This window comes from Miscanthus floridulus, chromosome 5, assembly GCF_019320115.1.
Source record: "Miscanthus floridulus cultivar M001 chromosome 5, ASM1932011v1, whole genome shotgun sequence".
NCBI classification, from domain to species: domain Eukaryota; kingdom Viridiplantae; phylum Streptophyta; class Magnoliopsida; order Poales; family Poaceae; genus Miscanthus; species Miscanthus floridulus.
The window spans coordinates 116,978,652-117,114,070 of NC_089584.1; the positions used below are offsets into that span (position 1 = coordinate 116,978,652).

Genomic DNA, 135,419 nt, shown 5'->3' on the forward strand with positions numbered 1-135,419 from the left:
GACCGGACGCTGGACCGAAGGCTCGGCAGACAGGCGTCATCAGCAGCGACCGGACGCTGGCGACAACCGACTGAACATAGGGCAGCAGCGTCCGATCGAGTATAGAGAGGTTCTAGAACGGCGAAACTACGACCGAGCACGTCCGCTGGCAGGTGACCGGATGCTGGCAGCGTCCGATCAAGTGTTCGTGGCTCCAATAGTCGGGACGACAGGACACGTCCGGTCAGGACGAGTTCAGCGTCCGGTCAGTAGCAGAAAAGCAGGATTTCGTCCCCAATGGCTACTTTCTCAGTGGGGCTTATAAATACAACCCCCAATCGGCCATTTGAGAAGAGTGGAGCTGAGGAAACATACCAAGGGTGTGGATACATCATTTTAGTGATCTCCACTTGCATAGAGCTTAGTGATTCATTAGGTGATTAGCGTAGGTGCTTTGCGAAATGCTTAGGTTGATTAGACCACCGCTCATGCGCTTGCTCTAGGTTTAGGCCTAGTGTTTAGTGAGGTTTGCATACCTCTTACCACTCGGTGCTTGCGCGCACCATTGTTGTACATCAAAGGGGCTTGTAGTCTTGCGAGATCACACCAACCGCGTTTGTGGTGTGGCCGCCACCGTGTACCGGAGGGAACAAGGTTCGCGGCGGTTTGGTCGGAAGCTTGATAGTGAAGACGGCGGAGAGCATCCGGGAGAGGCTTGCCGGAAGGCACGTCGGAGACCCACTTGCATGTGGAGAAGGCCCAAGGCTATCCACGGAGTTAACCGACCAGGAGCTTGGCCCTTGTGAGGGATTCCTTGCGAGGGGCTCCAACGAGGACTAGGGGGAAGCTTGCGCGCTTCTCGATACCTCGATAAAAATACCGGAGTCATCGACGGGAGTTTGCATATCTCTACCTTGCTCCTTAGCTTTCGTATTTACATTGATTGTATTACTCCTTTTGTGGTAGAGATAGCAACACACTAGCAAAACCGTAGTTGCACATTTAGATAGTTTATCTTTTGCATAGGTTTTGCTAGGTTTAGTAAAAGAGGCCATAGTTTAGAGTTAGAATTTTAAGTTGCCTAATTCACCCCCCTCTTAGGCGTCACGGTACCCCTTCACCGGGCTAGCTAGAGCTCACCTAATCAATTCTAGAGCAAGGTCACACAAACCAATGCACTAGTACTTCACACAACCAAGGGAGCTCCTATACAGCTAGTGAAGCAAAAGCACAAATCCCCTAAGCTCACTAGCAATGCTCAATAATAAGGCTACACAAGTCAAATTAGAGAGCGCAAATTACTTAGCTGCATAAACTAAGCAATATGACTAACAAGTTACGTCCTCGTTATGTCGACCGCTCACTTGGTGGTTCGGTGACTAATTGGCATCACCCGCCAAGCCCGCATGTCGGGCACCACAAGAACCTACCCCAAAAGTGAGAGTGGCTCAATGACTTCTCAACTAGAGTAGCTCTTCGCGATCCCTGCGGGGTAAGCACAATCCCCCTCATAAATCCTCCTCAGAGCACCACACAATCTTCTCACATGCTTCAACGGAGTCACAAGTCACTAAGCCATCCAGGAGGTGGCAACCTCCAAGAGTAACAAGCACCACCTGCTTGTAACACGATCACCTAGTGCCACTCGATGTAACCTCACAATGCAATCGCACTAGAATCACTCACTCACTCAATCGGATGAACACTATCAAGCAAGAGTGAGTTAGAGGGCTCTCGAGCACATCTACACAAGCCACCAAGGCTCAAGGGTGCTCAGCTCCTGGCCCAAGGTCGGTCAAGGCTCCTATTTATAACCCCACAAACAAATATAGCCGTTACCCCTTCACTAGGCAAAAAATGTAGCTACCGGACGCACCAGTCATGATGACCTAACACACCAGGCCCTACGTCCGGTCATTCCTGGCCGTCCTTGTGTCCCTACCATTCAACATCGCGCGTTCGATCCCAATGGTCGGCAGCCACGCCAACGATCACAAGACGATCGGACACACCGCTGGCATGACCTGATGCTCCCACGTCGCATCAGGTCAACGCATTCCCGCGCACTGCCAATAGGCGACCGGACGCATCGATCAACCCCAGCACCTATGCGTCAGGCACTTCCAGAGAGTTCCCCGAGCGACAAAAACCTGATCTGACGCGTTAGGTCTACCCTAACCGAACGCAGCTGAGCATCAGGTCCTCAGTGCCTCAGTCGCCCGCGCTATGTCACCATACGTCATACGTGACCGAACGCACCCTCGGCGAGTCAGATCACCACTTTGCGCCAGCGTCAGGTCACACGACCGAGACTGCGCCTTCACTGTTGAGCATGACCGGACGCGTAGTTCCCGCATCAGGTCCTACATCCGGACACTCACAGTGACCTGTTTGTCTCTATTTCTTCGTCGAGTTGATCCGTTTCAACTCCAACTCTCCTCCTTTGCAAATGTGCCAACACCACCAATTGTACACCACCATGTGTATGTGTGTTAGCTTTTCACAAACATTTTAAGGAGTTAACCACTCATCTTGCCATGTCACTCGATTCTAGTAATGATGCAAAGTCAGGTCACTCGAGTGCCACTAGATGACCGATATGCAAACAAGTTTACCCCTCTTGATAGTATGGTCATCTATCCTAAATCCGGTCATCAACTTCTCTATACACCTACGATCGGTAAAATGAAATACTCTAGGTTATACCTTTGCCTTGCGCATTCCATTCAACTCCACCGATGTTGATGCAACACATGCACCAACATGATCAACAATGATATGATCCACTCCATATCATCACGTGATCATATTGGTTCTTTGATCTTGACTTCACTTGCTCTTCATCGTTGCTTCGGTCCATCGGCACAAAGTCATCACTCAACTTGCCCTTCACACTTGCAACCGGTCCATCAAGTCATGTCTCGATCTTCTCCACCTTGATCACATGACTCAATGTCATGTCTTATGTGTAATGAGCTCCTTCATCATCACATGTGTGAGCTTTGCAACATCTTCGAGCCATCTTCACCGTCATGATATATGTTGCTCACACACATGTACTTGTGGACTAATCACCTGTGTATCTCACTCAAACATATATTAGTCCACCTAAGGTTATCACTCAATTACCAAAACCAAATAAGGACCTTTCAGTGTCCCCACAGCCTATAAGTATAGATAGCCATATAAAGGCCGTTGTGGTAGAATCGCCCAAAATAGCACGCTTCTGAAGCCGCTCGTCTTCCACCAAACACTAAGTACCCCAAAAGTAAGCTACATCGGACGGTTCCGTCGAGCACACGCCAAGGGAGAACTCGAACACTCCACATTTTTCATCTAGGACCCAATAATGAGAACGAGCTTACAATACTTAGTCTATTTCATACAACAAGAGTTCTCAGAAATACATTATTACAATACCAAGTTCAGAGTGTGGAATTTAAACAACAGAATTGAAATAAACATCTAATGATAAGATACAAGGATTTGTTTGTGCCCATCAGAAGAATCCTCCACACAACAATCATTCCTCAAACTGCACTTGCAACAGGGGTAAATAAACCCTGAGTATATAATGTACTCACAAGACTTACCTGCCTATTGGGAATAATTTCCCAACTCCAAATGATATGATAAGCTTTATAGTTTGTTGGGTTTCCTTTTTGCTAAAAGCATTACTAGAAGTGAATCCTTATGTATGTTTCTTATTAGCAGTCATAATTAGTTCATTAGCTAACCATTCTATGTAAGCACATGTTCTACTTTCAAGCAAGAGTTGAGCAAACAGATCCATTTCACCATCTTTCATCTTCCAGTTCTTACTACGGTGCTAGATCGTAGACAAGTCGTACTGTATCACACGGTGATTCATGAACCAATGTATCCCAGCTGGGTACCCTAAAACACACGTCCCGCTTGTACCCTAGACACAAGCAAGACCAACCCACCACTCGCTTGTACCCTAGACACAAGCAAGACCAACCCACCACTCTCCTGTCAAGGGGTCTAGGTCCTCGTCCAAACTTGGACTCCAAGCCCCCACTCCTGAGTCCTAGACTCAATGTGGTGCTTAGACCTCTAGCATCCCCGCCTCCAATCAGTCGGTCCGGAAAAGAGCAGGAACCCACGACAAGAGAGCAACGAGCCTTCCTGCTTCCATAAGCAAGTATGTGCTCAAGATAATAAGTCTGTGACCTGACTAGAATTTACAGCAACGAACGGTCCTTAATCAACACGGACAGGGACAACAATGTAACCAAGCTATGCCCCGTTGGCCACGGGACACAACCTATTACACCCACCAATACCCGTACATATCCCTGTCCGGTCTCTATTTCCTTTCACTATTTTATCATGAGAGTAATAATAATCACCTATTGTGAGTAACAGTAGGTAACTCACGCTACCGATAGCCTAAGCATAGCAGCTACTCGACCTATGCTAGTAGGACTCATAGGCAGGTTTATCTATGCATGTAGTTTCAATATAAATCCTCTAACGTAAATGCACATCACACACACACACACACACACACACACACACACACACACACATATATATATATATATATATATATATATATATATATATATATATATATATATATATATCCAGTGATCATTTAAAATAAGGGTTATGCACCGGGGCTTGCCTTGGGTAGGCGGATTGTCAGCTAAGTCAGTTAGTGACGGCTCTAGGACCTCCTCCTCGTACTCTTCAATCACCTCTTCGTACTCCTGCTCTCCGGCGGGCATGAACTCCACCAATTGGTTCTCTACATGCATGTAACGGTGATGCAACACTTAGTATTTTGGCAATAGCAACTCTTAAAATAAGAATACACCTACTAAGCTACTAAGCTAACTCTAATGACTAAGATACTAAGCTAATCATTATCTCTACCAAATAGATTCTAAGCTCACCCTACAAGTGCTTAATTTTTATAAACCAATATCATGCCATTATTCATTTAGCCTTAATGGGTATTTAGCTACCATATTAAATAGTCTATTTTAGGGCTACAAAAATTACAGTGAGCACATAATAATACAATGAAGCTACTACAAAAATTTCAGGGTTTTTGCTATCACCAATCTACCACAAAAATTAATACAATAATTAACTTAATAATATTGAGCACTCTCAAATGATTTAATAGCTCCTGGTATCAATAAGCACATATATGAACTAAATACACTAACAGATAGAGCACGATTTTAGGAACCTAACAAAATTTGTTTCACAATTTTTGGATACCTGCACGATTTTATATGATTTACCAAAGATTAGTTCAAAATTAAATTAGAAAACTATTTCTAATTCCTTATGAAAAGGAAAAACGTATTCTCCCGCGTAGCCCATACGCGCGGCCCACGCGACGCAGCGCGCGTGCGAGCGCATGGCAACCCACAAGCGTGGCCCACGCGACGCCGGCCCACGGCGGGGAAATCCCCTGCGCGCAGACATATTAACGAAAACACCCCTCAACTATGAACAAAACAACCCGCAGTCTATGTTACTATTCCTAGAGACAACACCTATACAAAAAGACCCTTGTACTCTCTCCTCTTTACAACGGCATGGTCCCTGGCCTTCCCCACACACTCCAGGCACTGGCGACAACGCCGGCCACTCGGGACCCATGCTAACCTAGCTAAGAGGCCGAATCTCAATAAGGGGTCGACGTGAGATGATGGGCGGCGGTTGTACGAGCTGAGACGTTGTAGAAGGACCTCTCCGCCACGGCGGGCACCCTACGGCAATGGCGACGCCGTTCAGGTGAGCCGTAGCAACAACAAGGCAGTAGGGGTAGCGGGTGAGCAACGATGACTGACCAGTGACCTTACCATGATGTTGGCTCAGTCGGAGATGACCCGAGCGAGGCTGACCACATGCGCGCTACGAGGTGAACAGTGGACCATAAAGGCACGGCCACGTCAGCGGCGAGGATGCGGCACTAGAGCTGCGACTAACATGCACACGACGAAGAGGGGTTCTAGGCGGGGCTAGTGGTGCGGTCAATTCGACGCGAGATGGCGAGGTTGGAGCTAGCCACGATGAGGTGGGCTAGGCCTTATTGGCGCGGCGGTGGGAGCAAGGCTCCAAAAATTAGAGCTCGACTGCGCCGCAATCAAAGCGGTGTGGGGACAGTCGGCAAGAGGACATAAAGGCAGAGACGCGGGCACGAGGAATTAATGAGAGGTGCTCGCTCTCTGACGCACCGTGACCGTGACTCGACGGCAGCGAAAAGTAGAGGGAGAAAGAGAGGAACGGGCACGACAGGTGGGCTCAGTCCGTCCTGGCTTTGGCGGGATGCGGTCCGTGATATCGTGGAGGCCCACGCACATGCGCGCGTGCCCGACCAGCGTGGCCCATGCGGTCGCATGTCATAATTGACAAAGCGACGATGGCGTGCATGGCCATGTGCGGACGACACCCAGCCGGGCCAGGGAGGGGATAGCGCGATGCAGCAAGCAGGCTCGAGTACGGGAGCGACACGACGGCAGCGGCAGCGGCGCTACATGAGGCAGCAGTGGGCGAACGCGACGGTAGCGCAGCGCGGCCGTGGCGGCACCCATGGCGGCAACGCGAGGATGGGCAGCAGGGCGCGAGGCCAATGGCTCGTTGCGGTCGGCCTCGGCCAAGCCCATGCGGCTTGACTGACCTAGCGTGGCGGCGTAGGGTGACCACGCCAGACGCGACCACGTGCGCGGCGTGGGGAGGCCACGCGGTGACCGCACACCTAGCGCCAACCAACCCGAGACAGTGACGCACACGAATTTTAAAGCGCTCAGCACGACCAAACGGTTGCTCCAAGAGCCAAACCAGCTTCACCATGCTCAAGATGGCATATGAGATTACTAAATCAAGCTATAACACTACACCACTTCTTAACCCAATCTTACCAAATAAATTACTAAATATAGCAGCGTCTAGCTGTTGACAGACTTGGAAATTTTCTAAGTTTTGAGCTGGATTTATTTTCATGTTCCGTTTCTAGACTATTAGAAATACGAGCTAGTAACATTATTTTTCTACAGCAAGTATTTCATTGTCATCTGCAAAGTTTACACTTCAAACTTTATTTAAGTATCATGTACATGTTCTATAACATTTTTGCTTAATAAAAATTGTTTTAAACCCTACTTGATATACATGAACTATCGAATCAACTTTCGTTTTGTATTTTTGTTGATCGTTTCGAGTTACAGAAATTGATCTACACATTTTACCACATGCATTAACACATAGACATGATGCTCATAACATGTTTTAGCAAGTTGTTTAAGCGGTAACACCGAGGGTGTTACAGCCGTGGCCCATCAGCATGGCCCATGGCCCGGTGTTTTGGCCCATGCCAACCTGGCCCTACTAAGGAGCTATTTGGATCAAAGCTTGCCAGACATGTCTCCGTCCATGCAGGGATCTTGACCTCAGGCGTTCAAAATCGAACGCCTGGAGGAGCTCCAGCAACCAAGTTTGCCTAGATTCAGTCCAAACAATCCTTTAGGTCATGCCTAGGTCATTGTCTCGACATGGCATGCTGTATGGTCCGTCTAATTAAATGGTGGCCTGAAAATAGTCAGATACCGTATATAAGTCCCGTCCAAAAACTAAACCCTAGCTATCTCCTCTTATAGAGCCTCCACTTTCTTTTCCTCGCCTCCTTAAGCTTCCTCCTGCAACGTGCTGTGCGGAGCAGCATGACCATAGCAGTGGCGGAGTAGCGCGGTTGCGACGACGAGAGCGGCTGTGGCGGCTAGCGCGCGCTGCGCCACAACAGTTCAGGCACAAGCGCGATGGGCTCGACGAGCAGATGGGACGACTCAGCACAGCCCGAGTTTTTATAGGGCCGTGCTTGAGTCGTAGCTGCAGCCTGTGGGCAGGCATGGCACTCGCTAGGGCATAACCTTGTCTAGAACATTGCAAACTCGATCCACAACCCGTGGGGTATACCTATCTAGGACATTGATATTAAGGTGGAAGATCTCAACTTTACAAACCGAGAAACTTTTCAAACTCTGATGTGCAAACCTATAGCAATGCATCGTGACTTAGCAGTGGCCACAACCGTCACATCCAACCCCTGTTTTATGGGTTGACAACAATGCCGGACCTACGTGGAGGCCAAAACGAGTCATGCCCCGGCCCCACCTTGGCATTTGAATTTTCTCAATGATGTCTATGATTAATGCTTAGAAAGTAACAAAGATTTCCTCATCAAATATAACTTGAATACTCTTGGCCCCCTCTTGAATCCCCTTCAAGCTCCATCACTAGTTGACAACAGGAAATTCTTTAACTGATCCAAATTCCCGAGGAGCCAAACTCAAGATCCTGAAAGAGTGAAGGTGCTCACATACAGCCAGCTACATGCGCCTAGCCCAACGGGCAAGGGCAACAGCCAACAGGACTAGCTACAGGCGCACGGCGCACCATAAATTCAGCACTGCCGATCGTGGCGAACAGCCGAGCGTGCCGTTCCAGACCTCCAGCGCCGTGCACTCGCTGCCATTCACCACCGTGCAGCGAGTGCAGATGCTGGTAGCCTGAAAAAGGTCACGTCGCCTGGCTACTGGCAATGCGTGCAACGTCAGACACCCAGACTTGCCCGCGCTGCACGGCACATGAAAATCAGGTCAGCTAGCGAATTGGTTGGAGCTAGCTAGCCTACCGGTACGATGTGATTGATTGGCATCTGCATCTGGCAGTTTCTTTGTTTGCCTTCCTACTCGCTCCGTTGCATTAAAAGTCTTGTTTTTTACTTTCAGGCTTCCTATTTATCTTATTTTTTTATATAAATAATAAAATAAATAAATTATTATTTAAGTATTCCAATGATAAAATAAATCATAACAAAATAAACGATATTTATAAAAAAATTTGAATAAGACAAACGAAAATCTAAAAATAAAAAACGACACTTCCAATTGAACGGAGCGAGTAGCATCCTATGGCAGCTCCAATAGACAGTACTACGTATCATTAGCAGTAACCTAGTACTACTCTCAATAGTGTTACGACCTTGACATAAGCTGCAACAGTTTAGAACTGTTTTCGCGTATACTCTACCTTACAGTGAATATTATTCACATGTATATCTTTAAATTGTTTTTTTCATAACGAATCTAATAATATTTATTTTATATTATTTTTTACAAATTTGGTTAAATTTCAAAGTACATAGTAGACACAACATAAGAAATGATTAATTACTGTGATAGCTTGCATGTAATGACGTGATATCATGTACTTGTAAAGATTATTTCTTTCCATCGATTTAATACTACTTCTGTGAAGTGGCTGCTTTAATTAGATATCGAAGTATGATACTGTAGATCGGTTTAGTGCTTCACAATGGCAATACTTTTTTTTTGCGAAAGATCACAATGGCAATACTACTGTGCTTTCTATTCTAAATTATAAGATGTTTAGCTTTTCTAGATATATATAATTTTTACTATGTATTTAGATATATATTATATTTAGATATATAATAACATAATATATTTAAAAAAACAAAATATATTATAATTTGGTACGTCCTTCATTCCAAATTATATGATGTTTTAGCATTTCTAGGTACACATAGAAAAAGCTATGTACTTAGAATACACTTAGGTATTGGTACATAGTAAAAATAATATAGAACAGAGTAGAAACATCTTATAATTTAGTACATATACTAAGCTTCGTGCGGTACGGCCCACGTACGGGTCAAGTCTGGAGCCGGACTCGCACGCTTGCCTCTTACTTCCGGTTCCTGTGTAGTCCCGGCTGACTGGCTTTCCCTCGGTGACAGGAAACTGTGCACGTACTATATCCAAAGCCCACATTGTACGTACGGTGGATGTAACGACAGGTCGGCAGCGAGTTTTCTCTGCAATTTAGGGCAGCGACAGCATGACAGCGCGCCCGTTTTCCTAGCCAGAAAAAGGAGAGAAAACGAGAGGCGACAAGAAGTCCACATGGACCATCAACCTCTGTGTATTTTGGTGGTTGCCGGACGGTAATGTCTCTCACCAGCAGCGGAGAATTCTTGCTCAAGGCCACATAAAGACGCATGCGGTTCTAGGTAGCAGCTGATGCTGATGCTGATCGAACCAGCTGTTGTCCGATCCGCGGCCCACGCACTCGGTAGCATCCACGACCTGTGTAATGACTGTGTGTGAGTATGGCGGCAGCTCGCTGTCGTTTTCAGAGGACAGGTAAAGGTACATACTACATGGCACATGGATGTTACATCTAAAGCTTTGCTAAACAGGGAAAACTGATACCAGTAGTACATCACTAAACAGGTCGTTACCTTATCTTGGAGCCCACATGGGGTGGTTATGGTGTCAAAAAACGAGCCACATTTGACGATGCACAGCGAGCGGTGCGGAGTAGGAGCAGCCGTGCAGGTCAAAGAAAGTTTCGACAGGACTGAGAACCTGGGTGGGACTGTTCATCACTCCAAAAAAGACTTTTGGGATCCTACGGTGACGCTGACAGCAACTGTAGCTTCGTCGCCTGCACGACTGAAACAGAGCAGGCGCACGAGACGAGAGGTACTACGTACAACCCATGTGTACACCGGCGCACAGTGCACGAGACGCCCGCCCATGCAGATGCAGCTCTCCCGTTGCCGTCCAAAAAGCCTCTGTCCCATCAGCACTGCTAGTACCACCTCTGGATCGTTGACCATTCAGGTACGGAGGTTAGCTAGTGCCTAGTGAGTCGGCCTGCACTAGCCCGTGAAGTGCCTCGTGGTCGTGGCGCAAGGATACGAGATTTATTGGGCCGGCCGGATCAGACGTACTGGCCGCGGCATTACCGAACCTGCAAAACTTTTTTACTAGGAGTACTCCCGCGGCGACTTTCTCGGCGCGCGATCAGAGATGGGGACACGCCGGCCGTCGAGCACGGTTTAGAAGGGGGCCCGGGCCGGCGCGGGCAGCAGAAGCCTCAAGCCAGCATCCATGACCGCGAGGTGTAGCAAGCGCGTGTAGGGACGGAGCCGCCCCCGAGAGCCCGGAACAAAGTGGGCGGCTTGCCAGCAGCCAGCCGAGCGGATCCCGCTCGCCGCCGCGTGCGTACTTCCAAGAGAAGACGCTATCCCAGTGGGCGCCCGCGAAGCCAGGACCGGCAGATCTTGGCGTCATCGAATCGCCCGGCCGATCTGATCTCCCGGTCCCCGGCCGCTCTCTCACCGCTCGCTCAGGCGCCGGCCGGCCGGCCGTTCTAGGTGTGTGACCTATCGTTTGCCGGGCGCTGCTAGTTACCGGCTCACGTCCTTGTTCCCTTGCACCGTTTTTACTCGTCGGGGTGTCCGGGTGGGCATGCATGTGTGCCTTGGCAGGGCGGGAGCCGCAACAGTGCGCGTCTGAGCTGGTCGTTTGGAAGATCCCGCCCCGCGGTTTTTCTTGGCTTGCACTCCGAGCCTTGGGCGGGGAGCGCAGAGCGGGGGGAATCTCTCGTGAGCTGGGTGTGCCCGGCCCGGGGACGCGAGTACGCGACTGACTGTGCGGTGCCGCCGAGTCGTTGAGACCCACGCGTCAGTTCCGGCGCTCTCCCCTGCCGCTGTGGGGATCGCTCCTCTCTCTCTCTCTCTCTCTCTCTTTTACGGTTCGAGAGGCTGATCCGCGCGTGGGTTTCAGCGAAACCTTAGCTTGCTTTCCTCTTCGGGGCTGCAGTGCTGCACTGCACGACGGCCGCGCGTAAACCTCGCCGGCTTCCTCTACTCTGGACGCTGCCTCTGCCTGTAATTTGCTGCCTAATTCCGAGCCGCCTCTTTTGCCGCTGCTTCCTCTGCAAAGTCTCTTGCTTTAATCTCGTGAGCTTCTTTCTGACGCTGCTGCAAGTTGAGCTTGTTTTCGTTTTGCTTCTTGAAGTCCAATCCGCTCCCAAGGATTCCTCTGTACAATTCGCTGCCTTTTGCCCTTTTGCCTGTCTGGCTTTGCCTACGTACTGAACGAAAAGGTTGTATCCGGTGTTTCTTGCTCCAGGCGCCTCCTTCGGCCGTTTTCAAACCAAACGCTCTCTTTTCCCCTCTAGTTGGAGGCACAGCTCGCCGTGTCATCATCCATCCCAAAATTCCCATCTGCAGCGCTCTGTTCTTCTTTGATTGCTCTGCTCCCCTGTTGATGAATTTCGTCTGTTGATCTTCCTTTGCTGTAACGCTTGCCCCCATTCCTTTCGTTTTTTTTATTGAAGAAAACCCCATTCCTTTCGTTGACCGATTTGCATTCTCGTGCGCAGAGAATTGCCGCAGCATGAGGCGCATCGTGAGATGGCTCAAGCAGCTACTGACGGGCAGAAAGGAAGAGCACAGGGGACTCCAGGCGAACCATGTCGGTACCGACTGGGGCGACGGGCCGGAGAAGGAGAAGAAGAGGTGGAGCTTCGCAAAGCAGAGGAAGAGCGAAGCTGACGGCGGCGCGCGGTCGTCGGGTCTGGACGCCGTCGCTCCTCCTGCCGCGGTGGAATGGTCGCAACTGGTGATGAGGCCAAGGGAGGATGCGAGAGCTCGAGAGCACCGTGCCGCGGTCGTGATCCAGAAAACATTCAGAGGCTACCTGGTATGACCGTCCCGAGCTTCCGTCTATTCTTCTCGTTCTGATCTCTTCCTAGCTTCTTATTCATTCATACGTACACGAGAAGTATTGTTTTTTTAAACTACAATTTCCCCCCTTTTTAAAAAAAAAAAGTTATGCAGTATAGAAGTTTCTTTTTGTGCAACGATGCAGATGCCTCTTTCGGTGTATTTTTGCTATATTCTTCAGCCTGTGCCTTGGCTAGGTGGACTAGGCTGTTGTTGTATGTGATGTCACTTCTGCTCCTGTTCCCTTTTCTTTTTCCATGATACACACAGTCGTTTGTTAACTCTTGAGTTGTCCGTACTATACAAAATATGCACGTTGGTCCGTCGTGCAATTGTTTACTGTCTTTTACTCTGCGTCGGCGAAGACTTCACCGTACTATCAAGTTTCTGTTTGGCGTCAGAGCAGTTGATTATCACGTAGCCTGACATAAGCCTCATTACCTAATCCGGAGTTGTTTAATACAATACGGATTAGAACAGTTTTTTTCCCCCTAGAGGAAAGTCTGACATTGGGTTGGGTTTGAATCCTTGGTGTCAGGCTAGGAGAGCGCTTCGAGCTCTCCGGTCACTCGTCAAGATCCAGGCGTTGGTACGGGGATACCTGGTGAGGAAGCAGGCAGCCATGACGCTGCACAGATTGCAGACGCTCATGCGGCTGCAAGCCGACTCCATCGCCGTCAAGAATGCTTCGTACCGGAAATCCATGGAACAAGAAGTAACCCACATGTCTTTTTTTTTAAAAAAAACTTTTTTTTTTGAAGACTTATGTGATCCTTTGTCCTGCAGGAGAGGATCTTTGCTCGGGACGTGCAGATGAAGCCGCTGGCGACGCCGGTGCATCGCCGGATGCTGTCTGACAGCACGGACTCCAACTACGAGCGCAGCCCGCGGATCGTGGAGATGGACACTTGCCACCTCCGCTCCCGGTCCTCACGGATCACCAGCAGGTATAACCCGGATCAGTTACCGGAGTATCACCGCCACGCGGCGCCGACGCCGTCGTGCTCGCCGCTTCCCGGCGGCAAGCAGCAGCAGCCCGCGCGGCTCTCGTTCCAGCGGAGTGCCCGCGATGAGCGCGACCCCCGGGGCTCCAAGACTGCACAGAGCACGCCCCGGTTCGCCTGCCACGACTCATCATCGCCCGCCAAGAGCGTCGAGCACAGCCTGGCCAGCACGCCACGGCGGCGCGCCACGCAGCGGGACCGGGACGAGCTCGTCAGCCCGCGGTACATGGCGGGAACCGCGTCCTCCGCGGCCAGGACGCGGTGCCACAGCGCGCCGAGGCAGCGGCAGACGACGGACGCCGAGCAGGCGCCGAGGACGAGCGTCGGCAGCCGAGATGGGGAGTCGAGGAGGTCGTCGTGCTCGCATGCGCACGGCGGCGGGTTCTGCTTCCAGTGCTCGGACGTGACCCGGGCGTCAGGCTTCTCCGGGATCAGCTTCGGCGACGAGGTGGCCAGAGACTACTACCTGGACAGCTTTTGGTGATCAGGCAACGTGATGCGAAACTGGTGGGTTGGTGGACTGTTTCTGTTTTAGAATGTAGTAGAAGACGAGTGCACGGAATTGTACATAATCGTAGTGACGCTAAAACATCTAGCAAGTCATGGAGTGACTGGAAGATAACACGGGACAACAGGACAGCAAGCAGTCTCACAGAAGAGTGTAGTATAGATAGTTGTACACACTTGTTGCTTGGGTGTTGAAGTGTTCCCATGTGGAGGATGAAGCTAACGGCACTGTGAGGCAGCGGTACCGACTATCTAGTTATTAGCAGGTCAGCGCGCAGCTGCGGCTGATATTAAAGTCGGCTGAAGCTATTTTATTGTGAGAGAAAAATACTGTAGATTCTAGCTGATAAGCCGGCTGATAAGTTCAAACAAACATGCCCTATTTGATACCTCTGATTATAATAATTAGATTATATGATCAAATTTTGATTGGAACGGAATTGATTATATGATGAATTATTATAATCAAAACTCTTGATAATTAGAATCCCATAATCCAGGTGAGACCAGATTATAGGGGATTATGGGCGCTGAGAGTCTAACTTGCTCTCCATTAATTATCTAACTTGCCAAATTTCTCATTTTAATCTGCAAAAAGAGGTCGTGCCCCAGCAAGGCCAAGGCCCGGATTTTGACGAATCATTGATCGACATGCAGTAATTTAGGCTAAGTAACCAAAAATAATTCTGCAAAAGAATTATAGGGGACTATGTGTCGGTGTTTTGAGTTACCACCGACGAGTAAATTTTTAGTATTACGCGTCTAGCTCGGATGGTATGCTTAGAGGACATGAGGTTTATACTGGTTCGGGGAGAAAGTCCCTACGTCCAGTTCGTCGCTGTTGCTCGTGTTACTAGCATTGAAAGTTTGTAGTATGGGTTACAAACGAGCAAGAGAGGAAAATGATCCCAAGTCTCTGGTGAAAGGAGTGAGTGGTAGGGATGAAAACGGGACGGAAAATTCCCATCCCGACCGACATCGTATACCGCATTAACCGATCGCATACCGTTTTTGCATGAAAAATAGGAAACGAGGAAAAATACGGGAATTTACGGCGGGAACAGGAACGAAATCAGGGAAGGGGTTTTCCCGACCGTATTCATGGTTCCCGTATTCGTCTGAGAATATTACCAGCGGTATTCACTTATTTTGTACACCTATACCTCATATTCAGCCCACATCAACATGTAGCCCAGGTAACTCCCGCGCGGCCACGCCACTGGCCCAGCCCAGTAGGCACTCCCCATCCGTCCTCGCGCGGTCGAACAAAACCGGCGCCATCGCGGCATCGCCAAACCCTAACTATCTGTCCCCGACTCGTTCACGCGAATCATGCCGCATCTAGGCTCCAGACGCCGGTGCGCCGCCTCCAGGGTCCGCCTCCAGGCGTAGGCGACGCCTCGGCTCGGCCTCCAGGCTCCCGCGACCACGTTCCCAGCCGGCCAGACCCTCGGTGCCCCATCTCTGCCTCGCCTCGTCGTGCGCCCTCCGGCCTCTGCCCCGCTAGTCGTCCTCCTCCGCCCCCGCCGCTGACCCCTGCGCTCGGCCTCCGGCCCCGCCGCCGGCCCCAGCCGGCCAGACCCCCTGCGGACCAATGACGCCGCCGACTGGGGGGTCCTGCCGCCTCTGCTACTGGCTCGTTAGGATCCAAGTGCCGGCTCATCCTAGAGCCGTCACTACCGGTGGTGGTGCATAGCACCACGCTTCCTACTCCAACTCCAACCCCTGGTAAACTAAATCACCCCAACACAGTTCAGGAGATCTTATGTGATTTGAGAAGATGGGTGTTTCTGCCGATGGAAGCGGAGTGGGCTGTAGTCGTTTGTTGTTTGATGCCATCTTAGATGCCCCTTCGACACAAGGTGGGAGTTATATTTTTAGGTTTCTGGCGAGACAAACATGGAGAATTTTGGTGCTCAGTTTCTTTATTGCGTTCCAGCTGTTTTAACGCACATTTGGGTAACAACGGGAGCAGAGTGCTTATTTAAAGCGTACACGGTTACAATATTCTCAAGTAGTCAAGTTTGTGCATAGGCAAGGCATCTTCCATGTTATCTGCATGTCTTCAACCACTGAACTTCTGTATTATATAGAGCTGTGTATTGCTACTGCTAGTGTGTGAACGTAGGCTAGATACAAACCAATGTATGCTAGGTTAATGAAGAAATTACAAATACTAATTGTTTGTCCGATTCAAAGTGAATGCCATTTGGGACATTGACATGGTTGATAAGGTGGATCTTTGATAATGAGCTCAATTTTATTATTCGTGAACCTGGTGCTACTTATTTGCATGTCAGAATTTTCTTTGGCTTACTGCAAATAAAAAGTTTGTCACTGAAGAAGGGGGTATGTTCAATAATAAGAGAAAATTAATGCAGTTTTTGGTTTGCCAAGATTTTTTGTTTTTGTTAAGTGTTTTAGTGCCTACTGTTTACTGTAACTGCAAATACCATTTTAAAACCTGAAACAAAACTAAGTCAGATGGTGTGATAATTTTTCATGGATAATGATTGCCACTCTATTCCAGCAGCAGCTCAAAATGGAAAATGATGGGAAGAAAGACATCACTGTTGTGGTACCATATAGGTATGATGAAGAGGCTAGCTTGAGAAAGTTTTACCTGGCAATAGTCATGCATGAGTACCCATTTAATATATCCGAGCATGAGTATTTTGTTGAGTTCATCAAATCCCTACTTCCTACCTTTCCAATCAGATCTCGGGTTACCATTAGGAAGAAAATTATGAATAGGTTCTTAGCTGAAAAGGATAGGTTGTATGACTACTTCAAATCTGTCTATTGCCGGTTTAGTGCCACCATGGACATGTGGACTTCAAATCAGAACAAGTCATACATGTGTGTCACTGTACATTGGATAGATGCCAATTGGTCTATCTAGTAAAGGATTATGAACTTTGTGCATGTAGAGGGCCGTCATACTAGTACAAAGCTGTCAGAGACATTTACTGAACTTATGGTTAAGTGGTATATTGACAAGAGAATGTTTGCTCTGACCTTATCTATGTATTGTTCATTTGTTGGAATATGGATTATGCATGGTTGCAATTGTTGCGTTGACCTAACTGTTTTAAGTGGTTACATGTATCGATGTTCCCATTTTGTGTTATCGATTCCCAAACGTAATCCACATGTTCCCGATCGAAATATTTAATTCCCGATATCCTGTAATATCAAATTTGTTTTCCTCTCCTGCTTTCCCGTTCCCGCTACCATTTCCGACCAAAAAATACAGGAGTAGGAATGGTTAAGGTGTTTTCCCGACCGTTCCCGACCGCTTTGATCCCTAGTGAGTGGGTGCTGAGAGCTCGATCGCTGCTCGGCTTTGCGTTCATGTCATGCTCTTGTGCGGATCTATATCAAATCTTGATGGGTCGATCGGTTTGGGATCCCCTTCATGGGCACCCTACTTTCCCTTTTATAGGCCAAGGGAAAGCGTGGGTTCTAGCGGCGGAAAAGGAGAAGAATGAGAGAGTAAGGCCTCTAGGATCGTTGGGTCCTTCTTCTCCTTCATATGGGTCCTACCAACCCTGTAGATGTCAACAGGGATGGCTCCACGTCGCGGTCCTGTCCGTCACTAGTACCATGTGCATGCGTCATCCACCAGTCATGGCGCTCCACTCCATCCTGGCAGACGTCGTGGTGAACTAACACACCTGTCAGTGTTTATACGAGGGTTAGGCAGAACAGCACCGGTACACCTGATGCTGTTCTTGATGTGAATCCTCAGGTATGGCCTGTCGTGGCCGCAGGTTACATCGGGGCATGCCGATCTCTTCCTTGGTGTCAGAGTTTTGACCTAGGCCTATACGCTTGGACCTAGAGTGGTTGGCGGTGGTACAGGTCTTGGTTGGGCGAGACGGAGCCCGCACCCAAGGGATCTGGTGAGGTAGAGCCCGCGGTCTTAGGGTCGGGCGAGGCAGAGAACAAACCCAAGGGTCTGGCAAGGCAGAGCCTACGGTCTTAGGGTCGGGTAAGACAGAGATCATGGCCTCGGGGTCAGGCGAGGCAGAGATCACGGCCTCGGGGTCGGGCAAGGTAGAGCCCACCCCTGAAGGTCAAGCGAGACAGATATCATGGCCTCGGGGTTGGGCTAGGCGGAGCCCGCCCCTCGGAGGTCGGGTGAGGCGAAGCCCGTGCACCTGGGGTCAGTTGGAGCTGTAGGCGCACTCCTGACTGCTCGGTTGAATTAATGTTGATGACCATTATCTCCTCCCCTTTGGGTACCCTAGTATTGGTTCCCGACAGTAGCCTCCGAGCCTATGGAGGAGAAGAATACTCATTCGGTGGCTTTTTTGAACGGGAGGACTCTGAGGGCCTTGGCCTTTTCTTGTCGCCCACGGCGTGTCCTATGGACAACGACTCCCTTTCATCGTGATCGAGCCTCTCAGGGGTATAGCCATGAGATTTGGTTGGTCAGAAAAGGTCTTTCTTGATTTCGACCACTATGGAGGTCTATCATTCTAGGACCATGCGTTCGGTCTCCTTGCGAGTACAACTTTCCTCGAGCCCCCGTACGTAGCAGGGGTCTGATTGAGGGTCAGCTCATCTTCATGATCATATTCCCACAAGCATTTTTTCTAATAAAAATGGAGGGGCTGAGCCATGCCATGATTTTCCTCTATGGACGAGCCATGGTGCTCGGTGAGTTGTTAATGGGCTACTTCAAGTGGGGCCCCGGCATCCCATTCGCGGGGTCCGGTTGGGTCAGCTAGTGACCGACTCTAGATTCTCAGTGGTCAATCCATATAGTTCTTAGGTCCATTCGATCGATCCCGAGGGCTCTGCCTGTCTTTGAGGAAAAACCATGGATCGAATCCGCCCGAGGCTCGAACGTGGGTGGCCCACGAGGCTCATACGCCTAGGTACTAGCCGCTAGCGGGCCCATCCCTTTACACCCCTCACTCTAAAAGTGCTCAGAGCAGTTGTCGAACCCGTCGGTGGGCCAACCTTTGAATTCCTGGGCTTAGATGGGCCGTAGGAGCAATTTCGGCTCCGTATTCCTCTTACATGTGATGGGTCGTGGCCCATTCTGGGAGGCAAAACGCCCGATGTGTTTTTTGAGGGGACGACCATAGGTTGCGCGTGCACACCCTGCGACGAGACATGGTGATAGGTCGTGGTAGGCGTGGAGATCTAGGTGGGTGATTGGTTTCCTTGCACCCGTCGCCCCTGTAAAACCAAAGGGTTGGCCCTCCAGGTTTCATGCACATGCCTGCACATTCTGACATCACCTTCCAGCGCATGTAGGGCCTCCTCCATCGTGGTCTTCTCTGTGCGCTAACCTCGGCCGAGGAGTGGTTGTTACCTGGCAATGAGGGTTCGTCATTGTCGCTCGACAGCTATGTGGTTTCGTTCATCCACTTCCACGAGCGTGGGCTTGCGACCCTAGCCCACAAATTCCTCTAGGCTACTGCACTTCTACAGGATTGAGCTACAGCATCTCAATCCCAATGGGATCCAACACATGGCGGCGTTCATCGCATTGTGCGAAGGATTCCTAAGGATTAGGCCCCACTTTGACTTGGGGAGGTATTTCTTCGTCGTCAGCCTCCAGAGGAAGAGAGAGAAGGGCGGTAGGCAGGAGCTGCACGTCCCGATGGGGTGCGCTGGCATCCAACTTTGGAACAATCGGGTCGGCGAGTACCCGTCCATGCGGCTCTTGACGTCCAACAAGGGGTGGCACTCGTAGTGGTTCTACCTCAAGAACGACGCCACCGTCCCTTTGCCGGAGTTCACCTAGCGCCTGATCGAAGAGGCCCCGGAGTGTGGAGGAAGTGGGGTGTGCCAGAGAAGGACAAGAAGAAGGTCTGAGACCACATTGCCGCCATCCACATCCTAAAGGAGAACGGCCTGAAAGGGTCGGGCATCATCGGGGCCTACCACATGAGGAGGGTGGCGCCGTTGATGATGCGCGTGTTCCTGCTATACGCGATGGTGCCCGATGCGTTGTTCAATGGAACGATGCTCACCGAGGGAACGCTCCCCAACTCCAAGATCACGCAACGCATCAAGGTGGCAATGGAACCTTTACGGGACGACATGGGTGCCACCCTCGACTTCATCTACCCAGTGCGGGGGCATCCCCTGATGTGGCTAGAGCCAGGCTACGTCGTCTTCGTAAGTTTCCCTTTCTCCTACCTTCTCTTCAATTGATTTCTTGACCCTGTGGGACTAACTTTGAGAGGGGTGGGACCCGTCGAGGGACCTAATCCTCATGGATCACCCGGCTTCGCTGCCGAGGGATTTGGCCATGAGGGCGGTGAATCGCGTCGAGGGTGAGCGGCTGAGGAAGGTGAAGGAGGACAAGAAGAGGAAGAAGCAATAGAAGCTACAGGCACGAGAACAAGGGGAGGACACCGACAATGATGACGACGACAATGATGGTGATGATGATAAGGTGATGGAGGAAGAAGAAACGGTAGCCGACGATATCGAGTGGGACAACCTAGAGAACAAGGATGCGCTGATAGGCATCGGTTCATCCTTACAGCTGTTGGGACCCTTCCCACCCCATGGAGAGGAGGGTACGTCTAGGGAGCCGATGGAGGTGGGATGTACCATCGACCTTCCCCCAGAGCCAACAGAGGCGGGCGGCTCTATCGTCGCGCCCGAGGTGCTAGTGGAGATGGTGGCCCCGCAGTCATGCCCCAAGAGCCAAGGGGAGCGGGACATTCCACCAACGTGCCCTAGGAGCTGCCCGGGGCAAGCCCCTTTGCCTAGTAGCAGGGGGCGTGCTCAAAGCGGCCTCATTCTAACAAGGCGGTACAAGGGTCGGGGGGGTTCATCCCCCAAACGCATCTGCCACTCGACGGCGTCGAGGTGAGTTATCGATTCCTTTGTTTTTTCCTATTTTAGTCGGATTTCATCGTGACCTGTGTTTTTCGTCCTTTGCAGCATCGGTGCTTGTTTTGGGTGGGAAGAAGAGCATGGTCCTCCAATCGCGGCGGTGGCCGTCGGCTAGTGTCGCGCTCGTTTTGGGCGAGAGCAGCGCCAGTGTGACCACATCACCGGTCGGTCGGGCACCGACCATGGTGGCGCCTGTGCCCTCGACGGGATGGGTGGACACGGGTGTTCAAGGGTCGCCTTCGGACATCGTGGAGAAGCCAGTGATGGTCGCGATACCACTGCCGATGGCGGGGCGGACGGGGCTATCGACCGTGGCCGGCACGACACAACCGATCATGACCCTGCTGATGTAGATAGAGGTGGCAGCGGCCATGATAGATGGGTCACAGCCGGGCATGACCACAGCATTGCCCAAGGCATTGGCATGACCTGTGCCATCGACGGCCCAAGTGACGATGCCTGGCACAGGCTGGACGGTGGGGGACATAGCCGAGGGGTCCCCGGGAGTCATGGTGCTAGGAGAGAGATTCGCGCCCGCACCGCTGGCCCCTTCTGTCGCCGAAGGGGGAGTCCCGGTGGGAATATCACGGCGAGAGGGGTCGGTGGTGCTTGGGGCCAGTGGGGAGTCATCCCTGACCATGATGTTGGTGGGCAGTGGCTCGCCCATGCGGGGCGAGTCCCTACTCTAGTGGACGAATCTACAGGATGCGGTGTTGATGCTTTTTACCCTTGACAATGCCATAGAGAGCATGGAGCAGGAGATCCTCGACGTAGGGATTGTGTCCATGCTTGAGGCCCTAGACCACGCCACGGGCGCATTGCATGACGTTGTTGTTCCCTTCAGCTAGGTATGGTTTGGTCCTGCTTTTTACCCTTTTCTTCATCTATATACTTTTTCTATCCTAACCATCGTCTCCTTGCAATCCCTTATAGCTCGTAGCCGGGGGAAATCTTGATTCCTTTATCAATAGAAGGAAACCTAGGACCGCCTCATCAAGGAGGCGCGGCTACGTAGGGAGGTGATAGCTCAACTCGCCACCGCCAGCAGAGGGTGGTCAAGCTGACTCCCCTTGCTGAGGAGGCAACCAATCTTCGGTCGTGGGTGGACAAGGTGATGTGGACAAGGATAACTCAACCTCAACTATGATTCAACAGTTTGTTACAGCTATACATGCAAAACTGGGCCACGTTTCTGCATCCTTATTCCATATCAACAGAAAGATATTGAAGTGTAGTTTCCAACGCAACAAACGGTGCATCTTTTGGACTTCCGAGCTAAGAGTTATGATCGTTTTAGTGGAAGGTGCACATGTAGCCCAGCACCTGCGCGAGAATTGAAGAGATTGCTTGAGTTCCCACTTCAGTTAGCCAAAAGTAAAGACGACCCTTGGAATGGTGGTTAGCACCCAGATTAAGTGTCAACTTTTCGCATACTTTTCATCATTGTATAAATACCCATGTAATCCTTCTATGTAAGAGTCTCTCTTTTGGTTAAAATACAGCCACCTTGTGTGTGTGTTCTCCTCTCATGGAGAGAATATTTGGAATCTTTGGTAAGGCATGAGTGCTTTGCAACATTCGTTCTTTCGACTCCTGAGGGGGTTGTAGAACACCGAACTTTGGTTCACCCAGTTCGTGCCTTCATGTCTATATGGCGTGATTGCGTGGACTGGTTTTGTCGGCGCATGGAAGGGTGGATGTCTCGGCAGTTCGTCGCGGGTGCAAGATCTCGTGGTGCGCTACCTCTCCATCAGGTCATGCAACGATAGTTATCAAGTTTACTTATGCTCCACCATGAAGATTGGGCCATACACGTTGCAGTCGTGTGTTCTCTACACGTACTCACATCATTTGGTATTCAGAGCCTTGGTTGTCATGGTGTGAGCTGATTATCCTTACAAGCTTCCTTCGCAGATTGGTATTCAATTCCTAGATAGTGTTGAGTCAAGTCAGAATGCTGATAGGGTGCCTTGAGAGATTTAAACATTGGTTTCCTCTCATTGTGTCGGGTCAATTCGATGGTTTGGTTCTCACTATATGGAGTTGTTCTTAGTTTGCGCTCGAGTTTGTAGTTATCTTGCGTCATCAAGTCTTGTTTTTTTTTGTTCTTTCATGAGTCAAGTTTCCAATAATGTTCATCCAATGTTGATGCTACGAGCACGAGTCAAGGACGACTCGTTTCGAAGGGAGAGAGAATGATGTGGACAAGGATAACTCAACCTCAACTATGATTCAACAGTTTGTTACAGCTATACATGCAAAACTGGGCCACGTTTCTGCATCCTTATTCCATATCAACAGAAAGATATTGAAGTGTAGTTTCCAACGCAACAAACGGTGCATCTTTTGGACTTCCGAGCATGGTGGCGCCTGTGCCCTCGGTGGGATGGGTGGACACGGGTGTTCAAGGGTCGCCTTCGGACATCGTGGAGAAGCCAGTGATGGTCGCGATACCACTGCCGATGGCGGGGCGGACGGGGCTATCGACCGTGGCCGGCACGACACAACCGATCATGACCCTGCTGATGTAGATAGAGGTGGCAGCGGCCATGATAGATGGGTCACAGCCGGGCATGACCACAGCATTGCCCAAGGCATTGGCATGACCTGTGCCATCGACGGCCCAAGTGACGATGCCTGGCACAGGCTGGACGGTGGGGGACATAGCCGAGGGGTCCCCGGGAGTCATGGTGCTAGGAGAGAGATTCGCGCCCGCACCGCTGGCCCCTTCTGTCGCCGAAGGGGGAGTCCCGGTGGGAATATCACGGCGAGAGGGGTCGGTGGTGCTTGGGGCCAGTGGGGAGTCATCCCTGACCATGATGTTGGTGGGCAGTGGCTCGCCCATGCGGGGCGAGTCCCTACTCTAGTGGACGAATCTACAGGATGCGGTGTTGATGCTTTTTACCCTTGACAATGCCATAGAGAGCATGGAGCAGGAGATCCTCGACGTAGGGATTGTGTCCATGCTTGAGGCCCTAGACCACGCCACGGGCGCATTGCGTGACGTTGTTGTTCCCTTCAGCTAGGTATGGTTTGGTCCTGCTTTTTACCCTTTTCTTCATCTATATACTTTTTCTATCCTAACCATCGTCTCCTTGCAATCCCTTATAGCTCGTAGCCGGGGGAAATCTTGATTCCTTTATCAATAGAAGGAAACCTAGGACCGCCTCATCAAGGAGGCGCGGCTACATAGGGAGGTGATAGCTCAACTCGCCACCGCCAACAGAGGGTGGTCAAGCTGACTCCCCTTGCTGAGGAGGCAACCAATCTTCGGTCGTGGGTGGACAAGGCCCATTGAGATGCTGACGAGGCCAAGAAGGCATCCAAGGCCCTATCGGCGAGGTCACAGAAGGATGAAGAAGAAGCCAGGGTCAGGAAGGAGCGGGATGAGTTGCTCTAGAAGGACGCCGAAAACCACCAGTGGATCCTTGACCTTCTGAGTGAGGTTGAGAAAGAAAGGGATCTGAGGCTGGGGGCCGAGGAGAAGCTCATGGCCCTAGAGAAAAGGGCAAGCCTAGATGTTGAGACGGTCGCTCAGCTACGCAAGGAGCGAGATGAGCTGATCCAAACCACGGAGAGGCTCCGCTCAGAATGCGGCATGGCTCACCAGGAGCGTGACCAGGCTTTTTGAAAGCTTGACCAGGCTTTTCAAGAGCGTGACTAGGCCTGCCAAGAGCGTGATGACGTGTAGCAGAAAGTTGGCTCCCTCTAGGCCGAGCTTGAAAGGGAGACAACTCAGAAGCTGGAGGCCGAGAGCGTTTCTGCCAGGCTAGCTGTGGGTCTCACTGAGGAAAGGAGAAAACTTCAGGCAAAGAGTGTCGAGCTCGGTATCCTAAGTGTGGCCCTTGGAGTGGTCTAGGATGACCTTGAGGTGGTGCGGTCAGAGGGGACCAGCTCGCTCGTGGCTCGTGCCGTCAAGATCATGGCCCGGGTGCGCCAGCTTGAGAGGAATGCCCTTTGCGCCAGGGTCAATCGGTCCTTCGTGATTGCTCGTTCTCATTATGGGGACAACATCGATCTAGAGGCGATGAGCCACGGCTACGCGCCTGGTTATGAAGTCCATGAGCTGGAGATGGAAACGACAGTGGCTCCCCTTTCGCAGGATCTGGCGGATAGGATAAAAGGCATAGTTCTCCCCCAAAGGCGCTAGTTAGTTTAATGGTTTGGGCGGTCATTCTTGTAATAAGCGAACAAGTTCCGACCCTTGTGCTTTGTTTAAACAAACTTGTTATTTCGTTTGAACAAATTTGTTCTTTCTTCCTTTTTGTGTGTAAAAAGGGGTTAATGCGTTTTGACCCTTCCTTTTGTTAAGACCGTAGAGCTCAAGGTGTGGGCGAGAAACTCTGATTACGCTGGTAAGCAAGAGTGCCATAGCTGCTAGGGCGTAGGTTTCTTGCAGTCTGACCAGCCTTACTCAGTCGTTTGTTTCTACAAACCTTGCCTCTAGGTTTTTAACATGAGGAAGGGGTTGGGCACAGCGACTATTTCAGAAAGGGTATATATATACCCTTATTAGCCCCTGAGTGAGGCCCGACCTCTTGCCGTTGCCGGGGTCAGGTTTCACTAAAGATCGAAAGAGATGATAGTGAAACTAGTAGGAGAAAGTGTCTCTTGTTTTAGAAATGTTATCCTTAGTTTTTTGCATGTATCCCCTCCCTAGGATCTAAGCCATCGTTCTATGACCGCGCATTCGGTCTCCTTATGTGTCCAACTTTCCTCGAGCCCCCGCGCATAGCGAGGGTTCGGTTGAGAGTCGGCTCGTCTTTGCGATCGTTACCCCATCCGTGGTTTCCACAACTGGATGGGTTGAGCTAACATCACTTGCCTCGATGGCTCGAGTGACATGCTCGATGAGCTTGCTAATGGGCCTATCCAAGTGGAATCTAGATTCGTCATTCATGATAGGGTTGGCATAGCCCTCATGTGACATTCCACTGTTCCTTAACCTACCTCCCAGTAGATGCCCGAGTCATTCCAGAGACTGACTTAGGTGGCCCATTGGCCTCCCCTCTATGGAGATTCTATGGGCATGGCTCGAGGTTAGGATGAACGAGAAAGTCGAGATGACCCTATCTGCTTTTGAGCGGGTCAGGCAAAGGCCGCTAGGGCTCATCTACATTTTCTCCCCTGGCTCTGTTTGACGCGAGGCGGCCTCGAGCCCTTCTCGGGCTGGCCTTTAAACCTCGGCCAGTCAGATTCCTAGAGTTGGGGTCAGGCAACCCTAGCCCCCGAGCCCCGTTGGGCTCGGTAGGGGTCGACCGAGTTTTATGCGTCACCCCATCCACAGTTTCCTCAATTAGAGGGTTGAGCTAATGACACTTGCCTTGATGGCTCGAGTGTCACGCTCAACGAGCTCGCTAACGAGCATGTCCGAGTGGAATCCGGGTCCATTGTTCATGGCTAGGTTGGCATAGCTCTCATGTGCCATTCCATAGATCCTTAACTCGCCTCCCAGCAGATGTCTGAGTCATTTTGGAGACCGACTCAGGTGGCCCATTGGCCTCCCCTTGATGGAGATTCTATGGGCATGGCTCGAGGTTAGGATCGAATGAAAAGGTCAAGATGACCCTGTCTGCTTCTGAGCAGGTCGGGCAAAGGCCGTTGGGGCTCATCTATGTTTTCTCCCCAAGCTCTATTTGATGTGAGGCGGCCTCGAGCCCTTCGTGGGCCGACCTTTGAACCTCGACCGGTTGCCGCTCATATCGAATGAGACGACTACCGCTTCATGACGCGATGCGAAGTGTTGTGATGCAATAATTACATATGCGATGCTTGGATGTATGGGATGAATGTATAGATGAATGTATGAATGAATGTATGAAAGCATGCATGGGAATGGATGAATGAATGATCATGCACTGGAAAAGCAGGATAGGGGTTGGTAAAGTTACCTCGATTGCTCGAGTGACGGGTTTAGGGAGCTATTATCGGATATGTTCGAGTGGAATCTAGGTCCGTCATTCATGACAGAGTTGGCATAACCCACATGGGGCCTCCCACTGCTCCTTACCCATCTCTCGGCAACGTCCTGAGCCGTCTGATCGACTTGGGTGACCTGCTAGCCTCTCCTCGATGGAGATTCCACAGGTAGGGCCCTACAAACCCTTCCTAGGAAGGCAGAGGCTAAAGCTCAGAGTGCAGGCAACTAACTCTGATCATGCTGGTGAGCAAAAATGTCGTAGCTGCTGGGGCGTAGGTTTCTAGCGGTTCAACCAGTTTTACTCAACATTTATTTCCGCAAACCTTGCCTCTAGTTTTTTAACATGAAAAAGGGTCGGGCACGGAGAATGTCTACCAAATAGACATACTCTTACCACCCCCAAGTGAGCACTGACCCTTGGCCGTTGCTGGGGTCAGGCATCACTTAGAGATCGTGGAGTCGACAGCGCAACCAATAGGAGAAGACGTGTGTAAATTAAGGGTGACTCATCTCTCAGCAGCGGCCTGAGCCATCCAATAGACCTGGGTGACCTGCTAGCACAAGACTTACCTTGATGGCTTGAGTGACAGGTCAGGGAGCTCTTACCGGATATGTTCGAGTGGAATCTGGGTCCGTCGTTCATGATGGGTCTGCTAGGGCATCCTACTGCTTCTTGCCCATCTGTCGACAGCGGCCCGAGCCGTCTGACCGACCTGGGTGACCCGCTGGCATAGGACTTTCCTACGAAGATTGAGGATCAGATCATCCACCCCAAAAATTTAGTTAGGCAAATAAGCCAAGCGACCAACTATTAACAAGTGAACAAGCTCTTAAATTTTGTTATGGCCAAACAGATTTTTAGCCCTTCTCTCCTTTTTGTATAAAAAGGTTAATGCATTCTGACCCTTTCCGCCGTTAAGGCTGTAAAGCCCAAGGTGCAGGTGAATAAGCTCTGATCACGCTGGTGAGCAAAAACGCCGTAGCCACTGGGGCATAGGTTTCTTGTAGTTCGACCAGTTTTACTCAGCGTCTGTTTCCGCGAGCCTTACTTCTAGGTCTTAACGTGAGAAAGTGTCGGGCATAGGGAATGTCTACCGGGTGGATATACTCTTAGACGTGTACCGACTTTTTCCGTAGTTAAGGCTAGAAAGCTCAGGGTGCGGAAAAAACTCTGATCATGCTAGTGAGCAAAAACACCATAGCCGCTAGGGTGTAGGTTTCTTGCAGTCCGACCAGTTTTACTCAGCGTTTATTTCCGTAACCCTTGCTTCTGGGTCTTAACGTGAGAAAGGGTCGGGCGTAGAGTATATCCACCGGATAGATATGCTCATATCAGCCCCCGAGTGAGGCCCAACCCCATGCCGTTGCTGGGGTCGGGTGTCACTAAATATTGGGGAGTTGGGAGTGAAAGGACCTAGGATACCACCTAGAGGGGGGTGAATAGACGTTTCTGAAAATTAACACCTTTAAATACGGAAACGATTAGTAAAGAGAGTTTCCAAAATGAAAACTCCAAATTAAGTGTAGTACCACCCCTCACAAGTTTACCACTGAGTAAATAAGATATAAAGAATATATATAGAAGTTACAACCCTACAATATAAAGTTAGAACAGAGAATGAATATATTCAGCACAGGCAGGAAATACCGGAGGTATCCGGTAGGTATACCGGACGTGTCCGGTATACACGGTTTCAGTGGAACAGCCCTAAACTTGCTTCTTTCGATTTCTATCTTCAAATCAAATTGCAGGTACCTACTAGATATGACAATATACACAGATCACCTGCACAAGAGCAAGAGCAACACAAATATCGAATGAAATGTGAATTGAGACACGATATTTGTTTTACCGAAGTTTGGACTCGTTCGAGGCCTACTCTCCATTGAGGGGGTTGTGGGCGACCTAGCGAAGGTCAGCCCTAGAGGATACCACGAAGGTCACTCTAGCCGGAGTCTTTTCCAACTCCTTTTCCTCCTTCCACTAGTTGATTCCAAGGCGGCGGAATCGAGCGTTACAAACTTTCCAAGGCACACCACAATCTCTCGGGTGCTCACCGACGACGCCTAACCATCTAGGACCGAAGATTCCAAGAGTAACAAATGCGAATCATGAAATACACAATATGCACAAGTGCTCAAGTGGTGGCTTGCTTTCTTTTTCAAATTCTCTTTTAACCCACAAATGGATTTTGCTATTTGGATCACACACTCACTAAGAGAGCGTTTTGGAAGAGTTGGCAAGGCTCAGAACATGTATGTGTATCAGCAGAATCAGTAGCCTCCAAAGGTGGAGGCTTGGGGGTATTTATAGCCCCCTTGGAAAACCTAGTCGTTTTATAGCCGTTGCCATACCAGATACGTCCGGTATGCCGGTATGACTTACACTGCGCCAACGGTAAATAAGTTATAGTGATGTTGTGAGGCGTCGGAACTCCCAATGAATGCCGGAACTCCCGTCCCTCAGCATATTTGAAAACCATGTAACTTAGTTAAAGTATGTGAGGTGTCGGAACTCCCGACCCATGCTAGAACTTCTGACCGTCGGAACTCCCGACCCTCAAGGCATTTGAAAACTAGTCATTGGCCTCTGGTCGTCCATACCGGATACGTCCGGTATGAATACCGGACACGTCCGGTATGGCCACCACAGTGAACTCTCCAAGTCAGTTAAAGCGCAAGACATCGGAACTCCCGACGAACCAACCCGAGAACAACAATTTTATAATTGCTGGGCAAATACCGGACACGTCCGGTATGAATACCAGACACGTCCGGTATTGCCAGTTCAGCAAAACACAGGTTAGCTCTTTTGTCTCTCAAACACTCAAAACTCACGTGGGTTGACTGAGCACTTATGAAACATTATCTATCAACATGATGCATCCCTCTTAATAGTACGACATACCTATTAAACTCAAGATTAAAGGAAAAACGAATTTATACCGCTTGAGTTGACCTCTTTTAAATTAATGCCGTCTCTTTCAATCTTCATCAAGTAAGGGTGCCAACATGTTGATATTGATCTTTTCACTTGAGCATAGCCATCTTGAACACATGACTTGATTCCATTCATCAAATTTGAATAATCCCAAATGTATCAAGTCACTTTCATCAAATACTCCAATAGTGATTTGATCCTCCGCATAAACATGGCCATCATAGCTTGATTAGTACCTCAACTAAATGCAAGTACTTCCTTCTTCACCCTAGCTAGGTTCTTCGGCCACCAAGCCGTTGCTTGCCCTTCACCCTTGCTTAGTACCTCAAAGCCTTTCCTTGCTATCTTCACCATCTCAAGCCATCAAGTCACATCTTATGTTGAATCATCTATTCATTTATATTGTTGTCTTTTTCATTTCAATTTAGCAAGCTTCAAATATGAGACCATTCCATATGCAATCCCTCATGTCTCATTAATTAATTCTTACGAGCTTGCTTTCATACAGTACATGGAAATCCCACAATAAATAAGCCTATGCATGAATTCCATTTGCATTGTTGTCTGGTGCTTGAGCTAGATTGTTTATACAACAACATATCATTTTGGCTATCATTAGGTACCTGTGAGATAACCTATTACCTATCCACACTTAGCAAACAGGTTAGACCTTTAATCACGTTCTCATTCAACCATCCAAAACCCACTAAAGGGCTAGATGCACTTTCAATCTCTCCCTTTTTGGTGATTGATGACAACTTGATTAAAGCTTATGAAAGAATATAAACATTTAAGCTTTTGGGTTCAATGATTTATGAGAGGCTCCCCCTTAATATGTGCTTATGATTAGAATTCACAAAATGACCTCAAATGTCAATTGCACATACTAAAACATATAGGAGACTCCCCCTAAATCATTGCATCCGTGGGGTGCATGTGTGTGTGACAAGGTAAAACCATGATGCATATGACAAGATATATGACACAAAAATAAATATAAAGGCATCACATCAAATATTTTCATTCTAGCATGCATGGTCCTTATGAAAATAAATACAACACATGTATGTCACACATAGCACTCATTTTATATTTTCTCAAGTCCACAAGCCACTAATATATAAAAAAATCATGTCTCAAGAGATACATAGATAAAGCATAAATGAGCCTCATCTCTCATAGGATACAATCTATCTCAAATCCAAGATACATCAATGAAGCTCAAAAAAAACTATAGCCTGCAGTACATATCTTCAGGTACAAGCATAAGCAAAAGAAACAAATATCCTGAAGCTTTAATCAGTCTCTCTCCCCCTTTATCATCTATCACCACAAAGGTCCAACAATCACAAACTAAGGACAAAGGGGCTACAAGCTGTCTCTGAACTCTGTGATCACTCATCATCATCTTCATCTCTACCAACATCCTCATCATTTGAGCATGTAGCACTAGCTGGACGAGAACCACCCACACCAGATGGGTCATAGAAACTACCCATGAGGTCACTCCACCAGTCTGAAGCATACTCGTCTACAGCACTAGGACGTGGCTGAGAGAGAGTAGGCACCCGAGCCTATAGTGATAAAGTGTCAGGGTGCTCTAGAGCCTACTGCTGCTGCTGCTGTCACTAAAGGAACTTAGCAAACTCTGTGTCATACCTGCCCTGCTGCGGCTCCTCGGTCTCAGGCTCACTAGCTGCCTCATCTGATAGTGGCAACCTAGGAGGATCAAGCTTAAGTCTAGAAGCAATCTGCTTCAGAGTCTGAGTATCCTTCCTCCTAGCCTCCCTCTCCTTCTACTGATAGGTCCGTATGTCCTTGCATATCCCAAAGATAGCACTGAACATCTTGCGAATAGGAGAAGGAGGACTATGGTGATGTGATGAAGAACATGAGGGAGCATGTGGTAGAGGGGAAGCTCGTCCTGCTGCTACACGACATGTAGGTGAATCTGCCTCTGGTGCTGCTCCTCCTCCTCCTGGTCCTACTAGAGGTACCCCAACCTCAGGTAAGTCTACAACAATCTTCAGGGCCTTATGTACCATGTCATACTCAAAGGTATGCCCTGTGACCTGCTCAATCATGTGCATGATGTAGGGAGCAAAACCATAGCCCTTGAGGGCCTCTCACCGACACTCCTGATCTCGCACCATATGAAATCAAAGACGCTAAAAGGTCATGCATCAGGTGCCATCCTATGGAGCAGGTTCCTAGAGTAATCTGCAATGTTTCCCTTTTCTCCACCCTTGCAATCAATGGTCTTCCAGAACATCCTATCCAGGTATCTGTAAGTAGGGTGAAGACCTAGAACCTTCCCCACTGATCCTCTCTCACCCCCGAGTGGGTACATGTAGGTAAGCTGCTCGGGAGGCAACACCTGCTCTGTGTGAATCCTATCTTTCTGAAGATCATCATCTAAGAAGCCAAGTAGAGCTACAAAAGCATCATAATCAACACTGTACCACTGGCCCTCAAGCATCCAGTGCATACGTCTCTCATCCTCCTCAACATACAGGGTGGCGTAGAACTAAGCTACCACCTCTGTGTTCCAGTCATGCTGAAACTCCATAATCTTATAAACCCATGTATGCTAACAAATGGCAATAGCATGATCAATGGAGGCCTTCTGCAAATCTCAGACGTACTGCCAGTCAATTCACTGAGACCTGACAATCACTAGGTTCCTGACGAGGATCACACTGGTGTAGAAGTCCATATGAAAGGCTGACTAAAATCGATGATCAAACTGAATCCTCGTCAAACCCCTTGGATCAATTCTTCTTTCATCTCTGGCCCTTCTGGTCATGCCTTTCCCTCGATAGTCAACTCTAGCGACATAAGAGGGTACACTTGGTGGATGTGGCTCAAGTAAACCATAGTGCATACCATGACCTGGCTGGTGCTGAGCTAGAGGTACAACCGGCTCCTCCTTAATCTCTTGCTCATCATTTGAGCTGCCACCATCTGAATCTCTATCAGTGCTCTTCCTCTTTCTGGTACTAGGCTCCACTCTATACTCCTTTGTATCTGTGTTAGAGGAAGAACTATTGTCTCCCTCTTTATATTGTGGAGCACCTCTAGTAGCCCTGGAGAGTCCTCTGCTACTCCCTTGCTCCTGTTGACTATATCTGGGATGCATTTCTTGTCTTGCCTTCTTGTGTTTTTCTAGTGCTAGATCATGCCTATGCTTGGACCTAGGCTCCTATCTTCCGCTCATGGCTGTTGTCCTGTATCCAAAGATATGCAAGGAATTTTAGACACATGCCCAAACGATTGCTTATTTTAGTTGATATATAGAAATAAGAATAATTATTCTATGCTTTGCAATCACCTCAACCAAACTAGGTCACAAGGTTCACAAAACACAATAGACAATTAAACTTAATCCTATGAATCAACCACTGAGAAGATTGAAATAAGGGAGCAAAATATGCCCTGTTGTCCCATACCGGACACGTCCGGTATGAACGGTCAGCAACCCTAACCGGGGTCCTTGGCTCAATCTTCAACCAATCCAATCCAAACTCTGGGCATAGCTTCTAGACAGGTAATGTAGCATCTCTACCGAAGGGATTTCAAAATCATGCCCTAACCGCTTAGATCGGATGAGGTCCAGGATTAGGGTACCTTGAGAGAGTGAATGAAGATACGTTTGGAAATCCAAGTCCCGGAGCCTTCGATCTTGATGCAAATCACCTCCAATCCAATCTCCCTCTCTTCCTTTTCATGGTGGAAACTTGAAATCGCCAATAAAGGTCGAGGAGAGGTGGCTGAGTTGGCTGGAAGATGAAAAACCTAACTTGGCCAAAGGGGTACCGGTAGTTAAATAACCCCGCTCATATCAGACACGTCCGGTATTTGCGGGCTGGCTGATCTTTTTCCAAATTTCATTCACTTAATTCCAATCCCCTTCTCTATCATTTTTTGATCCAAAAACATGTATGTCCTTGATCCAAACAAGGTGTAAATACTTTTCTTATCCAAATGCCATGAGTATCACTTCTCTTTTCCAAATATTTGGCATATATAGATTTTGATTACTTGAGAGAGATATTGTGAGACATAGTAGATTGTGGACTTAAGAAAGCCATGTCATGTGTGATTAGCCAATCAAACAATTAAGGAGATCTATAATCATCACATGACAAGGCTAGGTCACAAAGACCAAGATTCAAATAGTTTTTCAAATTCACACCACCTACACATGCTAGTTATGGGTTTTGAAAAAACATCTCTCCTATGTCACACAAATGAATATTCTAACATATAAAGGGCCTTAGATGCACTTACAATGCATGTATGTAAACACATACCTTTGCCTTGAGCCCATAAGAAATCCACTTAAGAAGATATATAGCATGATAGTCTTTATGTTGACCTTGATCGTCAAATAATTATGCTAGATATGAAATCAATTTTTCATCCAAAGAACTACAAAGAATGCTAGATAAATTTGTTAGTCCACAAAGGTGCAAAATAGAAACTGAGCTCCCTCTAAATAAGTGCTTTAAGTAATTTGAATGACTTTTATCTAGCACTTTATTCTTTTAAGAATTTGGGAGTCAATTTTCTATTTTGAACCACAACCAAATAATTTGCCATATTTAAATTTGAGTTCAAGAGATGCTCACAATTCACTTAGATTTGGTAAACCACAAGTTTCTAAGTAAATTGAGGATATATAAAAAATATGGATCAAAGACTCAGTTGCAATTGTATTAGTGTTCTAGTTCCTGTAATACCAGACACGTCCGGTAGGTATACCGGACACGTCCAGAATACGCAGAACAGAAACATTTTCTCTCTGTCACTGGCCATACCGAACACATCCGATAGTAATACCGGACACGTCCGATAGGTGTAGGACCAAAACAAATAATTCATTGCTTGTGACTCTTCATTTAACTTTATTATTTATTTTATGCCCTGCATCTCAACAAATAAATTGCTCCACTAGAGAGCCATTAAAAGCATCATATGGCAAAATAAAATACTTTTCAATTAGCCACTTTTAATATTTCACAAATATGCTTATTTGTGAACTATTGAATACAAAACGAATAAGGTGGCTATCCTATAAGGTTTAGGTACTTGTTACCAATGGTGAAGATGAAGTAAATGTTGTATTCATTAAATTATCTTCGGGTCAACCATATAAGAGATTATGATAAGAATTGGTTGATAGATTGAGTGAATATTATCAAATTGCTTGCTCAACAACACCGAAGCCTTCATCTCATCACCAAGTACCTACATCATTAACCTAAGCACACTTTGGTACCTAATGCTTGTTGGGTCCTTTTGGGTTAGTCAACAAGTGCTTAGGCACCCTAATGGCTTTAGCACTAGTTTGTGGTGAACACATCACCTTGCTAGTGCTAACTCCCTTTGTGGTCTTCCTAAGCATATCATTATAAACAAATGTGTTCGGCTTAGGTGTGTTAACATTTGGACAGTCATAGTTTAAATGCCCATTTCTTCTACAAGCATAGCATATGCGACCTTTGTTTGCTCTATGCTTGCTTTCCTTGTATGGACATCTATCAACCTTGTGGCCCATCTCATTGCATCCGTAGCATCTTCTTGTTGCAACTTGGGCTTCCTTTCTTGCCTCTTGATACATTGGGCATTCTTGGTAGGATGCCCCAATTTCTTGCTTATGAGACAAGCGCTTTGTCCATCACTTTTCTTTTGGTTGGCCAACTTGTTTGAGGCCTTTTGTTCGGCCACTTCACACTTGTCGGCCCAACTCTTATGTGGACACATGGCCCATTCTTGTCCATATAATCCACAACCATAGCATAACCTTTTTCCATGTTTCTTGCTCTTGGTTGTGTTGGCCTTACTTGAAATGTGATTCTTTTGTTGGGCTTTGGAGGAAGCAAGGTTTGAACCCTTCTCAAGCTTCTTCACCATGATATCACGGTTATCTTGAGAAGGTTGTGCTTTCTCCTTACCCTTCAACCGAATCACATCTTTCTTTAATCTTTCCACCTCTTCTTTGAGCTCTATGTTTTCTATGAGATTTAGCTCAATCAAAGGTTGGCTTGCTTGAGGAGCACATTCATTAGTACAAGAAATATTCAATTGAGATGGTGTACTAGTGAGTGAATGTGTGAGAGGTTGAGAAGATTTTACCGATGTGATCACAACCTCATGAGCCATCTCAAGCATGATGCTTGATTCTACTACTTCATCATGAGAGCACTTTAGATGAGCATAGTTTGCTTGTAGCACATTATACTTGCTTGATAGTTCATCTAGCCTTGCCTTGAGCGCAAAGTTTTCCTTCTCTAGTTGTGAAACACTAGAAGAGGAGTTAGTAACTAAAGTATGCTCAATTGACAATTTTTCATACCTTTTACTTAGAGCCTTTAGTTTTTCCATCTTGGAGATGAGAAACAATTCTTGCTTTTGAAGTGATTGCTCTTGCTTCTCAATCTCTTCTTCAAGCTCATCATTCTTTTCAACTATCTTCATGATGATGAACTTGTCTTTGCGGTTGAGATGATCGATGTTATAGTTGTCTTCAACTTCAACATCACTCTCATCTTGATCATCTACTTGTGCTTTCTCCTTTTCTTGATCTTTCTTGTTACTCTTTTTCTTGCTGTTCTTGGCCATGAGATACAAGTGATGAGTATCATGAGATACTAAGGTTGACTCATCACTTGGTCGCCACCGGGCTTGAGCATTGTTGCAAACAACTGCTTGCTGCTCTGCCGCCTCAGTCATACCGGACACGTCCGGTAGGTATACCAGACATGTCCGGTATGTGCAGGCAGATAGCAAGTCATGCGCTGCTTGCACTTCTTGCTCTAGCTCGATGCTCTTGAGGTTTTGTGAGGCATCTTCGCTGCATGAAGACACAATGGACATACTTTCCATTGACTCAATCTCAAGTGCATCATCACATTTGGATTTTCCATATAAATCAAAAAGTCTAGTCCAAATGAGATGAGCACTATCTGGAGGTGGTTGTCCATTGAAGACTGCCTTGTCTTGAACCTCTACACTTAATGTACTCAAAATGACATTAATAGCTTGAGCATTGAGTTGCACACATATCTCTTCCTCTTTTGACAAATTTTTGTAGTTGCTTCAATCAACTATAGGAAGAGTTATGCTTGCATCCACAATATGCTCAACAAGAGGACTAATATCCCTAAAAGCATTGAGTACATGAATTGACCAAGGTAGAAAGTTTGAACCATCATTTTGGAGAAGCACCGGCTCCAACTCGATAGGCGTCGACATCCTTTTCTCACGGCGGTGAAGCTTTAGGTGAGAACCTAGCGCTTTCATACCAATTGAAAAGACCTAGGATGTCGCCTAGAGGGGGGTGAATAGGCATTTCTGAATATTAACACCTTTAAATGCAGAAATGATTAGTAAAGAGAGTTTCCAAAATGGAAACTCCAAATTAAGTGTAGGACCACCCCTTACAAGTTTGCCACAGAGTAAACAAGATATAAAGAATATAAATAGAAGTTACAACCCTGCAATACAAAGTTAGAACCGAGAATGAATATATTCAGCACAGGCAAAAAATACCAGACGTGTCCGGTCCGGTATACACGGTTTCAGTGGAACAGCCCTAAACTTGCTTCTTTCGATTTCTAACTTCAAATCAAATTACAGGTACCTACTAGATATAACAATATACACAGATAACCTACACAAGAGCAAGAACAACACAAATATCGAAAGAAATGCGAATTGAGACATGATATTTGTTTTACCGAAGTTCGGACTCGTTCGAGTCCTACTCTCTGTTGAGGGGGCTGCGGGCGACCCAACGAAGGTCAGCCCTAGAGGATACCATGAAGGTCACTCTAGCTGGAGTCTTTTCCAACTCCTTTTCCTCCTTCCACTAGTTGATTCTAAGGCGGCAGAATCGACCGTTACAAACTTTCTAAGGCACACCACAATCTCTCGGGTGCTCTCTGGTGACGCCTAACCATCTAGGACTGAAGAGTCCAAGAGTAACGAATGGGAATCACGAAATAGACAATATGCACAAGTGCTCAAGTGGTGGCTTGCTCTGCTTTTCAAATTCTCTTTTAACCCACAAATGGATTTTGCTATTTGGATCACACACTCACTAAGAGAGGGTTTTGGAAGAGTTGACAAGGCTCAAAACGTGTATGTGTATTAGCAGAATCAGTAGCCTCCAAAGGTGGAGGCTTTGGGGTATTTATAGCCCCCTAGGAAAAACTAGCTGTTTTATAGCCATTGCCATAGTGGACAAGTCCGGTATGACTTACATTGCGCCAACGGTAAATAAGTTACAGTGATGTTGTGAGGCATCGGAACTCCCAATTAATGCCGGAACTCCCGACCGTCAGAACTCCCGACTCACGTCGGAACTCCTGACCCTTAGCATATTTGAAAACCATATAACTTAGTTAAAGTATGTGAGGTGTCGGAACTCCCGACCCATTCTGGAACTTCCGACCGTTGGAACTCCTGACTCACGTCAGAACTCCCGACCCTCAAGGCATTTGAAAACTAGCTGTTGGCCTCTGATCGTCCATACCGGATACGTCCGGTATGAATACCGGGCACGTCCGGTATGACCACCACAGTGAACTCTCCAAGTCAGTTAAAGCGCAAGACATCAGAACTCTCGACGAACCAACCCGAGAACAACAATTTTATCATTGCTGGGCAAATACCAGACACGTCCGGTATGAATACCAGACACGCCTGATATTGCCAGTTCAGCAAAACACAGGTTAGCTCTTTTGTCTCTCAAACACTCAAAACTCATGTGGGTTGACTAAGCACTTATGAAACAATATCTATCAACATGATGCATCCCTCTTAATAGTACGGCATATTTATTAAACTCAAGATTAAAGGAAAAACGAATTTATACCGCTTGAGTTGACCTCTTTTAAATTAATGCCGTCTCTTTCAATCTTCATCAAGTAAGGGTGCCAACATGTTGATATTGATCTTTTCACTTGAGCATAGCCATCTTGAACATGTGACTTGATTCCATTCATCAAATTTGAATAATCCCAAATGTATCAAGTCACTTTCATCAAATACTCCAATAGTGATTTGATCATCCACATAAACATGGCCATCATAGCTTGATTAGTACCTCAACTAAATGCAAGTACTTCCTCCTTCACCCTAGCTAGGTTCTTTGGCCGCCAAGCCATCGCTTGCCCTTCACCCTTGCTTAGTACCTTGAAGCCTTTCCTTGCTATCTTCACCATCTCAAGCCATCAAGTCACATCTTGTGTTGAATCATCTATTCATTTGTATTGTTGTCTTTTTCATTTCAATTTAGCAAGCTTCAAATATGAGACCATTCCATATGCAATCCCTCATGTCTCATTAATTAATTCTTACGAGCTTGCTTTCACACAGTACATGGAAATCCCACAATAAATAAGCCTATGCATGAATTCCATTTGCATTGTTGTCTGGTGCTTGAGCTAGATTGTTTATACAACAACACATCATTTTGGCTATCATTAGGTACTTGTGAGATAACCTATTACCTGTCCACACTTAGCAAACAGGTTAGACCTTTAATCACGTTCTCATTCAACCATCCAAAACCCACTAAAGGGCTAGATGCACTTTCAGGTAGCAAAACTGATAAGAGAAAGTGTGCGTATATTTAGGGTAAAAACGACATTGTTGTTCGATGTTCTAGGCATTGATGAAGTCTTCGCTAACGATGGTATTGAGCTTGTAGGTGCCTGGTCGAAGCACCTCCGCGACAACGTATGGTCCCTCCCATGGCGGAGAGAGCTTGTGGCAGTTCTTGTTGCTTTGGACGAGGCGGAGCACTGGGTCTCCGACATTAAATGCCCGACCCCGCACTCGATGGCTGTGGTGTTGACATAACGCTTGCTGGTACTTGGTCGAGCAGAGGTCGGCAATGTCTCATGCTTCATCTAGCTGGTCCATGGCATCCTCGTGGGACGCCTCGACTCCCTATTCATCGTATGCCCTGACCCAAGACGCTCCATAATTGAGGTCGATCGGGAGGATAGCCTCTGAACTGTAGACCATGAAGAATGGTGTATAGCTGGTGGCCTAGCTCGGGGTCATCCTCAGGCTCCAGAGCACCACGGGAAGCTCCATGACCCATCGTTCGCCAAACTTGTTCAACCGGTGGAAGATCCTAGGCTTCTGGCCTTGTAGGACCATGTTGTTTGCACACTCGACCTGCCTGTTCGTGCGGGTGTGCACCATGGCCGCCCAATCGACGTGGATGTGGTATTCATCATAGAATCTGAGGAACTTCTTTTTGGTGAACTGCGTGTCGTTGTCCGTGATGATGGAGTCTGGGACCCCAAAGCGATGGATGATGTCGAGGAGGAATATCACCACTTGCTCAGACTTGATCGCAGAGATTGGTCGAGCCTCTATCCACTTTGTAAACTTGTCTACAGTGACAAGCAAGTGCGTATAGCGCCCAGGCGTCCTCTTGAGAGGTCCGACCAGATCGAGCCCCCAGACCACAAATGGCCACGTGATGGGGATCTTTTGGAGTGCTTGGGCTAGTAGGTGGGTCTGCCAAGCTTAGTATTGACACCCTTCGTAGGTGCGCACGATATTGTCAGTGTCGGCTACCGTGGTCGGCCAGTAGAAGCCTTGCTGGAACACGTTTTTGACTAGGGTTCTAGGCATGGTATGGTGACCACAGACCCCACCGTAGATCTCACTCAGCAACCCCTTCCCATGTTCGATGGGGATGCAGGGCTGCAGGATCCCAGAGTGGCTTCACTTATAGAGCTCACCCTCAATAAGGACAAAGGACTTGGGGTGATGTGCTAGACTCCGAGCCTCCGTTTTGTCTGTCGGCAGTGCCTCAGAGAGGAGGTAGTTGAGGTAAGGCATCCTCTAGTTGGTCGGAGGGTCGGGCTCTATCGTTGGATCCTTGTTAAGCTTCATGACGTCGGGATCAGATGGAGCCAACAACTGGTAAGCCCTTGAGCCTAGGGCAAGTGGCCCATCACTGGCTTGTTCTGGCTCCTCATAGCGGACCGAGGGCTTGTACTGATCGCTGGCAATGACATCGGTCGACGCCGGCTCTTGGCCAGACGCTGTTTTTGCCAGCGCATTAGTCGCCTCGTTGAGACGCTTCGGGATGTGATTGCGCTCGAGACCATCGAACTTGTCTTCTAGTTGGCGGACCTCTTGGCAATATGCAGCCATATTGGCATTGTGGTAGCTTGATTCCTTCATAACTTGGTCGATGACTAGCTAGGAGTCACCCCAGATGTCGAGCCATCGGATACCCAGCTTAACGGCGATGCATAGGCCATTGATGGGTGCCTCATACTCGGCCACATTGTTGGAGGAGGGGAAATGGATGTGAACCATGTACCTCATGCATACCCCAAGGGGCAAAACGAAGACCAGCCCTGCATCGGCGCCTTTCTTCATCAGCGATCCATCGAAGTACATCGTCTAGTACTCTTGGTCGACGACTATAGATGGCATTTGGACCTCGGTCCACTCTACAACGAAATCAGGCAGCACTTGGGACTTGATGGCCGTCCAAGGGGCATACGAAATGCCTTGACCCATCAGCTTGAGTGCCCACTTCGTAGTTCTTCCTGTGGCATCCCAGCTTTGGGCGACCTCGCCGAGAGGGAAGGACATCACGACCATCACCAGATGTGACTTGAAGTAGTGACGTAACTTCCTCTTGGCGATGAGGATGGAGTACAAGAGTTTTTGGATTTGGGGGTAATGAGTCTTAGAATCGGACAAGACCTCGCTAATGAAGTACACGGGACACTGCACTTTGAGGGTGTGTCCCTATTCTTCTCGCTCCACCACTAGGGCAGCACTGACCACTTGTGTGGTGGCCGCAATGTAGAGCAGAAGTGGTTCCCCGTCGGTCGGAGGGACCAGGATCGGGGCCTTCATCAGAGGCTGCTTGATAATGTCAAGTGCCTCCTAAGTTTCGAGCATCCATTCAAAATGGTTGGCCTTCTTTAGGAGCCGATAGAGGGGGAGACCTTGTTCACCGAGGCACAAGATAAAGTGACTGAGCGTGGTGAGGCACCCTGTAACTCCCTATACCCCTTTATGTTCTGAATCGGGCCCATCCTCATGATGGTTGAGATCTTCTCCGGGTTGGCTTCGATGCCATGCTCGGAGACGATAAAACCTAGCAGCATACCCCTTGGGACCCCAAAAATGCACTTTTTGGGGTTGAGCTTAATGTTGTTTGCTCGGAGTTTTGCGAAGGTCTGCTCTAGGTCAGTTACGACCTGGTCAGCCTGTTTGGACTTGACCACGATGTCATCCATGTAGACCTCAATGGTTCGCCCGAAGAGGTCCCCGAAACATTTGAGCATACAACGCTGGTACATAGCCCCCGTGTTTTTCAGACCGAACGGCATCATGACGTAGCAGAACGATCCGAATGGGGTGATGAAAGATGTCGCAAGCTGGTTGAACTCATTCATCATGATTTGATGGTACCCGAAGTATGCATTAAGGAAGCAAAGGGTTTCACACCCTGAGGTTGAGTCGACTACTTGGTCTATGTGTGGCAAAGGAAATGGATCATTTGAACATGCTTTCTCGACACTGATGTAGTTGACACATATTCTCTATTTTCCACTCTTTTTTCGTACTAGAACAGGATTGGCTAACCACTTGGGGTGGTATACTTCCTTGATAAACCCGGCCGCCAAAAGCTTCACAATCTCCTCGCCGATGGCCCTACGCTTCTCCTTGTTGAAGCGATGCAGGCGCTGCTTCACCGGCATGGAGCCTGGCTAGATCTTCAAGGCATGCTTGGCGACTTATCTCAGAATGCCTAGCTGAAAGCTCTAGTTTGGTTTTGGTGAATTGATGAAACCCTAAGTGCTAACCTAGTTTATCAAGTGATCATGAGATAGGTAGCACACTTCAAGTGGAGAAGCTAATGAAGATCATAACATGACAATGGTGATGGCATGGCGATGATCAAGGGCTTAAACTTAAAAAGAAGAAAGAGAAAAACAAAAAGCTCAAGGCAAAGGTATAACTTGTAGGAGCTATTTTGTTTTGGTGATCAAAACACTTAGAGAGTGTGATCACATTTAGGTTTGATAGTCATACTATTAAGAGGGGTGAAACTCGTATCGGAATACGGTTATCAAAGTGCCACTAGATGCTCTAACTCATTGCATATGCATTTAGGATCTAGTGGAGTGCTAACACCCTTGAAAATGTTTGTGAAAATATGCTAACACATGTGCACAAGGTGATACACTTGGTGGGTGGCACATTTGAGCAAGGGTGAAGAATTTAGAGGTGAAATGGAGTTAGTTGCTATGACGCTGGTGTCGGTCAACTGACCGGACGCTAAAGGGATGCGCCCGGTCGTGTTGTCGGTCGGCACAGAAATTAGGGTTAAGCACTGGACGCTGGGCTGTGTCCGGTCAAGCATGACCGGACGCGTCCAGTCGGCAAAAACACGTTTTGGAACCTTACTATAAACGACCGGACGCTGAGGGTCCAGCATCCAGTCAGCTCTGTCGGAGCGTCTGATCAACTTCTCGACCATTGAGATCAAACGTTCACAGTTGAACGCAAGAGACACGTGGCCGCCATCGGGCGACCGAACGCTGAGGAGTAGCGTCTGATCAGTTGGACCAGAGCGTCCGGTCAGCCCGTGTCATGCCCAGTGAAGGGGTATAACGGCTCTATTTCATGGGGGCTTCTATTTAAGCCCCATGGCCGGCTATGGCTCACATCTTTGGCCATTTTCATTGACATAGCAACCTGGTGAGCTTAGCCAAAGTCCTTCCACTCATCTCCATCATTGATTCATCATCATAGTGAGATTGGGAGTGATCCAAGTGCATTGCTTGAGTGATTGCATCGAGAGGCACTTGGTGTTCGTGTTCTGTTGCAGATTTCGCTTGTTACTCTTGGTGGTTGCCGCCACCTAGACGGCTTGGAGCAGCGAGGATCGTCGAGTGGAGGTGGTGATTGTCTCTGGCTCCGATCATGGTGATTATGAGGGGTTCTTGACCTTTCCCCGGTGGAGAGCCAAAAGGTACTCTAGTGGATTGCTCGTGGCTTGTGTGATCCTCATCTTGTATTGGTTGTGTGGCACCCTATTGAGGGTTTGGCGTGTGAAGCCAATTAGCGCGTGAACCTCCATGTGAGTGAATCGCCACAACGAGGACTAGCTTGCCGGCAAGCAAGTGAACCTCGGTAAAAAATCATTGTGTTCATCATTGATTCCGAGGTGATTGGTCTTCATTGTTATTCATCCTTGTGATTGATTGGTTCATCCATCTACACGGCGATATAACCTTCTTGATCACTCTCTTTGCTTTACCGCAAACTAGTTGACAAGCTCTTTAGTGTAGTTAGTTGTGAGAGCTTGCTTGCTTGGTTAGTACGGCTCTTTAGTTAGCCTTTGAGAGCACACTAACATAGAGTAGTGTCATAGCTGTTGTGTGAATAGATACTATCTAAACTAGAATTGTGGTAGGTTGCTTGCATTTTGAGTAGGCTAGCGCAACACTTGCTTCGCCTCATAATAGTCTAACCATTTTGTTAAGTGTTGTTGTAGAAATTTTTATTAGGCTATTCACCCCCCCCCCTTGCCATTAGGACATTTTACTAGCATGCCTGAGGGTTTCCACACAAAGATATATCTATTGGCGTGGAGGAGGTCGACGTGCGCGCTTTCCTATTTGGAGGAAAGCATGGTGCCAATGCGCACCACTTTGCCCTTGGAGCCACTGGGGTCTATGAGGACCTCCTTTGCGCCCGCTATAGGCTCAAAAGACCCAGCCGACCACTTGGGTCGGGTGCTTCTTCGATGACCTCCTTCCTGATGGCCGCAAGCTCCTTGGAGGCGATGATTGTCGTGGAGTGTTCGTAGCACTCGACCATGTACTCGTAGGCGTGCTGGAAGGAGGTGTCGATGGTGATGACCCCGCATGGTCCCGGCATCTTCAGCTTTAGATAGGTGTAGTTAGGGATGGCCATGAACTTTGCATAGCATGGACTTCCCGGATGGCCTGGTAGGTATTCCAGGGAGAGCAGCTCTTCTCTAGCAAGTTGTGTCATGATGTTGGCGAACGAGAAGGTGAGGTGGCGCAAGTCCTCCCGGGACGGTCGGGGTCCCAGAAAGGCGCCGAGCTGGTGCTCTAGCCTCCCATAATCGAAGCCGAGATGCTGGTCGCCCCTAAAGGTGTGGGCCTTTGGTGCGTGTAGCTATAGCTCCTCAAGCGCCTCAGCGATCGTGTCGAGGCCGGTGAAGTGGAGAGGTAGGACGGTCGTGGGAGCCTACACCAACCCTCCCTCCGTCGTGATGATGAAGTCCAGGTTCCCAAAGTGCACGTGCGCGCTCGGGACCCAACTGACACTGTGAATAGCCATCTGAGGCCTGGTGTGGAAGTTGAGACGCGCAAAAAGGCCCATACCTGGCACGCCAACTATCGGTGTTTTGAGTTACCATCGATGAGTAAATTTCTAGTATTGCGCATCTGGCTCGAATGGTGTGCTTAGAGGACATGAGGTTTATACTGGTTCGGGCAGAAAGTCCCTACATCTAGTTCATCGCTGCAGCTCATGTTACTAGCACTGAAAGTTTGTAGTAGGGGTTACAAACGGGTGAGAGAGGGAAAGGATCCCAAGTCTCTAGTGAAACGAGTGAGTGGGTGCTGAGTGCTCGATCACTGCTTGGCTATGCGTTCATGTCGTGCTCTTGTGTGGATCTATATCGGATCTTGATGGGTCAATCGGTTCGGGATCCCCTTCATGGGCACCCTGCTTTCCCTTTTATAGGCCAAGGGAAATCGTGGGTTATAGCGGAGGAAAAGGAGAAGAATGAGAGAGAGGAAGGCCTCCAAGATCACTGGGTCCTTCTTCTCCTTCATGCAGGTCTCACTGACCCTATAGATGTTAATAGGGATGGCTCCATGTCGCGGTCCTGTCCGTCACTGGCGCCATACGTAGGCGTCATTCGCCGGTCATGGCGCTCCACTCCATCCTGGCGGACGTCATCATGAACTGACGCACCTATTAGTGTTCATACGAGGGTTAGGTAGAATAGTACTGGTATGTCCGACGCTGTTCTTGATGTGAATCCTCAGGTATGGCCCGTTGTGGCCATGGGTTACATCGAGGCGTGCTGGTCTCTTCGTTGGTGTCAGAGTTTTCACCTAGGCCCATACGCTTGGACCTAGAGTGGTTGGCAGTGGTATGTGTCGGTGTTTCGAGTTGCCACTAACTAGTCAATTTCTAATATTGCGCGTCTGGCTCGGATGGTATGCTAAAAGGACATGAGGTTTATACTGGTTTGGGAAAAAAAATGTCCCTACGTCTAGTTCATTGCTGTTGCTCGTGTTACTAGCACTAAAAGTTCATAGTAGTGGTTACAAATGGTCGAGAGAGGGACAGGTCCCAAGTCTTTAGTGAGAGGAATGAATAGGTGCTGAGAGTTCAGTCGCTTCCCGGTTGTGTGCTTGTGTGTTCTGGTCAGTTTGGGGTTTGATGGATTCGAGTCCCAATTGATGCGATGTGTTGTAATGCCCTTTGTGGGACGCCCTGCTTTCCCTTTTATAGGTCAAGGGAAAGCTCGGGTTACAGTGGAGGGAAAAGAGGAGGACGAGAAGGAGAAGAAGTCCTCCAAGATTGCCGGATCCTTATTTTCCTTCATGTGCGTCCCACCGACCCTATAGACGTCAACAGGGACAGCTCCACGTCGTGGCCCTATCCATCATTGGTGTCATGCGCACGCATCATCTCCTAGTCGAGGCGCTTCACTCTGTCCTGGCGGGCGTCGTGGTGAGCTGACGCGCCTGTCAGTCCTCATACGACGGTTAGGTAGAACAGCAATGGTACGCACGACGTTGTTCCTGATATGAATCCCCAGGTATGGCCCATCACGGCCACGAATTATATTGGGGCGTGCTGGTCACCTCCCTGGTGTCAGAGCTTTGACCGAGCCCCATTCACTTGGACCTAGAAGGGTTGGTGGTGGTATGGGTCTTCATCAGGTGAGATAGATCCCTCGGCCTTGGGGTCGGTCGAGGTGAAGCCCCCTAGAGGCCAGGCGAGACAGAGCCAGCCCTCAGATATCGAGCGAGGCAGAGCCCGCGGCCTCGATGTCAGGCGAGACGAAGCTAGCCCTTAGAGGTCAGGCGAGGCAGAGCCCACCCTTAGAGATCGGGTGAGACAGAGCTAGACCTCAAAGGTCGAGCAAGGTGGAGCCCATGACCTCAGTATCGGGCGAGGCGAAGCCCGTCCTCAGAGGTTAGGCGAGTCGGAGCGCAAACCAAAGGGTCAAGCGAGTCAGATCCCATCACCAGAGGCTGGGCAAGGCGGAGCCAGCCCTTAGAGGTCAGGTGAGGCAAAGCCCACGGCCTTGGTGTCAGGCAAGGTGGATCCCGCCCTACAGGTCGGGCGAGGCGGAGTCTGCCCTTAAGGGTCGGGCGAGGCGAAGCCCGCAGCCTCGGTGTCAGGTGAGGCAAATCCCACCCCCAAATGCCGAGCAAGGCAGAACCCACCCTCAGAGATCGAGCGAGGCAGAGCCCATGGCCTCGGTGTCGGACGAGGCGAAGCTTGTGCACCTAGGGGTCGGTTGGAGCTGTAGTCGCGCTCTTGACGGCTTAGATAAATCAATGTTGATGGTTATTAGCTCCTCCTCTTTGGGTACCCTAGTATTGGTCCCCGACAGTATGGGTCCCCATTAGGAGAGACGGAGCCCGCACCCAAGGGGTCTGGAGAGATGGAGCATGTGGTCTTGGGGTCAGGTGAGGCAGAGCACAAACCCAAGGGTCGGGCGAGATGGAGATCGCGGCCTCAGGGTTGGGCGAGGTGAAGATCGCGGCCTCAGAGTCGGGCGAGGTGGAGCCCGCCCCCAGAGGTCGGGCGAGCCGGAGCCCATGCACCTGGGTTCGGTTGGAGCTGTAGGCGCGTTCATGTCTACTCGATTGAATCAATGTTGATGACCATTAGCTCCTCCTCTTCGGATACCCTAGTATTGGTCTCTGACACTATGGGTGCTGGAAGTCTAGCTTGCCCTCAGTTAATATCCAACTTGCCAAATTTCTCACTTTAATCTACAGAAGAAGGTCATGCCCCCCATAAGGCTAGATGCCGGATTTTGGCAGACCATTGACCGACAGGTGGTAATTTAGGCCAAGCAACCAAAAATAATTCTGCAAAAGAGGTCGCGCCTGCAGACCATTGAGCGACAGGAGGTAATTTAGGCCAAGTAACCAATAATTCTGCAAAAGAGGTCGCGCCTACAGACCATTGACTGACAGGTGGTAATTTAGGCCAAGTAACCAAAAATTCTGCAAAAGAGGTCGCGCCTATAGACCATTGACCGACAGGTGGTAATTTAGGCCAAGTAACCAAAAATAATTCTGCAAAAATGGTCGTGCCTCCGCAAGGCCAAGGGTTGGATCTCAGTGTAGCATTCACGCAAGTGCACCTCACCCTCACCCCACCTGGTTTAGCAAGCGAGTGCGTGCCCATGAACTTCTTTTCCCTTCATCAAGTTAGACTTAAGGCGGTGAAGAGGACTTCTATATTTAAGCATGGCTATCTTCACCTCCACAAGCAAGATGAGACTAAAGGTTTGTCACTTTCACTCTTTGATCACATGAACGAGCCTTTGAGATTTCTCCATGGGCTTTTGAGATTGCATAATGGGTCATGCCCATATAAACCAATAGATTTCACTTGTTAGAAATTTAGGCATTTTCATTATCAGTTTAATCCAGAAAAGTAACATCAGCAGGTTCGTGACGGCATATATGTGCATGTGTATATCTCTAATGAACACTATAGCATGCAGTGATAACATACAGATGAACACAGTAGCAGCGAATACAGTAATCACAGAGATTAGAGTGTACCCAGCGGAGGGTCCCATGCCGAGGGCATCGGAGGCTCCATTCGCACTAGTCGACATAGTGCGTTGCTTGAAGTCGTGGACCATAGTCGGTGCAGGACGATGTTCGTAGTGCAGTCCCATGAACGGATCACCAGGAAGAAGACGCCTTGACGTTCTGCAAGCAATCACTGAGAAGAAGATGTACGTGGACGAGCAGTCACGGATCGCTCCCCAAAAACCTAATCGCCGCGCACCCCGTGCAAGGTTCTCTTGCGGACGAGGGTTCCGGAGGCACCTGCTCTCCTGCTACACCATGCGTGCAGAGGTATGGGATGGGGAAACCAGAAGGCTGCGGAAGTGTGGTTCTCTCGGGAGTGGTTGTGGAAGTACAGGATCTGGACTGACGGAAGACTCAGATATATGGACGGGGAGAAGAGAGGCAGCGAAGAATCCCAAGAGATGGAGACGGAGAGACGAAAGCGGAAGAGATAGTAACTGTCATAATCAGTTCACCTCCACCATCAAGGGGAGTAACTCCCGTTGTTATGTGGATTAAGTGGCAAAAGACTGGCCACGCCCGCTCGCTCGCTCGCTCGCCGCCCGCCTGCCTCGCCACGCCACGCCACACCCATGGCCCGGCCCGGCCGCCGGCGGCGGCGGCGCGTGCGCGCGCGTGTGGCATGCCATTGTTCTTTTCTCAGCTTCTCAATTTAGGTGAATAATTTCCAACCATATAAGCTGAGTCAACGTTCAGTGAAAACCCCGTATGGTATTAAACCAAACAACGCTTAATGTTACGCACCATAGAGTTTTATTTGATTCATTAAATACTATATGGGCCAAGCCCATATTATATCAAACAATCCCCACCAAACTCTAGGGTTTATAACAAAGTAGTCTCAGAACCACATTTCTTTTATATACCAGTGTTTCGATGGAGACTGTTAAGTTGAACATCCATCTAGAACAATAGTTTCACTCAGTCACAACTGAACAATGGACTAAGCTTTGAATTGATAGTTTTGTGTGAGGTGAATGTCACTAAAGTCCTTAGCTGATACTGGGCAGCAAAAGGCATCCCCTCTAGTTGAAGCATATAAGTCATACTTCAGTGCCTTTCATGAGTATTTAGAGATCACCCAAATCTCATAGACTATGACCAGTAGTCTAACTCATATAGGTGTATTCCTCAAAAGATATTCTGTAGGACATCATCTTTTCTTTGGCAAGCCACTTGGAACACATTAAGGCAAAAGCCAGCTTGCCTTATAGAAAGGAAAGATATGCATCAGAAATGAGTCTTACTAAGGATCTTTCCTCAAAATTTACTACTAGCTTGTTTCACCGTCCTACTTCACGGGATCTCCGATCACATAGAACAGGTTACCACTATAGTAAATTTCAAGTGGGTCTCAAACCCATCTCTCTCGATGCACTTTCTATCACATTGAGTGATAGACCCTTAGTGAACTGATCTGCCAGATTGTTAAACGTGTAGACATAGTCCAACGCTATTACTCCGGAGTTTCTCAATTTCCTGACAGATTTTAGTCGTCTCTTAACATGCCTTGTGGACTTCATGTTATCCTTGGAACTGTTAACCTTTGTAATCACAGTCAGGTTATCGCAGTTCATAGAAATAGCCGGTATGAGTTTTTCAACAACCGGTAAATCTATAAGGAGATCACAAAGCCACTCAGCCTCAAATCCAACAGTGTCTAATGTTGTGAGTTCTGCTTCCATTGTAGACTTCGTTAAGATAGTCTTCTTGCAAGACTTCCAGGAAACAGCACCACCTCCAAGCGAAAACACATATCCACTTGTGACATAAAGCTCATCAGCATCAGAAATCCAGTTGGCATCACAATAGCCTTCCAGCACTTTCGGATGTCCGGTATAACAAATACCATAGCTCATGGTCCCTTTTAGGTAGCGCATTACTCTCTCAAGAGCACACCAGTGATCATCTCCCGGGTTTGACACAAACCGGCTCAGCTTGCACACAACAAATGAGATGTTAGGCCTTGTTGCACTAGCAAGATACATGAGCGAACTAATGATCTAAGAATATCTCAACTGATCCCTTGCTATTCTCCGATTTTTCCTCAATAGCACGCTAGGGTCATAAGGTGTAGGAGCAGGTGCACAGTCACTAAACCCAAAGCGACTCAGTACCTTTTCCACATAGTGGGTTTGTAACAGAGTTACCCCACCATCACCTTCTCTTAGAAGCTTGATATTAAGAATAACATCAGCCTCTCCCAAATCTTTCATCTCAAAATTTTTAGATAGAAATTCCTTCACCTCCTCGATCACTTTGAGGCTAGATCCAAAGATCAGTATGTCATCAACATATAAGCACAAAATGACTCCTTCACCCCCACCATACCAATAGTACACACATTTGTCAGCTTCATTCACAACAAAGCCAGCAGATGTTAAAGTTCTGTTGAACTTCTCATGCCATTGCTTAGGAGCTTGTTTTAGGTCGTATAATGACTTTAATAATTTACACACCTTGCCTTCTTGACCATTTGCTACAAACCCATCAGGCTAATCCATATAGATCGCCTCCTCTAACTCTCCGTTTAGAAAAGTTGTCTTAACGTCCATTTGATGAACAATAAGACCATAAGAGGCTGCCAGGGAAAGCAAAACTTGAATTGTGGTCAATCGGGCAACCGGTGAATAAGTATCAAAGAAATCCTCACCTTCCTTTTGAGTATAACCCTTGGCCACAAGCCTTGCCTTGTATCTCTCAATAGTACCATCAGGCCTAAGCTTTTTCTTGAACACCCATTTGCAACCTATAAGCTTGCACCCATAGGGACGATCAACTATTTCCCAAGTTCCATTAGACATAATAGAATCCATCTCACTCTGTACTGCTTCCTTCCATAAGTCAGCATCAGGAGAGGAATATGCCTCTTCAATGGTCGTTGGTGTGTCATCCACAAGATACACAATATAGTCGTCACCAAAAGACTTTGCAGTGCTCTATCTCTTGCTTTTCCTGGTGACTATAGTGTCATCCTCCTCATGATTTTGCACATAGGGTTCCTCAATTTGTTCTATCGGAGTAAAATTTTCATGCTCATGGGGAATTATAAATTCAAGACCAGTTGTGCTAGGTGCATTTTTCATGGGAAACTCATTCTTAAAAAATATAGCATCTCTAGATTCCATGATTGTATCAACAGCCATCTCAGGAACACTAGAGTTTATTATTAAAAATATATAACCCCTGCTGTGAATTGCATAACCAAGAAAGACACCATCAATAGTCTTTGGTCCAAGCTTTCGTTTTTTGTTTATTAGCACATTCACCTTTGCCAAACAACCCCAAGTTCGTAGGTAAGAGAGATTTAATCTCTTCTTCTCCCATTCCCCGAATGGTGTGATTTCTTTGTTCTTTGTGGGCACTCTGTTTAGGACATGACACGCTGTCAATATAGCCTCACCCCACCATTCCTTATATAGTCCCGCAGTCTCCAACATGGCATTAACCAAATCAGTTAGAGTGCGGTTCTTTCTCTTTGCAATCCCATTGGACTGTGGTGAGTATGGTGGCGTCCTCTCATGAATAATTCCATGCACCGCGCAAAACTCACAAAATTCATTTGAGAAATATTCTCCCCTGCGATCGGACAGCAAACGCTTGATTTTCTTCTCAAGTTGATTTTCTACCTCAGCTTTATAGATTTTAAAATGATGCAACGCTTCATCTTTTGTTTTTAATAAATGCACGTAGCAAAATCTAGTGCAATCATCTATAAATGTCATGAAGTATCGTCTACCGCTTTTAGTCAATTCGCCATTCATTTCGCATAAATCAGAATGAACGAGTTCTAATGGTGCCAAATTCCTCGCCTCAGCAGCCTTGTGAGGCTTGCGTGGTTGATTCGATTGCACACACACCTGACACTTAGAATCTTTGACTAAGTTAAATTTTGGGATTAAATTCAGATTTACAAGCCACGTGAGACAGCCAAAATTAATGTGACAAAGTCATGAATGCCATATATTCGACTCATCCGAAACATTAACATTGTTCGCCACTTTATTACACACATCATCAAGCAAAGATAAACGGAACAAGCCTCCGCAATCATAATCTTTTCCAACAAATGTTTCATGTCTCGACACAACACATTTATTGGACTCAAGTACAATTTTAAAGCCATCGTGACACATCTGAGAAGCGCTAACAAGATTCTTCTTGATGGAGGGGACATGCTGCACGTTCTTTAATAGCACCATCTTTCCCAAAGTAAACTTTAGAACGACCGTACCAGCACCAAGAACACGCGCATGCGAACCGTTTCCCATCAGCAAGGCTCCACTCCTGCCGGCCTGATAGGAAATAAACAAAGAAACATCAACACACACATGAATATTAGCACCACTGTCCATCCACCACTCAGGTGAAAGACAAACTGAAAGAACAAAAGGTAAAGAATTACCATACACAGATGTTCCCCCTTCAGTCTCGCTAATTACCATGTTTGCGGATTTCTTTTCTTGCTTATATTTGCGGTCTAGGCACGCACTTGCCCAATGCTCATCACTCCCGCAAACAAAGCATCCTCCACCATTCTTGTTGTTTTTCTTCTTAAACTGTGCAGTCTGTTTAGGCTTTGCATTGTTGTTCTCTTGCATGTTTTTCTTCTTTTTATTACGAGGTGCAAATGAGTTCTTCTTCTGCACCATATTGGCGGCGGAAGACTCAACTCCTTTTCCACGATTGTCTTTTGCTCTCGCCCTCTCCTCAACATCAAGAGATCCAATAAGCTCAGCCACGTTAAACTCTTGTCTCTTGTGTTTTAGAGAAGTAGCAAAATCCCTCCAAGAAGATGACAGCTTAGCGATTATACCACCGGCCACAAACTTGTCGGGCAACAAACATAGGAAATGTTCTAGTTCCTTCGCTAGCGCCTGTATCTCATGAGCATGTTCGACCATAGAACGGTTTTCAACCATTTTATAGTCATACAGCTGCTCCATAAGGTACAACTCACTGCCAGCATCAGAAACACCAAACTTTGCCTCAAGAGCATCACATAACTCTTTGCCTGATGTGCAAGATATGTAGTTTTTCTCATACTTGGGATGAAGTACACTAATCACGGCACCTCGAAACAGGTTATCGGCAGCCAAGAACTTTCACTCCTCCTCAGGAGTAAACTGTTCAGGCTTCCCCTATACGGCGTGATAGTAGTTCATCGTAGTCAACCACAACACCATCTTGGCACGCCATATCATGAAATTCTTGCCATCAAAACTATTTGGCTTCAAAGCAGCAGCAAAACCACTGACAGAAAATTGCCTATAATTAGGTTTTTGGATTGTTAGAAATTTAGGCATTTTCATTATCAGTTTAATCCAGAAAAGTAACATCAGCAGGTTCGTGACGGCATATATGTGCATGTGTATATCTCTAATGAACACTACAGCATGCAGTGATAACATACAGATGAACACAGTAGCAACGAATATAGTAATCACAGAGATTAGAGTGTACCCAGCGGAGGGTCCCATGCCGAGGGCATCGGAGGCTCCATTCGCACTAGTCGACATAGTGCGTTGCTTGAAGTCGTGGACCACAGTCGGTGCAGGACGATGTTCGCAGTGCAGTCCCACGAACGGATCATTAGGAAGAAGACGCCTTGACGTTCCGCAGGCAATCACCGAGAAGAAGATGTACGTGGATGAGTAGTCGCGGATCGCTCCCCAAAAACCTAATCGCCACGCACCCCGTGCAAGGTTCTCTGGCGGACGAGGGTTCCGGAGGCACCTGCTCTCCCACTACTCCGTGCGCGCAGAGGTACGGGACGGGGAAACCAGAAGGCTGCGGAAGTGTGGTTCTCTCGGGAGTGGTTGCGGAAGTACAGGATCTGGACTGACGGAAGACTCGGATATATGGACGGGGAGAAGAGAGGCAACGGAGAATCCTAGGAGACGGAGACGGAGAGACAGTAACTGCCGTAATCAGTTCGCATCCACCATCAAGTGGAGTAACTCCCGTTGTTATGTGGATTAAGTGGCAAAAGACTGGCCACGCCCGACCGCTCGCCGCCCGCTTGCCACGTTCTAGCCGGCGGCGGCGGCGCGCGCGTATGTCACGCTATTGTCCTTTTCTCAGGTTCTCAATTTAGATGAATAATTTCCAACCATATAAGCTGAGTCAACGTTTAGTTAAAACCCCGTATGGTATTAAACCAAACAACGCTTAATATTACGCACCATAGAATTTTATTTGATTCATTAAATATTATATAGGTTTAAGTCAATATTATATCCAACATCACTAAAGCCTCCTTTGAGATGAAAGATTTGTTTCTATTTTCGATATGTTTCTTCTATAACAATACTGTCCTGCACTCGAAAATTAAGCCTCCCATGAGGATCGTACCACTGACCAGTCGCTTTCCCTGGGCACAAGAGAAAATCCTTCGATAATCGGTAGCAAGAATTTCCAAAGCTTGAAGCCATGTTAAATACCGTACGCTGGACTGCTGGAGCTCGAGATGACTGGAGCAGTGGACACTGGACACTGGAATAGAATATTCTTGGGACTGTAAATTGAACAGGTAATATGCGGTATGCCTATGGCTTGGATGGAGATAACAAACACACTGTATTCACTACTCAGGACTCTTCGTCAGAGCAGACCGAGTTGTACCTGACCCCGTGAATACCGTTGTTCTCAGATGATCGGGTCATTCAAACTGAGTGAACTCTAGAATTTGTTTCTTTTTCTTGGCGACAGACCTAATCGAGATCCAGCGTTTTAGGCAGACGCAGCTAAATTAGACCCACGAGCTAAGTGGTCACCAGTTCATTCGCGCACAGGGAACCTGGACAAAACCATGTCCATCCATCTGTTATAATTATATCCTTCACTGCCTTCTTTTTTCACAACATCCTTCGCTGCTTTTCATCTACCATCGTTCTCCGTCGCTGTAATTAATTTATTGCCAGCCCTTGGGAGAAAAAGGACGATATTCTGTTTTTTTAATCCGTGATCAGCATGGGTACTTATCACGTTCCATAGGAAAAGGTATTTTTACCTTTCTGAAAATGTCTCGAAGCTTCTAAAAGTTTCGAGAAAAACCCTAGAGACAGAATTGGACATGAAAAATCTAAAAAGAATATTTACCACTTGTGAAAGTATCTCTAAGAGGTTCCAAAAAATAGATTTGGTTTTAAAAAAATGGGACAAATAACCAAAAATTCTAGAATTTTTTTCAAAACATTCTAATCGATATATAAACACGTTTTGAAACTTTCCACAACAAAAACATGAGATGCAATGAGCATGAATGCATTGATCATTAAAATTATTGGTTGAGTATTATATATTTTACTGCAGATAGTTTTTAAAACACATTTAGACACCAATTAGGAATATTGTCCCTATTTTCTAGAGCTAAATATAATTTTGGAAGCTACTAGAGATATTTTTACAAGTTCTAAATACTTCATTTGGGTTTTTGGTGACCTAGTCCATCTCTAGTATGGATGAAAACGGGACGGGAAATTCCCGTACCGACCGACACCGTATACCGCATTAACCGATCGCATACCGTTTTTGTAGGAAAATAGGAAACAAGAAATCGACACCGTATTTTAGGCAGGAACGAGAACGGAATCAGTTAAGGAATTTTCCCGACCGTATTCACGGTTCCCATATTTGGGCAGGAAAATTCCCGACGGTATTCCCGTATTTTGTACACCAATAATCATCATCACCTCTCTCAAGAAATATTAATACTGATAATGACGCCACTGAAGTGTGTTAACTATAACTGATGAACTATAGCTGGTTAGTACCTGTAGAAAAGGGCTTGAAATCAGTAAGCCGCCCTGCAATAAGCCGGTCAGCAGGCGGCTTAGACCAAACTGTACAAGCGTGTACACAATATGCTACCTTACTGTTGTTGTCGACTTAAATGAACTACAGTACAGCACTATAGCTACTCCACAATGAAAGAGAATTAAGTCAGCTTAGGTTTGGGTACCAAAATTGACAATGTATCCTCTACTGTCTTCTATATGTAGCTGGTCCTCCACAAAGAAAATAAATGCCCAGGATTGGACTATTGACAATGTATCCTCTATTAACAATATAACAACGCTCCAGGATGTTATGAACTTGTCAACTTGTTTGCATATGGTTGCTATTGTTGCATTGAGCTCATTGTTTTAAGTGGTTATATATATTGATGTTCCCGTTTTGTGTTACCGCTTTCCGATCATAATCGACACGTTCCCGTTCGAAATATTCCGTTCCCGATATCTCGTAATACCGGTTTTGTTTTCCCGTCCGGCCTTCCCGTTCCCGTTTCTGTTCCCGGCAAAAAAATATAGGAGCGGGAATGGTTAAGACATTTTCCCGACCGTTCCCGACCGTTTTCATCCCTAATCTCTAGGATTTTTTCTCAAAAAAAATAGAAGTTTTACATTGGTCATGGTTTTAAAAGCTTATCATGTATTTACATGATTTATTTAACAAAAAAGAGATGAAACCGCCTTGAAAACCAATTCAAACCGGAGAGGTTTTGAGAGTTGAGGAGGGTGGAGTGGGTAATTTCAAAAAGATGAAAGCCCCTCATATAAACAATTTCTTAAGTGAGTATTTGATTCCACCATTTAATTGGCAAGATAATCTAATATGGTCTCTCTTTTTGTTGATCATATTAGACTTGGCCGCCTCTGCAATCTTGTCAAGGCCCCACCACTTGCTGCAAAGACGTATCAACTTATCTCACATCTAATCTGAACCCCTTCTTTTAATCATTTATGGATCCGTCAGAAGCTCCCTAGAATGTTAGAATGTGCCCGTAAAACACCATCAATTATGGATATAAGCAAGGAATACTTATGCCTGATGATCATTGTACGCTGAACATAGAGAACTGAATAACTTGTACGTCAAAGAAGCAACTGAATCTGAACATTTTAAGATGAACCATGTATGAGAAGATATGCAATAAGACAATTAGACCAAAGTAAGAAGACTACATGACAAATCCTTGAAATTGAGGTGTTCCCTTCTTTAGCTAGTCATGCAACAAAGAAATCGACCGGGAGCCGGGAGGGAATCACATAGAGGAAGAATGTATCATTGTTGTTGATTTCACAGAGAGATTAATTAGTCAGGGGGAGGCTATGCTGGGGGGTAGAATGTGGCAAGCTGGTCTGCTGGTGTAGGCCATGAGCCTATGCTGAGGAACTTCATGACATCAAGGCAGGGAATAGCTAGCTGCTGTCAGCGGTGCGTTGGAAACTGCTGCTATTTTTGCCAATACTGTAGAAGATTTGGGAGAGGAAAGGTAAAGAGGAGAGGTGCGAGTGCGACCATGCGATCGAGGAGAGTGGAGGGAGGTGACGCTTGGTCTATTTGAGTGAGAAGACAAAGAAGCTAGGAAGCCAATAGATGTCAGTTCAGGTTTAAAATCGGCTGTCTTTTCGTGGAGCAAGAAAATTAATTACAAATATATGGGATCAATTGCTGATGCTTTCGGTTACCAACAAATGCTGGGTAATGGACGGAGATTTGGGTGGTTTGGCTTCACTAATCATCTCCTACAACTAAAAAGAACAAAGAATAGATATTTTTAGTGCGACATTTGTTTTGGTTCATCTGTCTGCCCACGCTTGCGATCCCCGCCTCCCGTCCACGCGCAAATCGCTAAAACGCCGCAATCACCGCCCCCACCCACCGTGCAACCCGCTGGATCCCACGGGCCGCCGCGGCGCGTGCCGCTCCCCATCCCCGCACCACTGTCGCCCTCGCCCCTCGCGCGGCCACGCCCGCCCACGCCCGCGCCGCGCAGCCCTCCAGCTCCGGTGGCCTACTCTGGCTCGTCGACGATGGCCGGATCTGGTGGCCAGAGTCGTAGATGCTCCTTCCCTTCTTCTCCCCCGGATCTCCACCCCTCCCTCTCTCTCTCCCGAGGCTCGCGGCGGCACCCCAGCGGGTGGTGCGTCAGAGCGAGCGGCCCTGATGGCCCTCCTCCCTCATCCCCACGCGGGCGGGTCCCATCCTGAAGGTCCACGGCCAGGCCACCATCGCGCGCTGATTATCCGCGTGACCGTCTCCGATGTCTGGAGGCCGGCGCGCGTCCTCCCTGATCCGGCGACCCCAGCGGTCATCCGGGCCGCCGCTTCCACTGCACACAGAGCTGGGCCGGTGTCATTCCCTGTCGTGCTCGGAGCCACCGCGCCCTGCCCATAGCACCCGAGCTCTGTCGGGCTCCTATGAGCACCCCAACACCGGCGGCATGAGCTCCCCAAGCGGTGTCGCGAGATCCCCCAGCAACGGCGCGAGCTCCCCCAAACGGCGGCCCGAGATCTCCGGTGGCGGCGCGAGCTCCCCCCAAGCAGCGGCACGAGATCCCCCGATAGCGCGAGCTCCCTTGGCGGTATGGTTGAAGTAAGCACCCTTTCTCCTCCCTTCCTGTTGTGCCAAGCCAAGAACCAGACGAACCCTAGCTTAATCTATTTGGAAATGTGTATTTCGATCTGATCTAATCACAAGACTATGTACGCATTAATTCTACTACTAACTCTGATATTTGTTTTTTTTTTGTGAAAATTATGGGTGCTTTTCTGGGTCCACCTCTGATGAGCACCTAGATTTCGTGTTGTTTGCCATCTTCTTAGCAGTAGCAGGCCGTAGAAAATATGCTAATTTACTTGTCTACAATATGACTGTATAAATGTTTTAATTTTGTCTCAGATTTCTTAAAAAGAGTTTCTTAGTTTAGTTCTTGGCTAATTATGGAGTTATTTTATTAGCTGTCATTTTCACTTTGAAAAGGCATTGTATTTAGTCGTGAGATTGATGTGAATGTCCCATGTTTGATTGTCACAGGATGCTGGGATGGATTGGATCATTCACCTTGATACTGATGAGTTGATTCACCCAGCTGGTGCCCGAGAGTACTGCCTGAGGCGATTGCTTTTAGATGTTCCTGGCAATGTTGACATGGTTATCTTCCCCAATTATGTGAGTCACACAAGTAACATGTTTGTTGAATATGGTAACGTGCTTCACATCTAATTATTGTATATATTTGTTTTTTCCAGGAGAGCAGCATTGAGCGTGATGACATTAAGGATCCTTTCACTGAGGTATAGAAGCTACTGTTATCTGTAACATGTATGCAAAAGAAAGGAAAAAAGTGGCTCTGTATGCTAATGATGATCCACTAGCTTACTTGAGAAGCGAAGTGTGACCTGTAGATAACCAGATATCGACTCACTGTCTAGAAAAAACTATAGTTTAGCAAACACTGCACAGAACTACTCATTAATGCATTGAAGGAAATAATAGGAATGGTCTGATTATCGTTGTCTGTGTTTGATAGCTTGCATCATTTATACAGTCATATTATTTTGTGCCTGCAGGTTTCCATGTTTAAGAAAAATTATGATAATCTTCCGAAGGATACATACTTTGGTCTATACAAAGAAGCAACACGTGGTAATCCAAACTACTTCCTTACTTATGGTAATGGGAAATCGGTTGCAAGGGTTCAAGAGCATTTGCGTCCAAATGGTGCTCATAGATGGCATAATTACATGAAATCCTCAAAGTAAGATATCTCAATATGTGGAGTTTTTTTTACTAAAACAAATGGTCAGTCAACAAACTACAGTTTCTTTCTACTCGATGGTTTAGTTATATATTTCTTTTGTAGTAAAATCAAATTGGAAGAGGCTCCGCGTTACACCTACACAAAGTTCTCAGACCTAACCTCAAGGAGTGATAGGTGTGGTTGCAAGCCAACTAAAGAAGATGTGAAGCGATGTTTTATCTTAGAATTTGACCGTTTGGTGAGCTATCTTTTCTTCCCTTTGTTGTATCTGCATAGCATCTATTGTTGTCCTATGGGTACAGGCCACCTTGTCAACATCATAACTGTTTCCTGGCTGAAATATTGAAATAATACATTTATTTCATTTAAGTGATATGATATAAAGAATGAGATGGGGAGAAAAAATGGCTAGATGATTTATTATACTATGGAAATGATTGTGGAAACTGTCATGGGTGGAAACAATCTCAGTTTATACAATATATGCATGTAATATCTTTTTTAACTGAAAGTGGATGAGTGGATGTAGTTATGTCTGAATCAGATACAGGGGTGATGGGGCACTGCACAAACACAATATTGTACCTTGTTCGTGTGCCTTATACTAATCACACAAATGTTTCCCATGGTCCATTCTCCATTGTACAATGTATAGCCAGCCATGCTAGAGAACCATACAACTGTCTTTTTACCAAAAAGAAAGAAAGGAAACTACTATGACTCTTATTAGGTATCACTGTGCATAGGTAGCTAACTGGATAACTAACTTGGAAGAGCTAATGAATCCTCCCTTGTACTCTGTCATGGCAGGCCTTTATAATTGCATCAACAGCGACTGAGGAGGAGATGAAGAACTGGTAACACCCTTAGCCTTATGTGTACCAAGAACCAACCATTCCTCCCTATCCTGCCTGAATTAAGAGAGATCACATTGGTCTGACTACCTTTGTTTAGGTACCGGGAACATGTTGTATGGACTAATAAAGACACCAATTTGAAACTTTTGAGGAAGGGTGTCTTAACACGTATATATGCGCCCATGGTTAGTCCAGATCTCAATCTTGTAGGCTTTCAGCTCGTGGAAGTTGTTTCTTATTGCTGCTACATTTTATGCCCAATCTTTGCAGGCTATCATCCGTGGCATCAAGGAATGCGGTGTCTTTACCAATGCAGTAACATCAGCGAAAGCACAGTCGAAAATAAAGTCATCAAACATGGGTCTTGAAAATGAGGCCATCCAACTAAACGGAACAGCTGGTCAGTCCACACTGGAAGGTGGCCACGAAAAGTTGCAGGCAACCGTAAGAAAGATCCTAGAAATGGTTGACGCCCAAGAAGAAGCAATGCCGCCAATGTCGCCCCCGGGTTTTCTGGAGCTCTCTGAAAGCGCCACTGCTTTGTCATGACTTTCTGGAGGCATTATTTAGTATTGACTTGGGTTTAACCATGTGTGATGCATGCAGCCTTGAGCATACGGATAACATAGGCTTGTTTGGTCGTCGTTGCTGTATTATTATCATGTATTTGAATTGTTTTTATTAGCAGAGAAACTAATCTTTTTATTAGCAGAGAAATAGCTGAATTGTTTGTGATTTTTTTAAAAAAGAACTATATTGTTTTTTTGTGTGTGAAAATGAAGCGAGAAAAAAGGGTAGGCAAGGTGAGAGCGAGTGGGCGACCAATGGGAACTCTGGAATCTACCATGCTCTAGTCCCTGCTCCCCCACCAACTTCGCCGCCACACAAAACCCCACCTCTTCCCCCACCACCACCACTGTGGCCGCCGCACTTCGCTCTCCCTCCTCCGCCGCCGTTCCCTCCTGGTTTCTCCCTTCCGCCCTTCCCCTCCTTTCCCCTGCCATTGCCGCCCCCATGCAGCCTCTAGATGACGCCCGGCCCAGCCTCCGCGGCGCCAGCGCGCGCGTTCCTTACCCCAGGAGGTATCCGGGCAGCGAACGGGGCGCAATTCGTCGAGCACCTGGTGCCCGGGCGTGGGGTTCTAGTGACCGTGACCCGTGGCGAGCGCGACGTGGACGACCTCGTGGGCGTCCCGCCGGAGCTCTTCCCACCGAAGAAGAGGGTCGTGCAGTACCACCCGTACGCGGCGGCTGTGGCGATCTAGGAGATGGCCAGCCACTTCCGCAACATCCACGGAGGAGGGTTTCTTCTCGGCGTGTCGGAGCCACCCATGCCCACGGGGACGGGATCGGGGCACGGGCGTTGGGACGTGGAGGTTGACGCGGCGGAGGAGGAGGAGCGGGGCGAGGACGGGCTGCGCGCGGAATAGACCAAAAGCCACACATATTTATACGGTGAGTATAACACTTTGTTTTAAGTTTTTGTGGAAGATTTTTCAAGAGACGCAATATTACCCATGCGACAGGCACTAATATTGACATATATACTCAAGTCTGTGTACATGATGGTATGGAGATGCGACGGAACTTATTCGTGGATTTATTAGCGTACGAAAGAAATGGATATCAGAGATTTCTTCCTGACGATATAAAATATTTTCTTAGGCGCATCACGAAAAGGTCTATAAAGTAGAGTTTGTAAGCCTGTGACGCCGCGCTCTCCGTGACTGTTAATTTCACAAACTTTGCTTTTTTAACTATAACTTTAACGTTGGTATTTAATTTTATAGTATTGTTATCTTATCGTGCGATCCATGTGTTTTTAGTACAAAGTTTAGTTGTCCCATAGCAATGCACGGGCACACTACCTAGTAGATAAATATATTCATAGGATTTTTTTCCAGAAATACCCGGATGCAGGGGTCCTTCCACTCCACTCGCCTGTCTCTCTCTCTCTATTTTGTCTCGCCATCCCCATCCCCAGGTCCCTCTCATGTTCGCTGACAGCAGCAGAGCCCCATGCCGCCACCGTTGCTTACTTCCTCCACCCAAGCCGACCAAGTCGTCTCCTTCCTCAGTTCGCGCAGTGCCTCCTCGGCCTCTTCCCCAACCCAGCGCCGTCAGTGTCAGGATGCGTCGCCGCCGCGGGCCACCGTCGCTGCCCCTGCTAATGGCGGCTGGGTGCAGGTGCTGGGGCGCCCCAGGTCGTCTTCAGCCGAGCCAAGGGCATCCACGAGCGCGGCCGTGTTGGTGGTGCTCGCACGCCACCGGCTCCCACCCTGACGGCCGGAATCGACTGGCCTCGTTATCTCCCCCCTATGTTGCAAGTGTATGTTTCAATTGTTGCAGATGTTTCAGAGGTATGTTGTAAGTGTTTCGTATAGATGTTGCAAAAGTAGATCGGGATATTGCATATGTTGCAATGGCTATACACGTATGTTGCAAGCGTCTGTTTCAAATGTTTCATCTATTTTTCATACGTATGTTGCAAGCGTCTATTTTAAATGTTTCGTCTGCCTTTTTAGACGTGTGTTGTAAGTATGTTTATTTGGATGTTGCGTATGTTTTCACACATATGTTTGCAAGTGTTTTGGTTTTTTCAAGTGTTTTTAGGTGTTTTCGAAAGTGTTTCGGATACATGTTTCAAGTGTTTTATCTTTCTTCAGACGCATGATGCAAGTGTCTTATCTAGATGTTTCAAAAATTAATCGGGTGTTGTGTATGTTGCAATGTGAGTCACCTGCCACAGCCTCCTACTGCAGCTGCTGGGGCGACATACATGCGTGTGGGAAGCGGAGGGATGAAGCGTTGCGTTGCTGCGGACTGTCCCTGCCTAGCGCGGGCTTGCAACAGCCCCGGACGTCCGTTCAGAAATCAGGGCACTAGTATTGCCTTTTTTTATAGGATTTATCTTTTCTTGCGGCGAGAATTAACATGAAAATTTCATTGGAGACCTTTAGTAATATTAAAATATGTTCCTTAATTGTTACCATTATAATTTGCTGATGTTAAATGTTAGTACCGAAGAAATAGTAGTTGGATGCTATATTTATGATGAAATTGGCAACAGCATCATGTGTTGCTGGAAGATGACGATGATTTGATAATGGAGACCTGGCACGTGCAGACGTTGACGTTTATCTTTCGGTGACAAATGGCAGAGCAGTTGTACTCGGTCAGTACTCACGGCAAAGCTCGTTCCATCGAGATGCTGCATCGAGATTTGACAACGGGAAGTAATAAATCTGTTTCTTTACATGGTGTGGCGTGCCTTGACCGTGAGCGGCGACTGCGAGATTTACAGTTACAGCCTGACCCACTCGGTGCCGTCGATGAAGCTCAGCGAGATGAAGGGCTTGGCCTCGTCGTCGGTGAGCTCGTGCGACCACGCCACCCGGCCGGCATAGCTCGCGCCCGAGCCCGTGCACTTGTACTGCCCGTAGAACACCGTCCTGCAACAGCGGCAACAGCAACACGCGAGCATTATTTTAGTTCCAAAAAAACTCTGCCGTACGTAGAATGGTCATGGGCTTGTGGCCCGAGTCGAATTCCAGAAAAGTTTCGGTAGCCTTTGGCATTTGGGATCCTGACATGACAGTTGACAAGCCTAGCCGCATATAGGACTGTGCTTTTGCCCGTGCGCCTGTGCCGGCGGGGCAGCGGGAATCGAATCTGAAAGGCCCCCACGATCACAACGAGATCAGAAGGACGGCCACCCGTGCGAACGGATGATTCACCGGAACAGGAATGGAATGGAGCCGGTGACTGCTCCCTTTGTCTGCGCTGTGCACGCCTTTATCGATCACGAACCTACTGTACAGTCTACAGCAGCTAGCTCGTCTATACGTGCAATGTAGCTGACTAGCTGCGCTCTTCGTTTGCTTGCCATAGCACAGAAGAAGCAATAAAAGGCATGGAGTCCGTTAGATGATACTGGCAGAATTGAAAAGCGCCTTGTTCGCTGACGCTGATGCTGAAATTTAGCTTATGGTAAAATATTGTGAGATAAAAACACTATTTTATGGCGGAAAAGTAGCTTAGGCAAACACGGTGAAGGTCTCGTAGCATGGCGTGGCCCGCGAGCACTACCGTCGTTGCGTCGAGCACGCCTGACGTCCGGTAGCCCCAGATGGCAATGGCGCAATAGCATGCTTGGTGAGATGTTTCTGCGGCGATCTCGCGAGCAGAGGATGGAAGGAGGGCGAGAGGCGAGGATGGAGGGACGTACAGCTCGCGGTTGGGGTCGCCCCAGTTGTACCACCCGTTGGGGATGATGATGTTGTCCATGTAGGTGTAGGCGAAAACGACGCGGGAGAAGGTGCCCCAGGCGCGGCCCAGGTAGAGCGCGCCGGACCCCGTCACCCGGCAGTTGACGAAGGAGAACCCCGTGTCCTCCAGCATGCTCTGCCGGTTCTGCGCCGTCAGCGCCCCGTAGTCCCGCGCGATCGCGTGCACGTGGCAGTCCTGCACCAACAGCATCAGCATCCAGCCAACCGTCAATCTTATCTTGTGTCAAGCCTACTGTATGTAGCAGTATGATTCATGCATGGCTCAAGATTCTACTTGTACGTAGCCACGTAGGTCGGTGCTGATCAGTTTGCACTTTCAGTTGTGCACTGACAAAGTTTGGTAGGGCCGGCGCATCTTCGCCGTGCCCGTGATGCAGGCATCAGATGCCGCAGCACGTCGCTGTCGTGCTGCCGCAATGCCGGGCCGCCCGTGGGTGTAGCGTAGCGCCGCCGGGTCCGTCGCCAGGTCATGGGGCTTGGGGCGCAACGCAACCGCGCAAGCGGACACCGGCAAGAGGCGCTTGGTGACCGATTGACGATGGCGTCTGCCGCCGGCCACGAAACAAAAGCTAGGAGGCTAGGAGTACTACTCTTGTGTGCTAGAGTTTTTGTGGGGCCAATGGCGAACACATGGACCCAAATAATGACCGGCTCGGCTAGCACGTGTTACCGCGGTCCGGGGTTCGCACTTCTCAGAGGCCCACTGTTGAGTCGTTGGCACTTGATACATTGACCCCACTCAAAAAAAAAAACTTGATACATTGACCGGTTCACGTTAGGGACGCCGCAAATGTGTAGCGGTGTAGCCCCGTGCTTTTTTGGGTTAAAAAAAGGATGGGAGTGCACTAGTCACGAGCTCATGATCGACTTGTACGCTCTTATCTAGTCATCATTACATACCAAACCCTCGGTATTCTTTTGTCCCGTTCGAAGATGATTGCTTCAAGGTACTATAAAACCCATGTGTCAAGCGGCACGGAAAAGGCTCTAATCAAACTAGGCCGTGACTCCAGTGGTACTTCCAGGCAGCCTTTGCGGGCACGTTTGGGTCAGGTCGCCAGCCACGGCCAGGCATTGTTTCCAAGCCTCAGGCGACCGAAAACGGATGACTTGGGAGCGCTGCCTAGCTAGGCAAACGTTGCCTGGACGCCGATCTAAACGGCCCCCCTGAGTGCGCACCGGAAGCCTCGGATCACTGGCATTTATAGACAGCATCTATCCTTCTCAAGATCGTCTGAACAGCATCTATCTAATTTCGTTCTCGTGGAACAGAGGCTTCCTAACAAAAAGCGGATAATTCGGAAATATTTGGAAGCTTCGCACTAGCATGCTCTGTTTTGGAGATGGAGCCTCTGCTTTGTGTTTTTTAACATCCTGAAACACTGATTTGCACCCCTAGTAGCAGAGCAAAGGACAAATCCCCCTGCATGATGTAGCATGTTTTTGCACAGAGATTGCCGAGGAAGAGAAGCGGAGGCGTGCGTGCGTACCTCGTACAGCGACAGCGCGTTGCCGAAGATGAAGTCCACGGACCCTTCGATGTAGCATTCCTTGTAGTAGTGCCGGCCCGAGTGGTCATACAGCGTGTCCTGCGCGCCCAGGAACTTGCACCCCACGAACGCCGCGTTGTCCGCCGACACCCGCAGCGCCACCGCCTGCTTCCCCGTCGCCCCCGGCTTCGGCACCGGCGACGTGTTCTGTTTCCAGAGAGTTGAGCTGAGCAAACCAAGCTACTCTACGTAGTAGGGCAACGGGCGCCGGTTACGTTACGTACCTTGAACGTGATGTTCCTTGCGAGGAAGTACTGCGCGTTCACGGCGAACGACGCGGAGTTGAACGTGCCGAGGGGCCGTCCCTTGGGCCCCGTCGGCGAGTCCGCGGTGTCGCCCCACTGCACGATCGTGCTGTCCGCGCCGGCGCCCTCCAGGGTGATGAACGCGCGCATCGCCGAGATGCTCACCTTCTCCCTGCGACAAGGCAGCAGGTGGGTACGATTACGATGCGGTCACCACCGGGGGGCACGCCACTCACTCGCAGTCGTAGCTAAGCAAGCACAAGGCCGGGACACCAGCGGCGTACGTACGTGTAGGTGCCGGCGTTGACCCTGATGACGACGCGGACGAGGTTGATGACCGGGAGCGAGTCGACGGCAGCCTGGATGGTCGTGAAGTCGCCGAATGCCGGGTTCTTGTCGACGACGAGCGAGTAGGAGGGGAACGCGCGGGCGAGCGCGTGCTGGAACGTGCTGTGCCGGAGGCCGCCCATGTACCGCACCCACTCCATGAACTGCCGCTCGATCATCTCCGCGCGCGTCGCGTTCACCGGGAACGGCGGCGGCGGCTCCCCCGCACCGGCGCCGGCGCCGCGCCCAGGCCGCAGCCCCCGCGAGTGCCCGGCCACTCCGCACGTCGACGTCGGCGGGAGGAGCACGATGGCCGCCACGGCAATGCAGGCCAAGAATCGGGCTCGTGGCACGCCCATTCCGGTGCCGCGACGGCAACGCCGCGCGGTACTGCGGCCTGCCGAGCTGCGCGGCGAGCGGGGAAGCTGGAGGGCCGTGGCAGGTGTGTCGAGGTGGTGTGGTGGGGGAGGCGGAGAGGATGTGGGGGAGAATTTAAGGAAGAAAGGAGCTCGATCACGGGCAAGAAGAGAACAGAAAGGGAATGGAGGAGTCGCCACGGTTCACGAGCTGCGAAACTGCGTTTGGTCCGCTGGCTAGTGTGGCCCCTGGCGCGTGGCGCCGCGCACCGCCCAACGCCGCGAGCGCGCAGCGGCGCATGACGCCCGCCGTATGCATGTGTTCGTCGCTGTTCTCGTGCGGTCGAGCCCGCCCTTCCAGTGGTGGTGATGGCGACTTCTGCGCGCAGAGCTAGTGAGCGCACGAGAATTGTTAGCCCGCTGACAGGAATTTTCTTGAGGGGAGCAGATAAGGTTCTCTTTTGCGATTTGGTGCGTGTTCGTGTTTCATTCTTTCTTGTTTGTCATTTTCTTTCTGGGTATTTCGTTTGCGTTTTAGTTGGGATTGCACCTATTCATCTCCTTATTGTATCATTGTGACGTTGGGTTTGAACTCACACTACATGCTTGGAGAGGGGTGACAATGAATATATGCTGCACAAATTGCATTTGGTCTTTTCGGGTTTTCACTTTTTAGCATCAAAAGCTTATTATTTGTGTGAGCAGTTTCACTGTATCTTTCTTTAGGAAATGTGTGATCTCATCGCTCATTTTTAATATTAAGTGATTTCCTGCGTGTGTCTGCTAAAAAATTAAAATAATTTTAAAAGATGTCCATATGAAGAACGAAGCAATAAAAACATCCCAATTTAAGTGGTGTATGAATGAGAATTAAGGCCAATATGAAATCCATGATGATCATGACTCTTCGGATGCCTAAAAAACGATGGTACATTGATTTCAACTACTCATCATATTCAGCTGAAGTGCCACCCACCATTGTTATGTTATGGCTAAGCATATCTTGGCTAGTTGGACTTTTTGTGGTGAAAATTGTCTATCTGACTATCTTGATTCAAGTCGCCTATTTAATACGGGTGCTTGTACTTTTTAGATTTGTTCTAGGATGTAATAACATTATTCTTTTAATGACAGGCGACTTGTCCGTCGACAGCAAGACATTTGGAGTGATTTTGTCAATCTCAAGATTTGTCGGTTGAATTCTCAGCCTTTCGAAGGTGCTCATAGATGTAAGATGTGTGTGCACATGTTTTATAAGGGTACAGTACTAAATCTTTAAACTCTACTTCTCCGGCCAAACTTCACCTTTTTTTCGAACCATGGTACAAAAATTAATCCAGATGCCTAGCTAAGATTTTTCTTCTTTAGCAAAATTCAATCGGCAACTTTATATTTTGAAGCGCAATAAACTTGTGCACAATATTCCAACATGGGTTTTCAACACAAATTCTATACATAACTTTTGCAAACAAACTCATTATAGCAATTTGTTAGCATAACTTTTCTCATCATACTTACTCCACCCTCTACAAGAGTTATGCACCTAACTATCCATTATTATAGATTCAGCCTTCGGCTGACTAAAGACTCGCAAAAACCAAGTTTGAAGACAAACTCAAACTGAATGGTATACTAAGCACTAAGCCTATTAGAAGACAACTACCCATTCTTAGTACATTGAAGATATCCATTACCGCGGTCTCTAGCAAACTATAACAACTTTTATGCAAACAAATATGTATAAACAAGTTTGTACAAACCAAATTTCCCTAGTAAATTTTCTAGAAAACCAAAATTACAGCAACAAAGAAAGGAAGGAGCAAATAAATGTATAGGAAAAAAAAACTAAAAAGAGAGAAGAGGAAAGAACAGAAAAACAAAAGTCCGTCACGTACGCGCCCTCTAACAACGCATGAAGCGCGAGCACCAGCCAAGGTAGTAGTACTGCACCACACGAGGAAGTTTGGCAACCCAAGCCGATCCCACGACTCCACGCACTGACGCAGTGTTCCAAGTCTTCATAAACATTTCCCTTTTTCATGGTCTATCTACAACAGATTCTGTAGCCCATCTGTCCATGAAATTCTAGCCGGATGACGGATGTACACATGCAGAATTGCAAATGCGTCTCCCTCTTCGAGGCGGTGTCTACTTCCTTGCTGTTTGATCCTCGCCACCCTTGTAATGCGTCCAGCTCGCCGATCTGTCGCCCTGTTCGTTCTGCTGCCGCTACCCTACCCGTGACCGCGACTCCGTGAACCCGGCCTCTACGTACGTCTACGGGCTGAACACCGAAATGTCGCGGTCTGCGGGGCGGCGGCCAGCCGGCCAGGCCTGCTTTTTCGGCAGCGCCCCGGCGCTGCTACGGCTGCTTTTTGCGATCACGGCCGTGGTAGCTGCCAAGCGCGGGGCTGGCTTTGCAGGTTGTGGTGTGGCCGAGGCCTAGGACAAGAGGACAGAGGCGACGTGTCCGTGCCCACACGCCGCGTGTGGTTTTCTACTCGTCCTACGTCTCGCTAGGCTCGGTGCTCGACCTTGCAAGAGGCAGCTGCGTCTGCATGCCTGCCGTCTCAATTCTCTGTGGACAGACATCGTAGTCGTGTCGAGCATGCATGATGCCATGGTATCTCGCGCACATCCATCATGGCTGGCAGGCTTGGCTGTGTTCCAGCTCCGATTTGGGCTCCACCAACCGCACCTGATTGTTCAGTTACTCAGGTTAATGCAGGTCCGTTTTATCGGCCACCAACAACATTTCTTCACGTTCCCGTACTTCCCCTGCCTTTGTCAGTGATTTGGAGTGCAAACAGAGCATGGCCTCTGGTTTTTGCTTAAGCAGTTACTAACAACCAGGCACACAGGCACTGACTAACTCCACCTTCACTTATATTTTTCTCTCGCATTGCGTGTACCTGCGTGTAACTTTAGGAATCGCCAGGACAGTCTCCGTCCAGGCATCATTCGTGTGAGTCAGTGGACCTTCTCACCAGCCACGAGTTTGCTTGTGGTGATGGTGACGGCTGCGCGTACGACATCAGAATCAGAGGATCACCGGCCGGGGTCGGCGGTCCACTAGAGCAAAAGGGACGCTAGATCACCCATGCTTGGCAGCTTGCATGCAATCACTCCCGTTCCAGTACGGGTCTAGAAGGCGAGCGACCAGTGGTGGATTCGGTGGCTGCCGTCGGCCGGTCTCACATGCTTTCTCGCGTCAATGCGTCATCGATCGAGATCAGCCGATGGAGATGATCATTAGCGTAATCAAAGCCGCCAGCCGGGCCCCTGTCATGAACCGACCTCTTGTCAGTTTGCGGCGCTGCAGTCATGCATTAACGAGATGGGGGCATCATCATCATCATGGCGATGAAGTTTGCAAGCAATTCAGTGTAAACGTCAGTCGCTTGCATTTTAAAATCGCGTTCCGTGCAGGGAAAGCGCTGAAACCGATGGCTCCGTCTGGCAAGACAAAGCGCCTCCGTTGCCTGGCTGCTATCACAAGGACGAATTCAGTGTAGGACGAACCTGCTGAAGAAAGGTGTCATCAACAATGCAACTTGTGAAATCTGTCATGCTTTGGATGAGACCCCAGTACATATCCAACCTGTTCGCTTATGCTGAAATGTTGTGAGAGAAAATCTTTAGTTGTGCATCTATGGGTAGTTTCTGGAATGCAATTGGCATCACAACAGCAGCGGATTGACAAATTCAGAAACTTATGTACCTTCAACACCCGAGCCACATCCCAGCTAAGCACTTTGGGACCTTTCTACTCCTATGTTGTTGGCACATCTGGAAATGGCGCAATAATCGGGTATTCCGAACGGAACGGACAACTTCAGCCGGAGCCCTGGCGGCCTCCAAGGCAGAAGCGTAGTTGTGGGGAGCAAGGCTCACGAGAGCAGATAAGGAGATTGTAGCAGAGTGGTGTCAGGTCTTTTTATATATGTTTTCTAGCCTTCCGGCCTGTTTGATCCATCGACTAAACTTTAGCCGACTAAATTTAGTTGATGGTGATCCAAATGGACCAGCTAAAAGACCAGCTAAAGTTTAGCTACTTCAACCTAGCTAAAATTTAGCTGAGTCTATTAGTTGGAGGATCCATACGTCCTAACTAAGAGGACTTTTAGTTGGTTAAAGTTTAGCTTTGAAATTTTAGACACAAACAGGTCCTTTTATGACGCGAAACGTTTGGATTATCTGGCCTCATATTTAGATCAATCATCTCGTGGAATAGGCCGCTGTATCCAAACTAGTTCTTATATGGCTTCTTTTGTCTCCCTCGACTCCTGTATAGGCGAAGCTGGTGCCGACTCTTTGCAGAGCAGTAGGCAATGAAGTGCAGTTCACAGAATCCTGACCATAAAGGCTGATGCAAGGAAGCATTCGGCCCAAGCCCAATCACATCTTCGATGCTCTTGAAGGCAAAGTTGGAAAAGAGAGAAAATCAGCCTGCCCAATATTTTTTCCCTCCCAGCAGTCTACTCCCTCTGTCCTATATTATTTGTCGTTTCTAGTTTTTGTGCCGTAAGTTTGACTCGATTTATAAAAAATACGTACAATATTTGTATCTCCAAATAAATTTATTAAAAAACTAGATTCAAAGATCTTTCCAATGATACTAATTATGTACCATAAATATTAATATTTTTTAATATATATTTTATCAAAGTTGTTTTTCGGAAAACAAAAGCGATAGATATTTTATGACAGATGGAGTACGTCGCTCCACCCACCGTCGCTCCACCCACCTCAGAAAATAAATCAAGGGCGCAGTCGGAATCTCCACGTCGCCATCCACTCGGCTAGGCCCGCGCCGTTTTTTTATTTTCTATAATAAATATAATATAATATTAATAAAAAAATAAAAAGGCGAAAACATCCGATACGCGAACGCTGCCGGCTGCGCACTCCCACCCCGCGAACGATAGCGAACGAAAACGTTCACCCGCCCCCAAGCTGTCAGCGACACACCCTGCGCTAACACAGTCACAGCCGGAGACACACCCTCCCAGACTCGGCGAGTCGGCGTGCCCTCCGCTTCTCTCGTGTAACTGCAGCGTCTCCGCCGCGTACAGTACAGCCGCCGGCTAACCATCTCAATTCTCACGACGCCACCGCCTAGTCGCCCTACCTGACGACGCGGCGCCATGCCTCCTCCCCAGGACGGGGTCCATGACTCCGCGGTGCGGGCCGCGCTCCTCCCGCCCCCTGCTCCGCGCCGCGCGGCCGTGAGGCTCCGCCCGCTCCCGCTCCTCATCGCCGCGGCATTCGCGGCCTCCTACCACCTCCTCTTCCACCTCTCGCCCGCGCCGTCCTACTACCAGTCCCTCCTCCTCTCGCTCGGCTCCAACGACACCGCCGCCGCCCACCTGCACGCGCTCACCATCCGCCCCCACCTTGCGGGCACGGGCGCCAACGCCCTCGCTGCCGCGCACGTCGCCTCCGCGCTCTCCTCCCACTCCTTCCCCACCCGCCTCACGAGCTACTCCGTGCTCCTCTCCTACCCCGCGCACCGCGCTCTCTCGCTCTCCGCGCCGGATCGCGACACGGTGCTCTTCGCTCTGAAGCAGGAAACCTACGCAGGCGACCCCTACGACGCGGTCTCCGCCGAGGCCGTCCCCACCTTCCTCGCCTACGCGGCCTCCGGCTCGGTCGCCGCCGAGGCCGTCTACGCCAACTACGGCCGCGCAGAGGACTACGCTTACCTCGCCGCGCGCGGCATCAACGTCACCGGAAAGGTCGCCGTCGCGCGCTACGGCAAAGTGTTCCGCGGCGATATCGTCAGGAACGCGCGCGACGCCGGCGCCGCCGCGGCGGTAATATACACCGACGCGAAGGACTACGCGGCCGGGAAGGCCTTCCCGGACGGACCGTGGATGCCGCCGACAGGCGTGCAGGTGGGTAGCACGTTCAAGGGGGTCGGGGACCCCACGACGCCGATGTGGCCGTCGTCGGAGGGCTGCGAGCGCCTGAGCATCGCGGAGGCGATGAGCTCCGATGACATGCCGGGGATACCGGCGCTGCCGGTGTCCTGGAAGGATGGGGAGACCATACTACAGCTCATCGGCGGCAATGTGGCGCCAAAGGATTGGCAAGGAGGCGATGGCGCGGCGGCTTACAGGATTGGGCCCGGCCCGGCAGTGCTCAACCTGACCTACATAGTAAGTGGATCTTTTGCTGTAAAGGAGTAGATGGAAACTTGGAAAAGGACAGATAAAATCTTCTTTTGCTATTTGTTGTTTTCTGTGTATAGGGGAATGAGACGATGGTTACTATTCAGAATGTCATTTCGGTGATTGAAGGGAGAGAAGAACCTGATCGGTATGATCAAAATCCCCAAACCAACACTATCACCTTACCCCCAATACCCCCATCCAAACTCCAATTTAGGAAAGGGGGCACTGTAGCATATATAGTACAAATCCGTCTGTGGCCTCAAGAGTCAGCTTATATGCTATGAGTCGAAATTCAATCTTCGTTAGGTAAATGTGACTCGTAAAATTTAAAGTGTGCGAGAGACTTTTTCTTTGAACAGTGTGTATGACACACTTCTTCATTGAAACAGTGTGCTGACACACACTAAGTATTTGTAGTCATACTATAGAGGCAGAGTTATATTTCGTGCGGTGACCATCATTTACGGAACTTTGGGTGGTTAGTGATGAAATAGTCACCATGAACCACTTAGTGCTAAATATATATCACAGATTTTGTATGGTATTTCAAACTACTTAATCACTTTCCAATCTCATTCTTTGAAAGTTAAAAAAAATCTGTACAAATTCTGTGCAATTATCATTGTAAAACATGCAGGTATGTAATCCTTGGAAATCACCGTGATGCATGGACATTTGGGGCAGCTGATCCAAACAGTGGGACAGCAACCTTGCTTGAGGTATGCTATATGTGGGTACCCAGTTTTATGTTCTAATTAAGATTTGCTCGACTTCTTGTGTATTAACTTCCATTAGATGTAGCTAGCTCAACGGTTGTCTGAGCTGCAAAAGAAGGGCTGGAGACCTCGACGAACCATCATCTTGTGCAACTGGGATGCCGAAGAGTATGGATTGGTCTCTCTCTAAACTCAATTGCTCATGACCCTGTCCTGTTTTTTTGAACGAACAATTGACATGTCTTCTTGATACAATTTTCTTTGGGGAACATTGCAGACAGGATCCACTGAATGGGTTGAGGAGAACAGGGCAATGCTAACTTCAAGAACTGTTGCTTACCTAAATGTTGATATTGCGGTGGATGGTTATGGATTTTACGCATCTGCAACTCCTCAACTTGATGAATTGCTTAAAGAAGCTAGTAAGCAGGTATAGAAATTTGAAAGAATTATAGCAGAATTTTGGAGTTAACAGAGAGAATTTAACTCATTATGTGACCAGAAATTGTACAAGTGGCTTAATTGTATGGATCCTGTAGTTATGTAAAGGGTACAGTCCAATAATTAGTACAATCAGAGGAACAAAAATTATTGATTATTGACTATTAGCAGTTTGATTTGTGATTTAATTGGTTTTTCTTGGATATACAGTTTCTGTTAGTATGAACATCTGCTGACTATGACTAAAGTCACATGGTGACTTCTTGTACCAGTCAATTAGTCTGTCTCTCTAAACATTTTCTGTTTTCATTGTTATTGACGAAGGTCCAAAATCCAGACAATGGGACACAGAGTCTCTATGATCTGTGGATGGCTTCTAACAGTTCTCCTTTGGTAAGTAGTTAATGTTAGCTAAAGCCATTCCTTTTTCTTAACACAAGCTTGTCGTCTTTCAGTATTTCAAGTGGTTAGCATGTAAAGGGAATCATTGACCTAGTTTTGTTTCATCTTTGTTCCAAGTTCAGGCTGTGTTGCTTTTGCTGCATTAGATGCAAGTTTTAGATTTCTTATGAATTAATGAGAGTTCTGTTGACAAATGTATGCATTAAGATTGAAAGATTAGGAGGTGGAGGATCAGATTATTCTGCATTTGTTCAACACATTGGTATTCCATCAGTGGACATGACGATTGGGTCAGGTTTGTTCTACTTTCTTGTATATATACTTGCTTTCATTAACAACCTTCCTTGAAATGATCTGCTATACTGTTGTTTAACTTCGTCTTTAAATTTTATTTTTTAGATTAATCAAATAAAATATTATTTTTACTAGATATCTTCCCTTTCACAATATAATTCTGAAGCATAGCCAATTCATAGAGAAACAACGCAAAAAAGGGAATCCTATTGATTTTTGTTTTCCATTTTGTGCTGTTTGTTTGCAGACTATGCAGTCTATCATAGCTTGTATGATGACTTCATCTGGATGGAAAAGTTTGGAGATCCCTTGTTCCAGAGGCATGTTGCAGGTATGTTTACACCAACCTACAGACTTGGACTTGTACCTTTGCCACGGATGTGTCTGACCCTTGGGTTTACATACTTACACGCTATATTTCATGGCATGCTTTGTCAGCTGCTGGAAGGAGAAACGTGATACATTTCTAACCATTTTTCATTTTGAGGACACTGGAACTATTTTACTTCTGCACGCAGTTTTCTCTAGAACACTACTTTAGGTCAGATTGTAATATACTCCCTCTGTCTCAAAAGGAATGCAATTCTAAGTTTGGGATGAGTCAAAGTTTGACAAAGTTTATTGAAAATAGTATAAATATTTATGTGTCCAAATAGGTTTATTATAAAAATATTTTTCATAAGTAATCTAATGATATTTATTTGGTATTGCAAATATTAGTAATTTTTGTATAGGTTTGGTTAAACTTAAAATTGTTTGACTTCTCGGCAAGTGAGAATTGCATTCTTTTTAGGACGGAGGGAGTACATCTTGTTTACTTATTAGCTCTTTCGTACAGCCACAGTATGTTAAAAAAGCTTTGTCTTTATAGAATGAAACATGCCTATAAAATTGTTGGGGTGAAATTTCCTTTGTGATTTTGATCCTTCATCCTTACTTTGACGGAGTTGATCAGTGAAATGGATTATGCTAAATTTTGTTTGATAGTCTATCGCAACATCTAAAATTAACTTATGTTTCCTTTCTAGTTGCGAGCATGTGGGGGCTTGTTGCTCTTAGGCTCTCAGATGAGGAGATCCTACCCTTCAACTACAGCAATTATGTCACGGAGCTTGAGGTAACCTGTCCTTCGGAGCTCTCAAACAAATTATGGATCACCTGTTTCAGAATTGCTCGCTTTCTATTTTTCAATGAGAACTCCAAATTTAGAGAATCATGACAGTTGATCCTTGTTATCAGAATGGAGCATTAGGTATAAGTGAAACAGTACTGGGAATGTCTGTCAGCTTATCACCCCTGCACAAGTCAATCGAAGTGTTCAGAAAGGCAGTTCTGAAAGTGGATTCTGAATTGAAGGTATCTATTCTCCTGATCGCTGCGTGTTGTTGCCTGATCCATGGTTTCAACTTTGTTTAACTTTTTACTTTATTTTTTTATATAGGCTCTACAGACATGGAAAATTTGGGCCCCATGGAGAAACAATCCCTTGAAGGTCAGAGAAATCAATGACCGGCTGATGATGACCGAACGGGCGTTCACAGACCAGGAAGGACTGTCTGGACGGCCATGGTACAAACACCTGGTAAGTTCTTTTGGTGGGTTCTGAGAAAATACTGTCATCAGCTCATGTTATTGCCAGACTCACGGAAACGAAATCACACAGATTTACGCACCTTCACTGCACAACGATTACGGGGCTCAAGTGTATCCAGGTGTTGATGACGCCATTCAGAGGGCGAAGAAAATAAATACTTCTGAATCCTGGCAATCTGTACAGCATGAGATTTACAGGGTCTCTCGAGTCATAAATCAGGCAGCGCTAGTTTTAAGTGGAGGTCTAACTTGAGTATCTTTTTTTTTACAATAGCCCCGTTTTCTGGTAGTACATGGCCCTTGGCCGTTGGCTATAACTTCTTGAAAACAGTAGCTGGACTGATACAGTATTGCGGTGGATGTGATATGGAAAAAAAGAGAGTAAATTTTACTGCAAATACTTAAATATATCCGAGTTCTTATGCTGATCTCGTTACTTGTAAATTGCATATTTCGCTCTCCAAACTTGTCCAAGTTCTCACCCTTATTCTGATTGTACATTGCACTCTCTAAACTTGTCCTATGACCCCTACCCCCCCCCCCCCCCCCCTTCCGTCTGTATTGGGTTGTCCTCGCCGTACCCTGCTGCATGTGCACAACTCGATCCGCCACCCTCTTGCCTACTTAGGGCCTGTTCGGTTCCCGGTGATGCTTGGCTGTATAAAATACAGCAGCGTTCCTGGCCGGATCGGTTCCGGGACTCAATCCTGTGCGAACCGAACATGCCCTTACGCTTCATCGCTGGCTCAACGTCGCACCGCCACGCCGCAGCAACGTGCCTGCATGCCCCCATATTGTGTCCTTGCCGAGGTGTGCCTCACCCATCCATGGTCGTGTAGGCGTGCACGTCCATCGGTCCATGCAGGCAGGCGAGCTCATCGCGGCGGGAGGCAAGAAAGGTTGGAAGGGTGGGGAGTGATGCAAGGAGATGGCGGGGGAGAGGAAGGAGTGTGGTGGTATCGGCTGCCAAGTGTGACTGCAGTGGGGCAAAGGCACGGGTTGGTGCAGCTAAGGTGGGGTAGGAGCGAATCGAGCAACAGCGTTGACTGCCCACTCGCTAAGCACAAGCGAGGAGGGCCATGACACATCGTGTGGCGACAAGGCAACAGTGGTGCAACACGACACAAACAAAGGAAGAGTGAAGAGGGCCACGATAGTGGGGGCTTGATTAGTTGATTGGCCACTCATCGAACACAAGCGAGGAGGACACATTGAGCAAGAGCGAGGAGGGCCACGATAGTGGGGACACGTGTGGTGACAAGGCAACCATGATGCAACACAACACAAATGCATACAGGTGAGGTAGACACATGTAGCGCGACTAGGTGAGGCCGACACGAAGTGAGGGAGGAGGTGGGCTGATATTATGATATAGTAATACAAGTTTAGAAAACCGAGTGCAATTTGTTAGTACTTGGACATGAATAACAACTCAAAATAAGTTAGATAGTCCTAGTAGGATGCATGCAATTTGGAAAAAAAATTAGTGCAGTCTGGCTGCACCCACGCTCCCTGCAGACTCCATCCCGATGTCGTCCATGTGGAGATCCGAAGAATCCGACGCTCGCGCCCGTCCATTGGAGCCGAGCGCCCGAGCCGCGGTTCCCGAGCTGAGCGCCGTGCGGAGGTGAACCAGGGGGTGTCCGATCTCCACGTGGACGGCATCGGGATGGAGTCTGTAGGAAACGTGGGTGCAGCCAGACTACACGTAATTTTTTTTCATGCAATTTAAAGTCTAACTCAGAACAAGTTTAACGAGCAGGGTGTGTAATTTACAAATAATTCAAGACAAGTTGCGATTGCCACCCGTAAATTTCTTTTTAAGGAAAATGTTTTCGTGGCTCTATGTGATAAAATTCCTTTCTTGACTAAAAAAAAGTTCGACTTCCTTCCTTAGCCCTAAAAAACTTTCCTAATTCCTTTCTTGGCCCTAAAAAACTTGACTTCTTTCCCTGGTCCTTTTAGATTTGAACTTACTTAATTGGCCTGAAATCCAACTTTCCTTCCTTTTATGACATTTCCATCAGATTTGGCAATTATCGGTGTTAAGTGGAGGATGAAATATCAATTTTACACATGGGCGAAATAGGTAAGTTTAGTTTTCATTCATATATTTCATTTTGGTGATTATTTAGACTACTTTTGGATAGAATGTACCTTATTTTCTGCAATTATGATGACTTCAAACTATGCGAAAATAGTCTAAAAATAACCCTTACCTATTTTGCTTAGGGGTTCGTCATTTCATCCACCACTTAACACCCATAGTGACCAAATTTTATGGAAGGGCCATATACGAAAAGAAAGTTAGATTTCAGACCAAATAGGTAATTTCAAATCTAAAAGGACCGAAGAAGGAAACCGAACTCTTCTCAGGTCCATGGAAGGAATTTTTCTTGTGTTATAAATGGTGACTGTCGGCTGTCGCTACATCGGTGTCAGCTGTGAAACATTTGTAGGTCAGTTTCTTGTTTACTTCACTCCAATATGTAAAGAAACTCAAAATAAAAATTGTTCAAACATAGAAACTAGAACATTTCTCCAGCAGAATCTGAAGGAACATCAGACAGAAAATTATCAGATGAATCAATGATATAAGGAACTCATGAGACAGACTCAAAGGGAGTTGGAAGTCGTAAAATGAAGGCCCTGCACAAGCAGTAGGTCCGTGTGCAAAAAAACAGCAGCGCCTAATGTGAAGCATGGCTCGAAGCTCGAAGCTCGAAGCCAAAGATTCGGTAAAAGCTCCCGAACAATTGTCAGCCTGTTCGTTTCGGCTGGATTGGCTTATAAGCCATGACTGAAAGTACTGCTGGCTGGTTTGGTGTGAGAGAAAAATACTGTTCAAGCCATGGATTATAAGCCAGATACGAGCGATCCAACCGAAACGAACAGGCTGTGTTTTGACCCATATATTATCTACGCAAGAAACCCATGGCTTGGTAAACATTGTTTAGGGTGATGTCCGCTATCTCAGCAGCTTTTCCTGCTCCTTCTAAAAGAACATTATCCAAGTAGGCTGGGTCAGACATTATCTCCTCATAACGGACCTACAAAGGTGTGAAAAAACAGAATTAAAGGAAAGGATTCGTATGAGATTAATTATGCAAATAAAAAGAACTTGATCGCTAAATTTTTCAAATACAATGGTTCAGTCCAATTGGAGGGGTAAGCATAAGGGTTGCACATTATCAAACTGTACAGATCAAGGGTCTTGGAACCTGAATAGGCTGCAAATGATCAATTAGAGCTTCCGTAAGAGTAGCCTTGAATGTACCCCAGTTCATGTGTTGGCACTCGCTAACAACTTCCTGAAAAACAATATTAGTAAAAATATCAATCTTAACTAACTTGAAATAACAAATTTATACTGGATATAGGTGAAACGTCTATATATAGGCAACTCTGCTTCATGTTTAGCCTGTGTATAGGTGTACTACAGCATGCAAAAATTAGATACCTCCTGAGTCTTCCCAGTGATAATCTGGTATATAGAGAGAAGATTTCTGCATTCCGGCCTCTCTGGGTTGTCGAACTCCATACTGTAATATATGAGTTCAATGAAATGAGTTTCCATAACAATGAAAGGAGAGGTAGAGAGGGCGGAGAAGAGAGGAAGAGAGAAACCCTGGGAATGAGTCAGTTTTGCAGCGCTTGATTTTATTTGCGATCACCTACCAAAAAGAAGACAGCTATTTATGAATAAATCCAATCACAGAAATATATGAACATGTTAAAGTTATAAAAATATGGAGGCATGAGGATTCAATTCATATCACTATCCTTAGATCCTTACATCTTTTGGGTCAAGAAGGTTAATACGAGACTGATCTGAAGAAGCAGACTTGGACATCTGTCACCAAAACGGAAGTCAGCACAGTACATGTATAGAGCACAGTAATCAGGTAAGTTGAAACATATGAACCAGCTCAGAACATAATTCAAAAATTAAATGCATATCTAGCAGTACTGTTAATCACCTTGGAGAGACCATCAGTTAGGGACATAACACGAGCCCCTGCTGGAGGAATAAGGGCTTCAGGAACCTAAACAATCAAACCAGAAGGTACTCTAATCTAAGTATAGCATAGATAACTTAGAAGGATGTGAAATTGTGTATGTGCATGACATTTTGCACACCTTAAATAGCAAACCCCCTCTCCTGCCAAGCAAAAAATATAAATGAATTGTCATGAAAAGACAAACTACTACTGGAACTGCAAAAAGCGGGACAAAAAAATTTATCTCACCCTCCCAATTTCTTCCACTTTCTTCCACCATAAAGATTATTTCCACGCTCAGCTATTTCACGAGTTAATTCCAAATGTTGTGTTTGATCTTCACCAACAGGTACCAGATCGGACTGCGATCATTCAAGTAAGCCATTGTTCATATTGAGGCGAGAAAAACAAGGGAATAAATACAGCTGAATTGAAATGTTGCATTCATGCTAGCTAAATGAGCTGTTAATAATTCACCTGGTACAAAAGGATGTCAGAAGCCATTAGAACAGGATAAGTCAAAAGCGCAACCCCAACATTTTCATCACCCTGATAAAAAAAAAGCATCAGCAGTACTATTATAGTCAACCTTAAAAAATCTGAAATATTTTTAACACCATTATGTAAGGCATTGAGGGATTTTGCAAGAATGGAATCTGACTCCACCTTATCACTACATACGGAATTAATGCTTCAGTAAAATAGTAGGGCTAGAACTAACAGCTTTAAAGTTTAAAGCAGCACTGAAGCTGTATAAAGTGACAAGGCGTCACAGTTGTGATCTGATGATAAAATTAGACATCACATGGTGTGAACTAAGCACTCATGTGGATCAAACAGAGATCCACAATGAAGAGTGATTATTAGGCCAAAAGCATTAAAATACAGGGAAGATATTGCAAGATCATTTATCTGTTTGACTCAATAATCCATCAAATGTGAAAGCCAAACCCTAGCATGGAATTGATGTATCCTCAAACATGACTATGGTAGTGGCCCATAAGCACATGGAATTGCTAGTCACAAAAAGGAATGTTTTGATGAAATACTTTATCCCAGTTAGTATGATGTAGACATGTGCATGTTATTGGAGAGCATTTTGAACTGCAAGAATAGTTGCATATCATTCGTTATTTCAGCAGGTGTTTGAATCACAAAAAATAAGATGTTGACAATGAAAGAGACATCTATATTCCTTGTCCCTTCTCATAACATGTTTAATTTCTCAAACAAAATTTGATGGTGAAAGCTGTCGTACAGCAAGTGACGCACCGCCTTGCGAGACTTCTCTTTGAACTGGATCATTCTATTCAGCCAACCAATAGGAGTAGAAGAACTCAATAGCCACATCAACTCAACATGAGCACGGACATGAGACTGTACAAAGATAGAAGCCTGAAAACACAGAGTCATAATACATAACAACAGAAGTGTACACATACAGAATAATCAAAACACAGTGAGGCAGACCTTGGAGCTGTCGACGCCACACGCCAGATATATTGCAGCAGTGCTTCTTGTTGCTTTGGAAAGCAGTGGCGCCTCATATGGTAAAGTAATCTGCAAATATTTTGAACAAAGTGATAAACATAACCTAACAAATTTAAAAGAGCAACAAAATGAACCATATACAGCAATATCTTTATAAAAAACAATTATGAAATAAATAGAACAAGAACAAAAGCAGCTCCTTATTCCTCCAATCCTCCTGCAAGGTAACAACATAGTTTGAATATACAACATGGAAAACACTTAGCTAACATCATAAGGTTGAAAGAATATCATGTATTACGCAAATATCATGCAGCATATGTCAAAGAGATATTTAAGAAAGCAAGTTAATAGGAAGGCTGTAATTTGTCTCAGGACACCAGAACAGGGTAGAAAAAATCATTGATAACAATTATGTCAATACCAATTTATCAAGCTGTTAAACTAATACAATTATTATGCTTCTGTTGTAAGATGGACATATACTAAGAAAGAACTTACTGCATGAAGATCCACGATGAAAAAGAATGTCTCGTATAAATCCTGCAATGAAGTGACATATAAGAAGATATAACGATGCAAACTACCCTGAACAAGGGATGAATTAACAGTGATAAGTTCGCTACTTTGTAGTTACCTCTTGAATATAGTTCAATATAGATGAAACAATATCATAACTGAAAAGGCCTTGGTGCTGAACAAACTGTTTCTTGATTAATACTTCTGATTGTTTTCATTCCTTTCAAGTTCTTTTTAGTTCTCTACCACTTAAGCAAAGCCTATACAGTGCAATTCAAAGGAACTTGTAATTTCAAAGCAACATATGTAATACCTGAAGTGCAACCCAATTCTTAATCGCCCCTAGATAATTTCCAAGGTGAACCAATCCTGTTGGCTGTACACCAGAAACTACTCTTTTCCTGCAACAGTGAACACAGCTAGCTGTTCGATTTAGAGAAAAGAGGGTAAATAGATTTATCAGAACCATTTCACAACCTTAACATGAATTCATTACATAACTATGAGCCATCACGGAAATAGACACCATCATTATGGATAACTAAAAGTTCCTAGAGAAATCCTCCCCATCCAAACAGGCCCTATGGAAGCAAATTTTAGTCCTATATTTTTCCCCTTCTATTGTGCTAAAATTCGTATTTTCAACTTAGATATTTCTGTTGAACTTACATTCAATCTGAACATGCCGTTGAAGCAAAAGGAAGGCCAAACGATCATTCGTAAATGCATATGGAGAAAGAGCGGTATTACAACCATGGCGTAGATAGTTTCCTCTAACCAACCATGACTGCAAGCAGCAAGTAAAATGCATTCTACAGCAATTCAATTCTAGCATTGGTCATTTGCAGAATTCCAAAACATCACAAACCCTATATATTCAATGAAGGTATACCCGAACGCATCAACATCTGAGCAAACTCAGAGGCTTACGCCATTGCAGTAAAATCTCCTCTCTCTCGTGAATTAGCCACACTAAAATGCAGGTCCACGAGCGATTCCCAAAGGCGACGTGCTAAAAGCCAAACTGCAACACAAACCCGAAAATACGCAACAAAGCATTACGTCGAACACCACCCTGACAGGGAGGCGCTGGACTTACTTCCTTGCCGGAGGAGCAGACGCTTCCTCGCTGGGGCCGGGAACGGCTTCAACCGCGCTGCAATTGAGACGACGGAGCGGGTGGATGCCCGAAGCGAGCAGTCCTCCTCGGGCACCAACGCCACTCCTAAAGCTACGACGCCAAAAGGCGGGAAAAAAACAGAAGTTGCAGCATCAACGGCGAACAAAAAGATATAAGCGGTTAGGGTTTCAGCAGAGCGTACCAGGTGTACGCGAAGTGCGGCGGGCAGTGGAGGACGTGGGAGAGGAGTGCGCGGCTCATGGCGTCGTCCCCGTCCTCCGCTACCCTTCGGATTTGGCTGCGCGGCTTTGGTTGGAGAAGCCGCAAGCGGACAGCGTGCTGACGCGTCTTCCGTGATAGCGAGCTCAGGCAGGGTGGGCCGCGTAAAACAGGCCGGGTGGAACTGGACGGTGCGGATCCAGCCCAACCCAACAGACATTCTAGAGCCGGCCTACCGCGGGGGTACGTGGCGACACCTCTCCTGCAACGTGTCCGGCGCGGACGACAGGCACCGCCGTCGCCGTCACCCCATGGCCTCGGGGTCCGCCGTGCTTCTACAGCGCTCCTACTCGCGCGCCCGAGAATATTTACGGCTCCAGCGCACCGCCAGCTACTCAGTTGCGCTGCATTTGGAGGGCGAGGGCCTGCGCTGGTGGTGGAGCAACAGCTGCGGCCGCGGCGGGAGGTTTGGCGCGAGAGCGGCGCACCGTATGGCGGGATCAGGGGAGGGGGAAAACGGCGGCGTGCCGGCGGGAGGTGAAGTCGCGATGGCGTCGGGCGTGGTGACTGGCGGCGTGGAGGACGCCTACGGCGAGGACCGCGCCACCGAGGACCAGCCTGGCACGCCGTGGGCCGTCTGCATCGCAAGGTATATGCGGGTTTCCTTCTGCTGCTCCTGTTATGTTTGGTATCCTCTGATTCTACTGTAAACTAGAAAAACTTGGCGCGTCTTTGCCGCGCCCTCCTTTGAATTAGCGAGCTTAGCATTTATTACTTCAAAGGGTTTAGCAGTTGAGCTACGAGATTAAGTTTATGATGATTTTGATGTTGTGCTTCGTTATCGTTAGCAGAGAGGAATACAATAGCATCTTGAACATTACTGAGACCATGATCACATCATAGCAATTGATGATTATTGTGATGCTATTTAATTCGGGTTTACTAGTATGGATTCATACCCATTGCTCTCACTAAATTGTGCAAGTTAATGTTGTATGTCCATTCTACAATAGTTATGGTTTCCTTGTCAGTATAGCCCAATATGGCAATGGTATTTTATATAAGCTGAAAAGTGAAATGATTCTGTCTACTAAGATGAAAGAACACTAGGCCCAAGGGGGAAAAATTGCACGGCATTTATCAATGAAATGTAACAATGTCCTTCCACTCCCAAATAACTGCATGTAGAGCTTCATTTCGAGAGCATGAAGAATACATCCTGATGCATGAGCATGGCCGAACCGGACTGCTGTAAAGATACAATGAAGAAATATTTAGCATATCTAACTTTTGGAATAGCTGAACCCTACAAAAGAAAATATCTTTTTCTAACAGAATAGAACTTTGATACAATGCTCGATATTCATAATGGGTGGATGACTAAAGATGCTTTATATTTCAGAGTCCAGAACAGGTAGGTACCAGTGATTGATAATCTGCTTTCTTACTCTGTTCAGATCTTCTTGAGATATGCATGTGAATTAATAACCTGGTGGCATAGAACACTATACAAATAACTAAATTCTGTTGTAATATCAGTGCTTACAGAATCTAGTTATGCTAAATATTAATGCTTGCAGATGAGCTAGTAGCCTGATACAGATGGTTGGTTCTTTTAAAAAATTTAGAGTGGCTATAGGGTAAGCACATGATATTCCCACATGGATGCAATTTCAAGAAATCTGATAGCTTTACATTTTCAGAGTCACAAAACAGTATATGAACTTGTATTGAATTAACTATCATCTACATCGCAAGCATCATAGAAGCCACGGCTCATTAAACATCGTATCAGAAAAAAAAATTCAGCCCTGCAAAATTACCAGCCATAGTCAGTAGGTCTCACAGAACTGAAAACTGATGGAAGGTAGTAGAAGGATATATTCATGGGTGATGGATGATATCAAATTGTCTACTTTAATGACAGATATAACTATTTATTAGCTTTGTTTAGTGTTTAGAAAGAAGTTGACAATGTTTATATTACAGAGCATCTATTGTTGCAAATATAACTTGGATGAGTGTGTAGTCGAAGACTCTGATGATGCACAATTAGACATCAGAGAGAGAGAGGGAGGGAGGGAGGGAGGGAGAGAGAGGGAGAGAACTGGTATGCACACACATTACCACATATAAATAAATACTAAAATTTATTTTAGTATGTACAATACGTGCCTGAGCTCCCATCCTACAGCTACAGGATTGAATCCTCCTCTCTCACCGCTACGCATCTTGCAAGCGTCCAGCTGCCAATGGATGGGCAAGACATGATTGTGCGGGGAGATGCTCTGCAATTATCAATCACCAATCCAGTGAATCTAACAATAACAAGCAAAATGGAATAGGATTTCTATTGAAGCAAACACCTGCAACTCTACCTTCTTCTAGAATAGGATGTCCACCAGGGGTGTTTGCTTGCGAATAAAATGCACACCTTGTATTCATTTCATCGAACACCTTCAAGGCATCATCACGGAGGTATCGATAGCTGCGTTGAGGTCGATGGTGGTCGGCAGCACATGGGAGCATGGAGGCCGGAGATGTCCTTGCCATTGGCTTTCATACCACGGCGGCCCTTTCAACGTGAGCGCTGGGAGGAGGTGGCGGCTGCTCCCTTTCAGGACATGGACGGAGCTCGGGGATGAGGCCGATGGTGGTGTGGCCGCCGTCAGAGAGGCTGCAGTCGTCGAGGCGGATGGACTTGCCAAGGGCGCGACGGGAAGGCTAGCCAGAAGAAGTGATGGATTGGTGGTGGTATTCTCGCCAGATAACCGCAGTGCGCCGGTGGCAGCAGTACTTAACTCCCGCCGGACTCGGGCAGGGCAGAGGTTGATAGTGGGCAGCTCTGCAAGTACAGCTACGTAGGGGAGCCCGATGCCGAGGGGACGAGCTGTCCGCCGGAGCTAGCGGGTTCGCAAGGATTCGAGAGCGTCCGGACTTGCAGTTTATAACGTGTGAGACCCGTGACGACCGCGATCGAACGTTCGGTATCGCGTTGTCGCTAGATCCAACGGTTACCGGTTAACGGGCAACGTGGCGCTATGGGTGCCTGAGTTTTGAACTCTGGATTCGAAAGTTAGCCTGTTCGTTTGGCTGTGGCTTGTCGTAAACGATCATAAATTTTCAGCCGGAACAGTATTTTTCTCTCACACAAACCAGCCAGCCGTACTTCTTCACGAACCAGCAACGATACGAACCAGCCAACCGAACAGGCCACGTATCGGCTGAACTCTGAAGTTGATATTCTTTTCGATGTACCTGTCCATTTCAACATGTGTCATATTGATATACGAAAATCGTGTAGCAATCTGGCCACGAACTTGGAAGAAACTCAATTGGTGTTCTGATGTGTGCATGGCTTCAAGATTGTGATGTTTTGTCATTACCGGGATTTCAGTGGCCACTCCCTACTGAGGGATCCAAGGCACAATAAAGGCCTCTCGTTCACGGAGAAAGAGCGGGACGCGCACTACCTGCGAGGATTATTGCCTCCAGTAGTGCTATCTCAGGACCTCCAGGTCTGCTATTCTACGTTCTCTACCTTATAGCCTTTGCGCGTTAGCAGTTGATGATTTCAGTGAAGCGTGTGCATCTTCTACAGGAGAAGAGGATGTTGCAGAATGTTCGGCAGTTCCATGTCCCGTTGCAGCGCTACATGGCGCTAATGGACCTTCAGGTAAGCCAATCGGCTTCAAGAGAAAATTTGGATTCACAAAGTCAGTTGCAGCTAGCCAGATTACTATTTCAGTCGTGAGTGCTTTTGTCTTGTTGAATGATGCATTTGTTTTCCAGGAGAGAAATGAGAGGCTATTTTACAAGCTCCTGATTGACAATGTAGAAGAACTACTTCCTGTTGTGTATACACCAACAGTTGGGGAAGCTTGCCAGAAGTATGGGTCGATCTTCAGACGACCGCAGGGCTTATACGTCAGCCTGAAGGATAAGTGCGTTGTCCCTCCACCTCTCCTCACAGTAATTGCTTATATCTGCTGAGAGCCTTAAAGTATTAAGGGTGCTTATGATGTGCTTTTCATGCTAGGGGGAGGATCTTGGAGGTACTGAGAAACTGGCCAGAGAAGAGTATTCAGGTTATTGTGGTCACTGATGGTGAGCGTATTTTAGGCCTGGGAGATCTTGGTTGCCAGGTTAGTTACATTGCCCTGCCATTTTTGCTTTGTCAAGGATCATTTGTGCTTCTGAATTTTTTGTTAAGCGCAGAGTTTGTTGCTTATAATCTTTTTTTGTGTGAAATATGTATAGGGCATGGGAATTCCTGTGGGGAAGCTTGCACTGTATACTGCTCTTGGAGGTGTACGGCCATCTGCTGTGAGTACTTTACATGTGAATATACAGTTTTAAATTGGCCCATGTGAATATACAGTTGTTTATTAGCAGTCTGATGTAATATTTTCCTCCATGTTGTATCATAGTGCTTGCCTATTACCATTGATGTGGGAACAAATAACGAAGATCTACTAAAGGATGAATTCTACATTGGACTAAAGCAAAGAAGAGCAACTGGCCAGGTTCCATGCTATTTGCATTGGCTATGCTCATTCAATTATCATGATTCATGTTAACCTTTAACCTTTATGATTATGGATCTCAATATATTCATTTTCTGAATCAGGAATACTCTGAACTTCTGGATGAGTTTATGGCTGCAGTTAGGCAGAACTATGGGCAAAAAGTTCTTGTCCAGGTATGGAAAATAGTTGAAAGTAAATTATTTGTTTCCTACTGAACTGTAGCAGACCACTTTCTAAAATTTGTTTGGCCTCACAGTTTGAGGACTTTGCAAACCACAATGCATTTACACTTCTTGAGAAGTACAGGACAAACCATCTTGTATTTAATGATGATATCCAGGTAATCAAATAAGGTGTTCGTTAATTTATCTTACTTTTCTTAAAAAGTCATTGAATTTTGTTCCAGACAGCAGTACTAACTCTGAAACCCTGATATTTACAGGGCACGGCTGCTGTAGTGCTTGCAGGGCTTATCGCTGCTCTGAAATCTGTTGGTGGGACTCTAGCTGATCATACATTCTTGTTCTTTGGTGCAGGAGAGGTGATTGACCCTTTTTTGGAAATTGTAGAGTAAATGCTACTGCTCACTATTAATTACTGCATGTATCAAATCTACATCGCATTTGCTTACTTGCCTTCACATTCCCATGAATCTTGTAATCAGATGAAGATAGTAGGGAACACCATCAGTTCCAATAGGTTCTTTTTAGTATAGACATGCCCTTCGGTGTCTTGGGCATAGGATCGTATTGGAAATCCTCTTGTACTTTCTGGTTTACATTCCAAAAGAACGGTTTGGTTGTCCTGAGATTGTCAATACTTTGGCAAACATAAGTACATAATTTGTATGCTAGTATTAACTATGGTTTATCATAAACACAAATGTATGTCATTGACTTTCGTGTTCAATAAAGACTGCAATTTAAAGGTCCATCTGTCTGTCTTGCAGGCTGGTACGGGCATTGCTGAACTGGTTGCTCTGGAGATATCCAGACAGGTAGTAACTTTTCAAGTTTGGCTTAACTGGAGGAATTTGCTGGTGACCATAGTAAATTAGTGATGTTTCTTTTCAGGCAAAGGTTTCTGTAGAAGAGGCTCGCAAAAAGATCTGGCTGGTTGATTCAAAGGTTAAGAAGTGTTCCCTTCCTATTTATTTTTATTTTTATTTTTGTGAACACATTGTAAAGAAGTCTGTCGTGTGTTGCAGGGACTGATTGTAACCTCACGTAAAGAGACACTCCAGCCATTTAAGAAGCGATATGCACATGAGCATGAACCTGTCAAAGATCTCTTAGGTGCTATTAAGGTACAAGGCTAAACCAAAGGGGATACAAATAGGCTTCCATTGTGGATTTTCATGGTTCATAAATCTTTTTTTCCATTTTTCAGGCTATCAGACCGACTGCACTAATAGGATCAGCTGGTGTGGGTCAAAGTTTCACGAAAGAGGTGATTGAGGCTATGTCTTCGATTAATGAGGTGGCACTTAACATCACTTCCTTGTCTAGATAGTTTGTTTTGTATCATTTCATCAAGTATTTAGAATTAACTCCAATGAAATGCAGAGACCGATTATCCTTGCTCTATCAAACCCAACGTCACAATCTGAATGTACTGCTGAACAAGCATATACATGGAGTCAGGTAGCGTTTCATGCATAGTTTCATCTTTCCACATGCCAAATTTATTTCGAATGCCTCAATCTGAGGATACATATGTAAACAGGGGCGTGCCATATTTGGGAGTGGAAGCCCATTTGATCCGGTGAAATATAATGACAAGCTGTTTGTGCCTGCCCAGGTATGAAAAAATGGCTTGTGCACACAAAGTCCTTAATTTATTGATAGTTTCAACTACTTGTGAACTTTATCTTGAACTATAACAGGCAAACAATGCATACATTTTCCCGGGGTTTGGACTAGGGGTGGTGATCTCAGGAGCGGTCCCGGTGTCAGACGATATGGTCCTTGCTGCTGGTACACACAATCTGCAAGATTTCAAGAGGATCATTCATTTCTCGATATGCTTTCCTGTTTGTCAGTTGTCACTAATTCTGCTTCTTTTTCGGGGGGTCATTGGTTTGTGGATTGGACAGCTGAAGGACTAGCTGAACAGGTAACCCCGGAGCATATTGAGAAAGGCCTGATCTACCCGCCCTTCTCCATCATCAGGAAGATTTCAGCTAACATAGCTGCCCGTGTCGCCGCAAAAGCTTATGATCTCGGTATCTTTGCTGTTTTGGGGTACATTTTACTAGAAAACTTAGCGACTTCGAGACACCATGTAAGTTCCATTCTTCTGCTTCACTTTCCGCAGGAATGGCTAGCCAGCTCCCTCGGCCAAAAGACTTGGTGAAGTACGCTGAGAGTTGCATGTACAGCCCCGTCTATCGATCGTACAGGTGATGTGAAGAGCGAACAGTGCTGGCATCGGATACACGGATGGGTGTGTTATATATATACAGCTTCACCTGAAGATTGCATATGCCTATACATTGACATCTACTGCTGAGCTGCTACCTGCTATGCTTGTACATATCTTCCCTGTGACAGTCTTGTAAACGTGTGGCGAAGTCCGCTACTGTGGAGCTGATACTGCACGTTCGTACTTTATGTAGCTGTGCAATAAAGTTCAGGGGATGTAAATTTTTGACGTATTCCTACGTACTCCGTACTAGTCTACTGCAGCATGTTGACATGTTCTCATGCGTGTCGGGGGTTTCTTGTACATGTTTTGCCGGCGCCTATGCAGTCTTGAGGTCTCTACACAAGCGGGGTGACGACAGCATTCAACTCCGAGTTCAAGAAATTGTTATAAAAGAAACGTAAATGCCACCAGGACGTTGGACAGTTCATGGGCATGTATACCGGCCCAATAAATCCCTAAATCTCTGCTCCTTGTCCGCTCGTTTTATATTACGGTATCTGTGTCTGTCTCCTCTGTTGTGTCGGTTGGATAAGAAAAGGAGAAGGAGATGAGACCTGTTCCGCTCTACTCCGTAGTCGACGGTGACCTTGCCTGCTCCTCCTCCGTCGGTCGCCCCGCTGCTCCTTCCCTTGCTCCACCGCGCCGCACCGTTGCTCCCTGCCTGCTGCTTCTGCTCTGTGGCCCGCTTCGCCGTACCCACGTGTGGTGACCGCTCCCTTGGTCGCCAGCTAGCCACTGAGGCCGCTACGCAGGAAGAAGCGTCGGGCCTGGCGCAGAAGCCCTCTGGCCTCACGCTACGGCTGCGGGGCCCCGATGCAGACGACGGAGAAGTCCGCACCGAGATACATGTTACAAGTGCATATTTTAAATGTTTCAGATGTTTTAGAGGTATTTGCAAGTGTTTCATAAGGATGTTGCAAAAGTAGATCGGGATGTTGCACATGTTGCAATGGGCTATACATGTATGTTTCAAAAGTTTCATCTGTTTTAGATGTATGTTGCAAGTGTTTCATTTGGATGTTGCAAAACTAGATCGGGATGTTGCATATATATGCAAGTGTTTCAAGTATTTTTATATGTATATTGTAAGTGTTTCATCTTGATGTTTGCATATGTTTGTAATGGTTACACACGTGTTTTCAAAAAAAAAATTGATGTTTTGCAAGTGTTTCAACTGTTTTGGACGTATATTGTTTCATCTGGAAATTACAAAAGTAAACTGACACATATTACGATACGCGTGAGAAACTGAGAGGGCGTGAAAGGTCTGGCCACGTGGGCAGCGTCTGGGCGGCGCAGGCCCCGTGTGGACATACTAAATGCAAGCTTAGACGAGGGCATGCTGGCCTGAGCTCTGGAAACGGGAGTGCAGCGTGGTGGTCCAGATGCAGCGTCTATCCGGACGTCCGGGCGCTACTGCCGTAAAAAAAAACTCCAAATACAATACGTGATGCTTTGTAATTAGCTGCTACTTGCTACTACGAACGGACGTCAAACTTTTAAAACTGAACGCCATCATCCGGACGTCAGGATTGTCACATCAAACCGCATTCGTCAAAATATGTTCAGCACGAGTCGATTATGCCACGCAAATTTAGAGTTCGGACGCACACATGGATCTGAAATCGCTCTCTATATGAGGCCGCAGGTCACTTCACAAGTTGGAACAAGTTTTTGGAAAGCCCTTCCCAAACCAGATTTTGCCGAAAACCCTTCGCTCGCTTTCAGGAAGTAAAAGCAGGCAAATTGGGTCTCGCACAGAATAATGGAAGGCACAAGTTAGTGGATTGCTGCAACTGCAACAAATGGTCACCCAGGCTTGGATGATCTGATCAGTTCTATCTTGATTGTGTATCATCTGAAATTTGGGAAGTCCGTATCGCCCAGAAGGATCTCGGATGCAGGTTCTTGTTATCGGCTCTGAACAGCCAGCCTATATTGGACTGGCAGGCACTGCACAACGCGATCGTCCATGTGTATCTGCAACCAGAAAAAAGAACTTAGCCAGTGTATCAGGCAACCATGGTAGTTATGTGATTTCCAGGTTCAAGTGGAGAAACGAAAAAAAAAAAAAAACTGGTAAAATTATCATACCCTGGAAACCAGCTGTGAGTTTTGGAAGGGTCGCCGCGCAGTGCAAGGCCAGTGGCACTGTATACTGTGATAATCTCTTTCACAGAACTGTGGGGCTTGCTGTGAGAAGACATTGGGCTGTCACTGGACGTCACCACCATGTCACTTCGTCTTGCAATACGGGTCTACAACAAGAAAAGAACCTGTCACCTCTTGTATTAGTCAAAACTATGCATAAACTATTTGATCAGTTTTATAGCTGATATCCCCAGGACTACCCCAGATCCAAGAATCAGATGGGACGACAACCAAGCAAGAGTTTATGTGCTGATTCTCAAAAATCAACTCCCCAAAGGTCGACTCGACCAGTGAGCTTTAACCATCTCTATGGAAATAAGAGACTTGCTAAAATACAGAAACCTAAATTTTAGTTTTCTTTCATGCGACGGTTATTGCATATATTTTATACTAAAATTGCAGCTTTAGTTTGTTGCAATTATGTAGGCATAATCTGCAATTTTTATTCCGAGAATAAAAAACATGTTAGACAAAACCACAAACTCGATAAAATCTGATCTAAACTGGCACAGACAATTAACAATTTACAATTGTTTTTATAGTTAGACAAGGACAAAAATTTGATATGTTATGATACAAAGATATTTACAAATCACAAAAGTAACAATTCACTTGTACTAGTTGGTTGTACAAGAGTGTTGCCTGAAATTATCCTAAAATTCAGGCACCAGAAATATAGGAGAAGTGTGGAAATAATGAGTCAGCTTCGTTTTTTTTCTTTTTATTAGGTATTCGAAACACTGCACTTATGCAAAAAAAAGGTTGAAATCCTGCAGAACCTAAATGACAACAAAATTTGAAATCCTGGATCCAGTTTCATTTTCATGTCACCACTATGCATGAATGCATGATGCATTACCACCACTGGTTCCAACTGCAGACTGGACAGAGATAAGGTCACAAGTCTTGGCCATGTGAACAGAATTGAAGAAATGAAGCATGATCAGAAACTTTGAGAAAGTAACTGTTACTGTTTAAAAGAAAGTAAACAATACCAGGCAATTTCTACATCGTATGAAATTGAAGGCTTTGAGTAGCTGAATCTCCCGCTGTAGTCGATATGAGATTCCATCAATCTCAAGCAATTCTTGCCTTAGAGACTCTGAGATAGGAAGTTTGCTTCCAATGCAAAATGACAAATAATTTGGTTTCCTCACATGATCATCCATGCTTGGGTTTAAAATTACTTGTCTCCACAAATCTGCCATGAAGAAAATTCAAGGTCATACATACAACAACACTTAAATCACAACTGAACAGATTTATACTTGACATAACAGGACTTATCTCTCTATACTACAAAGATATAAGCAACTTTTCCAGCATGTCCGAGAAAAAAATTACAGGAACAAATATTATGCAGTTAACAATCAATGAATGAAGAGTAACATAAATTCAGTTTGCTACAATTCAAGAGAAATAAAAAAGGAGTGGAGAAATAACTTGGTACCTGCAGCTCTCCTAGAAAGTGAATACGAATCATACATCTCATAAGCCCAGCGAGGCCAAAATGACAATGGGGCCTGTGATGCATTTTTTGTTGCAAAGTAGCGTTTCTGCTGTTTAGTATCTTTCTTTCTTGCTCTCTGAAAGGATTTGGAGGATATGAAACAAAGATTATCATCATCTCCTGTGTTTGTATTCTTATCTGGCTGACCATACCCATCAATTTCTTTTACAGACTCATGGCTCTGGCAAGACTGTTCAGGTATAGAATTTTGGCCTTCATTTGAGGATTCATCCACAATACCACACCTTACCAAGCCACTGGACCGGGAACCTAAAAGGTATATTCTTTTATCTGTTACTGAGTAGTCACTTGAAGTGCTAGTGGGTGATAGAGAATCCCTATCCATATCAGAATCCACATGATCAAGTTGTGTAGAACATGACGCATGCAAACTGGGCACTATCGATGAAGCACATTGCCTGAAACTGTTAGTTGCAGCTAACTGTCCAAAAGCATCTCTTGGAGTTCTTTGAGGTGTATCTTCTTCAATAATTTGGACTTCACCCCATGGCTGTCAAGAAAAATGCCATGAGAATATGCTCTCTTCCTTTTAGTTCAGAGAATTACATAGTTTTTACTTAGGCCCTGTTTGGATCACAGCTGGATCATTATAATCTAGGTTATACATAGGATTAATATAATCTGGATTAATAATCAGAGTGCTTGGATCCCTGGATTATTGTGGTGGATTATTCTTGGTTCAAATGACAAATACTCATCATCACCAAAAAGCAGGTCCAAGGTGGATTATAGGATTATTGTAACCTGGTGTTTTGATTATAATAATCCACCTTATAATCTAGCTTGTTTGGATCACAATTACAATATCTTAGCTGATTATTATAATCACAGTGGATCCAAACAGGCCCTTAATTATTAAGACTTACTACTCCGTCGACATCCAACCAATGGCGCATAAGACGAAACCGCTGCTGACCATGAGAGAAAATACATGATGAACCATCATCCAACTGTTGAATTTTCTGTATCTATGAAGGCAACATAAACACACAAGTTAATTTAACTCTTGACAGTCTGACTAATGAGAAGGAAGGGCTACAGGTGAATATAGATAGTTTGAATGAAATAACAAATAAATAAAACTTGCACCAATATATAGCTCACAACTTATTATACAAAAAAAAAACTCGACCTGCAGGGGGTAAGACAGCCCCTGGGTATTGCATTAAACTCACAACTTATACTAGTCTAGTTGATGTTAAAATTGCAAAATGTGTAAAAGGGTGTTAACCAAAAGAAGTCAGACTCAGAGACATGTTAGTGGCATGAAAATGGCACTTGTAGTGCGCACTTGAATTCCAACTTCCAAGATGTTTTGTATCATCAACTGATCGAAGCAAAACAACAAATAGTCCCAAGCAAGTCGGGGTAGACTCATCAACTGATCAATGTACAAATCCAGAAATTTGGTTGCAGGGTCTATCTTCGAGAATAAGGAGACTATAATCAACCATAGCTTCTCAAAAGAAGAAAAGAGAAACACAATAATCAACTTTAGCTGTGGATACCATAAGGATGTTTTCCAGTAAGTAAATGTCTAGGTCCTGTGTGAATTCATTACAACAACAACAACAACATAGCCTTTCAGTCCCAAGCAAGTTGGGGTAGGCTAGAGTTAAAACACACCAAGAGCCCCAAGTTACGGTTCAGGCACTTCAATAGCTGTTTTCCAAGTACTCTATTCAAACATAGATCTCTAGGTATATCCCAAGCTTTCAAAACTCTTTTTATTGCCTCCCCCAAAGTCAATTTCGGTCTTCCTCTACCTCTCCTCATATTATTAGCTTGGCTTGAGACTCCACAATGCACTGGTGCCTCTGGAGGTCTCCTTTGAACATGGCCAAACCACCTCAACCGATGTTGGACAAGCTTTTCTTCAATTGGTACTACCTCTAGGCGACCACGTATATCATCGTTCCGAACTCGGTCCATTCTTGTGTGACCGCAAATCCATCGCAACATACGCATTTCTGCAACACTCAGTTGTTGAACATGTCGAATCTTTGTAGGCCAACATTCTGCTCCATACAACATAGCCGGTCTAATCGCCGTTCTATAAAACTTGCCTTTTAGCTTTTGTGGTACCCTCTTGTCACAGAGAATGCCAGAAGCTTATCGCCACTTGATCCACCCTGCTTTGATTCTATGACTAACGTCCGCATCAATATCTCCATCCCTCTGTAGCATCGATCCCAGATACCGAAAGGTATCCTTCTTAGGCACTACTTGACCTTCCAAACTCACATCTCCCTACTCCTGTACAACTCCGCCAAAGTCGCATCTCATGTATTCGGTTTTAGTTCTGCTCAATCTAAAACCTTTAAACTCAAGGGTCTGCCGCCATAACTCTAGTTTCCTATTTATTTCCGCCTGGCTTTCGTCCACTAACACTACATCATCAGCGAACAACATACACCAAGGGATATCCTCTTATATGTTCCTGGTAACCTCATCCATTACCAAGGCAAAGAGATACGGGCTTAAGGCTGACCCTTGATGAAGTCCAATTTTAATCGGGAAGTAATTTGTGTTACCATTTTTTGTTCGAACACTAGTCACAACATTGTTGTACATGTCCTTGATGAGGGTCACGTACTTTGATGGGACTTTATGTTTGTCCAAAGACCATCACGTAACATTTCTTGGTATCTTGTCATAAGCCTTCTCCAAGTCAATGAAAACCAAGTGAAGGTCCTTCTTCTGCTCTCCAAACCGCTCCAAATTGGTTTGTCGATATCTGCGTCGTTCCTCGCAGGCGCTGCTCGATGACTCTCTCCCATAACTTCATAGTGTGGCTCATCAACTTAATTCCCCGATAATTAGTACAACTTTGGATATCTCCCTTGTTCTTGTAGATTGGTACCAATATGCTTCTTCTCCACTCCTCAGGCATCTTGTTCGATCGAAAGATATTTCTTCTAAATGGCTTGATATGTCTTTTAGATGGCATTAAATTTGTTTACAGATTCCAAGTCTGGTCCAGTGGTGAAGCTGGAACCAAAATGGCAGTGGTGCACCAGGAGGATATGGTCAAAACAAGCCAACTGTGACCTAAATTTCATTTTACTGTAGTGCAGCACCCTAGCCCTATGTTTTGTCGCCCCTCATCTAGGCTTTAGTTGTTACTAACTTATTATAGAAGACATCAAAGATATTTGTTCTTTTTGGTTCCTAGATAGAAAGATCATGTGCATTAATATAGAAATAATTTTATCATTCTATCATATGAGCAGATACTCAATCACTAGTAGAAACAACTCAACGAGGAGGAAGACCACAAGTACACATGACATAACTAGTAACTAATAGCTTAGAAACCACACCTCTGCCATTGTCCCGACAGAAGCAATAGTATAATGTCCATCATTTGTGTGTCGATAAACATAAACCTGACATTGGACCATAGCCAATTAAAATAGACAATGTAACAATGCATCATGACAATGAGAAATGGCACTCACCACGCCTATCATGCATGGAGCATCAACATGATTAATAGCCTTGTCAATAGCTTCCACTAATCTAGGCTGAAACACTCGAAGATGTAGGGAAGCTTCAGGAAACAAAACAACTCCTGCAGAAGTTCCATGACAGAACATTTAATATAATTCCACTATGTTGAAAATGTACGCCATCAACATAGAATAGTCCTCACTCCGGTGAAAAAGGCCAACACAGATGGGCATTTCTATATATACTTTGTAAGATGAGATTATTACCACTAGTTACACAATCAATATTAGGTCTGTTCAGATTTCGGGAAGGACAACAGGATGGTCGACTTCAAAATGTATTGTCCTCATATTCAAATTAATTTGAGGTAAGCTTTGTCATACAGGTAAGTTGGAATGTAGGGTCACTTACAGGTAAGTTAAGAGAATTAGTTGATACCGCGACTAGGAGGCGTGTAAATATATTATGCGTTCAAGAGACTAAATGGAAGAGTCAGAAGGCGAAGGAGGTGGACAATACAGGTTTCAAGCTGTGGTACACAGGGACAGTCGCGAATAGAAATGGAGTAGGAGTTTTGATTGATAAGAGCCTCAAGAATGGTGTGGTGGGAGTGAGAAGGCAAGGAGATAGGATTATCTTAGTCAAGCTTGTCGTTGGTGATATGGTCTTGAACGTAATTAGTGCGTATGCCCCCCAAGTAGGCCTCGACGAGAGTGCTAAGAGACAGTTCTGGGAAGACTTAGATGGCCTGGTTAGAGCTATACCTAGTAGTGAGAAGCTTTTTATAGGAGGAGATCTTAATGGGCATGTAGGTACTACAAGCGCAGGTTTCGAGGCAGTTCATGGAGGTTTTGGGTATGGTAGTAGGAATTAGGAGGGGGAGGAAGTTCTGGACTTCGCGGTAGCTTTTGACCTGATGATAGCCAACACTTTCTTTAGAAAGAGAGAATCTCATCTAGTGACCTTCAGTAGCGGACAACACTGTAGCCAGATTGACTTTGTCCTCGCAAGAAGAAAGGACAAACGAGCATGCTTGGATTGCAAGGTGATACCAGGAGAGTGTGTTGTTTCTCAACATAAGCTTTTGGTGGCAAATTTTCGTTTTCAGGTGCGCGCCCGTAGGGATAAACAAGCTAAGATTGAAAGAACAAAGTGGTAGAAACTGAAAGGGGAGACGTCAGAGGTATTTAGGGAAAGGGTTATCAAAGAGGGCTCTTGGAAGAAAGAAGACGATATAAACAACATGTGGGACAAGATGGCAACCAACATTCAGAAGGTAGCCTCAGAGGTGTGGAGTAACCAAAGGAAGGGGACGCGAGGCTAAAGATACTTGGTGGTGGAACGAGGAAGTCCAAAGGGCTATTAAGGAGAAGAAAGAATGCTATAGACGCTTGTACCATGACAGGAGTGTGGACAACATAGAGAAGTACAAGGTGGCAAAGAAGACTGCAAAGCGAGCTGTAAGTGTGGCAATGGGTAGAGCGTACGAGGATCTTTACCAACATTTGAGTACGAAGGAAGGAGAGAAGGACATTTATAGGATGGCTAGGGTTCGTGAGAGAAAGACACGGGACTTCAACCAAGTTAAGTGCATAGGATGAAAGGGAGCATCTCTTGGTGAAGGAGGATGAGATCCGACATCGATGGCAAGAGTATTTTGACAAATTGTTCAATGGTGAGAATATAGACACAACCTTTCAGTTGGATGACTCTTTTGATGACACCAATAGGCGCTTTGTGCGGAGAATCCAAGAATCTGAGGTCAGAGAGGCGTTGAAAAGGATGAAAGGAGGTAAGGCGATGGGACCGGATGGTATCCCAATCGAGGTGTGGAGATGCCTCGGGGACATAGCTATAGTATGGCTAACCAAGCTGTTCAACCATATTTTTCGATCGAACAAGATGCCTGATGAGTGGAGGAGAAGTATATTGGTACCGATCTACAAGAATAAAGGGGATATTCAAAGTTGTACGAATTACCGGGGAATTAAGTTGATGAGCCATACTATGAAGCTATGGGAGAGAGTTATCGAGCATCGCTTGAGACTTGAGAGCAATAACGCGGGTCTCTATGAACCAATTTGGTTTCATGCCCGGAAGGTCAACCATGGAAGCCATTTTCTTAGTAAGACAAGTTATGGAGCGGTATAGGGAGAAGAAGAAGGACCTACACATGGTTTTTATTGACTTGGAGAAGGCTTATGATAAAATACCAAGGAATGTTATGTGGTGGGCTTTGGACAAACATAAAGTCCCAACGAAGTACGTCGGGCTCATTAAGGACATGTACAACAATGTTGTGACTAGAGTTCGAACAAGTGATGGAGACACGGATGACTTCCCGATTAGGATAGGACTACATCAATGGTCAGCTTTGAGCCCTTATTTGTTTGCTTTAGTGATGGATGAGGTCACAAGGGACATACAAGGGGACATCCCTTGGTGTATGCTTTTCGCGGACGATGTAGTGCTAGTTGATGAAAGCCGGACAGGAGTGAACCAGAAACTGGAGTTATGGCGGAAGACTTTGGAGTCCAAAGGTTTTAGACTCAGTAGAACTAAAACTGAGTATATGAGATGTGACTTCGGCACTACTACTCGGGAGAAGGAAGATGTTAGTTTGGAAGGTCAAGTAGTGCCTAGGAAGGATACCTTTCGATATTTAGGATCAATGCTACAGAGGGACGGGGATATTGATGAAGATGTTAGCCATAGAATCAAAGCAGGGTGGATGAAGTGGTGGCAAGCGTCTGGTGTCCTATGTGACAAAAGGGTACCACAAAAGCTAAAAGGCAAGTTTTATAGGACGGCGTTTAGACCTGCTATGTTGTATGGTGCAGAATGTTGGCCTACGAAAAGACGACATGTTCAACAGCTAAGTGTCGCGGAAATGCGTATGTTGCGTTGGATTTGCGGTCATACAAGAAGGGATCGAGTTCGGAACGATGATATACGTGAGAGATTAGGGGTAGCGCCAATTGAAGAAAAGCTTGTCCAACACCGGTTGAGATGGTTTGGACATGTGCAACGGAGACCTCCAGATGCACCGGTGCGTAGCGGAATCCTAAGTCAGGATAGTAACGTGAAGAGAGGCAGAGAAAGACCGAAGTTGACTTGGGTAGAGGCAATAAAAGGAGACTTGAAAGGATGGAATATACCCAAAGACTTAGCCTTAGATAGGAGTGCTTGGAAGACAGCTATTCACGTGCCTGAACCTTGATTGCTTCTGATGGGTTTCAACTCTAGCCTACCCCAACTTGTTTGGGACTTAAAGGCTTTGTTGTTGTTGTTGTAAGCTTTGTCATACACTGCATGGTCCACAGGAAGCAGGAATGCTACCTTGAAGGTAAAACGTCGGCAGATTCAGGACTCTGTCTCCATCCAGGAAAGCAAATTTGCCTCGTGCACCATCAATCTTTGCCTCTAGCAAATAACCAGACTGTTCATGCATTGAATCTACGGATATAAAATCCGAATCTATCTAGGAATACACAAATAAGATTAGCATGAATATTTACCAAGGTAGGTGTGATCTTGCAAGGAAACAGTAGATGTATCGACCATAAGCTCCTCAGAAGTGTTAATCCCTCCATCTCCATGAGCATTTCTGCGATTAAAGAATGTGAAGAAGAAAAAAGAATAAAACAAGAATCCACACAAACATTGAGTAGCAACAAGCTCATACAAATTCACTTCTATCTATACCATTTAAATGAATGCAGGTACAGGTATTGGGGAAATGTTTAGCAGACCATATATTATGTTCACTCATCCCATTGAACCAAGGGCCTTAAGATGTTATCTATCGTATTAATCATTAGTAGCAAAACTTTGAATATAACCGAACTTGTGGGCACCATGTATACTACCTCATCACTCCTCCACCAACCTTTTTTAGAGTTTTAGGGTCATGCCCCCGTCTTCCAATAGATCAAAAGACAAGACTCCACCAACCATAAGTTTGAGTACATCAGCAAAATTGTGTTGCGAACTAAATGTTGGCTATGAGTGCGAAGTAACCACTAACCATCTCCGCTGTAAGCTCTGCGCTTAAAACAAATTTTAGTTTAAGCTCCAGATTTTGCTGTTTTCTATGAGCTTAAGTTTGCAAAAATTCCCCAATCCTAATCTTTAAGGGAATTTGAGAGATGGATTGAGCTCAAGCGAGAGCTTAGCAGAATATCTTTAGATGAGGAGGGCTCTGACATGGTTAGTTGGGGTTTGAGAAAAAAGGCCACTTCTCTACAAAATCCCTCTACAGATTCATATCAAATGGTGGGGTTACTAGCAGAATAGCTGGTCATCTGTGGAAATGTAGAATTCCCTTGAAGATCAAGTTTTTTCTCTGGCAGGTTTTAAACTGCAATGTGCTCTAAGCCTTAGCAAGAGAGGTTGGAAAGGTTGTGAGAAATGCTGCCTGTGTGGGATTATGGAATCTGTGAATCATATCTTTTTTTGATTGCATTATAGCTAGAATGATTTGGGGCTTCCTAAGAGAGATCTTTAAATGGCAAAATTGGCCAACGTCTGTGAAGAACTTATCTGAAACATGGTTACAGGGCAAGGTGCTCCTAACCATCAGATTAACCCTTTTCATCTTTGCAGGTTTTGCTTGGGCTATTTGGAATAATAGGAACAAGATGGCTATTGAAAACAAGTTTCCAAAGGCCCCGTCTGACATCATCTATGTTGCATTATCATTCCTGCAGAAGTGGAGTGTACTCCTCAAGGAGGAGGGTCGCCAACGCATTCTGCAAGTGGAGGACGAAATCCTGCGCTGGATGAAGAATTTCAGGCCTAGTGTGTTGATGTCTACTGATATCTGTGAAATCTAGATCATGTACTAGGCTGTCGTGTGTTATTTTGCTTTCCTGAGGAACTGGCTTCCCCAGTATTGTATCCGACTATGCTTTCTTAAAAGCTGAGGTAAAACTCTCGTAAAAAAAAAAAGAAGGCTTAAGTTTGCAAAAATTCCCCAATCCTAATCTCCACCGCCTCCGAATTCAGTGTGTAATGTATTTTCACAATAACTAACATCGTCAGTCACACCACTCTATCCCCCGCAAGGAACTGTAAGAAAGGGGCAAGGGGGGCGCTCGGACCTGAGGAAGGTGTCGACGTCGGAGGAGGAGGATGAACCGTCGTCGTCGACCTCCTCTACCTGGAGCTCCTCCATATCCAGCTCTAGGATCTGCTCCATCTGCCTCCGCTCCCTCTCCAGGATCCGGTCCCGCTCCGCCATTTCCCCGCGGCCGCGGCGCTCGAGTCGCAGGTTGTGGAGGTGGCGGCGGAGTTCAAACACTTCCTCCATGCGTGGGTGATTTTTTTTTTCGCAACGAAAATGTTTATTTGTTTATCGGCAAAACAAAACGAGTAATTTTCAACAATCTCTGGCAACGGTATTATTTAAAACCCATATTAGATAGCGACATTGCAATTTAAGGGTCCTTTGGAATTTCACAGAAATTAATTAGGAATTTTATAGGAATTAATTTATTTTCGCATAACAAACTTAGGAGACTAGAAAAAATCCCACAATTCAAAGACGCCTTAAAAATAATAAATAGTTAACGACTAAGCTTATTGTCAACTAAACATGTTTAAATATTGGACCGGTTTAGACACGAATCTTGATCCGCACCCACAACGGACACATTAGGTCCACTTAGGTCCACGTCGACGAGAACACGCATGCGCCACCTACATCTTCCGAAGCAGCCACTATATGAGCTCGATCCATACTTAAAAGACCAAAGAAAACCACCAACTAGATCTTTCTAATGGAAGGCCTTGTCATGCCAGAATTTTTTTTATTTTTAACCTTTTCTTAAAACAAATTTCAAATCGAACACGGTTGCTTTTTTATTTTCAAATCTAATCCGTTTTGCCGCATCTAAGTCCATGGCGTGGCCAAAACAAGCTGTCGCGCCACATGCATCGGCGCGGCACGATCTGCCACGTCGGACAACGATTTTCACGTGTAAATCCTTGCCGCACCACGCGCCAACCAGACTGACGCGGCAAGGCACAACCTTAGAAACATTTTATCTTTTTTATATGACTTCGGATGAAGATGATCTTTATATGAAAATTGTAGCTCTCGACAAGATCTACAACTTTCTATCTTTGAGTTTTTCCATTTGAGGTCGTTAAGATGCTTAAAAAATTAAACAATGTTTCAGCAGTATATTAATCGCATACGAGCACTTGTCGCCTTGAAAAAATCATATTTTTGTTATATGGAGTCAAATGGAGATATTTTCTATATGAAAATTGTAGCTCTCGATGAGATCTACAACTTTATTGTTTTAAGTTTTTCCATTTAAGATTGTTAAGATGCTTAAAAAATTAAACAAAATTTCAGCAGTATATTAATCGCGTACAAGCGCTTGTCGCCTTAAAAAAATCATATCTTTGTTATATGGAGTAAAATGGAGATACTTTGTATATGAAAGTTGTAGCTCTAGATGGGATCTACGAATCTACAGTTTTGAGTTTTTGCATTCGAGATTACTAAGATGTTCAGAAAAAATAATATAAAGTTTCAGCATCATATTAATCGCGTACAAGCTCTTGTCGTCTTGAAAAAATCTTATCTTTTTTCTACGGTGCTAAATGAAGATATTTTTTATATAAAAGTTGTAGCACTCTACAACTTTACAGTTTAGAGTTTTCTTTCATTGGAGGTCATTATCTTTTGCGCGCGATGTGAGTGATTACCAATCGAGAGTCGACTCGGGGGTCTAGAATGGATGAAGATGATTGGTTTGTTAGATGATGGTATTATGGTGCTCATAGAAAAGAACTGTGCACCAACCACGTGCAATGGCTATTGTAGATAGCTTAGTGAACCACGTACTATTATTATCTCACTTACACTTTCATCGTCGCTTTGCATAAAATTTTAATCCAAAGATGATGAAAAAAGTTAGAAATTAAACTATGACATATCATGTCATAAGAAAAATCAATAATAATTTGAATAAGTTATTCTTTAATAAAATTTATAAAAGGTTTTATTGGCATCTGATGCTACTTTCATTCAAAAGAAAATTTAGTAATAATTTGAATAAGTTATTTAATAGAATTTATAAAAGGTTTCATTGGTATCTGATGCCACTTCCACCTGCTATTCGTTTTGTTTTTTTTTTTGGTGGAATTGGCCAGACGGTTTTAAATTCTATTGTGAAGCCCTTTGAACCGTGGACTCCCAGCTTCTTATCTTTCTCTCTAGGATAGAACCCTCAGGAGAAATACAAGAAGAAACCTTACTGGAAGAAAGAAAAAAAATAAGTCTTTGCAGCCTCACCCAAAGAAAAAGTTCTTACAAATAAAAGGAAAATACACCCATAGAGCCCTTGAAGCTGGATGGACCTCCAAGACTTCCATCCGTCAAAGATTTTATTGAGGTGCAAGTCCCGAGGTTAAAAACTTTATTGTTGGTCCAATTCACCTTTAGCAATCAAAATATGATTAAACTCTCTGTTTTTTTTTTAGCACCTGAACTCTGGGTCGACTCTCAATTAGTAATCAGTGACGTCGCACACCTAAGATAACGACCTCAAATGAAAGAACTTAAAACTTTAAACTTATAGATCTCATCAATTGCTATAACATTTATGTAAAAAGTATCTTCATTTGATACCGTACAAAAAAAGATAAGATTTTTCCAACACGGCAAGAGCGGGTACGCGATTAATACGATGCTGAAATTTTATATTATTTTTACTGAACATCTTAGTGGTCTCGAATGCAAAAACTCAAAACTATAAATTTGTAGATCACATCTAGAGCTACAATTTTCATATAGAAAGTATCTTCATTTGACTCCATATAACACAGATATGATTTTTCCAAGGCGACTTGTACGAGATAAATATACTGCTAAAATTTTGTTTAATTTTTTTAGCATCTTAACGACCTCAAATGAAAAAAACTCAAAACTAAAAAGTTGTAGATCTCATCGATAGCTACAATTTTCATATAGAAAGATCTCCATTTGACTCCATATAATAAAGATATGATTTTTCGAAGCCGACAAGCACTTGTACGTGATAAATATACTGCTGAAATATTGTTTAATTTTTTTGAGCATTTAACTATCTTAAATGAAAAAACTCAAAACTAGAAAGTTATAGATCTCATCGAGTGCTATAATTTTCATATAAAGATCATTTTCATCCGAGGTCGTATGAAAAAGATATAATTTTTCTAAGGATGTGCCTTGTCGCGCCAGTCTGGTTAACGTGGCGCTATGGTGCTGCCGACGAGAGTGGCGCGGCAATGATTTACACGTGAAAATCATTGTCTGACGTGGCAGATCGTGCCGCGCCGATGCATGTGGTGCGGCAGCGTATTTTGATCGTGCCATGGACTTAGGCGCGGCCAAACGGGTTAGATTTAAAAATAAAAAAGCGACAACGTTAGATTTAGAATTTGTTTTAAGAAAAAGTTAAAAAAATTCTCATGGCACTCCGATTAGCGTGGCTGTACTGTTTTATCATGCGCAGAGAGTGGTGTGACGAGGCTCAATATTAGAAAAAATCTTATATTTTTCATATGATGTCAGATAAAGATTATTTTTATATAAAAAATCGTAGAGATGAGATATATAATTTTCTAGTTTTTTTTTTTTTTGAGGTCGCTAAGATGCTTCAGTAACATAATAATTGTGTACATGCGCTTGTTGGTTTAGAAAAATAATATCTTTCTTTTATGATGTCAAATGAAAACACTTTATGTTTGAAAGTTATAGCTCTCAATGAGATATACAACTTTATAGTTTTGAGTTTTTTTTATTTGACATCATTAAGATGCTCCAAAAAATAATATAAACTTTCAGTCGTGTACCAGCTCTTGTTGCTTTAGAAAAATAATATCTTTCTTATATGGTATCAAATAAAGATACTTTATATATAAAAGTTATAGCTCCCAGTGAGATTTATAATTTTTTAGTTTTGAGTTGTTATATTTGAGATTGCTAAGATAATAAAGTTTTATTAATATATTAATCGCATAACGGGCTTGCCCCCTCAAAACATATATGATTCTTCTTTGATGTCCAATGAAGATTTTTTTTAATAAAAATTGTAGCTTAACTTTTAGTTTTGAGGTTTTTCATTTGAAATCATTAAGGTACTCAATAGTTTTTTATAAATTTTAAGGAATATATTAATCGTGTCGTTTTAGAAAAATATATTTTCTAATATGATGTTGGATAAATATACTTTTTATATAAAATATGTAGCTCCCGATAAGATCTACGTCTTATATTTGAAAAGTATCTATCTGACATTATATAAGAAAGATATAATTTTTTAAAAGGCATATCCTTGTACAGGATTATATGGCTTTTAAATTTATATGAATTTTTAAGCATCTTAACTATGTCAAATGAAAATCGCAAACTAAAAATTTGTAGATCTCATCGATGCAATTTATCTTAACGATCTTAAATGTAAAAATTCAAAACCATAAAGTTGTATATCTTATTTAAAGCTATAATTTTTATATAAAAGTATCTTCATTTTACTTCATACAAGACAAAAATTATTTTTTAAAAGATGACAGACGCTTGTACACGTAAGCGATTATTATGCTACGGAAAGTTTATATTATTTTTTGGACCACCTTAGCGATCCCAAATGAAAAAAAACTCAAACTAGAAAGTTATAGATCTCATTAACATCTATAATTTTTATATAAAAATTATCTTCATCCAATATTTTTTTTTAAGGTTGAGCCTTATCACACCGCTCCTCCTTGGGGCGACAAAACTATAATTTTGCATTAACAGGAACGACGTGACAAGATTTCACGTGGAAATCGACGTCTAACGTGACACCTCTCGTCACGCGAACACAAACAGCGTTATTTTGTTGCGCTAAAAATAAAATTTTAAAAACTAAGTGGGAATATTTTTAAAGTAAAAACTAAAAAAGAATTAAAATTTAAAAAAATACGAGCGCCATTGCCCATATTGGTAAGGTCCAATTCCGACACATCGGCGGGCGGCGGCCGCGACGATCCATCACCGCCCGGTCACCTGGCTCTCCACGTCTCCGCGGCGACGCAGAGCCAGCACAAAGTGCACAAAACACCCAAATCGGCCACCCGCCGCCCCCGTCGCCGCCGTCCCCTTCGTCCTGCGGGGCTGCGCCCCACTAGGTATCTCACTAACCACTTCACCCTCTGCCGGCATCACCTTCCTAGGTCGCTTTGAGCTCCCACCGCCCTTTTTCCCGCTCGCCTTTCGCCATCTTTTTTCCCCCCTACCCGTTCGGCATCCCCCGATGCGAAACCTGCGGCTGAACTCCGATTCACGTCGCGCCGCGCGGGGAGATCGGGCCGGCGCACTCATCCGGACGGGGAGGATCCTCTCTCGATTGGTCGGTACCCACGCCTTTCTTTTCCGCTCCCTACCGATGTCGTTAGGTGGGAATCGGTTCTGGTATGAGAGTGAAACCAAACCAATCTAGAGGGAGCATGACGGCTAAGACCGTGCAATCTTTATTTTCTAGTACTAGGATGAAAAAGATCGCTCCTGGCGGTTAAGCTTTAGTGCTCGTTTCTGTAACATGTTTGGATAGGTGTCACTTGCGTGCACCTAGAACTTGACAAAATGAATTAAAAGGCCATCCCACCTAATTATTAGCTGACCCAGAAAACACCATTGGCTACTGACTTGCATCTCTAGCGCATAGCTTCAGAATCTGGAAGTGTGACTTCCAGTGAGTTGGTTGCTGAACTGCAGAAGATCATGCTGTGTCTGCTCACTATGTGCAGTGCATCTCAAAAGATTTGTGAATGTTTTGTTAGTGTTTTAGTGACCACAGGTTATATCCTCATCCAAAACTTAACTCTCTGTGCACCTTATCCAATGGAAGAGGAAAGTTTCTGATTTGTAAGTAAATTTTGAGTGGAGAAACAATTGCTCAAGTTGGTGCTTTCTAGGTGAGAACAGAAATCTACTAATGTGCCAAAAAGTAATGGAGCGTACACATCAAACCAAGCATCTAGGTTCCTTCCTGGAGCACTGTGGATGAGAAATCCATGAGGATGCTTTTGGAGGTACCATGCACATCCAGTTCATGTTGTGCTATGCAGATGCTACTTTTAGATTGTGGAAAGTTAGTCTCTTATGCTATAAATGGATTGCTGAGTGTTGATAATGTGATCATGTGCAAGCCGTAGAGCATGGATGACCTTGATATGTAGAAGCCAGACATTATAGTGTGAAGAATTTACCAGGAAAGACAAGCTTCAAAGTTTCAAATGCTAAAAAAACTTAGCTTTGTCCTGATGCTTATTCATGCACTAGAACTATCTTTTTATGTTTGATAAAAAGGTCAAATTAGCAATCAGAATGGATTAGCTCCATTCTACAGTCCTTTAGCTGTTCTTCCAACTTCCAAGGCTCTCAGGTGATGACGCTTGTCAAGATGACAGCAGCTGCCAAGAAATCTTCCTAGTTTCTAGTTAGACGATGATGGGGGAACTGGGAGATTAGATGGATGAGCTCAGGCTTGTCAAGTTTGTTAGCAGCTTTCCTTCCAGGAGATGTCGTCCTTGTGGGTGTATCATCTTGATTTAGATAACATATAGAGCTTGAGAATTTTTGTTTTTATTGAAGGGGCCATGTTCACTATCCCTTTTCTACATAGAAAAGGACATAATGAATGACAAATAGATTTGTGGCAGAAGGAAAATTATTGCCTTGAGAATACTCACTTATGAAATTGATAGAGACAACAGTACAGGAATGAACAGTTGGACCATATGCCTTGGGATATTTGTGAATATTTAGTCACCATACGGGGAAGGTACTGACTGAATAGCTTGCATGCAGACAATGTTTGCTGTTTATTCATCTGTGGCAATGGCAATGACTTGTCCAGAATTTTCTTTTTGCCGATATCCATTTCCTGTATAGGCTTTCTGTTTGTTTCGAATTTCTGATCCATGCCGTATTCCTCTTATCAAGTTGTGATGTTGACTTGGGGTGAACTGCAATCATCTGATCAATCATTGAATGAATCTCTTTTACCCCTTTTGCAAAAGACTGTTAGTTTGCCACGTGGTCCCATGCTCTGAGAGAACATTGGCTTGTGACAATTGGACCAAGCTGTTGAGGTCTATTCTTTGTCCTACTTTTCTTTGGCTGAGGCTCAAAGTAAGCATCTTGGCCTTATTCTAGTTATCAGTCATTCTCCCAGATTTTATCACCACATTGTGTTTGAACTTTGAGGGGCACAAAAAGACATCTTGTTCCAGCTTTCCCATTTGTCTGATTACATTCTATCCTGGGATTTGTCACGGGAGAATTTCTTGCGTAATCTTAGGATGTTGTTGTTTAAAGACCACAGCAGAAATTCTCTATTTCACTGACCCACAAAACAGACAAAAGGTAACATTACAACTGTATATAAGGTAAATATACTGATTTTTGCACTTCCTTAAACAGACTAAACGGACACCTATTGTTTAGTTATTTATTCGAGCTAAATGGCCATTTGAACAGACTAAACGGTGATTAAACGGGATAAACGGCTGATTAAACGGACACGGCAAGCCACCGTGTAGCATTTACACGGCGTGTAAATGAGCTTAACTGCCACGTAGGTGAACAGTGATTAACGATAGTTTGTTAAATGCTAATGATTACTTGATTAGCACATAATGAGAACCGAATATCTCTGGTGCTAAATCTTTTGATACCATGTATGGAGTTAGGAAAAGCTTCCATCTACATGATTCAGTAACTCTGTGTAGGCTGGTTGTAATGAAAGCTTTAAACTGTTTGTCTGTTGTAATTTTGAAGTAATTTAGGGCGCTTCAGCTTAACTAAATTGCATGATTGACCCATGTTTTCTAAGCTGCAATCTACAGACTTCTATGACTCTGTATTAAGATCATGCCTGAGACTTCTTCACTTATTCTAGTAGTCCATGAATATGTTTTCTTTTGAGCAATCCAACGTGAGAAAATTTGGAAGTATACTGTATTAGATCTTAATTCTCTTGGCTCAAATGTGTTTACTTTTATGTGGGGGTGTCAAGTCAAATAATAATGCAGTTATCATGTTTTACGTACACCTACAGAAAGCCGTTGTTGCTGATCTCAGCTAATCCTATCTTTGATCGGGTTTATTCGGGAAATCGTATGGATGCCATGAAACAGGTTAACTCTTGATCATTCCTAAAAGTAAGTTCCTTTAGGGGCCGTTTGGATCCTTTCATTTTGGAGGAATTGGAATCTACTTAATGGATTATAGGCTATTTGGTTTGGAATTTGACATTCCACAACTTTCCCAAGTTCACATATAAGCCTATCTCAAATTCATAGCGGGAGATAGAAATTGATTCTATAGATCACCATGCTATGTTTCTACTCTCCAACTTATAGCATGCTCTTCAACTCACTTCCCTATAGTATAAATGCAACGTATAAGTATCTCCCTTGTATGGCTAACAATAACATACAAATATATTCCATATACAACCATATTAGCTTAATTAATCTGTGCCTAAATTATAATTATTCAAATGAATTCAATTCCTAGGATCCAAACAGGGCCTTAATGATTTCTTTGCCATTGTTATAAACCAACATATATCTCTTATAAAGAGATACAGGCTACAAGAATCCGCATCTATTCAAGTCACTCTCCAAAATGTGGATATCTTGTGCACACCGTGGCAATCAAATCACCTGTGCATGCAAGATGCTTACATTTGTTATCCAGAAACTGGAATATCTAAGTTTCACTTATGTTTGGTAGACAAATAGTAACTGCCTCCTCCACTATATAAGTATATGGCATGCTCAACTTTCTGTATCCACTGTTCCCACCTGTTTATATATGTCTTGTAACTTGTGAAGTGTGTTCCTATCTGTATCACCTTCGCCTTGCCACCCTTTGGCTAGTCATTCATACGAATGGATTATTCTAATTTGCGTCGCCAAGCTGCATCCATGAAAAAGAGTCTCTTTGATCAGGCCTGTATTATACTCTGGAGATTTCTAATCAATATTTTATCTTTATGCTTTCACAAGGACCTAGAAGTTCGATCATACCTTTTTCCTATGTATAAGCATGCCTGCTTTTGATCCCATCCATGGCAAACACTATTCTATGCTGTTTTATGGTTTTCAATGTTTTCCTTTTATATACCAAATGCTGACTCAGTAAGTTTTATTTCATCGACAGGGGTACCTAGATGAGCAATTTTGCCAGGTGGAAGACTTGCAGGATGAAGCTAGTCCTAATTTTGCGGAAGAGGTTGCCACTTTGTTTTTCAAGGACTCGGCCAGGCTAATATCAAATGTTGAACAAGCTCTGTAAGTAAAACGGGCATATCAAGGGAGAAGTGATTTCTTGTTCAAAAAGAAAGAAAATACGATGCAAGCAGAAGTGTTGAACTTGACTGATTAAAATTTTGTGACACTGCAGAGAAAAATACCCCAAAGATTTCAATAGATGGGATGCATACATGCAGCAGCTAAAAGGCAGCTGTTCCAGGTAGCTCTGGTGCTGCATCTGGATATATTTTTTCAGTTGCACATGATCCATGCTATGTGATTCAGTACAGCACACAGACCTTACTTTTATAGTTTTGTGAATAATGCGGACTATGAGTTTAACTGAACATCCTGCAAAGTTGACACTATCCTTTTTTAAACAACTACTGCATGCTTCAGCTTCTTAAAAAAGTGTGTGTGGGGGGTGGGGGGGGTGGGGGGTGGGGGGTGGGGGGGTGGGGGAATCTGAAGCATATCAATGCCTCACTAATGACATGTCCAGTATGCTTGTAAACCAAGGTTCTTGGAGGCTTTAAGGTGGTCTGGTATCTCAGAGGAAAACTCATATTTTGTAGTTTTGCGTGCCAACCAAAAGCTTAATGTGTGCGAATGAACTTTTGTAAGCATGTCATGGTTCTGAATACATGTAAATAAAGCATAACTCTGACATCTGAACACATTATCATTGTTTTATATTTATATAAAGTTTACGTGTGTTTGACGATGTTACAAAACTTGATGCAGCATTGGTGCTTCAAGGATGAAGAGTGAGTGCATGTCATTCAGGGATTACTGTGGACAGGGAAATGTTGAAGGGTCTGTATCTCTCTGGCTTTTTAGTTCTTTCAGATTTTTGTCTCATGTCAAGAAATGAGAACAGCCATTGTTTACTCCTGTGGCATATTTCGGTTTGCAGTTGCATGAGATCGTTCCATAAAGTGAAGAGGGAGCACGGTGCCCTGAGGCAGAAACTAGAGGCCTATTTCCAGGTAATCATCCACGATAAATCTCATCCATCGTTCTGTAGCTTGTGTCATGAGCCTGGATCTCAGTTTGTGTTAATACACAGCTGCTACGACAAGCTGGTCCTGCTGGAGCTGCCACCAGGCCCGGGATGTAAGAACTAGGAGCAGGAAAAGGGAGTATGGCACAAGAAGATGGCTCACTACAACTAACTGGCCCAGTGGCCCTGCTGCGCAGCAAGTAGGGGTCAGCATACGAAGCGAAACAAGAGATGATATGCATATGGATAGGCATAAAACTGTAATAAGAGATTATTTTTTCAAGAAAAAAAAGTTAAGAGGAGAGGAAGGGATGGGAACCTTGTGTAGCTGTGAGTTTACAAGCTTGCCTGAAAGATGGTATTATTGTCTCATGTGTAATGTATTCCTTCCATCCCAAAATAAATCAACTCCCGGAATCATCGTATCAAATTATCTTGAGTTTGACTAATTTTATAGTAAAGAACAATAACATTTATAGCACCAAATAAGTAGATGATGAAAATATATTTCATGATGTATTTGATGATACTAATTTCGTGTCATAAATATTTATAATCTTTTCTATAAATTTGGTTAAAGTTAAAATAATTTGACTTAGGATAACTAAGTTGATTTATTTTGAAACGATTGAATAAGATTACAGAAGTATATAAGTCACAGTATTGCTATTTTCCTCTTAGAGTCTTTGTCCACCAGGCTTATTCATGCGTTTTTTCTCTCTCTTTTTGCTCATTTATCAACAGAAGCGTATTGTTGCAGTGCCCCTACACTTCAGGATCAAGGTGATCAAGGAGGGATTGCATGTGGATCAGGACGCTGTGCAGTGCTTATGTTGGACCGGTGCCTAGCGTGCTCTGAGCGCCATGCCGCCGTCTGGTACACCGTGGTCCTTGGAAGGGATTGGTGACGGCAGGTGGCCGCCAACCAAACCAACCGGGCAAACAGAAAGATATATACTCCCTCTATTTCCTAGCCTAGTTAGCTCGTTCCTCTCCATGGCCCGGAAATTTGGTCGTAGTTAGCTCATTCCTCTCCAGGGTGAAATTTAGTCCTCACAGGAATTTATAGACAAATCCAGAAATTTCGATCAGGACCAAAAATTCGGGTACCTGTGATTTAATCCGCTGCAAAGTTTTTAAGTTTCAGATTACACCTATTCACCCTCCTCCCCTCGAGGCATTGTGATCTTTTCATTCTGTTTTCGCTGCAATGCTATACTCGATGTCTTCATCGTAGCCGCCTCCTGCAACCTAGACCAACCAAATACTCTAGTTGCAAGTACAGACATCTGTCGTCTATACTTCCTTCCAGTTTAGCCCTTGAAGGCACGTCATTCAAATCCGCGCGTGCAATTTGAATTGATCCACGCCCTTACTAATTTGGAAGCACGCAAACTCTTCCAATACAAACCTGCATCCTTAGCTTGCAGCGCCTCGTGTCGCCACGCCACCCCATAGCCGTCATACTCCTATGACATTGCTGCTAATGGGGCTACCCCTCTATTTTCTGAGTAGGCGCGGGAAGAAAAGTGTGACAGTTGGGATTAGGGTGAACTCTTTAGGGGAGTTGCATCTCCCCCTCTATTTGGAGAGAGTTGGAGTGATTTTTGGTGATCACCAATTAATAGGGATAGAAAAGAGGAGCCGTTGGAACAATGTTTTTGAGCCAACTCCCCCAGTCTGATAGTTAAATTAGGGATAGGGGAGATGCTCTCCTTACCAAAACCTACGTATCATCGTCAACATCAATACGTGGCAGCCTGTTCGGTTGGCTGGTTCGTATCGTTGCTGGTTTATGAAGAAGTACTGCTGACTGGTTTGTGTGAGAGAAAAATATTGTTCCGGCTGAAAATTTACGATCGTTTACGACAAGCCACAGCCAAACGAACAGGCTGTCATGAGTCCTTATGTATGCCCCTCCAGTCTTTGCCTTGCATCCTATCGTGAGAACCCCAAGACTCCAGCCGAGCTCATCGGGGGAAAACATTACTCCACTTGTCTTGCCAATACAAAGCTTGCGAGGTTGTCTTTTTTCAACCTTTCCCAATACTCGATTTCCTTGCTTGATCTCACCACGGCTTAATGATGGGCCTGCCAACATCACGACACCACATGCATGTAAGTAGGAAGTTAACACAAGATTGTTAGTCTCCTCTCTCTAGTTCCTCCATGCACCGCTCTTTAGGGTGACCACGTGCTGCCCAAAAACACAGAAATGCCTCCACACACGTAACAGAATAGGACTCAGTTCAAAAAAAAAAAAACAGAATAGGACTCACCGTCACGTGGTGATATATTTAAGGTCATGTTTGGCAAGTTCCTTGTCAAGTGCTTCTTCGCAGGAGCCAGAGCACTTAGAGAAGAACCACTTTTTTTTTTTTAGATCCGGCTCCTCTACCCTTCATTAGAAAAATAGTTTCTCCTCCCCAAATGTTTGATATGGCTCCTTCCGCTCCTCCGTAGAAGCTATTGTCGGAGCCGTAGCCAGAGTCGTACCAAACAAGCCCTAAGTACATAGCAGAAGCTATATATTTAAAAAAACTCAAAACGTCTTGTAATTTAGAATGAAAGAAGTATCAAACAACATTAGATGATCAAAATGATGCTTAACAGGAGAACAAGACCAGCCGAATACTAGTAGAACTATGAATGCCACAAACTCCTACATGACAAAGGTGGTGAACTCTCCATGGCAAGCGAAATCCACCGACCCTCTTTGTGGTTGAGCCATCCCTCTTCACCATCGTTGTTCCACAGGTTGTTGCACACTAGATGAGGAGGGATGCATCATACACGTCTACTACTCTACAACACTTCCACTTCTGCCTCTCACCATCGTCTCCACTTTCGTCTCTCTGGCCATCTTCGCCACTCAATGCCGCTCCTCTTAGCGATCCACAACCATGGGGACAACTTGTGGTAGAACCGCCTGAAATAACGCACTTACGGAGGCGTTTGTCTTCCACTAGACACTAAGCACCCCGAGAGCGAGCTACATCGGGCGGATTCCGTCGAGCACACCCTAAGGGAGAGCCCGAATAATCCATATTTTCCCTTCGGGATCCAATATTGAGAACGAGTTTACATTGCTTAGTCCATTTCATACATCCAGAGTTCTTAGAAATACATTATTACAGGACCAAATTTAGAGTGCGGAAATTTAAACAGCGGAATAAAAATAAATATCTATCTATAATACACAAGGATCCGTCCGTGCCCACCAGAAGAATCTTTCACACAACGGCTACGCCTCAAGCTGCACCTGCAACAGGGGTAAATAAACCCTGAGTACACAATGTACTAGCAAGACTTATTCGACTAGTGAGAATAATTTCCCGACTCCAAATGATATGATAAGCTTTATGGTTTGCTGGTTTTTCTTTTTGCGGAAAGCAACACTAATAGTGAATCTTTATGTATATTTATTATTAGCGGTCATGATTATTTCATTATCTAGCCATTCTATGTAAGCAATTGTTCTACTTTCAAGCAGGGGTTGAGCAAGCAGTTCCATTTCACCACCTTTCCTCTTTCAGTTCTTACTACGGTGCTAGACTGTAGACAAGCCGTACCGGATCGCCGGCGATTCGTGAATCAATGTGCCCAGCAGGGTACCCCGAAACACACACCCCGCTTGTACCCCAGGCACAAGCAGGACCAACCCACTACTCTCCTGTCACGGGGTCCAGGTCCCCGTCCAAACTTAGACTCCAAGCCCCCGCTCCTGAGTCCCGGACTTAGTGCGGTGCTTAGACCTCCACCATCCCGCCTCCAATCAGCCGATCCGGAAAAGAGTCGGAACCCACGATAAGAGAGCAACAAGCCTTCTCTGCGCCCATACACAAGTATGTGCTCGGGATAATAAGTCTGTGACTTGCCTAGAACCCAATGTAATGACCGGTCCTTAACCGACACAGACAGGAAACAGTGTAACCAAGCTATGCCCCGTTGGCCGCAGGACACAACCTCTTACACCCACCAATACCTAAACCATATCCCTGCCTGGTCTCCATTTTTTTCACCATTTTTATCATGAGTGATAATAATAATCACCTATTGTGAGTAACGACATGTTACTCATGCTACCGAAATTCTGAGCATAGCAACTACTCGACCTATACTAGTAGGACTCATATGTAGATATATCTATGCATGTAGGTTCCATAAAATGCTTGTAACATAAATGCACATCATATATATATTCAGTGATCATTCAAAATAAGGGTTATGCACCGAGGCTTGCCTTGGGTAGGCGGGGTGTTAGCAAAGTCAGCAACTGATGGCTCCGGGGCTCCCTCCTGTACGAGAATCTCCTCATCGTATTCCTCGATGATCTCCTCGTACTCCTGCTCACCCGCAGGCACGAACTCTACCAACTCGTTATCTACATGCATAAAATGATGATGCAACATTTAATAATATGGCAACAACAACTCTTAAAATGAGAATACATCTATCAAGCTACTAAGCTAGTTCTACCAACTGAGACGCTAAGTTACCTATTATTACCACTAAATAGGTATGAAACATTGCATGTATTATCTTAGCAACTAACGGCATCCCTATTCTTATTATCGATTTAATATATAAACTACAACAAGAAATACTTAGCTACCATATTTCTCAATATATTCCAAGGCTACAAAAATTACAATGAGTGCCTAATAATGTTACGAGTCTACCATAAAATTTTCAGAGCTAGCACTCCTACCATTTCATCACGAAAATTCATTCTCTAAATAATTATAATAACAAAAAGCATATTACAACAAATAAAGTAACCTTAAAGATACCACAGAATTGTATGAACTAAATACACTAAAAGCTAGATCATGAATTTAGGAACCTAACAAAATTTACTTCATAATTTTAGGACACTTACATAATTTTATATTAATCATTAAAGATCAGTTCATAATTTAAATTAGAAAAGCAGTAACTAATTCCGTAGAAAAGAAAAAGGACGAAACCACCCAGAGCGACCCATCGCGGCTCGGCCCACGCACGCGCAGCGCGCGCACGCGCGATCCACTGGCTCAGCCCACGCGGGGCACGGCCCAACCGTGCGGCGATGACCCACGACAAGGAGGCCCGCGCGCCGATTACTTATGCGAAAACCCCCTTGACCTATCGATGAATCACTCTGAGATCCACGACACTATTCCTACAGTCAGCTCTTTTACAAATATGCCCCTCTCCCTTTTCTTCTTTACCACGGGTGGGTACTCCGGCCACACCCGCGCGCACCGGCGCGGTGGCGCTGGCATAGGACCGCTATGTCAGCCATCCTGGCCCTTCCCCGCCCCCGATAGCGAGCCGATGCTCACCCAGATGCAAACACAAAGCGGTGGGAGGTGAAGCGATGAACAGAGACGCGGTCAAGAGCTCCTTCCACGACGACGGACACCCTACGGTGGCGGCAGCCGTGTTCCAGTGCGCCAAGACATAACCAAAGTAAAGGAACTAAAGGATGGGTATCAGCAGCTCACCTAGAACCTACCTAACGTGGTGGCTTGACCGGGGATGGATCGGGTGCGTTCGGCCACACGCACACGGCAAGCTCCACGACGGGCTGCGGTGGTGCGACCGTGTCAATGGTATCGGGAAGGCAGTAGCAGTGCAAGTGGGGTGCGCAAGGGGTGGAGGGGATCAAGGCAAGACACAGTGCCTCAAAATTGGATGGAGGTGGACGGTACGAGACGGATTGGATAGGCGTCGTCTTTCGATCTTAAGGTGGCCGACGGAGGGGGAAGGTTCAAATTGGGACTCAGCACGGTACGCTGCAGTAGTGGGTGGGCTTGGCTCATAGCTAGGCTCCCCTTCAAGCTTTTGGCGTGCGCAATTACTTGGATTGGACCAGCGCTATGAGCTGGCTCAGGCGTGGCTCGGTGATGCCGGCGCGACTCCATTAAAGGCGGAGGTGGATGGGGAGTGCAATGTGGCGCTTGTCACTCAATAGAAGAGGACAAGGGCACATAGAGGAGGCTACAAGTGTGCATACGGGTGAAGGGGGCCGTGACGCCTAAGAGGGGGGGTGAATTAGGCAACTTAAAAATCTACTTCTAAACTATGATCTCTTTTTCTAACCTTAGCAAAACCCATGCAAAAGATAAACTATCTAACTGTACAACTACGGTTTTGCTAATGTGTTACTATCTCTACCGCAAAAGGAGTAATACAAATCAATGTAAATGCGAAAGCTAAAGAGCAAGGTAGAGATATGCAAACTCCCATCGATGACTCTGGTATTTTTACCATGGTATCAAGAAAGCACGCAAGCTTCCCCCTAGTCCTTGTTGGAGCCCCTCGCAAGGAATCCCTTGCAAGGGCCAAGCTCCTAGTTGGGTAACTCCGTGGATAGCCTCGGGCCTTCTCCATGCGCAAGTGGGTCTCCGACGTGCCTTTCGGCAAGCCTCTCTTGGATGCTCCCCGCCGTCTTCACTATCAAGCTTCCGGCTGAAACGCCGCAGGCCTTGTTCCCTCTGATACACGGTGGCAGCCACACCACAAACGCGGTTGGTGTGATCTCGCAAGACTACAAGCCCCCCAATGTACAACAATGGTGCACGCAAGCATAGAGTGGTAAGAGGTATGCAAACCTCACTAAACACTAGGCCTAAACCTAGAGCAAGCGCATAAGCAGTGGTCTAATCAACCTAAGTACTTCGCAAAGCACCTACGCTAATCATCTAATGAATCACTAAGCACTATGCAAGTGGAGATCACTAAAATGGTGTATCAACACCCTTGATATGTTTCCTTAGCTCTACACTTCTCAAATGACCGGTTGGGGGGTCTATTTATAAGCCCCACTGAGAAAGTAGCCGTTGGGGATGAAATCTCGCTTTTCTGCTACTAATCGGATGCTGATCACGTCCTGACCAGACGCGTCCGGTCGTCCCGACTGTTGGAGCCATGATTCACTGATCGGATGCTGTCAGTGTCCGGTCACATGCCACCAGACGTGTCTGGTTGCATTTTTGCCGCTCTAGAACCTCTCTGTACTCGACCGGACTCTGTTGTCCTATGTCCGGTCGATCTGCCGCCAGTGTCCGGTCCAGCGTTCGGTCACTGCTGCTATCGAGCCTCTTGATCGGGTGTCCGATCACTGTGCAACCAGCGTCTGGTCACTTCTATGAGCTCGTTTCTTCGTGATCTTGCGTACGACTTGGTTCCTATCTTCATGCTTGGACTTTGCTTGGTATCTTGTGTCTTCTCTTGTGCTTCTAAGGTATTTCTTATGGTGTTGATCATCGGATCATCACGTCGCCTTCGTCCAAGTCACGTCTTGCACCCTATTGAACTACAACACAAACACTTGCAAATTCATTAGTCCAATTTGGTTGTGTTGTTCATCAAACACCAAAATCCAAAGTAAATGGGCCTAGGGTCCATTTTTCTTACAATCTCCTCCTTTTTGGTGATTGATGACAACACGACCAAAGCAAGCAAATAATAAAAAATTGGAATTAAAAACTATCTACTTGCTAGGATGCAATGCAAGGGGCAAGGTTATATGATGCTAAAAGATACTATTTGTAAAACTAAAAGATACTACATAAAAACTTATCTTGCCCTTACAAAATGTGTCCATGTGGCATTATGGATTTAAGCCTTGCTTCCTACAAATTCTCCTCATTACATAGGTAATCCATAATCCACTATCCTCCCTTTCTAGGATCATTACCACTTGTAAATTATTAATGCTTGTTTTTGGTCCTCTAAATTCTCCCTCTTTGGAATCAAACACCGAAAAGAAAAACAGTAGTAGCACAAGGGAGGGTCAAACTTTGTGATCCTTGATGTGTAGAGTGGAATAGGTCACAAAATTTGACTCTCACGTTATATAGATTAAGCTCCCCCTAAATATATGCATACATATGGTAGAAAGCAAGGCATATGCATATTTGGTAAATTGTTGCTCAAGGGAATTTAATCTATATAATGCATGGAGAAAGCATATAAATATCAAAATGAAATCAACATGATGATATCGGTTTAGAAATACCACATATGGAAACCAATTTAATTTCTACCACTTGCAATAGGTAGTGGATATTTGAAGTATGATGCTTAACTCCGGAGACCCCATTTTCCTTGGAATGAGACTACTACACACATGATAAGCTTGAAAGGGTGTTAGTCTCAAAGCATCCAACTTGTAGAGTAACATCCCCCTAAATTTATGCACACAAGTATGGAATACTTGTAGGAAACATGCACATTGATTTTAGAATCAATAATACCACTTGAAAGATGACATCACATGAATATGAGAATCATTTTTAAGATGATATTCGGGAGAAATTATCTACAATTTGGACTTTGGCACATATTAGATGAACAATTGTAATGCAAGCTATGTGTCGTGCTCCTAAATAATTTTAAACCATGTAGGTTTGCTCCAAGGGTTAAGAATAAAACCGAGCAAGCCTACTATAAGATATACCTAGTGTATACATGACAAAAGATATAAACATGCAAATGCAAACATAGGCATGAAAAGTAACTAGATGCTTAAAGATACCAATTTGTAAGAAAAAAACCACTTGTAGGAAATGCAAATTGATACTACTTAAAGGAAATTGAATCTAGTTACCTAACATGGAAAGGGGAATTTGGGTCCATAGTATTCACTAACCCACTTGGCAATGATTTTGTCCATCCTGATACACCCCATGAAATGCACCCATACTTTGCCAAGTCTCCAAATTCTCCGAAGTCCATTGGACTTCTCACTTCCCTTTCGGGATTCAAACCTTCTTGGTGCTCTTCATATTGGAAATGATTTCCTTTGGCACCCAAAAGCGTTTGACCCCATTGTTGGCTTGCTTGTTCACCTTGATGGCCACCACCTTGTCATTTTTCTTCTTCTTCAAGAGATAAGGTGTGGAGGCCTTCTTGTCCACCTTGTTGGTGTAGGTGTTGCAGAACTTGCTTGTTTGCTTTTTCTCTTTCTTCTTTGCTCCTCCCCCATTCTTTACCTTGCACTCATAGGACTTGTGGCCTTCCTTATGGCACACGTAGCAAACCACAATTTGTCCCTCATCAAGCTTCTTTACTCCCTTGACGGTGTTATCTTGATGAAGTTGGACTTGCTTCGCCTTGCCTTTTATTTGAGTCAAATCCTTGGTGAGGCGAGCTACTTCTTGCTTGAGTTGCTCATTCTCCTTTGCAACCTTTTGTGTGCATGTATCTACAACAACTTTCTCAACACAAACTTGGTTGCACAAAGATGAGTCTAAACATAAACCATTACAAGAAGTAGAGGTATCCTTTTTAGACATGTTAAAAATAGAACTTTTCTTTTTAGATGCCTTGGTGGGGGTTGTCCTAACGGCTTCAAGATTAGCAACTTTATTAGTTAGCTCATCACAATGTTTGTACATGGTTTCCATTTTAGCAAGCAAACTTTTATAAGCATCTTGTGAGCTAGCTAACTTTTCTTTTAATCTTTCATTTTTCTTTACAAGTTGCTCATCATTGATTGTGCATGCATTTGTTGTTGCACTAGCCTTAAGTTGCCTAATTTTAGTAGATAGTTCAACATTGAGATTAGCAAAGTTCTCATATTGTTCAAGCAATGTTTTGTATGCTTCTTGTGAACTATTTAGCTTTTTATTTTATTTTTTCGAGCTTCTTTTGTTGACTAGTGCAAACTTTAGCATAATTAAGATTTTGTTGCACAATTTCATCATAAGAAGGCATTTTATCATCACTATCACTCTCACTAGAGGATGAGCTTTTGTTACCTCGTGCCATAAGGCACATACGAGAAGAGCTTGATGATGAGTGCTTGCGCTCTCGCCTCTTGTGATGGTGTTTTTCTTCACTTAAAGAATCATCCCATGACCTTACTGATGTGAGGGTTTGGTTCTTGCATGCCTTCTTCTTTGTCTTGGGTGTGGGCTTGTTTGGACAAACTTCCACAAAGTGCCCAACTCGCCGTATCCATAGCATTCTCTCTTTCTTTGCTCATTTCTTTTATTGGTAAAAATGAGATCTTCGATTTGGATGGGCACACCCTTGACATTAAGCCTTTGGATCATCTTCTTCACCTTGTTGATTAGTTTGATTGATTCTTCATCAAGGTCGGAGGTGGAGGAGGAAGATTGATTATCTTCACTTGAATCTTCATCATCATCATCATCGTCCTCATCTTCTTCTTCATCTTCACTTGAGGAGCTTGAGCTTGAGCTTGTCTGAACTTGCTTGCCCTTCATCTTCTTTTTCTCGCTACATGCGAGTGCTTTGCCTTTGCTCAATGAAGAGGCTTCACCTTGACCCATCTTACGTGACATTTCAAATGCCACTATCTTGCCAATGACTATGCCTGAGGTCATGGTGCTCAAGTTCTCCATGTTGTGAAGGATGGTGATGATGCTTGCATATTTCTTTTGTGGTAGTACGCAGATGATCTTCCTTATGATGTCCGCATCATCTAGCTTTGTTAATCCTATTGAATGGAGCTCATTGATAATTAGATTCAAACGAGAATACATATCACAAACAAACTCATCATCATTCATTGTGAACGAATCATAATTTTGTTTAGCTAGACAATATTTTTGCTCACGGACATTAGATGTGCTGTCATGGAGCTCTTGAAGTTTTAACCAAATTTCATGCGCCATATTTAAAGTGAACACTTGGTTAAACACATCCATACTAAATGATTCAAACAAGCAATTTTTAGCCCTAGCATTGAAATGCATTTCTTTTTCATCACTCTTTGTGGATTTTTCAGGATTCTTAATGGGTTTCATCCCATCATGAGTGACTCTCCAAACACCCAAATCAACCGCCTCAAGATAGCAAGCCATTCTAGCTTTATAATAGAGAAAGTAAGTGCCATCAAAGTGTGGAGGCCTAGAGGTATCCATCCCAACCACTCTAAATAGCGTCGGCTCAACGGTGGTTAAGCTAAGGGTCCAAATTGAGCCAACCTACTCTGATACCAATTGAAGGAGACCGTGACGCCTAAGAGGGGGGTGAATTAGGCAACTTAAAAATCTACTTCTAAACTATAGCCTCTTTTTATAACCTTAGCAAAACTCATGCAAAAGATAAACTATCTAAATGTGCAACTACGTTTTTGCTAATGTGTTGCTATCTCTACCGCAAAAGGAGTAATACAATCAATGTAAATATAAAAGCTAAAGAGCAAGGTAGAGATATATAAACTCCTATCGATGACTCCGGTATTTTTACTTAGGTATCGAGAAGCACGCAAGCTTCCACCTAGTCCTCGTTGGAACCCCTCGCAAGGAATCCCTTGCAAGGGCCAAGGTCTTGGTCGGGTAACTCCGTGGATAGCCTCGGGCCTTCCTCACGTGCAAGTGGGTCTCCGACGTGCCTTCCAGCAAGCCTCTCCCGAATGCTCCCCGCCGTCTTCACTATCAAGCTTCCGGTTGAAACGCCGTAGGCCTTGTTCCCTCCGGTACACGGTGGCAGCCACACCACAAACGCAGTTGGTATGATCTTGCAAGACTACAAGCCCCCCAATGTACAATAATGGTGCATGCAAGCACCGAGTGGTAAGAGGTATGCAAACCTCACTAAACACTAGGCCTAAACCTAGAGCAAGCGCATAAGCAGTGGTCTAATCAACCTAAGCACTTCGCAAAGCACCTACGCTAATCACCTAATGAATTACTAAGCACTATGCAAGTGGAGATCACTAAAATAGTGTATCAACACTCTTGATATGTTCCCTCAGCTCTACACTCCTCAAATGGCCGGTTGGGGGTCTATTTAGAAGCCCCACTGAGAAAGTAGCAGTTGGGGACGAAATCCTGCTTTTCTGCTACTGATTGGATGCTGATCACGTCCTGACCGGACGCATTAGGTTGTCTCGACCGTTGGAGCCACGATTCACTGAGCGGACGCTGCTAGCGTCCGGTCGCATTTTCGCCGCTCTAGAACCTCTCTATACTCGATCGAACTCTGTTGTCCTGTGTCCGATCGATCTGCCGCTAGCGTCTGATCCAGCATCCGGTCACTGCTGCTGCCGAGCCTCTTGATCGGGCGTCCGGTCACTGTGCAACCAGCGTCCAGTCACTTCTGTGAGCTCGTTTCTTCGCGATCTTGCGTACGGCTTGGTTCCTATCTTCATGCTTGGACTTTGCTTAGTATCTTGGGTCTTCTCTTATGCTTCTAAGGTCTCTTCTTATGGTGTTGATCATCGGATCATCACGTCGCCTTTGTCCAAGTCATGTCTTGCACCCTATTAAACTACAACACAAACACTTGCAAATTCATTAGTCCAATTTGGTTGTGTTGTTCATCAAACACTAAAATCCAAAGTAAATGGGCCTAGGGTCCATTTTCCTTATGACGGGGTCAGCACGGGTCGTGCGGCTGCAATGCCTTAATTGGTAAGCCAACGGCGACATGGCCATATGCCGGTGCAGCAGGCGTGCACATCAGCGGCAGTGGCGACGCTACGTAAGCGGCGTGGGTGCACGCGATGTGACAACGCGATGCAGAGGAACATGCGTGTGCTGGCGATGACAGCTGTGGCCCTAGGATTCCACTATGCCCAAGCGGAACAGCGACGACGTCTGGTGGAGCAGAGCCGGCAATAGAGCGACGCGGGCGGCCCTAAGGGCCCCAACAGCGACGTCAGCGGCAACGCACAACGCGATAGTGGGGAGGAGTAGCCGGACGTCCGGGCAGCCGGCCACCGTGACCAGCTGGGTGCTGCCAGCGCGCCACCGCCGCCACAGGCGCACAGTGACCGCGCCAACGCGAGGAACTCGACCCAAAACGTGCCATGCACGCCTTTTAAATCGTCCCAAAAATCCAATTCGATGATTCAATTGCCAAACCACCTATGCTATACTTAAGAGGGCATGTTAGGCTACTAAAACAAGCCCTAATACCCCATCACTCCTTAATCCGATTACTCTACAAAAATTGTCAAACTTTGCTTTGTCAAACCACTTTTTAGACTTACGAAATCGACTAAGTCTTGATTGGATTCACGTCAAATTCCATTTCCAACCTATTAGACCAGATAGCTAGTGAACTCATTAATCGACCGCAGGTATTTCATCATCATTTACCAAGTTTATACTTCCAACTTTACTAAAGTTCCATATATACGTTCTATAGTGTTTTCGTTCAATAAAAATTCATGAACATCCGTACTTGATAATTTTATACGTCGCGAACGACCTTTCGTTAAGCATTTCCGTTGGTCGTTTTAAGTTACGTAAATTGATTCACACACTATATTACATACATCAACACATAAATATGATGCTCATGCAGTGTTTTAGTAAACGATTTACAGTGTAACACAGAGGGTGTTACACAACTTGGAGGAGATTTGCGCCGACCCGCTGCTCCATGGCACGAACATTGGCATGTGCCGCGTGGAGGTTGAACAACATCGTGGTGCCATGCATCCAAGCTGAGGAAGAGGAAGAATCCGCCCATGAAGCACTGCCAAACATTTGGGCCAAGGTGCATAGGGGAGTTAATAGGGATAGCAATTGTACCCGTGGTTTTTTTTGTACCCGATGGGTGTGGGCATGAACACGAAAACTCACACGTGGATACAAAGGGGCGGGTACCCACAAACATGTGCCATATGCATATTGTGTTGATTGGTATATTTATATGAAGCTTGTAGCATATGCATAGCATATCAAACTATGAAGGTGATTTTTTTTGGATAGCTGAATAAAGTGAATATGTGAGCTATTAAATTGTTCCTTTGGTTCCTATGTATGTTGTATTGTGTTATTTGTATGAGCATGAAGAATAGAACTATGAATTTATAATGTATTGTAGCTTGTGAGCTACTCAATATTGTTCTCTATGTATGTGAGATTGACATATTTATGTGTTGTTTAAATATAAATTAGTTATTTCATATCATTATGATTTTTTATTTGATCTCTTTTGAAAATACCCGATGGGTATTCGATCTCAACTAGTACTCGTCGGGTGTAGGCGCGGATATGAAATCTAATCTGTGGGTATGCTTGCGGGCTGGTAAATGCTTTAACCACATCTTACCCGACTCACTGTTGTCCCTAGGAGTCTCTAGTCAGAGCTACAACAGTAGAAGCCGCGTTAGGAGCATTACGAAACCGGCCCTAAAAATTGTCCTCTAAAATCTACTAGTTTTAATCTTCTTCTCATTCTCATAATTTTTAGAAAATCTAAACAAGACTCTATTTTGTGGGGAAAAATCAATGGGAATGGTCTCCATGGGGCTGAGTGTAACAGAACCGACCAATTATACAAAATTAAGTAAGAAAATCATCCACCAGAGCAGACGATTGAGCAAACTTAAGCCCGTATAACCCGGTAGTCCGTGAAATCACGAAGGATTTCAAACCAACTCGTGTCCCAGCCATGATCGTAATAAGTTTAGCGGTCACCATCACAAATTACATAAAAGTTCGCATCACAGATACATCAGAGTTTAAACATAGTTATTACAAACCAGTTCGAATAAAAGTAGCGGAATTCGTTTGTTTAAAACCACACACACTCACACAGAGTTCAAATATAGTGCCAGCTGATGATCATTTCCAACAAAAGCATTAGACGAGACGTAAGGAATGACCATGCCCATGGTCCTAAGCATCACCCATCGTAGGATACAGGCAGTTGATACAGTAGCCGTAGTACATCTGCCCATCTGCAACAAGTGGGAATAAAACCCTGAGTACGAGAATGTACTCAGCCAGACTTACCCGACATAACCGAAAATAAATGACACCAAGGATTATGAAGGGCTTTATAGTAGGGTAGCTGACTCATTTGCAAAAAGAAGCATTTTTAGCATTTCAAGAACCTTTCTAAAAGCATTATTGTCAAGTTAATTATTATTAACCTGTCGACTAGATTTGCACCTATACTAGAGTAACCATGTGATTAAGCAGATAATGATAACCAATGATCATTAAACAACTTCCATACTGTCATATTCGTTATAACTGTCCAGGTGTTCCATAACATTTACTACGATGAAGTAACTCAAGTCAAGTGCTCACTATCCAGGAGCGATGGCGATTCGAATCGATTCCTAACCAGCTGGTGATTTGTTCCTTACATAAATCTCACTCACCCGCTAAAGTGAGATATTGATCACCGAGTCAACTTTCCAGGAATCTCGAGTTTGCCAGGAACCACATGTACCCGGGGGCCGACCGACTGCACTTTGGCCTTATCATCCCGCCCCCATGTCCTACCACACCTGCTTCGGCACAGTGCGCTACGGGCAATTTACTCGACCCAAAAAATCTCTCAGCTTCGCGGTCGGAAGGTACTTTATCCGGCCAGCTAAATGTAAGGCATGCGTTCAACATGACTCGAGGCCCAACAACGGTCGGTCCTTAATCGACACAGACGGAAACACTACAGTCCAAAACTCTGCAAGTCTCCGTCCGGTCTCCACTTCATTTAACACTTAGTTATACCATGACTTCATAGTCATCCAAGCAGATCCAGGTAACCACCTATAGCTCGCAGGTGATAGGAAATCACCCGACTTCTACCGGTCTAAGCCAGCTAAGCATTGACTCGACTGCGGATACCAGGGTAACAAGGATATAGTATAACAAAGGTAAGCAAGGTATAATGCAGCAACGGTTGCAAACAACTCCTGAACGTAATGCATCAATTAAAGTAAAGCATTTAATTAAATCATTGCAAACCGGGAGAAAAATGCTCCGGGGCTTGCCTCTCTCGAAGGAGCTCGGACGGTGATCGGGGCACTCCGAAAGTTCCTCAACGTCCTCCTCGTCGGCTTCTGGCACTTCCTGCTGCTGCACCACGAGCTGCTCCTCGGGCTCCTCGGGTATGACGACTGGGTTCTCGGTTTGCGATCCTGTATGATGCAATGCGCGTAAGTGATTATGCAAACGGTGCATCGACGGAGATGAATACAATGGATATGTTTAAATGCAAGGTAGTCAACATCATCCAAGAAACTATACTACAAGCACATGTCATCTACTGCATTCTCTTCTACTACTAATATGTTAAGTTAACCTATCTTATGAAATGCTTCAAAGATACACCAAAGTTTTACTAATTTCTTAATCACACTTAAAGCAACACTTGCTTAAACCCTAATTAATAATAGGTTTGAATAGCAACCTATATTTTTGATGATCCTAAAAATCTGAGAAAATTACAGTAGCATAATACTACCCTAAACAGACTACCATAAAAATTTTATGGCATTTGGATAAGTAAACTATTCTACACAAAATTGACAAGCTATAGCATAAAAATGAGCATGAAATTACTTTGTACTATGAAAAGTGTCAAACAATAGAAGTAATATTTTTCCTAGGTTCTTCATAGCCTATAATTACTGTCCAAAAATTATCACATGCATGTTTTATACAAAGTTTGCTCTCTAGCAAAAATAACAAAAATCAGCCATTAAAGGCACTTGAACTACACCTCAAAATTTTTCCACAGCACATGCATGAAACATATTTTTCCTAGGAAGTACATGACATAAGAAGATGAACAAACTTGAAATCATATTTTTCTGCAGACTATAGATTTTTCTACATATTTTTCAAGTGATCAGCAGTATCCATGATTAAATAAAATCCTACAGAAAAGTATCCCAAAAATGACATGCAACAATTTTCCCAAGTAGATCTGGTGATAAGGAACCTAGCAAATTTTGTTTCAACAAATTTGGAGCAAGTTTGACCATCCAAATATTTTTCAAACCATTTCAGATTTCAAATAATAAAGAATAATGAAAATCAATTCACTTAAGCGTTACTGGGCCGGCCCGAAGGGACCCGACGGCCCACGACACAGCGCAGCCCAAGCCTGGCTCCCCCTTCGACACAGCGACTGGCGCGCGGGACCCCCGTGTCAATGACACAAAACAGAGGAGACGGCACACGTCGGCGCGGCGATGGTCGAGCTCACCGACGGTGATCTCCCCGACGAAACCGACAGCACCGGCGTGACCTACGTGACGAACCGCATCTATTGGTACTCTAACCTCGCTCCCTACTGACCCCTAAGCACCCCAGCCATGGAGCTCGGCGGCTCGGCCATGGCGCACGGCGGTGCGCGGCCGCGTTCCGGCCAGACGGGGCCGGCGGGGATGGTGACATCATCACCCGAGTAACAGTGCGCGACGGAGAAGACAAAACGGGAGGTGGGGAAGGAAGAGAGGAGCTGTGCCGTGCTAGCCACGGTGAGCTCCAACTCCGGCGAGTTGCGGTGACGGCAAAAACTCAATTGGGCCACTACCTTGGGTTCTCCGGCTCGACGGTGAGATGGAGTAGCTAGGGGAGGTGAAGACGGAGCTGAGCGCTAACTGGAGGTGGCGATTTCGTGGCGGTGAGCGCGCTGGGCGACGGCGCTTGCTCGGCATCGATGGAGGAGCCGGCGCGCTGCTGCAGCGAGAGAGCGCTGCGGCGAAGGAAATGAAAAACGGGCGGGTGAACTGGTCGGGCAGGCGCGCGAGGGCTTAAGGCGAGGCCAGCGGTGCCAGAACGGCCGCGGCGCGTGGCCTACGCGAGCAGAAGGCCGGCGACGCACGGCATCCACGCGGCGGTGATCTTCTAAACCGGTCGGGCACTGTAGCAGCGATTCAGAGAACGAAAGGCTGACTGACAGCGCCAAAAGACGAGGCTCGACCTCCTAATCCGTTGAGTGTTAGCGAAAGAAATCAAAACGAAAGTTGTACACCTACATGTCAGCTACAAAACTCATTTAAAGATCACTGTCTAATTCGCAAAGGATAGAGGGAAAAATCATGCCAAAGTCGTGTTCAAGAAACTGAAAACTTGGAATTTATACTTAGAAATTTTTAAGTGTTGAAATCAACCCAAACTCTGACTTGTGGGACCATTTAGAGCATGTTGTGCACATTTTCATGACTTGATCACAAAATACTTTTTGTTCCTCATATAATTTGCTACAACTTTGTTTTAGGTTGCTCAGACATGCAAATATTCTAAGTGGCACTTTTTGAACAGTCAAACCAAAAAGTCCTAGGGTCAAAACAAGTCAAACCATGATTTGGAAATCTTAATCAGGCAAAATGATCAACAGGAACATTGTTCCTAATGACTTTCTAAGCATAGCTAAGATGTTTAACAATATATTTAGCTATACCACACCTTGGTCATACAATAATCAAGCACTAAAGGTACTGAAACGATGAAAAACACTTGAAATGGTACTCTTGTTTCAAAGTCATGTTTCCCATGTTTCAAGTGATATATGCTCATGAATGGATGAATGCTGCTCATGAATATGAAATGCAAGTGCAATTAGGCAAGAATAACACCAGGGGTGTTACACTGAGCACCTACCGTAGACGACTCATGACACATGCATACAAAATCATCCATCCAACACATAAAAAAGGTGGAGTTTTTTTGTTTCAACTATTGCTCTTAAATTTATGCAATAGTCACATGTGTTGGATGATTTTATATGCAGGCGTGTCGTGAATCCACGATAAGTGTCTATGGTTGCCCTGTAAGAATCGTCCCTACTAAGGATGCGTTAGGCGTAGCTCTCGACGGCTCCGGCTCCTTCCATGACGGAGCCGGCCGGAGCACCGAAAACCCAGCTCCTTGGGCTCCTCTCTGATGTCGGGCGGAGCCAGAGCCTGTTTCACGCAGCGCACAATGAAGCAGAGGGCCGCAGTGAGCCGAAGCCGCGCAGAGCTGTGCTAAACGCCCCCCTTTACAAATCAACTTTTATGAGATTGAATGAGTCTACCATGGGGTGAGTACTTTTTTTTTCTTTTTGAGCTGCATGGGTGAGTCTAATTTCAAGCAACTTAAATTTTGTTACTTAGACTGTCTCCAATAACTGTTACCCAAAATACAAGACCCGTTACACGTTTGGGTAGCGTTATAGACAAATGGTTCAATACTCATTTTTGGTTTTCTCCAACAACAAGACCTAAAAAAACATTTCTGCAAATGGGTGTCCATAAGAGAGGATAGTTAGAATTGGATTATATCTCTCCTGACACCCAAAATAAGGTCTTCCGTATAGGTACTCTGTTGGAGGCTATAGGTATTTTTTTGGAGTCATATTTTAGATTTGGGTCTCTTGATAAGTTGTAACACCCCGGTGTTATGCCTGCATTTAGGCACTGCAAATCATACATATCATGCATCATCAAGCATCCTAATCATATATGCCTAATCATGTAAATAACAATTGAAACACTGCTTCGAAACATATGAAATATGTTGTGAAACCTGAATGTTGCATACCTTTGTTAGAATTGTTTTGCCCTGATTTTGCTTGCTAGGTTAGTAAAACATGTTTGGCTACTATTGTAAATCATCTAGGATTATTTAGTTCAATTTTTGGAGCAAGGTTGGTATTCAAATTAATTCAAAATTTTGCTTCCAAAGTAATTTCCCAAAAATTAGGGTTTTGAGTTAAACATGGACTTTGATTTTACAATTCAAAATCTAGAAAGAATTTGGCGTTGGTCATAAAAGCAAAGTTGTAGAGAATTAAATTCTAATCAACTTTCATTTTTGGTACATTTTCAAAAGATATCATTTTCTTGCTCAAAATAATATTTGAAAGCTGGCATTTAAAAATTTCTTGAAAATATAAATGAAAAAGGGCTTTTTCTCCTTCGCGGGCCGCTGCCTCGCTTCTGGCCCACGGCCGAAGCCGGCCCAGCCAGCCTCCCTCCGTGCCGCGTGCCTCGCCTCGGCCCAGCCCAGCCTAGCGCCGCGCCTGGCCTGCCTCCGCGTCCGCCTGCTCGCTGACGCGCCGCGCAGCGCCCGACCGCGACAGAGCTCACCCGCCGCATGGCGGCCATACGTCGTCGACGCCGCCGCGCGTCACAGCCGGCCTGCGCCCGCGCCCACGTGCCCGCCTACTTATGCTAGAGCCGGTGCGCTCGCTTGCTCACTCCCGTGCTGCCTTTCCTCTCCGCCAGCGCCAAGCGCACTCACTCTGCCTCTCGCCGCGCCACCGCACCCGCCGACGAAATCCACCGCGCCTTCTCCACCGCGGCCAGCAATCACACGCCCGCAGCTCCGCCTCGCTCTCCGGCACGTCGTGCTCATGCCTGTGTCGCCTGCTGAGCTTAGGTAGTGACGTCTCGCACCTCGCCACCGTCGGCCATGGCGCCGCCGTGCTCGGCCGCCATGGAAGGCACCTTCCTCCTCTTCTCCAACCCTGCCTAGCTACCTTCCCGCCTTCGCCATCTTCTCACGAACCGCATGTGCCCGCTATCTCGCCCTGTCACGGCCGGGAATGGCCGCCGGCCTCGTGGCCGAGCCGCGCCGTCGCGACGTCGCAGCGCCGGCGTGGCCTCTGCCTCAGCCGAAGCCAGGCCAAAAGGCCGTGGGCCGACGCCCTGCCGGGCCGTCTCCCCCTTCCATTCGCTCAGGCCGCGTAGGCCAAATGTGGCAGTGGGCCGAGTGCTTCCAGCGGGCTGGCCCAGTAGCGATTGAATGATTTGTTTTCCATTTTTCTTTATTATTTGAAAATAGAAATGGTTTGAAAAATGTTTGGATACTCAAAGTTGCTCCAAATCTATTGAAATAAATTTGTCTAGGTTCCTTATCATCAGATCTACTTGGGAAAATTATTGCATGTCATTTTTGAAATACTTTTCTGTAGAACTTTATTTAATCATGAATATTGCTGATAACTTGAAAAATGTGTAGAAAAATCTATAGACTTCAGAAAAATATGATTCTAAGTTTGTTAATCTTCTTATGTAATGTACTTCCTAGGAAAAATATGTTTCATGCATGTGCTATGGGAAAATTTTGAGGTGTAGTTCAAGTACCTTTAATGGCTGATTTTTGTTATTTTAGTTAGAGAGCAAACTTTGTATAAAACATGCATGTGATAATTTTTGTACAGTCATTGTATGCTATGAAGAATATAGGAAAAATACTAACTCTGTTGTTTGACACTTTTCACAGTACAAAGTATTTTCATGTACATAATCATGCCATAGCTTGTTATTTTTGTGTAGGCTAATCCACTCATTCAAATACCATGAAAATCTGATAGTAAACTACTTAGGGTAGTACTATGCTATAGTAATTTTCTAAGATTTTTCTAAGCAATAAAAATAGATATTGCTATTCAAACCTATTATTAATTAGGGTTTAATTAAGTGTTGCTTTTTGTGGGATTAAGAAATTAGTAAAGCTTTGGTGTATCT

At 45.5% G+C, this 135,419-nt stretch overlaps 9 protein-coding genes across 20 annotated transcripts; 5 read left to right on the forward strand and 4 right to left on the reverse strand.

Moving 5' to 3' along the window:
- Positions 1–10,830: 10,830 nt before the first annotated feature.
- On the forward strand, positions 10,831–14,291 carry LOC136453213 (protein IQ-DOMAIN 25-like). Of its 4 annotated transcripts, none has more exons than XM_066453797.1 (4): positions 10,831–11,206; positions 12,220–12,539; positions 13,101–13,277; positions 13,349–14,291. In XM_066453797.1, the coding sequence occupies exons 2-4, from the start codon at positions 12,234–12,236 to the stop codon at positions 14,048–14,050; spliced, it is 1,185 nt and encodes a 394-aa protein (XP_066309894.1). In that variant the 5' UTR covers positions 10,831–11,206; positions 12,220–12,233; the 3' UTR covers positions 14,051–14,291. The 4 variants fall into 4 exon arrangements, with proteins under 4 accessions (XP_066309894.1, XP_066309893.1, XP_066309896.1 ...); XM_066453796.1 differs by lacking the exon at positions 10,831–11,206 and adding an exon at positions 11,559–11,722; XM_066453799.1 differs by lacking the exon at positions 10,831–11,206 and adding an exon at positions 11,731–11,794.
- Positions 14,292–31,980: 17,689 nt separating this feature from the next.
- On the reverse strand, positions 31,981–53,628 carry LOC136455193 (uncharacterized). The gene is made up of 2 exons (XM_066455326.1): positions 53,112–53,628; positions 31,981–32,219 (listed from the first exon to the last, which is right to left on the reverse strand). Exons 1-2 carry the CDS (start codon positions 53,626–53,628, stop codon positions 31,981–31,983), a joined length of 756 nt encoding a protein of 251 aa, XP_066311423.1.
- A 5,897-nt stretch (positions 53,629–59,525) lies between these two features.
- Positions 59,526–60,255, forward strand: LOC136455194 (glycosyltransferase-like KOBITO 1). Its single transcript, XM_066455327.1, has 3 exons — positions 59,526–59,662; positions 59,743–59,787; positions 60,064–60,255. The coding sequence occupies exons 1-3, from the start codon at positions 59,537–59,539 to the stop codon at positions 60,253–60,255; spliced, it is 363 nt and encodes a 120-aa protein (XP_066311424.1). The 5' UTR covers positions 59,526–59,536.
- Positions 60,256–64,313: 4,058 nt separating this feature from the next.
- On the reverse strand, positions 64,314–67,967 carry LOC136453215 (probable pectinesterase 53). Its single transcript, XM_066453800.1, has 5 exons — positions 67,483–67,967; positions 67,174–67,366; positions 66,890–67,096; positions 65,339–65,574; positions 64,314–64,562 (listed from the first exon to the last, which is right to left on the reverse strand). The coding sequence occupies exons 1-5, from the start codon at positions 67,878–67,880 to the stop codon at positions 64,415–64,417; spliced, it is 1,182 nt and encodes a 393-aa protein (XP_066309897.1). The 5' UTR covers positions 67,881–67,967; the 3' UTR covers positions 64,314–64,414.
- A 4,903-nt stretch (positions 67,968–72,870) lies between these two features.
- LOC136450562 (probable glutamate carboxypeptidase LAMP1) lies at positions 72,871–77,921 on the forward strand. Its single transcript, XM_066451053.1, has 12 exons — positions 72,871–74,038; positions 74,131–74,198; positions 74,691–74,772; positions 74,855–74,947; positions 75,047–75,199; positions 75,535–75,603; positions 75,820–75,907; positions 76,154–76,237; positions 76,935–77,023; positions 77,146–77,262; positions 77,348–77,488; positions 77,570–77,921. Exons 1-12 carry the CDS (start codon positions 73,025–73,027, stop codon positions 77,750–77,752), a joined length of 2,181 nt encoding a protein of 726 aa, XP_066307150.1. The 5' UTR covers positions 72,871–73,024; the 3' UTR covers positions 77,753–77,921.
- Positions 77,922–80,028: 2,107 nt separating this feature from the next.
- LOC136450565 (tryptophan--tRNA ligase, chloroplastic/mitochondrial-like) lies at positions 80,029–84,966 on the reverse strand. 4 transcript variants are annotated; one of them, XM_066451056.1, is made up of 15 exons: positions 84,833–84,966; positions 84,610–84,741; positions 83,824–83,911; positions 83,493–83,534; positions 82,971–83,060; positions 82,773–82,877; positions 81,978–82,049; positions 81,750–81,862; positions 81,640–81,661; positions 81,480–81,545; positions 81,296–81,352; positions 81,127–81,173; positions 80,960–81,041; positions 80,721–80,810; positions 80,029–80,549 (listed from the first exon to the last, which is right to left on the reverse strand). In XM_066451056.1, the coding sequence occupies exons 1-15, from the start codon at positions 84,889–84,891 to the stop codon at positions 80,415–80,417; spliced, it is 1,200 nt and encodes a 399-aa protein (XP_066307153.1). In that variant the 5' UTR covers positions 84,892–84,966; the 3' UTR covers positions 80,029–80,414. The 4 variants fall into 4 exon arrangements, with proteins under 4 accessions (XP_066307153.1, XP_066307152.1, XP_066307155.1 ...); XM_066451055.1 differs by having other exon boundaries at positions 82,773–82,895; XM_066451058.1 differs by lacking the exons at positions 84,610–84,741; positions 84,833–84,966 and having other exon boundaries at positions 82,971–83,208; positions 83,824–83,920.
- A 66-nt stretch (positions 84,967–85,032) lies between these two features.
- LOC136450563 (NADP-dependent malic enzyme-like) lies at positions 85,033–92,251 on the forward strand. The gene is made up of 19 exons (XM_066451054.1): positions 85,033–85,498; positions 88,247–88,367; positions 88,451–88,525; positions 88,642–88,793; positions 88,889–88,994; positions 89,110–89,175; positions 89,280–89,375; positions 89,480–89,551; positions 89,635–89,718; positions 89,821–89,919; positions 90,328–90,375; positions 90,452–90,505; positions 90,586–90,684; positions 90,768–90,857; positions 90,944–91,021; positions 91,104–91,178; positions 91,264–91,354; positions 91,474–91,602; positions 91,695–92,251. Exons 1-19 carry the CDS (start codon positions 85,161–85,163, stop codon positions 91,781–91,783), a joined length of 1,962 nt encoding a protein of 653 aa, XP_066307151.1. The 5' UTR covers positions 85,033–85,160; the 3' UTR covers positions 91,784–92,251.
- Positions 92,252–93,330: 1,079 nt separating this feature from the next.
- Positions 93,331–104,244, reverse strand: LOC136450566 (uncharacterized). 4 transcript variants are annotated; one of them, XM_066451061.1, is made up of 10 exons: positions 104,043–104,244; positions 102,459–102,547; positions 102,280–102,363; positions 98,949–99,061; positions 98,811–98,876; positions 96,354–96,449; positions 95,407–95,977; positions 94,952–95,157; positions 93,900–94,063; positions 93,331–93,785 (listed from the first exon to the last, which is right to left on the reverse strand). In XM_066451061.1, the coding sequence occupies exons 1-10, from the start codon at positions 104,180–104,182 to the stop codon at positions 93,644–93,646; spliced, it is 1,671 nt and encodes a 556-aa protein (XP_066307158.1). In that variant the 5' UTR covers positions 104,183–104,244; the 3' UTR covers positions 93,331–93,643. The 4 variants fall into 4 exon arrangements, with proteins under 4 accessions (XP_066307158.1, XP_066307157.1, XP_066307160.1 ...); XM_066451060.1 differs by having other exon boundaries at positions 93,332–93,785; positions 96,354–96,455; XM_066451063.1 differs by having other exon boundaries at positions 93,332–93,785; positions 96,354–96,455; positions 102,280–102,379; positions 104,043–104,055.
- A 4,736-nt stretch (positions 104,245–108,980) lies between these two features.
- Positions 108,981–114,677, forward strand: LOC136453216 (pseudo histidine-containing phosphotransfer protein 1-like). Of its 3 annotated transcripts, XM_066453804.1 has the most exons (7): positions 108,981–109,107; positions 112,041–112,119; positions 113,150–113,280; positions 113,393–113,461; positions 113,986–114,057; positions 114,158–114,230; positions 114,311–114,677. In XM_066453804.1, exons 2-7 carry the CDS (start codon positions 112,102–112,104, stop codon positions 114,359–114,361), a joined length of 414 nt encoding a protein of 137 aa, XP_066309901.1. In that variant the 5' UTR covers positions 108,981–109,107; positions 112,041–112,101; the 3' UTR covers positions 114,362–114,677. The 3 variants fall into 3 exon arrangements, with proteins under 3 accessions (XP_066309901.1, XP_066309899.1, XP_066309900.1); XM_066453802.1 differs by lacking the exons at positions 108,981–109,107; positions 112,041–112,119 and adding an exon at positions 109,140–109,328; XM_066453803.1 differs by lacking the exons at positions 108,981–109,107; positions 112,041–112,119 and adding an exon at positions 112,643–112,938.
- The last annotated feature ends 20,742 nt before the right edge of the window (positions 114,678–135,419 follow it).

Excerpts from the sequence above, each read along its gene's own strand:
- LOC136453213 (XM_066453797.1), top strand. The coding sequence starts at position 12,234 with ATGAGGCGCATCGTGAGATGGCTCAAGCAGCTACTGACGGGCAGAAAG. Across the intron at positions 12,540-13,100 it reads AAACATTCAGAGGCTACCTG|GCTAGGAGAGCGCTTCGAGC; the intron begins GTATGACCGTCC and ends CCTTGGTGTCAG. Across the intron at positions 13,278-13,348 it reads GGAAATCCATGGAACAAGAA|GAGAGGATCTTTGCTCGGGA; the intron begins GTAACCCACATG and ends TTTGTCCTGCAG.
- LOC136450566 (XM_066451060.1), bottom strand. The coding sequence starts at position 104,182 with ATGGCGGAGCGGGACCGGATCCTGGAGAGGGAGCGGAGGCAGATGGAG. Across the intron at positions 95,978-96,353 it reads GGTTGGATGTCGACGGAGTA|CCATGGGGTGAAGTCCAAAT; the intron begins GTAAGTCTTAAT and ends TTTTCTTGACAG. Across the intron at positions 93,786-93,899 it reads ACTCACAGCTGGTTTCCAGG|ATACACATGGACGATCGCGT; the intron begins GTATGATAATTT and ends TTCTGGTTGCAG.
- LOC136455193 (XM_066455326.1), bottom strand. The coding sequence starts at position 53,628 with ATGGTTGAAAACCGTTCTATGGTCGAACATGCTCATGAGATACAGGCG. Across the intron at positions 32,220-53,111 it reads AGGGGGAACATCTGTGTATG|ATGATGATCTTCAGAAAGAT; the intron begins GTAATTCTTTAC and ends TTGGCTTCTTAG.
- LOC136450563 (XM_066451054.1), top strand. The coding sequence starts at position 85,161 with ATGGCCTCGGGGTCCGCCGTGCTTCTACAGCGCTCCTACTCGCGCGCC. Across the intron at positions 90,858-90,943 it reads CTATGTCTTCGATTAATGAG|AGACCGATTATCCTTGCTCT; the intron begins GTGGCACTTAAC and ends AATGAAATGCAG. Across the intron at positions 91,603-91,694 it reads CGCAAAAGCTTATGATCTCG|GAATGGCTAGCCAGCTCCCT; the intron begins GTATCTTTGCTG and ends CACTTTCCGCAG.
- LOC136450565 (XM_066451055.1), bottom strand. The coding sequence starts at position 84,891 with ATGAGCCGCGCACTCCTCTCCCACGTCCTCCACTGCCCGCCGCACTTC. Across the intron at positions 83,061-83,492 it reads TCATCGTGGATCTTCATGCA|ATTACTTTACCATATGAGGC; the intron begins GTAAGTTCTTTC and ends AAATATTTGCAG. Across the intron at positions 81,546-81,639 it reads GAGGGGGTTTGCTATTTAAG|GTTCCTGAAGCCCTTATTCC; the intron begins GTGTGCAAAATG and ends TTGATTGTTTAG.
- LOC136453215 (XM_066453800.1), bottom strand. The coding sequence starts at position 67,880 with ATGGGCGTGCCACGAGCCCGATTCTTGGCCTGCATTGCCGTGGCGGCC. Across the intron at positions 67,097-67,173 it reads CAAGGAACATCACGTTCAAG|AACACGTCGCCGGTGCCGAA; the intron begins GTACGTAACGTA and ends CTCTGGAAACAG. Across the intron at positions 64,563-65,338 it reads GGCGACCCCAACCGCGAGCT|GACGGTGTTCTACGGGCAGT; the intron begins GTACGTCCCTCC and ends CCGCTGTTGCAG.
- LOC136455194 (XM_066455327.1), top strand. The coding sequence starts at position 59,537 with ATGGATTGGATCATTCACCTTGATACTGATGAGTTGATTCACCCAGCT. Across the intron at positions 59,663-59,742 it reads TGGTTATCTTCCCCAATTAT|GAGAGCAGCATTGAGCGTGA; the intron begins GTGAGTCACACA and ends TGTTTTTTCCAG. Across the intron at positions 59,788-60,063 it reads TTAAGGATCCTTTCACTGAG|GTTTCCATGTTTAAGAAAAA; the intron begins GTATAGAAGCTA and ends TTGTGCCTGCAG.
- LOC136453216 (XM_066453802.1), top strand. The coding sequence starts at position 109,233 with ATGCGAAACCTGCGGCTGAACTCCGATTCACGTCGCGCCGCGCGGGGA. Across the intron at positions 109,329-113,149 it reads GGAGGATCCTCTCTCGATTG|GGGTACCTAGATGAGCAATT; the intron begins GTCGGTACCCAC and ends TTTCATCGACAG. Across the intron at positions 113,281-113,392 it reads TCAAATGTTGAACAAGCTCT|AGAAAAATACCCCAAAGATT; the intron begins GTAAGTAAAACG and ends GTGACACTGCAG.
- LOC136450562 (XM_066451053.1), top strand. The coding sequence starts at position 73,025 with ATGCCTCCTCCCCAGGACGGGGTCCATGACTCCGCGGTGCGGGCCGCG. Across the intron at positions 75,604-75,819 it reads CTTCTAACAGTTCTCCTTTG|ATTGAAAGATTAGGAGGTGG; the intron begins GTAAGTAGTTAA and ends GTATGCATTAAG. Across the intron at positions 77,489-77,569 it reads GGCCATGGTACAAACACCTG|ATTTACGCACCTTCACTGCA; the intron begins GTAAGTTCTTTT and ends GAAATCACACAG.